We start from the raw sequence: 144179 nt of genomic DNA on the forward strand, positions 1-144179 counted from the left end.
AATGCGAGAGACAATTTTGATCTTTCATTAATTTCAAAGTTAAAAAGAGTCCAAATAGATTTGGTTTATTAATATTTAGAATACTGAGTGAGTTCATTATGTTTCATTTTTGCCCCCTAACGGCAGATGAGATTCGCTCCAGTTTTGCCTTGTAAATAATGAAAAGAAATATTCAAAATCATTACATTCCGCAATATCTCAGTTAATCTCTGTGTAATTTGTTACATACATAACCAGTAGCCCCTGAGACCCATTTAATATTTACGGTTTGCGTAAGAATACGCATATTTTGTTTTCTAAATAGCAGCGCTCACGCAAACTATTTATTAGAAGGCGGTGAGACGTGCTCTGTGTTTAAAACATATTATATCGTGCGTACTTCAGGGCAGCCGATGTCCATACGAGTGTTATCGCGGTATAAGTTAATTAAAAGTCTCATGCTAGTCCACAATATTTAAAGCCACCCAACCAAAATCATAAAATATATCTTTGGAACTTACCGTCAAGGTATTTCTTATATCTCCTATCACAGATGTCCAGCACGAACTAAATGTAACCGGTAGTCCATAGCCAAACTATTCCGCGTCTAAGAAATTTGCTAAGAAAAACAATCTGGAATGTTTTCTCTTATTAACACCAGCTTACTTAACTTCCTCCATTGGACGCAATATCAAATATAACGAACTTTTATGCATAACATTTTCAGTTTACTTTTCCCTTTCAAACTGAATAGTATAACTGAATATTTTTTTCTGCTAATGTTAAACATACACACACATATCATTTCACATTTGTTAACAGTTTTCCTAGTTATACAAAAAACTAAAATACTGTTACTTAACTCGCACATACAAAAAGTTACTGCTTCAGATTTAAAATTAATGCTGTTGACTAGCTGAATCTTTAAAATCTGTACATTACTAGTTGTTTTTCAGCACAATTCCTCACTGTGATTTTACAAGAGGCAGACGTTGAAACAGGAGTGACCCAAATTACGATCACGGCAGCACTCCAGTTTTTACGCGCAGTACTTCCACAGATCTTGGTTACACTAATCTCTACAACCAAGTCATCCGTAAGTTTCAGATGAATGTTGGGAATAAAAAGTTATTCTTTAAAATGTATTTTAAAAGAAATTTTTTTCGAAAGCTTAAACCGATACGGCCATTCGGAGTTGCCTCTCTCCGTAACCTTGACGAATTATTATATTTTAACTCGCTTGCGTCGTTCCGTTACGATGTTCAGGGAGCGCGCTTCCATCGATCACACGGGAGTTCAAAGACTCTTGCTCATCCATTTTCCTGTGCACAAACACAAAAGAATTTTCATTTACTTTTTTTAACAATTTTTTACTCAAAGTTTAAACAAATATATTCTGTGTTCGTTACATTATGCCCTTTATACAAGCCAGAAAATACAGTCGTAACTTATTTCCACTCATATCAAAATGTACTAGGAAATTAACATTATCTCTACCATACGAGAGTTGAATTCTCTCATCAAAACTTCTAGTAACCTGATCTGCCTACCCTCAGTGTTTCTGTGTGCGTCTTAGTAGGTGGCATTATCGGCGCTGATTGTTCACCAACGCCAACGCATCCCGCCGCCATCTTCACCGCCAGTATTGTCATCCGTCGTCATCCCAAGTACCACCACTTTGCCAACAGCCATCGCCATCCATCATCATTGCCTTCATTGTCAATCGTACTCCTTGCCTATCATATTCCTCAACGCGAGACGTCTTCATCTGGCGTCGTCCGGCCTGTATTTACCTCCACCGCCAGTCGCAACCATCTCTCAAGTTCCACCTGTCACCGCTTTCGCCAGCTGTCATCATCACGCATTACCGTCACGCCTGTCCTCGCCATTGCCAGCAGTCATTGCCATCTACAATTATATCTTACTCGGTAAGCTAGCTAACGGACTGTGGCGGGGCATATTTCTGGTATCATTACCTGATCCCCCTTCACCCTTCCACTTGCGAATGGCGCGTGGGAAGAATGATTCTCGGTAAGCCTCTGCTTATTTCAAAAACTTTGTCGTCGTGGTCATTTCGTGAGATGTATGAGCGACGGACCAATACGTTGTCCGACTCTTTCCGCGGAAATTGTACTCTCGAAATTTCAATAGTAAACCTCTCTATGATACACAATGCCTCTCTTGTAACGTCTGCCACTGTTCTATTCTAACAAGGGAACCTCCCCATCGCACCCCCCTCAGATTTAGTTATAAGTTGGCACAGTGGATAGGCTTTGAAAAACTGAACACAGATCAATCGAGAAAACAGGAAGAAGTTGTGTGGAATTATGAAAAAAAATAAGCAAAATATACTAACAGAGTAATCAATGCGCAAGATAAGCAACATCACGGATATTTTGAGCTCAGAAGCGCCGTGGTCCCGTGGTTAACGTGAGCAGCTGCGGAACGAGAGGTCCTTAGTTCAAGTCTCCCCTCGAGTGAAAACTTTAATTTTTTATTTTCAGACAATTATCAAAGTTCAGGCACTCACACATAATCAACTTCGCTCTCCAAAATTCCAAGACATGTTCAGATTTGCTTGGACATATGCAGGATTTGACGGTCTACACGCGGAAAAATTTGAAAACATTAAAATCATATGTTTTGACAGAGCACAGGGAAAACTGTGCGACTGTGAAACTGTTGCATTCATTTGTTGCAGTTTATGTGACAAACTCTTATGTTTTCATCACTTTTTTGGGAGTAATTATCACATCCACAAGAAAACCTAAATTGGGCAAGGTAGAAGAATCTTTTTACCCATTCGCCAAGTTAGGTGGGTAGACAACATATTCCTGTCACGTGACGCACATGCCGTCACTAGTGTCGTACAGAATATATCAGACGTGTTTTCCTGTGGAGGGATCGGTTGACCTATGACCTTGCGATCAAATGTTTTCGGTTCCCATTGGAGATGCACGTCCTTTCGTCTACCAATCGCACGGTTTTGCTGTGCGGTCGCAAAACACAGACACTAAACTTATCACAGTGAACAGAGACGCCAATGAACGAACGGACAGATAATAACTGCGAAAATAAACTTTTTACTTGAAGGAAAACTTGAACCAAGGGCCTCTCGTTCCGCAACTGCTCACGTTAACCACGGGACCACGGCGCTCCTGAGCTCAAACTATCCTTGATGTTACATATCTTGCGCATGGACAGTGTTTATTTTGCTTATTTTTTTTTTTTTTTCATAGTTCCACACAACTTCTTCCTGTTTTCTCGATTGATCTGTATTCAGTTTTTCAAGGCCTATCCACTGTGCCAACTCATAACTATATCTGAGGGGAGTGCTATGGGGACGTTCCCTTGTAAGCTGCGGTAGAAGAAAATTTTCATTAACACTACTATATTAACAAGAGAGTAGTTGCTTCTAGGACATTAATGTGATCCGTGCAACGGGGACTTTCAGTTCTGACTAATTCTTGTTTCGTAAGCCTATATACTGGAAAACACCTACTGCATTAATTGTATACTTCACCATTTCAGTGGGTTCATCATATACAATACGGTTCGCTGACGCGGTTCTATTTACTTGAATGTCCTCCAGAAGCACCAGTTAAGCTTATCTGTAGCGTGCAGCTATTATTTAAAATGTTTGACGTTTTTGTAGTTGAGTACGCAAAATTACAGGGGTCGACAACCAGAAACATTGCACTGGTTGTTGCAGTGGACCGCCACAAGAGACGTTGGCTCGTAACAGCACCATCCTTGTGTTGAGTATAGTGTGCTTCACTTCATGAAGAATTTTCACCAGGCACTTGTTGCTCGTGTATCTGCCTCACGACATCATACTTCCAGTTTTGCAGAGGAAAGTAAGTTTCACTGTTCTTCCTCTCATGTTTGGAAAGTCATTTGTTGTTCAGTTTGACTTCAGAACTCACTCGTCTCAATGTCTATATCGCATTCTTTAATGAATGAAGATTTCCACTTATTTAGCAGCACAAAGTTCACTTAAGCGTACAGTTCAAACATATATACATACGGAAACATGTTTTTTGTATTTTAAAGACACATTTGTAGGACGGGCGTGGATATATTGCAAAAACGTTGATATACGTTCAGAACATAAATAAAGAATTACTTAAGATATTAATTAGTATAAGCGGTTGTATCAATTGTGGCGTGCCGAAAAGACGGCACCTTTTTTGTTCTTGAAGCGCTCCAGTCGATAAATCAAAGTTTACACATTCAAATCTTGACATTCATTCCCAGATATACATATGGAATCATGCTTTTCACATACACTTGCACATTTTAACTTTCATTCCCACGTAGGAGCGGATTTATTTCACAATATGTGCCCGTGTACTTAACCATGCCTATTTTCATTTTGTTTCAATTTGTTCATGTGCGTAGCCATGTTGGATTATTTATGTAACACATTGGCAGGACATTTACAGATAATAGTATTTTTCCTTTCTCGTTAATTAGGCAGACATATAGAAATTGAGGACATCATTGTCTCGCCCTCAGAACAACGAATCCCAAAACTGCACTACAAGTCGGAACGTAACATCAAAAAAATAATTCTCGCGTTCGCGAAAACAAAACACAATGCACCGAAAGGTGCAAGTAGAAACTGCCGACCTAACTACAGATGGGCACCTACTGACACAGCTATTTACCATGATATTTATTCATTTCAACAAGCAAGCAATTTTGAAAATTAATTCTGTATCATGAAAATCAGACCTCTTCTATTACACAGAACATAAAAGTATTTGCATAGGTAATTGCAAAGTTGAGATAAGATAGTAGTTACTCTTAAACCTAAAATGTATTATTCTACATTTTTCCTTATGCTAATGATCCTATAGACGCAGAAAATTCTATTTATATGAGTGTTCAACACATCACAGTTTTGCTTTATGCACTGTGTATTACATATTTTATTATTATTTTGTTATCACTCATTCTTCTTTCAACTCTATGCACATACATTCTTCAACTCAAGAGTCCAGTTTCATTTTTCACAGTCAGTATTCCAAAACATTTTAGTATAACTCAACAAAATCTTTTTATCTACCAGCTAACAACATCTATAAGTGGAAAATTGCCCATATCAATCTGTGTATTTCAATCAGCCCACAAATATCATTCAGTTATGATCTACAAGTTCGTGACTTATAAAACTACAATGTACAGATTGGCCCAACTTAATCGTTTCAGCGCAGGTATCTCTGGAACAACAATAGATGTTGAAAAACGTTATGAATGTTAGGCAGAGGCTCATGAAAGTAAATACTACGAGATACTTTAAAACGTAAGCAAATATTACTTACAACACAAAATTATGATTTTTTTAAAGATGGATACCCCCTATATTTATTTCGCAATCAATAACGTGAAAAATCTGAAAAAGAATGGCGTTATTTGCAACGCAATGCGTCAGTTACATCCAGAGAAATTGTAGAAAGAAGCTGACGCTTGAAATAAACTAAATGCGCAGCTATTGCAAATCCCGAGATGAAGGAGTGAATCCCACACTGCCCATAATCGTGATGTAATCTTACTTTAACTGTTGAGGGCCGAAAGTAATAATATGGTTCCCTGCGACAAACATTGATAGGTACGTAACGGTTTCCTTCATGCAAGTGTTACTTATCTAAATACACAGTACGGAGCAGTGCCGGCTAGTATACTAAACGAATAATTCGGTGGATAGGACGTGGCACTCCTGTTCAGAAATTTCCAGCATGTCGCCGGACCTCAAATCCACGAACTTTTTTCGTTTGGTGACGTGTGAGAAATGTGGTGTATCGGAAGTTTCAAACAATGATGGACAACATGGAAGTGCGCATATTACTGCTACATGTGGCGCAACATCACCAGAAACTCTGACAACAGTATGTTGAGCGGGCACGGTGCTGTTGGCATGTAACTGGCGGTCTCTTCGAACATACATTGTAGCGTTTCTGCCGTGACAAATATGACTGCATACCGGCGTACATTTTACGTGTTTCTGAGAAGACGTATGTTTGTTTTCTAGGTAATATTGTACATTTGTGTAATCATTTCACCATCTGCAGAAGTTCAGTTTTATCTTAATCATCAAAAATGTTCAATGATACGTCCTGTACGTGTCATGTACCATTATGTTATTGACGTACAACTAGCATTACCCCTCTTTTAGGTCCTTGGTCAGCCATTATTTATTTTTACTCTGGCCGGTGATATTCGATTATTTCGTTACGTTATGTTCACTCTAGTAATGTAGTACAGATCAGTAAAGTACGAACGAGTTACCCTTTTCCTTATCTCTACGTTGTTTTGAAGCCAGAGGAGTCGGAGCCTACCGTCATTTTAGGTAGCCCAAAATACTAGCACACTTCTGTTTACGATTGCCTCTTGTTCGTTATTTCTATCGTGTGCATGCGATAACTGTTTTAAGTACTAAAAATTACAATGCTTGCTTGAACAACATAATGTCAGGAAGGCAACTTTTGTTCGAATAACGAAGAAGAGAACGATGTGATGTGAAAAGAGTGGTTACATAATTCATTTCATTCCACTTTTACTGTATTTATATCGATAGAAAATAAAGCTGGAACTCCGAAACTAATACTTGTTTGCTTACTGCTGCTGCTTCTCGTTCGTTACATTTCCAGCTTTCAGCTCATATACACAACATTTTTAATGTTCACTTTTGCAAAAAAAACTTACCTCCGTGATATTTGTTAGCCCATAAACGTGTGCACTGAGGAAAGAAAGAAGACCTGCTGTGTTATCTTGTGCATGTCAACAAAGCGAAAGATTATTGAAATTTCAAAGAAACAGAACTGCATAGAGATAAACCTCCATGCAGACTAGAGTTCTTGTTTTATTAGATTGTCAGTGCGTTAGTTTCATAGTAGTTCACACATCTCCTCGCTCTGAAATCTTACCTATGATGCATCATTCAATGTGTGGCCAATAATAGCAATTTACAGGGTAAAGTAACAATATAATTTTTTAAACATCTTCCTGCATTGTGCAACACTGAAAATGTTATTAAGGGAATGGTCTTAAACGCTTAAGACCCCATAAAATGGACATTTCGCTTTAACATGTATGTAAACAATTTTTCAGTAATGGTTGCCTAACCCATGTAAGATGTAAGCCAACCTTTCCAACAGTAGCCCATTTGCTTCTTTTCCCAGATTATATCTCGCCAGTAACTCTGCCAGTTTTTTAAGAATAAGCAAACATAGCACAATTGAAATGTGCATCTATTTTGATCACCTGCTTGATTTTACTTTTGAATTTCTTTTTGAGGTTTCCACAGCATATAAGCCTATACAATGCTTTGTGACATAACAACAGTTAGTTAGTTTGATGTTCCCTGTATCATATGCACGATAAATCGTAATAATGTGGAACGAGTCATTATATATTGACATGAATTCTCTCTCTCTCTCTCTCTCTCTCTCTCTCTCTCTCTCTCTCTCTCTCTCTCTCTTTCTTTCTTTCTTTCTTTTAAGTATGCCTCCAAGCTAATCATTTATTAGTTTTTTCGTTTTTCAGTTAAAGACAGACAGGCGTTAGTAGTTCCTCCCCGTCATCATTTAAACATTACAGTAATAATCATTTCATTCCACTTCTTCTGTGGAATAAGAGAATTTGTCAGAGAGAAACGTTTTCAGTTTAGTTTCAAATTTTACTTTTCTGTGCGTCAGGCATTTTATATCAATGAGTAAATGATCAAAGCTTTTGGTTACAGCAGTGTGGTCCCCTGTTTGTGCTACAGACAACCATAACGTGGCGTAATGAATGTCATTTGTTTTCTTCTGTTATTGTAACTGTGTACAACATTATTCCTGTTGAAGAGTAGTGGATTATTTACAACAAACTTCATAAGGGAATAACTATACTCACATGCCGATCAGCAGGCAGGCACGACAAAAAGATCGTTCACATAAGTTTCCAGCCATAGCCTTCTTCAGAAAGAAAGCTAAGCACAATTACACATTCACACAATCATACACACAGAACTCACACAGACATGACCGCTGTCTCTGGCTGTTCTGGCGAGAATCTGTTTTCAAGAGGGAGGAAATATGAACAATCAGTAATTATCAGAGGGAGGAATATAGGGCATGAGGTGCTGCCCCAAGAATCAGCGCGTGTGTTGTGCGGGGACGTTGTAGCGTATGTAATGAAAAACAGAGGAAAAAAGAGAAAGAACGGAAGTAAGGCAAATCTAAAGACATCAAACCACTACGATAAAAATGAACAGTACAACCATAAATCATGTATACAAAAGAAAATATTGCTTGAACGGCACCACTTGCGAATGAAACGTCACACCTTTAAAATTTAGACTACGATCGGATTGTTTAGGACATCTGTAAACAACGCAGGCTGGCATTTTTTATGAAACAATTGTATCTCCACTCAATCAAAGCACCCAATGCGGTCGAAACTGGGCATGGGCACGTCAGACCGACGTCATGGGGAAGTATCGCTATGGTGAGCTTGGAGGTACGAATGCGGTGAACCTCATGTTTTGGGCTACTTAATATAGCAGTTGTCGGCTTCAAGTTTGTGACGTAATGAGAACTCCTTTCTTTTTTTACCTCCAAGAACGTATGTCTGTAATGCCGTCTCCTTTCTTTTTTTTTACTTCCATGCCTTTGAGAGATGATGTCAAAAGTTACCACAGATGATGCATTGCAAGGACATAGAAGAATGTTGGGAAACAAAGTAATGTAGTACAGAGAAATCAGACCGTAGACATATGCCACGTATATCCATATTTCGAACGTAATTTTACACACATCGCTTTCTTCCCAGTAGAAAGTATTGGTATCATATTCTTCAGTCGATCTATATAGGTCAACTGAAGGATAAGCGAAGGCGAAAAACAGCGACAGACGTACAATTTATATCATGTACTTCTATATCTATATAAATCAACTGAAGGATAAGCGAAGGCAAAAGAAACAACAAACTTAAAATTTGTAGCCTGTTCTTCAGTTGCCCTACATAGATCAACTGAACAATAGGACACTAGTACTAGCGTAGGCAAAAAAAGACCACCAACATAAAATTTATATTTTATTCTTCTGTTGACCTACATAGTACAGGATGCGAACCAACTGCAGAGGAAACAGCAATTGGAACGACTCACTATGAGACAAAGGTATAATTCGAAAAGTGTACACAAATGATTTAAAATTACCACAAGTGACAAAAAGCAAACGCAATATTTATCTCTTAATAACACATGCAATTATTTTTATTTACGACGGACGTTTGCCACAGACGATAACAGATTTGTTATATACACCCATGGAGATAAAAAAAGAAGGGTGATGTCATTACGATAGGAACTTGAAGCCGATGTCCCCGATCTTAACTAGCCCAACAAATTAGTTCACCACGGTGAAACTTCCCCATGACGTCACTCTGACGTGCCCGTGCCCAGTTTCGACAGCGATGGCTGGGCGCTCTGTTTGTGTGGAGACGTAGTTGTATCATCAAAAATGGCAGCCTCCGTTGGTACAAGCGTACAAGTCGATCCGATCGTAATCTGAAGTTTAAAGGAATCACATTTCATTCGTGATATGAAACTTCCTGGCATATTAAAACTGTGTGCCCGACCGAGACTCGAACTCGGGACCTTTGCCATTTGCGGGCAAGTGCTCTACCATCTGAGCTACCGAAGCACGACTCACGTCCGGTACTCACAGCCTTACTTCTGCCAGTATTTTCTTTTGTATACATGATTTATTGTTGTACTGTTTACTTTTGTTGTAATGGTTTTATTTCTGTCATTTGACTTCAGATCTGCCTCATTTTACTCAGCGTCCGTTCTTTCTCTTCTTTCCTGCCGTTTTCATTGCCTTCCAAAACGGAAACGCTCACACTGCCTCACCAGTCTCGTCACCACACAACACAAGGCCACGTAACCGCGCTGATTTTTGGGGCGACATCTCTTGCCCTAAATTCCTCTCACCGATAATTATTCATTGTTGAGATTTCCCCTTCCTTCAAAACAGATTCTGGCTAGAACAGCCAAAGACAGCGGTCGTTTGTTTGTTGTGTATGATTGTATGAATGTGTAATTGTGCTGTGCTTCCTGTCTGAAGAAGGCTTTGGTTGATAGCTTATGTGAACACTCTTTTTGTCGTGCCTGCCTTTTGCTCGACATGTGAGTGGCGATCTACTCATTGCAGAGTTTAGTTAGCCCCTCATGACGTTTGTTGTAAATAATTCACTGCAATTCAACAGGAACAAATATGTACAGAATTACAATACCAGAAGAAGAAAATGACATTAATTACGCCACATTAAGGTTGTCTGCAGCACAAACAGGGGTTCACGAAGTTTTGATCACTTACCCATTGACCACGCGAGGTGGCGCAGTGGTTAGACGCTGGACTTGCATTCGGGAGGACGACGGCTCAATCCCGCGTCCGGCCATCCAGATTTAGGTTTTCTGTGATTTCCATAAATCGCTCCAGGCAAATGCCGGATTGATTCCTCTGAAAGGGCACGGCCGACTTCCTTCCCCGTCTTTCTCTGCCTCGTGATGACTGGGTGTTGTGTGATGTCCTTAGGTTAGTTAGGTTTAAGTAGTTCTAAGTTCTAGGGGACTGATGACCATAGATGTTAAGTCCCATAGTGCTCAGAGCCATTTGAACCATTTTTGAACCTTCTCCGTCCTTCCATAATCCGATGAGACCGATGACCTCGCTGTCTAGTCTCCTTCCCCAAAACAACCCAACCCAATCCCAACTTACCCATTGATATGAAATGCAATATCTGAAACGAAACTAAAAATGTTTCTCTTTGATATTTGTAATGAGATTCAAGTTTCCTTTGAACCATTCAGCTGTTATATCATCAGAGTCGGGGGTTCTGTAGAAGGAGCCAATTATTATTTTGGTACGGCTGTTGAGTATAACATCTACCCATAGTAATTAGCAGGAACTATCTATTTCAACTTCACTACAAGATAAATGGTTCAAATGGCTCTGAGCACTATGGGCCTTAACACCTGTGGTCATCAGTCCCTTAGAATTTAGAACTACTTAAACCTAACTAACCTACGGACATCACACACATCCATGCCCGAGGTAGGATTCGAACCTGCGACCGTAGCAGTCACGCGGTTCCGGACTGAGCGCCTTAACCGCGAGACCACCGCGGCCGGCTCACTACAAGATAAACTACTACCAACAGACACAAACACACCACCACCTACTTTATTTAATCTATCCTTTCTGAACGTGGTTTGCACTTCTGTAAAAATTTCGGCAGAATTTATCTCTGGCTTTAGCCAGCTTTCTGTTCCTACAATCATTTCAGCTTCAGTGCTTTCTATCAGCGCTATAAGCTCGGTTACTTCTCCAACACAGCTACGGCAATTTACAACCACAATACCGACTGTTGCTTGGTCGATTCTCGTCGCTTCTTTGCCCTGTACGCTTTTAGACTAGAGCCCTTTTTGATCTTTCCCGATACTGTCAATAACATAAAAAACCGCCCAGTCCACGCCACACAGCCCCTGCTACCCGTGTAGCCGCCTCCTGTGTGTAGAAAAACCCTTACTGAACCACCATTTCCATTCCTTACGTAATGTGTATCTGATATTATTATTTTATTTCCATTGTCAAAATCTGCACCATTTCTACACGCTCTGTTGCAGGCATTACCATGTACAACACCACACAAAAAGCATTTTGCAGATTATAGTTTCCTAATTTGTTAAACTCAGTGAAGAGTGTACCCTTTTTGCACGCTGTTACTGTAACGTCTAAATGTTGATGGGTAGGAATTATGACTAACATCAGTCAGTCTTTAATCAAAAAACGTAAAAATTATAAATGATGAGCATAGAGAGCCGGACGTTGTGGCCGAGCGGTTCTAGGCGCTTCAGTCTGGAACCGCGCGACCGCTACGGTCGCAGGCTCGAATCCTACCTCGGGCATGGATGAGTGTGACGTCCTCAGTTTAGTTAGGTTTAAGTAGTTCTAACTTTTAGAGGACTGATAACCTCAGATGTTAAGTCCCATAGTGCTCAGAGCCAATTTGAGCATGGAGACATATTTACAAAAAGAAACTGATCTCAATATATAATAACTCGTTCCAGATCATAAAGATTTATCACGCAAATAATACATGTAACGTGAAACCAACAAGAGAAACTCACCATCGCAGCTCCCTCAGACTTTCTGGTAGGAGGACCCAGTGGAAGGACCGTCAAAAACTGAACACAGACAAGCACGAAAACAGGAAGAAAATGTACTGAGCTCTGAAAAAAAAATAGAAACAGTCGAAGGTCTAAGGACAGGAAGTGCAATATAGCGTAGCTCAAAATACCAATGTCGTTGCGGTTAGGTGGTCACGGTGATAGAATGCGACACGGGCGATTCCTGTCCAACTGTCCAAACCTCACTTGTGCCTTGTGTTTCCACTCTTCCCATTTTTCAAATTAGTGTCAGTCTCGTGGTGTAACATCGGTTTGTAAGGAAGGGACCAACAACGATAGCTGATGCTGCACATCTACTTTATTAGTAGACGTAAGGGAATTGGCTTTCGAATGGGAATCGTAAACGTTTGATGCCAAGGCGACGAGTCAACTGAATTCTCCACCGGAAAACACGTCTGGTGTGTGATACACGGCATTAGTACGTCTGTCACATGACAGGAATCTCTTATCGAAGCACCTAATTTGTAAGTGAGTGAAATATGCCTTCTCTCTGATTCAGGTGTTTTTATGAGTGTGAGTGACATCACTCCCAAGGAACTGATGGAAACATAATAATTGTCACATAAGCTGCAACAAATGAACGCAACATTTTCACAACCACACAGTTTCTGTGTGCTGTGTCAAACATATGTTTTTAACGTTTTTGAAGTTGCGTTCCGTTGTGGAAGTTTTGACTCTTGAATTCCTTTGTCGTAACATAGTTCACACCCGTTTATTTGTTGTTTTCATTTCGATGAGACGTCTATGTGGTATATCGCCTGAACTCACTACTCATCATGTTTACTTGCGACGGTAACGTATTCTTACCCAATGGATAGTATGACAAGTGCCAAGACCACAGAAAGAGAACAAACATTTCAATGACCGGACGGGCAGTTCATGACGTTGCGAAAAACAGAAAATAAAAATAAATGGCACGAGAGAGTTTTGAAAACGGCTGGGCCATTTGACAGTCTAACACCGTGGATACATTTTTTCCCCGTGCATTCTTTACCCCTGGAGAGTACAAAAGGGCCGGCCGCGGTGGTCTCGCGGTTCTAGGCGCGCAGTCCGGAACCGTGTGACTGCTACGGTCGCAGGTTCGAATCCTGCCTCGGGCATGGATGTGTGTGATGTCCTTAGGTTAGTTAGGTTTAAGTAGTTCTAAGTTCTAGGGGACTGATGACCACAGCTGTTAAGTCCCATAGTGCTCAGAGCCATTTGAACCATTTGAAGTACAAAAGGAATTTAAGAAAAGGAAGGAAAATTGCCAATGCCATTTTTGACCTAAATTAAGAAACCATCAGGCGTTGGCCCCTATCTAATCCTACTCCCAGTACGACTAACCTAGAGCTGTGAGGGATTGAGAAAGGATAAAGGAATGGAAACTGCAGGGAAACCATAAAAATTATACATAATAAGTTTTCTTAATTTAATTTTTATTTTTTATTGTTATTATTATTTTGTGCGTCGGCCAGCACATCCAAGCACATCTTCTCGTTCAGTGGGCGTAAATTCCATTATCAGTTCGCGTAGTTTTCAGCTTCCTGTAGCTTGGTTGTTCCAGCTGTGAGGTGGATCATTAAAGGTGCTCTCTCAGAAATTCGAGAAGTGTTGCTGATTGCGTCGGATGCGTGTTAGGTTGCACTGTCGTTCGTTGAGATAATTTTAATATCCTAGCACTGATCCCCCACCCATGAAACATGGACCTTGCCGTTGGTGGAGAGGCTTGCGTGCCTCAGCGACACAGACAGCCTCTCAACAGATACGCCTCCGTTGTGGTTGCACCTACGGTACGTAGGTGTTGGCTAGGAGAGCAAGATCATAAGCGAATCCCAAGCAGTTCATCTAATATCATCTTTTGCACTTCCAATTCTTATCTTCTTTGGATTGTCCTTGTACCATTCTCTTATTATGTATTCCAGTGCACAGTTGAACAGTAATGGTGATAGGCAGTTACCTTGTCTTAAGGCTGTTTTTATGAGGAATTGTTCTGAAATTTCTCCTCTAAACTTAACTTTTGATTTCGTGTTGGTTAGAGTGTATTATTTTAATTAGTTTGGATGGAGTCCTAGACTTCTTAAAATTTTTAATACTGAAGGTCTGTGGAGACAGTCATATGCCTTCTTAAAATCTACAAATGTTATTGCCAGAGGTTTGTTCCGTTTCATGTAGTATACCATAATCAATTTTAAACTACTTACTGCTCTGTACAGCTTCTCCATGGTCTGAAACCTCCCTGATATTCCCCTAACTCCTGTTCTAATTGCTCCTATATTCTTTCATATAGGATCTTGGATAGAATTTTGTATGTGCAGTCTAGGAGAGAGATTTCTTTGTAGTTGTCTGGGTTGCTCTTATCTCCCTTTTTGTGTAGTGGGTGGATGATAGCTGTGGTCCAATGTTCGGGGAATCGTTCTGTTACCCAAATTTTTGTTATAGCCATGTGTAAAGAGGTCTTGAGTGTGTCACATGCATATTTCCACATTTCAACAAAAACTTGATCTTCTCCACATGCCTTATAATTTTTTTGTTCTTTGTATTTTTTCTACTTCTTGGAGAGTTGGAGGGTCTAGTTTGTTAGATATTGTTTTTATTGGGGTATTTATGTTGATTTGTAAGGGTTCTTTGGATTCCTCGCAATTCAGAAGTTTGTTAAATGCTTTTGCCATGATTTCTACATTTTCCTTGTTACTGTGTGTCATTCTTCCATCTTCATCTTCCAGTATTAGTGTAGAGGCCTCATATTGTTGTAGTTGTTTCCAAAAGATTTTATAGTAGTTCCTGGAGTTGGTTTTATGATAATTATCTTCTATAGAGTTTATAACATCTTTATCGAATCCTCTCTTGATGCTTCTAATATTTTATGTGAATTTTTTTTCTTTCATTTTTTAGGTTAATGGCATTATCTTCAGTTTTATGTGTTTTAAACTTTAACCATGCTTGGTGTCTATCTTCATGGAATTTGTCACATTCTGATGTCCACCATGCATGTTTCCTTTGGGGGTTCAAGGGAGCTAGATTCTCTGCTTCTTTTTTAAGATTAGGCACTAGTTGTTCTAGATCATCTGTTAATTTGATGGATTGTGTTATTTGTTGGTATTTATTATTTTTAATTAGCTTCGTTTTTCCTGTCCTCTTCTTTAACGGAGTGAATTTGATTTTAATCTTAACTATATAATGGTCTGAGCCTGTGTCTACTCCTCTTAGTACTTTAACATTGTGGATCTCCTTATGAAAAGTTTTGTCCATACAGACATGGTCTAGCTGCCACTCCCCCTTCCTCCAGTCTGGATGTTCCCATGTTTTAAGTTTACTTGGCTTCCTCTTAAAGTATGTTGATTTATATATAACGTTAGGTTCTCTGTAGAGTCCTACAAGTCTTTGGCCGTTTTTGTTTGTAAATTTATGTAGACTCCATTTTCCAATTATATCTTTATATTTCCTTTCTTTTCCCAACTGAGAATTGAAATCTCCCAATAAGATTTTTACATTCTTTTTATTTACTCTGTTCACAGTTTGTTCTAGAAGGTCCCAAACTTTATCTACCTCTCCCTTTGTTTTTGTTAGACAATTTTTTTTCATTTGTTGGTGAATGAGCATTTATTATTGCATAGGTTTTATTCATTGTTTTAAAGCTTAGAGTCGCACTTCTTGGTGATACTGCTTGGAAATCCGCTACTGAATCTATTATTTTTATGTTTACTAAAAACCCTGTTCCAAACTAGGGAAATTATTTCATTACCATCGGCCCTGGTTTCCCATTATAAATCCTGTATCCTTGTGATTTGAATTGTTCCTCTGTGGTGTTTCTCATTTCTTAGATCCCTGTTATTAAAATTTTTTGTTTATTTAGTTCATCTGTGAGCTCCTTGAGTTTTCCAGTCTGAAGTAGTGACTTTATGTTGTTTGTTGCTATATAATTTATTTTCTCATGTTTAATCTTCTTTTTGAGTTTTAGTGTGCTTTTTGATGGTTGTAAACGCTCCGATTCGTTGCTGTCTTCTAGTTCACTACCCACTGAATCCGATGTAGCCCTTTCCAGCCTTTTTGAGCAGGATGGTGGAAGTTTTTTCCTAAAAGACCTTTCCATTTTTGACTTTCAAAGGTTGTCAGCCTTAGTTGGAGCAATCTCTGATTTACAACTACGGTTGTTAACCGCAGAGGGTGTGTTTGGTTCGCGAGATCTATTTTATTTCACTCAAGTCCGCCGGCAAACTGGTGAGGACTTCCCTATCCGCCACCTGGGACGCGCCACGTAGGAGTATCACCTCTCCTCCTACTATGATAGGATAGTAGGTTCGACTGTTTAATATTGTTAGCTTTAAATGTAGGCCATATTGGTTGTTGCAACAATAAAGCAAAACAGTTTGCTCTTCAAGATGCTGTAAACAGAAGAATAATAGTTGGCAACGAAATTTCATTGGAAGCAGGTAGATTAGAAGATTTTAAGAAAGTTTGTGAAAGTATAGTCTGTCAAATACGAGTTAAACATAAAGGTGATTCCATTTTACATCGAACTCTTCTACTTTTGATTTCTAATTCTCAACCAGTTCTTTGTATTCATCCTGATTTTTGAAGATATACGTGTGAAAACTGTTAGATGGAGAAAGTTTGATGAATTAAAAGATGCAAATAAGAAACCATATCCATCAGCCTTCTTCAGTTTGTTACAAATGTATAGTGTGTCATATTGAGGTAATAGAAAGTCAATCCAAAAATGTATATATATACCGCTTTTATTGTCATTATTGTACATTACAAATGGTTTTACAATACATTCAATCATAAGAATTACCCATGCTTCATTTCATATTGACCTTTATACACAGATGATTCCTCATTCCTTGTCACATTTGCCATGTAAATCATGTCCGATATTTGAACATTTGATACATTTGCTCGAGGATAATGAGTCTCTAACCCATCTGAATAAACAGAACATTCAGTAATCACTTCAAATAACATTTGAGTATCTGTATATTTTGAAACATCACTGTTTAAACTACTGGTACTTAAAGCATAAGTGGGATTTATCACTGTATGAAGACTTGGTTGCACATTAGTATCATGCAGTCTAATATTATACCCACTAGATGCAATATCAGCACTTTCAATCAAATCATTATATCCTAATAAATACTTATTTGTTACTGGACTAATGGCTGACACTAGCTGTTCTTGGATTTGTGCTGGTTCTAAAGGTGTTTTTGAAAAATTATCGCACTTCGTAAATGGATTGGAATGCTTATCACCATTAAGTGTATATCGTTGAGGCACACCTTGTTGAGGTACAAAAATTGGAAATATATCGACATTACTAACTTTTGGAATTTTAAGAAAACCTAAAGATTAGATTAGATTAGATTATATTAGGTTAGATTAATACTTGTTACATAGATCATGAATACGACACTTCGTAATGATGTGGAACGTGTCAGGTTAATGAAAGATGTCTGTACAAGATATTACATTACACAAAATATTGCATGACACTAATGCTTAAGTTAGTTTTTTTCCCTCCCTTAATTTATATCTAAAAATTCAGCCAATGAGTAGAAGGAGTTGTCATCTAGAAATTCTTTTCATTTATTTTTAAATGTTGGTTGACTATCTGTCAGGCTTTTGATGCTGTTTGGTAGGTGACCAAAGACTTTTGTGGCAGCATAATTTACCCCCTTCTGTGCCAAAGTCAGATTTAACCCTGCATAGTGAAGATCATCCTTTCTCCTGGTGTTATAGCTATGCACACTGCTATTACTTTTGAACTGGGCTGGATTATTAACAACAAATTTCATAAGTGAATATATATACTGTGAGGTTACTGTGAGGACCCCTAGATCCTTAAATAGATGTCTGCAAGATGACCGTGGGTGGGCTCCAGCAATTATTCTGATTACACGTTTTTGAGCAATGAATACTTTTCTACTCAACAATGAATTACCCCAGAATATGATAGCATACGAAAGCAGTGAATGAAAGTAGGCATAGTAAGCTAATTTAGCGAGATTCTTATCACCAAAATTTGCAATAACCCTAATAGCATACGTAGCCGAACTCAGACGTTTCAGCAGACCATCAATGTGTTGCTTCCAGTTTAACCTCTCATCAATGGACACACCTAAAAATTTTGAAAATTCTACCTTAGCTACAGACTTCTGTTCAAAGTCTATATTTATTACTGGAGTTGTGCCATTTACTGTACGGAACTGTATATACTGTGTTTTATCAAAATTTAAAGAGAGTACGTTTGCTGAGAACCACTTAAATAATTTTGTGAAAAACATCATTTACAATTACATCACTTAGTTCTTGGTTTTTGGATGTTATTACTATACTTGTATCATCAGCAAAAAGAACTAACTTTGCATCTTCATCAATATGGAATGGTAAGTCATTAATGTATATCAAGAACAGTAAAGGACCTAAGACCAAACCCTGTGGGACCCCGTGCTTGATAGCCCCCCAGTTTGGGAATCAGCTGTTGTATTAACATTACATGAACCACTTATTTCAACTTTCTGCATTCTTCCAGTTAAGTATGAATTAAACCATTTGCGCACTGCCCCCCTCAAACCATAATGATTTAGCTTATCTAAAAGAATTCCATGATTTACACAGTCAAAGGCGTTTGAGAGATCACAAAAAATAACAATGGGTGATGTCCAGTTATTCAGAGCATTTAATATTTGATCAGTGAAAGCGTATATGGCATTTTCTGTTGAAAAGCCTTTCTGAAAACCAAACTGACATTTTATTGGTACTTTATTTTTACATATATGGGAGGCTACTCTGGAATACATTACTTTCACAAAAATGTTTGATAGAGCTGTCAGAAGAGAGATTGGGCGATAGTTGTTGACATCCGACGTATCCCCCTTTTTATGCAATGGTTTTACAACGGCATATTTCAGTCTATCGGGGAAAACACCCTGCTCCAAAGAGGTATTATATACGTGGCTGAGAATCCAACTTATCTGTGGGGAACAAGCTTTAAGTATCTTGCTGGAAATGCCATCAATTCCATAAGAGCTTTTACTTTTCAGTGAGTTTATTATTTTACTGATTTCAGAGGGAGAGGTTCGAGGAAATACAGTTGTTTCAAACTGCACAGGTATTGCCTCTTCTATTAGAAGCCTTGCCTCTTCTAGTGAAGATCTAGATCCTACTTTCTCCACAACATTTAAGAAATGATTATTGAAAATATTTCCAATTTCAGATTGTTTGTTAGTACACTTGTCATTCAGTTTTATGGCACTAAAGTCTTCCTGTGCTCTTGGTTGCCCTGTTTCCCTTTCAATAATATTCCAAATTGCTTTAATTTTATTATCAGAGTTACTGATCTCAGACATGATACACATGCTTCTGGACTTTTTAATAACTTTTCTTAGTACCGCACAATAGTTTTTATAGCATTGAACAATTTCGGGGTCAGTACTCCCTCTTGCTGTTAGATACAGTTCTTTTTTACGGTTGCAAGATATTCTTATTCCTTTAGTTAGCCAAGGTTTTTTATATGTTTTCTGGGAATTATGTTTCACTATTTTCTTGGGAAAACAATTTTCAAATACACTTAAAAAGGTATCGTGAAATAAGTTATATTTCAAGTTTGCATCGGGTTCCATATACACTTCATCCCAGTCTAGCTCCTTTAGTCTTTCCCTAAAGTTTGCAGTATTTATATTCTTAATTGAATGCACTGCTTTGAAATTCTGATTAGATATACAGCATGGAGCTATGCCACGTACTGTAACCAGCTGTGCACCATGATCTGAAAGACCATTCTCAACAGGATAAGCATTTATTTCCTTAAACTTATCTTGGTGTATAAAAAAGTTATCTATCAAAGTGCTGCTGTTCTTTGTTATCCGAGTAGGAAAATCAATGACGGAGCTCAAATTGAAAGAACTGAGTAATACTACAAGGTCATTCTTCCTATCACACTCTTTCAGGGAATCAACATTGAAATCCCCACAAATGATAATTTGTATTCATAATTTACAACACTTCCAGTATACGAATCTGCATTAACTTCAGAAACACACGATTGTACACATTTCCAACCCCAATTATGTAAACCTTTATCTTTTGAGCTAGATACACATGCATAGTAGTATTTCAAATTAGTGGGTTGTCCGAATTGATGTGCGGGAACTGTAGTTAGAAAAGCCTCTTCATCATTTCTATATTCGTACCATATTGGAGAAAAATTACGTTTATGGTCTATACTAGTTGTCTCCATAGGTGCAGAGGGGGAAAATGGAGTTGGCTTTACATTAACACCAGGAATTTTCTAATTTATGTCTATACTGGTTATCATTTTTTAATTTTGGTTTAAAGTGGCAAGTTCAGTACCACTTGAATTTGTTGGAAATGCAATTCTGGGATTACGAGCTATTACTTTTACATTACAATGAACAATTCCACTACCATCTGGCAATAAATCAAATTCGGTAGGAATCATATACAAAAATTGTCTATCAACAGGGATTTCGGCCAAAGGAGTAATCATAAAAACAGCATCTTCATGAGTAATTGCTTTACATGCTAACCAATATGTGAAAAAGCGATGCGCCTTTCTATACCTTGTAATATTTCCTGTATCTAATATTGATGGGGACGGTAACGGTACATCACGTGTATTAGCAAAATCGCCCATTCCATTAGCTGATGGAGCTGCAGTTCCTGGAAGAGCTTTTTTTTTTGCGTCCACATCCTTTTGCACTTGGCCTGCACGTTTCCCTGGAGCTGATTCCATTTCACTACTATGTGTGTCAGAACCTGAATATGGAACTAATGGTGCAACTGGAGTGTGATCATCTTGTTCATCTTCGGAATATTCGATCTCGTCGTCGTTGTGTCCAGTCGCAGCTTCTTCCATTGTGAAGTCGAAGTAGATACTCCATGCGAATTGGTATGGGTGGAGGTTATACTTAACAGCCGAACTAAGTTAATAATTGGATCCTTCTACAGACCCCCAGACTCGGATGATGTAGTTGCTGAACAGTTCAGAGAAAAGTTGAGTCTCGTAACAAATAAATACTCCACTCATACGATTATAGTTGGTTGGGACTTCGATATGTTGGCAAAAATACTTGTTAAAAACCGGTGGTAGGCAGAAAACAACTTCCGAGATTGTCCTAAATGGTTTCTCCGATAATTATTTCGAGCAGTTAGTCCACGAACCCACGCGAATTGTAAATGGTTGCGAAAACACACTTGACCTCTTAGCCACAAACAATTCAGAGCTAATAGAGAGCATCATGACTGATACAGGGATTAGTAACCACAAGGTCGTTGTAGCTAGGCTCAATACCGTTTCTTCCAAGTCCACCAGAAACAAACGCAAAATAATTTTATTTAAAAAAGCGGATAAAGTGTCACTAGAAGCCTTCCTAACAGACAGTCCCCATTCCTTCCGAACTGACTATGCAAATGTAGACGAGATGTGGCTCAAATTCAGAGATATAGTAGCAAAAGCAATTGAGAGATTCATACCTCATATATTGGTAAGAGATGGAACTGATCCCCCATGGTACACAAAACAGGTCCGAACGCTGTTGCAGAGGCAACGGAAAAAGCATGCGAAGTTCACAAGAACGCGAAATCCCGAAGATTGGCTAAAATTTACAGACGCGCGAAATCTGGCACGGACTTCAATGCGAGATACCTTTAATAGGTTCCTCAACGAAACACTGTCTCGAAATTTGGAAGAAAATCCGAAGAAATTCTGGTCATATGTAAAGTACACAAGCGGCAAGACGCAGTCAATACCTTCGCTGTGCAGTGCCGATGGTACTGTTACCGACGACTATGCCGCTAAAGCGGAGTTATTGAACGCAATTTTCCGAAATTCCTTCACCTGGGAAGACGAATGAAATATTCCAGAATTTGAAACACGAACAGCTGCTAGCACGAGTTTCGTAGAAGTAGATACCTTAGGGGTTGCGAAGCAACTCAAATCGCTTGATACAGGCAAGTCTTCAGGTCCAGTTCGTATACCGATTAGGTTCCTTTCAGATTACGTTGATACAACAGCTCCCTACTTAGCAATCATATACAACCGCTCGCTCACCGATAGATCTGTACCTACAGATTGGAAAATTGCGCAGGTCGCACCAGTGTTTAAGAAGGGTAGTAGGAGTAATCCATCGAACTACAGACCTATATCATTGACGTCGGTTTGCAGTAGGGTTTGGGAGCATATACTTTATTCAAACATTATGAATCACCTCGAAGGGAACGATCTATTGATACGTAATCAGCATGGTTTCAGAAAACATCGTTCTTGTGTAACGCAGCTAGCTCTTTATTCGCACGAAGTAATGGCCGCTATGGACAGGGGATCTCAAGTTGATTCCGTATTTCTGGATTTCTGGAAAGCTTTTGACACCGTTCCTCACAAGTGACTTCTAATCCAGCTGCGGGCCTATGGGGTATCGTCTCAGTTGTGCGACTGGATTCGTGATTTCCTGTCAGGAAGGACGCAGTTTGTAGTAATAGACGGCAAATCATCGAGTAAAACTGAAGTGATATCAGGTGTTTCCCAGGGAAGAGGCCTGGGACCTCTGCTGTTCCTGATCTATATAAATGACCTGGGTGACAATCTGAGCAGTTCTCTTAGGTTGTTCGCAGATGCTGCTGTAATTTACCGTCTAGTAAGGTCATCCGAAGACCAGTATCAGTGGCAAAGCGATTTAGAAAAGAGTGCTGTATGGTGTGGCAGGTGGCAGTTGACGCTAAATAACGAAAAGTGTGAGGTGATCCACATGAGTTCCAAAAGAAATCCGTTGGAATTCGATTACTCGATAAATAGTACAATTCTCAAGGCTGTCAATTCAAGTACCTGGGTGTAAAAATTACGAACAACTTCAGTTGGAAAGACCACATAATAATTATTTTTCACCCTTTCAACTAATTTCGTTGGGCCGTATGCTATTTCAGCACCTACTAAAGCTGTTGCCCCAGCAGCGCCAGCTATCTCACCTATGGATAAAGAGGTGCGTAAGGCCACGCCGTCCACTGCTGTTTCAGCCTCTCCAGATAAAAGCGGTCTACTTTTAGCCGTATCTGTGTCTATTGCTGTATGACGTTCCTCGCCATACTGATACGGATGGCGCTGGCGATGTCCAGTTTTGGCTTCTCCTGTCGCCCTTGGCTCTAATTCAAATTCAACTACTTCTTCGTCTAAACCGTCATATGGTGTATTACGGGCGGAATGTAATTTCATTAGCAGCATCTTGCCTACCAATTGACCTTATACTGTTGCTCCTATTAGCATTAAAATTATTCCCCCTTTCCGCCATTTCAATATCGTCCACTTGTCCTGGATATAGCGTTCCTCGGTCGTACTGTATTGAACTATGTTGTCCTGTGCTTAAATACTCATTTAAGCACGACATTGTGCTGACTAAATTACATTTACTAGTATCTGTATTTATATAGGTAAAGGAATAAAAATCTGTCACTGCATGGCGCCATAAAATGAAAAATTTTATACGCGCCAACCTTTTGCTGGCGGGGGTGCTTGCCCAGATAACAGCTCTAACAGAGCTAATTATCTCAGCGACACAGCACCAGCGCCTTGCAGACCTTTGGACCCTGGGGGACCCGTTGACCTTGGGGACTCGAAACGAAACGGCAGTAGTGCCATGTTTCACGTTTCAAGCTATAGAAAAAGGATATAAAATTTTAGGTATCTACAAAATATGGAATTTTAGAAGTAAATGCAACACATTGTTTAAAAATTACATTACGACAGAGCGAGCTGGCGCAGTGGTCAGCACACTGGACTTGCATTCTGGAGGACGACAGTTCAAGCCTGCGTCCGGTCATCCTGACAAAAATTTAATCAACAAGAAAAAGTCACTACGATAAAAGAGTAGATCTAGAAAATTATGGAAGCCTTACTGAAGAAACTCAACAACGCCAGTAATGCTTATTTGTTTACAAATATTAGCGAACACAGACCAGGAGCTGTCTTTTTTCTCATACGCGGAATGGTATAATGTTGTTGCATTAATTTGAGGTGTAAGCGGTGCTGATGTTCAAGACCATAAAAGTGGGTTAAAAGCTGTGAGCTGTCTGGGGAAATTAACCTTGCATTACTGAGCAACTGTTTCACCAGGTATCCAGTCTAGCTTACCAAATTCCCAACCAGACTAACATTAATTATACACTCCTGGAAATTGAAATAAGAACACCGTGAATTCATTGTCCCAGGAAGGGGAAACTTTATTGACACATCCCTGGGGTCAGATACATCACATGATCACACTGACAGAACCACAGGCACATAGACACAGGCAACAGAGCATGCACAATGTCGGCACTAGTACAGTGTATATCCACCTTTCGCAGCAATGCAGGCTGCTATTCTCCCATGGAGACGATCGTAGAGATGCTGGATGTAGTCCTGTGGAACGGCTTGCCATGCCATTTCCACCTGGCCCCTCAGTTGGACCAGCATTCGTGCTGGACGTGCAGACCGCGTGAGACGACGCTTCATCCAGTCCCAAACATGCTCAATGGTGGGCAGATCCGGAGATCTTGCTGGCCAGGGTAGTTGACTTACACCTTCTAGAGCACATTGGGTGGCACGGGATACATGCGGACGTGCATTGTCCTGTTGGAACAGCAAGTTCCCTTGCCGGTCTAGGAATGGTAGAACGATGGGTTCGATGACGGTTTGGATGTACCGTGCACTATTCAGTGTCCCCTCGACGATCACCAGAGGTGTACGGCCAGTGTAGGAGATCGCTCCCCACACCATGATGCCGGGTGTTGGCCCTGTGTGCCTCGGTCGTATGCAGTCCTGATTGTGGCGCTCACCTGCACGGCGCCAAACACGCATACGACCATCATTGGCACCAAGGCAGAAGCGACTCTCATCGCTGAAGACGACAAGTCTCCATTCGTCCCTCCATTCACCCCTTTCGCGACACCACTGGAGGCGGGCTGAACGATGTTGGGGCGTGAGTGGAAGACGGCCTAACGGTGTGCGGGACCTTAGCCCAGCTTCATGGAGACGGTTGCGAACGGTCCTCGCCGATACCCCAGGAGCAACAGTGTCCCTAATTTGCTGGGAAGTGGCGGTGCGGTCCCCTACGGCACTGCGTAGGATCCTACGGTCTTGGCGTGCATCCGTGCGTCGCTGCGGTCCGGTCCCAGGTCGACGGGCACGTGCACCTTCCGCCGACCACTGGCGACAACATCGATGTACTGTGGAGACCTCACGCCCCACGTGTTGAGCAATTCGGCGGTACGTCCACCCGGCCTCCCGCATGCCCACTATACGCCCTCGCTCAAAGTCCGTCAACTGCACATACGGTTCACGTCCACACTGTCACGGCATGCTACCAGTGTTAAAGACTGCGATAGCGCTCCGTATGCCACGGCAAACTGGCTGACACTGACGACGGCGGTGCACAAATGCTGCGCAGCTAGCGCCATTCGACGGCCAACACCGCGGTTCCTGGTGTGTCCGCTGTGCCGTGCGTGTGATCATTGCTTGTACAGCCCTCTCGCAGTGTCCGGAGCAAGTATGTTGGGTCTGACACACCGGTGTCAATGTGTTCTTTTTTCCATTTCCAGGAGTGTAATCTTTTAATAGTCATACGACAACTGGTGATATATATGAGAATTTGAACAAAAAGAAATATATCAGTTTATATTTGGAAATTTATTGTAAGATTGATCATTGAAATTTCAGCATATTAAACTTGAGTCATAACTAAGCTGGTGTCTTATTTAGGATTGTGAAAATCTGAGTTTGTAATCTTACGGAACACATCAAATAGGGAGCCAAGACGGGGAGACTGCATACAACACTGCATTCATAAAATAACACACGAAGAACGTTAAAACATATCCAAGAGGAAATTAACCACAACCAACCGATTCAATTTTCACCGAAAGGAAGTTACGTTCGTAGCGCAATCCTGTCCGTCATGAAATTACCACACACTGATATACTAAAACTAACTCTCTGTGAAATCTTACCGAAAAGAATAGCTGAGGGCTACTTTGATGCTTACACCACATGCTTCACGTGGTCAACTTGATTTACACAAAGAGTGTAACTCCACAATAATTTTGATAATGAAAATAAATTACATCGAAACGCAATTTACAAAAGAAAAACCTCGAACTGGTTACTATCGTCTTACTATTAACCTGATGGGTCAAACAATTGCGTAAGCACGTGGTATTGGTCTCACAAAGTACACTCCACGTGTGTTGAACATAAAGAAAAGTTGCTATATTGAAAAATATTGTAAAGACGAGACGTTATAATCTCACGCACATTCGCATTTAAGACTGATGATCTTAGTTAGAGTTACTGTTCAACATGTGGTTCCACTTTACTCACAAAGTAGTGACAAAGCAACTACTGGAAGATATTCTGAACTGTACACTCGAATCACACTGCGTTGCAATTTAAGATAACATTAGACATTTTAGAGCTAAACCTGAAATAAAGGTGATTAAATTTTCAGTTAGGCTGAACTTAAGAAATCCATTGTCCTACGGACTTAGCAGACACGCGCTTAGCCGGAGATCTTACCACTTCAGACGCTCGCCGCGGACAGACTGACGTGGTCACTTCCTGAGCGTGCTTCACAAATACAAACGGAAGTGACCAGAGAGGCAGCTTCCTATATCAACATGACAAGGGACGGACAGGACCATACTAAGAATAGAAACCTCTCTGCTTCTAGAAAGCGTAGCTACCTGTTCCGACGTTGGTCCTACTGTTCTCTAGCAGGCAGGCTTGTCTGCTACCATCCAGCATGCAACTAGATATACATTTGCTCATTCATCCTCTCACACAGAAGGGAATGAGGATGACAGTATCTTATCACATACAGTATATAAAAGAAAGCGGATGTAGGTTCCGTATGAAACTGTGTGACATGAATTACATATAAACTGTGTTTTAAAGCGTAGTAGTGTAACAGATCGTTCTTGTTTATGTGTAAAAGTAACACGTTTCACTGCTCAGTCTCCTCCCAGATAGTCAGAAACGCCGCAGTAAATTTATAAGAGGAATTTATGCCGTAAATGACAACAGATTTAAGAAATTAACATGAAAGGAATCCAACAGAGTCCTTTCAATGGCTGTTTCATTTTCGTGATTTCCATTCATGTGCACTTTTCCAGACAGATACCTTCCTGCGAGATCTCGAGATATACTACCCAACTTGCGCTCAGGTTCTCTTTGTCCGGCCTGACCATCACACCCTGTCTCTGGAGTACCCCCAGCAGTTATGTGGGACATGTATTCTTCAGATTTGTAGATGCGACAGTTATGCCGTCGATGTAGGCAACATAAAATTCCTTTATCTCTGGTGTGATTACACTGTGCAGGGCCCTCGCAAATGCCGTACTTGAGTCCTTAAGCACATATGGCACTTGGCTGTTCCCCTTCAAATAAGAAGGCAGTGTACTTCCAGCAGGTTGGATCGAGTTCAATTTGATTGAAACCAGCTGTAATATCAAAAGTGGACAGCCAAATTTTTCGGAGAATTGGCGCAGTGTGTCCTGGACAGGTTCCGGCCTTGTTCCGTCTGCCTCAATGTGATCATTTAATAATCTCGCAACGAGGCAACAATGGCGCTATCCGTCTTTCTTAGGCACAATCGCCAGCAAATTCACGTATAAAATCGAGAGACAATCCACAGACGACAATTGCATTCACTTGGAAGCCAACTTCTTCCGTCGCTTAGCGACAACGAGATCTGTTTTTCTACCTTCTTCCTTTTCGCTCCAAAAGTGGGAATTTGTAAGATTTCTTTTACGTATATCTCAGCCAATTTACTATTACTTTCCACCAGTTTTGCGCAGAAAGACGCCGAAAGTGCTATAACTTCCGACCAAGAATGCAGACATGCTCTCGTCTTAATTCCTTTTACGGTTATCTGACTGAAGGGACACCGACTGTCCGCTTTTTCCGGCAACTCCGGGTCATCACACTCCTGATCAAATCGTCTCTTGCTTACGATTGCCAGTACCGCACGATGCGCATGTGGTGCCTCTTTTGTGCTGAGGCGCCCCCTGCGATATCGCATGACTTCGGCCATTCACTTGCGCGATCTCACACATCTCCGCCGGCAGTCTGTATTCTGGCTCTTCGTTCCTGCCCTGATCTGCCTGGTGCGCGGCGCCGGCGTCTGTCTCACCCTCGCCTATTCCCTTCATCCGTCCTTCGTCCGTTATAGGGCCCATTATACTTGCCATTGCGCCCTATTTTCTGTCTTCACTACGTTGCCATCTGCCGTACTTTGTTTCTCCTGCTCCTCGGCGTCGTCCAAGGATCTTCAAATATCGAGAAACTGTTCTCTCGACATAGCTGACGAGTGCACGTTATACGTGAGCAGGAAAATGTGAACGCATCGCGCTACAATATTTCTGATCTGTCATTTTGTCGTCAAAATACCTCACCTCACCAGAACGACAAAGAGAGCAGCATATGTTGCCACGGATTGGTGCAACAGTGGTGCATACTGCCCCCATGTTTGCACTTGCCTGTGGGGCCAGGTTCCAGTACGTTCCCAGAAATTTTGAGCAGAAATCCTTATAACCACTGTTCACGAAAATTGTTATATCAAACCAGGCAGCCTCCTCTTAGTCGCGTCCTTGTCGCGCAACAAGTAAGGCACTACGTTCCGCTACTCCTTTCACACGCAGATATGCGTCTAATTCTTTACGTATTCTTCGGGTGGGTACTGCGCATTCGATAAAATTAGCCACTGATAAGTCCGCCCCGTGTATCGGAAGCGCAGCCTGCAAATTCGTAGGCGTCATCTGCGTTACAATACCACTTCTTGGCCACACTGCGGACACTTCTTGCTCGAGGACTGACACTCTAGTTTGTGTTTCCCTGGACCATTTACTTTCCTCATCTATGAGCGTGGAGATGTTAGTCATCTTCCCGTTTACCGTTGTTTCTAAGTTGTCAACCTTTGTTTCACACTCCTTTCTCATCTCGTCCAAGTTGTTGGTGACCTCCGTCCATTCTGTTTGGTTTCGGTCTCCAGTTCGTGCCTAAATTCATCTATCTGCCCTTCAATCTTTTGATTACAAACTTTTACTCCAGTTTCCCGTCTTTCAGCTCATATTTTATTTACCTCTCTCATAACTGCTAACTGCGATGTGCGGTTGTCTAATATCTCGAGAATTCGATACAGAGAACACCGACTTTCCGTACGGCCCACAGACATGCCTTGTATTTCCTTCCTCAGTCCCGAACTTTTCTCAGTAATCCCCTCGGTTTCTAGTGCACTCCGAATTTATGTACTCCCCACAGAAGTGCCTGTCGTTTCCTCACTCACATACAGGTACGAAATCCCCATCGTCTTGACGGTTTACATATTTATCACTCTCCCATGGAAAACAGGAATCACAAACTAAAAGTATTCCACAAAACGAACAGAGAAAATGCAACGCTGATGGCAACGTAGGTAGGAGCAAACAGAACACAGGAAACTTGGGACATAACACGTTCCATAACTACATCACTAAATATGGGGGTAGCTGTGAGAACAAAAACTGAATACACTACCTATCACTATACCTACTTCATATGATCATTTGCAACAGACCCAGCGCACAAAAACACATCATCCTTGGGCCTGACATCATACACAAAGAGTTTAGCACATTCTAATAAGGGAACGGAATTCTTCCAGAGTCGTGACAGAAAATTTAGAAGTTGTCACGTTAGCGAAAACGTGAGACTGAAATCAAATCGAAGCCCCCCGCTGGGCGCCAATATGTGGTAAACTCGAGGAATTGTTTGTGACATCACGTGACACAAGAATTATCAATGGCATCGCGCCACACTGGTGGCGGTATCAATAATTAAATAAGAAACTTCCTGGCAGATTAAAACTGTATGTCGGACCGAGACTCGAACTCGGGATATTTGCCTTTCGCTAGCAAGTGCTCTACCAACTCAGCTACCCCAGCACGACTCACGCCCCGTCCTCACAGCTTTACTTCTGCCAGTACCTCGTCTCCTACCTTCCAAATTTTACAGAAGCTCTCCTGAGATTCTTGCAGAACTAGCACTCCTGATAGATTGGATATTGCGGAGACATGGCTTAGCCACTGCCTGGAGGATGCTTCCAGAATGGGATTTTCACTCTGCAGCGGAGTGTGCGCTGATATGAAACTTCCTGGCAGATTAAAACTGTGTGCCGGACCGAGACTGCAGAAGTAAAACTATGAGGCCAGGGCGTGAGTCGTGCTGGGATAGCTCAGTTGGTAGAGCACTTGCCCACGAAAGGCAAAGGTCCTGAGTTCGAGTCTCGGTCCGGCACACAGTTTTAATCTGCCAGGAAGTTTCATATCAGCGCACACTCCGCTGCAGACTGAAAATATCATTCTGGAATAATTAAATGAAATCAAAAATACAGGGTTATGAGATCAAGGAGTCGATATATGAATGAAACAGATTGCTTACACGATTAAAACATGAAAAAACGTACGAATTTCAGTACTGTTTACACAAACCAAACCAGAACTACAAATCTCAGGGCGGAACTGACTGGATTCTTAAGTTACTAATAGGAAGGAGGGCAGAACGAACCTTGTCACCACTATTCGTGTAGTGCTGCAGCAGATGTTCTGCGTCGGTACGGCGCATCGCCTCGGAGCGGAGCGGTCCATGTCTGCTGCTCTCCTCGGCACCCGCGGCTTTGCAGCGAGGCACAGGAACGGTCCCTGCGTTGCCTGCTCCTAGTATGTCGTTTGGTCGAAGCTGTGGTGTCACGGTGTCGGAGGGCGCATACTGGCGATGCGTGGAGACGCCCTACTACACCGACCTTTTGACAGTGTTGACTGGAATACTCTCTTTGAAATTCTGAAGGTGGCAGGGGTAAAATCCAGGGAGCGAAAGGCTATTTACAATTTGTTCAGAAACCAGATGACAGTTATAAGAGTCGAGGGACATGAAAGGGAAGCAGTGGTTGGGAAGGGAGTGAGACAGGGTTGTAGCCTCTCCCCGATGTTATTCAATCTGTATATTGAGCAAGCAGTACAGGAAAAAAAAATTTGGAGTAGGCATTAAAATACATGGAGAAGAAATAAAAACTTTGAGGTTCGCCGATGACATTGTAATTCTGTCACAGACAGGAAAGGACTTGGAAGAGCAGTGGAACCGAATGGACAGAGTCTTGAAAAGATAATATAACATGAACATCAACAAAAGCAAAACGAGTATAATGGAATGTAGTCGAATTAAGTCGGGTGCTGCTGATGGAATTAGATTAGGAAATAAGACACTTAAAGTAGTAAAAGAATTTTGCTATTTGGGGAGCAAAATAACTGATGATGGTCGAAGTAGAGAAGATATTAAATGTAGACTGGCAATTGGAAGGAAAGCGTTTCTGAAGAAGAGACATTTTTTAACATCGAATATAGATTTAAGTGTCAGGAAGTCGTTTCTAAAAGTATTTGTATGGAGTGTAGCCATGTATGGAAGTGACACATGGACGATAAATAGTTTGGACAAGAAGAGAATAGAAGCTTTCGAAATGTGGTGCTACAGAAGAATGCTGAAGATCACATAACTAACGAGGAGGTACTGAATAGAATTGGGGAGAAGAGGAGTTTGTGGCACAACTTGACAAGAAGAAGGGACCGGTTGGTAGGACATGTTCTGAGGCATCAAGGGATCACAAATTTAGCTTTGGAGGGCAGCGCGGAGGGTAAAAATCGTAGAGGGAGACCAAGAGATGACTACACTAAGCAAATTCAGAAGGATGTAGGTTGCAGTAAGTACTGAAAGATGAGGAAGCTTTCACAGGATAGAGTAGCATGGAGAGCTGCATGAAACCAGTCTCAGGGCTGAGGACCACAACAACACACACCCTTTAATGGCCATGGTAGTTTGCTGTTTGACAAGTCCCACTGACCCCATTCTAAATGGTCTATAGCCAAAAGAGGTAACAGAATTAACATCAGGGTTGCCATGTGCTGTGTTCACGCAAATATGGTCACAACATTATAATTCTTGTGTTGGCAAAAGAGATTTTAAACTTCGTGTTCAATATCAAAGAAATCCTGAATTGAATTAAGAAAAATTTTGGAGGTACGATATTGTACCTTGTGCAATGTGTTGTTTTGAATCGTTTTAGTTATTGTCAAGCCTTGGCCCCACAAAGATATATTCCTTTACAACTCCTTTACTACTTTAAGTGTCTTATTTCCTAATCTAATTCCCTCAGCATCACCCGACTTAATTCGACTACTTTCCATAATATACAGGTTATAGTGGGCCTGAATATTGGGTGTACTACACACCAGTTGGGAGTGGCAATCTGGTTACGCATGGCAAATTGTAAGTAGTGATTAAAACTCTTGATGATCTGCATCCTAGTGGATTCTTATATTGTTTCATTCTCACTCTGTCGTACTTAAGCGCAAGTTTCTAAGGCACCTTGGTCACCTTAGTTGTTCGTTCTTTAAATCGTCGCACGAATGCCAAAAGACAGGTATCGAAACAAATGGCCATGGTGTAGAATAGCAACGGAAGTCACTCGGCAGGGCAAAGGCCACTCGAACTGGCGGGACACCGTTTCGATGCTCCGCAGAGTACAGGAAAGCAACAGTGAACCACAGGTATCTAGAGGAGTGAAGCGTTGCTAATGATCGGGAAAAAGCACAGGTCACTCCCGTCTTCGAGAAGCGCCGTCGAAAGGTCGTACAGGACTAAAGGGCTGTCTCCCTGACGTCGGTCTGTTGTAGAATTTTCGAAAGTGTTTTATCCTCTGGAGACCGAAAATCTCCTCTGCAGGAAGCGACATGCGTTCCGAAGACAAAGATCGTGTGAAACCCAGCTCGTTCTGTTCGTACACGAGACCCGGGGAGCAGTAGACAAGGGCGCCCAGGTAGCTGCCGTTAGATGCAAAGCTTCACATTTTACATCGTGTGGATCGTTTTTTGTCAGAATATTGTCAGCAGAGGTTGAATCTTTCTTCCCTAAACTCCAGATTCTCTCATTTTCAGACAACCTAGTAACAATCAGTGTGAAATGGTATAGACTGGTCCGTCAGGCAGAGCTGTGACAATTAGTTTATCTGAACATGAGAGTAACTGCAGATTAGATAAGAAAAATTCAACCTTTTCTGATCATTTTTAACAGAAAATCATTCACATGTTGCAGGATGTGAAATTTTACATTCTGTTAAGAAAAGCATAGAGTCCACCCTTCTAGAAACACCGGAAATCTACGAGCACATTACACAGCATGTCAGTTTAAGTAAATCAGACCCACTTTCCTTTTACTTGTTGTTAAATTAAGTTTGTTATGAATACCAGACTCAAATCGTAAATTCTTCATATTTCTCATCAGCTGATAAATTTATCTCCACATAAAAACTTCGATTTCCCCTCTTTCTGTAAATTTAATTATTTCTGTTTGACAAAAAACTGTAATGTTTTCTATGTAAACACTACGTTATTTTTGTGTCTTCTGTATAAATAATATATATGTTAGTCGCACATCATGTTTGTAGTAACTTCTGTCCCCTTGCAGTAGATGAGGGAAGTTGTATTCGCAGATATCGAAGACACAAGAACAGTATGCAACCCAGCCGACACACGAAAACGAAAGTGAATTTAAACCAAAGAGTTTGTTCAGTCAAAGCACAAAAGTGCGGTTTGAGTGCTCGACAGTCGCTACATGTTTATCTGTTTTTGTGACATTCACTTGTCATCTGAAAATGTCCTAAAAGGCTGAAAGCCGGCTAGTGGTCAAATAAACATAATTTTGCAGAACATCAGAAAGTATTTTCCTATTTATTATTGTTATTATTACTATTATCGGCAATTAAAACGTATTACATTTTTATTGTTTCTATTACTGAAATCGCAGGCATCTGCGCTTCAAGAGCGTGAGACCCACGCCACATACGAGTAACAGATGATATCAAACATACACAAAGGAGCATGCGAAGAATCAGGCGTTCGACTTACGAGAGGGCGCCACGAAAATGCAAAAAAACCTGAATTGGCAGACTCTTGAAAATCGACGCAAATAATCCCGCAAAAGCGTACTTTCAAAATTCGAAAAACCAGTATTGTATCACGAATGTAGAAATATTCTCCCTACGTATCGCTCGCGTAGGTAACTTCAAGATTAGGCTAACTGCAGAGGGTACACAAACATTTACGTAATCTTTATTTCCACGATGCGCGTGCTGTTGGAACGGAAAGATACCGATACCTAACACGTAATAGTTTAGTAATTGCCTCTGACATGGACTTCACAGACGTTTGCAGACCACGTAGGTGTTTGTTACCTCTCTCGCGCTACCATTCCGAAGAGCGAAACATCAGCGTAGGTCGACACCTACAGGCGAGCTGCTTGGAAAGTGTCAACACGCGGTCGTCCTTACTATCAGCTCTGCTGCATGGACCGTTAGACTAGCGCGTTACCACGGACCTTCGGACCTGAACGTCGCCAGTGGAGGGACACACAGTAGCAGACGACTCGTCCACACGAGCATCTGTGCGGAGGACGTGTCGAGCTCATTTACCGTTGAGGTGTTGCAGCCTCTCTGTCGCGTTGTTTCTGGTTCGGCATTAGTCAACTCAAAAGACTTGCACCAGGCGACCGGTCTACCCGACTGGCGGCCCTCGCCACACGACATTTCATTTCACAAGTTACTGTGCGTGCTGGTATGACTTTTGTAACAAGCTCATCCAACAGTTACCAGTGAAACCGGCTGCAGTTCGAATTCCGTCTCAAGACGTATACGGTCCCTGCTCATCTCACTCTTACTATCGCGAATTCCGAATTGGTGAGAGCACGTTGAAATTCCAAGAGCAGCCATGGCAGGAAGCTGTGTGTTTCATTCTGTGCGAACTCTTAAAGCGCGCAACGCCATGCCGATATACGAACGTGTGATCGGGAGTGCCGCACTGTATATGGAGACAGTAGCTATTCTTCCTCATTTAGCTCGCAATGTGATGACAGCCAACAGTGTCGGTGGGGATCGTCCCAGCAGTCGAGCTAAGAGTGTGACTCTCGAAACACTCAACCCGTGCATAAAGGAAATGCAGTATGGTGTTAGGGGACCACTCGTGAAGCGTGCGTCGAAGATCGAAAAGGAACTGGAAAAGGTACGTTGAAAGCTGCATTTTACAGTTTCAGTTATACATAAATGCAGTATAGATATATATGTCAAAATCTTTGAAGGTTTTGTGTATTAGCTTCACGTAGTGGTATAATTTAGACTCTCTGCGTGCAATGCCATAGGGTCAATGTCGTTGCTTGCTTAGTATCTCATTTTTGTGGTGGACTTTATTTTATCGCTGTAACCACCATCTAAAAGACGCCAGGCCATTTTTGTCATGTTGTTTTAATTCATTTTAATTACATTGTAGTAGTATAGCTTTGCAGCGCTTCCAATGGCAAGACGTGAAACGTACATTTGTCTGACTGCCTGTGTGAGGTGCGATAGAATGTCCCTGCTTATACACTGAAGCGCCAAAGAAACTGGTATAGGCTTGTGTATTCAAATACAGAGACATGTAAACAGGCAGAGTAAGGTGCAGCGGTCAGCAACGGTTATAAGAGACAACAAGCGTCTGGTGCAGTTGTTGATCGGTTACTGCTGCTACAATGACAGGTTATCAAGAGTTACACGAGTTTGAACCTGGTGCTATAGTCGGCGCACGACCGATGGCACACAGCATATCCGAGGTAGCGATGAAATGGGGACATCCCTTCAGGCCATTTCACGAGGATACCGTGAATATCGAAAATCCGTTACATCATCAAATCTCCGACATCGCTGCGGCCGCAAAAAGATCCTGCAACAACACGACCAACGACGACTGAAGAGACTGGTTCAGTGCCGCAAATGTGCGATCCTTGTCCTGATTGCTGTAGATTTCAGTGCTGGCCATCAACAACTATTCAATGAAACATCATCGATAGGGGCTTTCGGAACCGAAGGCCCACTCGTGTATCCTTGATGACTGTACGTCACAAAGCTATACGCCTCGCCTGGGCCCATCAACACCCACATCATGACTAGAAGCATGTTGCCTGGTCGGACGAGTCTTATTTCAAATTGTATCGAGCGGATGGACGTGTACCGGTATGCAGACAACCTCATGAATCCATGGACCTTGCATGTCAGCAGGGGACTGTTCAAGCTGATGGAGGCTCTGTAATGGCGTACGGCGTGTGCAGTTGGAGTGATATGTGACCCCTGATACATCTAGACATGACTCCGACAGGTGACACGTACGTAAGCATCCTGTCTGATCACCCGCATCCATTCATGTCAATTGTGCATTCCAGCAGACAATGCGAAACCCCAGATGTCCTAAATTGCTACACACTGGCTCCAGGAACGCTCTGCTGAGTTTAAACATTTCCGCTGGGCACCAAACTCCACAGACACGAACATTATTGAGCATATCTGGGCTGCCTTGCAACGTCCTGTTCAGAAGTTTTACGGATTTACGAACAACCCCGCAGGACATGGCGTCAGTTCCCTCCAGCACTACTTCAGACATTACTCGAGCCCATGCCACGAGGGTTTGCAGCACCTTTGCATGCTCGCGGGGGCCCTACACGATATCAGGCAGGTGTGTCAGTTTCTTTGGCGCTCCAGTGTATAACAGTATATGCTTCTGTTTCTGACTAAGGGACTATTGTATACCGTTTTCGTCATCTACAAGACACCAGTTCTTATGACTAGAATGCCATTATTTGCAGCGTAGCCCGAGACTTAAGTTAGGTTGAAAGGTGACAATATTGTTAACCAATTATGTTGAGCATCTTAATGCGTTGAATAGACTATTTATTCGTGCACTGTTGAAAGGAATTCATGTCGTTACGTCATTAGCTTTACAAATTAGCTGTTCTGCCATCTTAACTTCCCGTGATCGCTTGCGACAGGCGTTCGGAGTAAAACCGTGGACGGCTCCTAGTAAAGTTTTACCAGAAATGAACAGCGACTGTATTTGATTTATGCTGACATGAGAAACTCTTGCCGCTCACTGGAAACTGCGAGAAGCTGCCCTGGCCACGGTATACGGAATTCAGGCTGCAGCTTCCAATGTTGCTTTACAAAGAAAAACACAGGAACAGTGCGCTAACTTAATCTTTGTTCCACTGAAATCATTATTGAAATGAATATTAGTGTAAGTGGCGATGAAGAAATAGCTGAAATCCTTACAATCGAACAAATCTCCTAGATCCCGTGGAATCCCTACCAGAGTCTAAACTGAATATACGGCTGAATTAGCTCTACTTTGAACTATAATTTATTGCAGATACCTCGAACAAAAAACCGTGATCATTAGTTGAAGGAAAGCACAAGCCACATCCATCTAGGAGACAGGTAGTAGAAGTTATCTACAGGGTGTTACAAAAAGGTACTGCCAAACTTTCAGGAAACATTCCTCACACACAAAGAAAGAAAATATGTTATTTGGACATGTGTCCGGAAACGCTTACTTTCCATGTTAGAGCTCATTTTATTACTTCTCTTCAAATTACATTAATCATGGAATGGAAACACATAGCAACAGAACGTACCAGCGTGACTTCAAACACTTTGTTACAGAAAATGTTCAAAATGTCCTCCGTTAGCGAGGATACATGCATCCACCCTCCGTCGCATGGAATCCCTGATGCGCTGATGCAGCCCTGGAGAATGGCGTATTCTATCACAGCCGTCCACAATACGAGCACGAAGAGTCTCTACATTTGGTACCGGGTTGCGTAGACAAGAGCTTTCAAATGCCCCCATAAACGAAAGTCAAGAGGGTTGAGGTCAGGAGAGCGTGGAGGCCATGGAATTGGTCCGCCACTACCAATCCATCGGTCACCGAATCTGTTGTTGAGAAGCGTTAGAACTCTTCGCCTGAAATGTGCAGGAGCTCCATCGCGCATGAACCACATGTTGTGTCGTACTTGTAAAGGCACATGTTCTAGCAACACAGGTAGAGTATCCCGTATGAAATCATGATAACGTGCTCCATTGAGCGTAGGTGGAAGAACGAAACTAAAATGAGCTCTAACATGGAAATCAAGCGTAGCCGGACACATGTACACATAACATCTTTCCTTTATTTGTGTGTGGGGAATGTTTCCTGAAAGTTTGGCCGTACCTTTTTGTAACACCCTGTATAAATCAACAGTCAATATCTTGACATCGGTTTGTTCTATAACCTTATATTTTGAGCTCAAACGTAATGAGGTATCTCGGACAGAATGACCACCTCCAGGCCAACCAGCATGGATTCTGAAAACATCGGTCACGTGAAACCCGAATCACACTTTTGTTACATCATATACTGAAAGCTTTGGATCAAGGCAGTCAGGTAAATACATTATTTATCGATTTTCGAAAAAAGTATTTAATTCAGTACAACATCAACGCATAATATCAAAAGTATGATCGTATGAGCGCCCCAGTTACTACACACACTGATGTTGCCCACTCACCCGCGGTCGTCGAGAGAATTCAGGCTGCAGCAGCCAATGTTGCTTTACAAAGAAAAATACAGGAATATTGCGCTAACTTAATCCTTGTTCCACTGAAATCATTACTGAAATGAATATTAGTGTAAGTAGAAATGAAGAAATAGTTGAAATCCTTACAATCGGAGTTCGCTCCAAGACGTGGCAAACATCGGAAGTCTACCCAGGAGATAATCGAAAGCCCTCCCTGGTTCACCTGACACAGATTTCAGGACCTTTCTTTGACTAATAATAATCATGATCCAGATGCAGTCGCTTGTCATTTTTCAGCCTGCAGGAGCCGGAAATTCACGGAGGTTGGGACTACTGGTAATTGGAAGTTCCACTGTTAGTTGTGTAATTGGGGCCTTAGGGACGCGACTATCAACGATGGGAGGGGGAGCAAGAAGAGAAAGAGGATGAGGAGTAGTCACAGAAGTGGACACGGTCTTCCAGATGCCATAAATAGCACCGAGTGCAGACAACAATAGGTGATGGTTCATTTCGACACTAATACTGCGTGTCGCTTTGCATCAGAAGAGATTCTGTCTGGTTTCTGGTAGCTATTTGAAGTGGTAAAACTGCCATTCTTCTTCCAAGATGAAGACAGATCGGTAGTATCGTCAATAGGACCAGTTGTGCATGTTTGGTGCAGCCGAGTCGAGGGTCTGATTCAGAGGCTCAGATGGTTTTGCGGCTGTGTAGGGTGCAGATTCCTCGACTTGCACCGTAGGATAGTGATTTCACAGGTTCCGTTTAATAGGTCAGACACAGGAAACAGCTACACGTGTAGATGAACTGGGCAGTGTTTTAGGTTAGATGATTTAGGGAAAGAACAAAAATGGCTTCAGTATCGTAGGATTCAGGTCAAACACAGGAAGAGGTAGACGTAGGAACAATGCAGTTGTAACTCGTCGTAGCATTATTGGGAAAGAATCAGAGATCCAAGCTCATATCGTTATAGGTATTGGAATACGACTAAAGCCAAAGAAAGGTCCGTAAATGTACAGAAGGGATAGATTAAATACAGTTGATCGTGGAGTGTTTGTTCCTGTTAGAATTAGTATATGTTGAAATGAAGTTGAAGTAGATAGTTTCAGTGAGTTAGTGTGGATCGAGGTTCACTTGACAACCAAAATAAATTAATAATAGCCTCATTTTACCGACCCCCGTCTCAGATCACACGCTTGTTGAAAGGTTCAAAGAAAATTAACAGGCATTACACTCATACAGTTACAGCTTGTGGTGGCATCAATCTGTCCACGATATGTTGGTGAGTAGCAGGTAATAGGCACAAAAATTCGTCCGAAATTGTTCTAAATGCTTCCTCTGAAAAATATTTTGCGCAGTTACTTCAGGAGCGCACTAGAACTGTAAATGGTTGCGAAAAGGTACTAGAGCTCTTAGGATAAATAATCCTAAGAAAACAGATAACATCATAACGGAGATAGGGATTAGTGAGCACAAGTCGTTGAGGCGAGACTTAATACCGTAACGCCCAAAGCCACCAAAAATAAAAGTAAAATATATCTATTTACAAAAGCAGACAAAAATTTGCTTGACACTTTTCTAAGAGAAAGTCTCCATTCCTTTCAAATTATGTAAGCATACACCAGACGTAGCTTGAATTCAAGGAAATAGTATGGACAGCAATTGAAAGATTTATACCTAATAAATTAAAAAGAGTCTGAACTAATTCCGTGTGCTACACAAAACATGCCAGAACACTGTTGCAGAAGCAGCGAAAAGCGCATGCCAAATTTAAAACACAATATCTCAATGATTGGCGAAGTTTTACAGAAGATCGAGAATCACTATGGATTTCAGTGTGAGATGCTTTTAATAATATCTACAACGGAACTCTAACTCGAAAACTGACAGAAAATCCAAACAGATTATCGTCACAGGTAAAGTACACCAGCGGCAAGACACAATCAATATCCTCATTGCATGATATGCCGATGACAGGGTCAGAAAATGGAGTTACTAAATTCTTTCACCCAAGAAGACGAAGTAAATATTCCTGAATTCGAATCAAGAACAGCTGCCAACATCAGTAACTCAGAAGTAGATATCCTCGGTGTAGCCAAGCTGCTTAAAGCACTTAATAAAGGCAAGTCTTCCGGCCCAGTTAGCATGCCAACTAGGTTCCTTTTAAAGTATGAACACGTAAACGTCACTAAAGATATTCTGATTTAGGTTATGGCATGTTCGATATATTTGCTATCATTGGCGATGATATAGCGCAGACGAATAACGAAATTCTGCATGACCCACTGAAGCGTCGGAACATCGATGCTTCGATGACTTCCTGAATGGCTGTTTTCATCTCAGCAATGGTTTTGATGTTATTGCTGTATACTTTGTCTTTAACACAGCCCCACAAAAAGGAGTCGCATTTGTACATATCCGGAGCACATGGCAGCGAATCGAGGGCCTTGCCAGTGGTCTCTGGGTACCCAGAGGCAGAATGCGATGCACAAAGACTCATCCAGGACGTCAAACACTCTCCTGCTTCGATGGGGTTGAGCTCCGTCTTGTGTGGACCACGTCTTGTCGAAATCACGGTCGATTTGGATGGGGATGAAAACACCTTCCAAAACATTCACTTATTCGGTAGCCACCGTGCCTTCAAGGAATATCGCACCGATTATTCCGCGACTGGACACTGCACGCCACTCACTCATCCGTTGAGGGTGAACAGACTTCTCGATCGCGAAATACGGATTCTCAGTCCAGCAGATGCGCCGATTTTGCTTATTTACGAACTCATCCAAATGAAAGTGGGTTTCGTTGCTAAACCAAACTATATTCACATACTAATACCCATCATTCGCCGCGGCCAGCATTGCAGTTTGAAAGTTCTAACGCAAACCGTTCAGAAGTTCAATAATTGTCGTCCTGTATTTGGCAATAACATACAACAGCTCGCCCGTCAAAACGTCCGTATCTAAGGACACGAAAGTTGCAGAAATCACACCAGCACCCAAGAATGAAAATAGGAGTAATCTGCTGAATTGCAGACCATATCACTGAGGTTTTAAATTGTAAGACATTTCCAGGGGCAGAATTGGACTCTGACCACAATCTATTGGTTATGACCTGTAGATTAAAACTGAAGAAACTGCGAAAAGGTGGGAATTTGAGGAGATGGGACCTGGATAAACTGAAAGAATCAGAGGTTGTGGAGAGCTTCAGGGAGAGCATTAGGGAACGATTGACAAGAATGGGTGAAAGAAATACAGTAGAAGAAGAATGGGTAGCTTTGAGAGACGAAATAGTGAAGGTAGCAGAGGATCAAGTAGGTACAAAGACGATAGCTAATAGAGCTCCTTGGGTAACATACGAGATATTGAACTTAATTGATGAATGGACAAAATACAAAAATGCAGTAAATGAAGCAACCAAAAAGGAATACAAACGTCTCAAAAATAAGATCGACAGGAAGTGCAAAATGGCTAAGCAGGGATGGCTAGAGGGCAAATGTAAGGATGCAGCGGCTTATCTCACTAGGGGTAAGATAGATATTGCCTACAGAAAAATTAAAGAGACCTTTGAAGATAAGAGAACCACTTGTATGAACATCAAGAGCTCAGATGGAAACCCACTTCTAAGCAAAAAAGGGAAAGCAGAAATGTGGAAGGAGTATATAGAGGGTCTATACAAGAGCGATGTACTTGAGGACAATATTATGAAAATGGAAGAGGATGTAGATGAAGATGAAATGGGAGATACGATTCTGCGTGAAGAGTTTGACAGAGCATTGAAACACCTGAGTCGAAACAAGGCCCCCAGAGTAGACAACATTCCATTGGAACTACTGACGGCCTTGGGCGAGCCAGTGCTGACAAAACTCTACCATCTGGTGAGCAAGATGTATGAAACAGGCGAAATACCCTCACACTTCAAGAAGAATATAATAATTCCAATCCCAAAGAAAGCAGGTGTTGACAGATGTGAAAATTACCGAACTATGAGTTTAATAAGTCACAGCTGCAAAATGCTAACGCGAATTCTTTACAGACGAATGGAAAAACTAGTAGAAGCCGACCTCGGGGAAGATCAGTTTGGATTCCGTAGAAATGTTGGAACACACGAGGCAATACTGACCCTACGGCTTATTTTAGAAGCTAGATTAAAGAAGGGCAAACCGACGTTTCTAGCATTTGTGGACTTAGTGAAAGCTTTTGACAATGTTGACTGTAATACTCTCTTTCAAGTTCTGAAGGTGGCAGGGGTAAAATACAGGGAGCGAAAGGCTATTTACAATTTGTACAGAAACCAGATGGCAGTTATAACAGTCGAGGGACATAAAAGGAATGCAGTGGTTGGGAAGGGAGTGAGACAGAGTTGTAGTCTCTCCCCGATGTTATTCAATCTGTATATTGAGCAAGCAGTACAGGAAAAGAAAGAAAAAATCGGAGTAGGTATTAAACTACATGGAGAAGAAATAAAAACTTTGAGGTTCAAAAAGTTGCTTCAAATGGCTCTGAGCACTATGGGACTTAACTTCTGTGGTCATCAGTCCCCTAGAACTTAGAACTACTTAAACCTTACTAACCTAAGGACTTCACACACATCCATGCCCGAGGCAGGATTCGAACCTGCGACTGTAGGGCGCAGTCCCGTGGTTCCGGACTGCGCGCCTAGAACCACTAGACCACCGCGGCCGGCTTTGAGGTTCGCCGATGACATTGTAATTCTGTCACAGACAGCAAAGGACTTGGAAGAGTAGTTGAATGGAATGGACAGTGTCTTGAAAGGAGGCTATAAGAGGAATATTAACAAAAGCAAAAGGGGGATAAAGGAATGTAGTCGAATTAAGTAGGGTGATGCTGCAGGAATTAGCTTAGGAAATGAGACACTTAAAGTAGTAAAGGAGTTTTGATGTTTGGGGAGCACAATAACTGATGAAGGTCAAAGTAGAGAGGATATTAAATGTAGACTGGCAATGGCAAGGAAAGCGTTTCTGAGGAAGAGAAATTTTTTGACATCGACTATTGATTTAAGCGTCAGGAAGTCGTTTCTAAAAGTATTTGTATGGGGTGTAGCCATGTATGGAAGTGAAACATGGACGATAAATAGTTTAGACAAGAAGAGAATAGAAGCTTTCGAAATTTGGTGCTTCAGAAGTATGCTGAAGGTTAGATGGGTAGTTCACATAACTAATGAGCAGTTATTGAATAGAATAGGGGTGCAGATGAGTTTGTGGCACAACTTGACTAGAAGAATGGATTGGTTGGTAGGACATGTTCTGAGGCATCAAGGGATCACCAATTTAGTATTGGAGGGCAGCGTGGAGGGTAAGAATCGTGGAGGGAGACCAAGAGATGAATACGCTAAGCAGATTCAGAAGGATGTAGGTTGCAGTAGGTACTGGGAGATGAAGAAGCTTGCACAGGATAGAGTAGGACTGAAGACCACAACAACAACAACATCACTGAGGTCAATTTGCACTAGTATTTTGGAACATATAGGCCTACTGTGGTCTTACATTATAAATTACCTTGAACAAAACCATCTATTGACAAACAGTACACGGATTCAGAAAATATCGCTTGCTTGCAACATAAGTAGCTCTTCATTCTCATGAAGTAATGAATGTTATAGAAAGGGTATCTTAAATATATTCCAGATTTCTATATTTCCAGAAAGTATTTGATACTGTTCCTCACAAACGGCTTCTAATCAAATTCCGTGCCTATGGAATATCGTCTCAGTTGTGCGACTGGATTCGTGATTTCCTGTCTGAAGGGCCTCTATTCGTAGTAATTGAAGGGAAGTCCTCGAGTCAAACAGAAGCGATATCTGGCGTTCCCCAAGGAAGTGTTGCAGGCTCTGCTGTTCCTAATCTATATATATGATTCAGGAGACAGTCTCAGCAGGCCTCTTAGGTTGTCTGCAGATGACGCAATATTTATTGTCTAGTAAAGCCATCAGGAGATCTTGAACTGTTTTTTTTTTTGTTTTTTTGTTTGTTTGGTTTTTTTTATAATGGAGAGCTGCATCAAACCAGTCTCTGGACTGAAGACCACATCATCAACAACAATGGTCTCCTATTCGCATGTTTCGTGTGTGTACGGTTAATGTGAATGTTCTGTCAACTGAACAGTGCAAGTTTGTGGTTACATAAAGCCTGTCTGACAGAAAGAGTCGCTAAATCCATCTGAAACTGTGTAACTGTCTTCCAATTAACTTTTATCAAAACTAATTAAAAAACATAAAACAGTATAACGAATGAGCTACCCTGTGAAACTCTGTATTGTGCAGTCCAGTGAACGGGGGCACAATGGATTTCTTGCACTTCCAACACACACAACTAAAAACTAAACTCCGTCCAAACAGGCCATGAAGGCCCCACGGTACCGACCGGCCGCCGCGTCATCCTCAGCCCACAAGGGTTACTGGACGAAGTCATGGAGGGGCATGTGCTCAGCACACCGCTATCCCGGCCGTATGTCAGTTTTTTCTCAATCAAGTAGCTCCTCAGTTTGCCTCATAAGGGCTGAGTGCACCCCGCTTGCCAACAGCGCTCGGCAGACCGTGGTAGCACAACCCGACAGCGCTTAACTTCGGTGATCTCACGGGAGCCGGTGTTGCCACTGTAAATTTACTTACGCAAACTAAGAAATTCCTGACACTCGCGAGAATGTGTAACACTGCACTGTAAGACAAACTGTCTGACAAACAAATAACATCTTAACTAAACTTTAACTGAACTGACCCTGACGATAATTTGAAATGCAATGTTCGACTGATGTTCAATGGGCCCTAATAAACTTACGTAACTTACCTTGTGCCAACGGAAGCTCGGTGCTGTTCGAGACTGGTGAATGTTAGAATGCAGCGCAGTACCAAACTATAAAAAAAGCTTTACCCGAGTGCAATGGAAGATAAAGCGACTATGCTAAACTCGTCAAACTTTAAACTTTCAGTAACTGTCAACAAAATTCTTCTGGGTTTGAGGCCGCATTGTCAATTATAAACTTCCGACGTTTCGGCGACTATTGCAAGACGCCCTCTAGGGTGTGTTGCCGAAACGTCGGAATTTTATAATTGACAATGCGGCCTCAAAGCGAGAAGAATTTTATTGACTGTGACAACGGCCGCGGAAGCCTACGTTTACATTTAAGTAACTGCTTTCCGCCAAGTGAAATTTGGTGACACAAGATTAAAAAATAGTAGAACTTACCGAAGATACAGAAGAGACAACCGTTTAAAAACTGACATATGAAACAAATTTTTAACGATTATAACAGTTTGTACAAAATTCACTTCTTATAAAAAATATAACTCTGTCGTGTAACTCATTAATGAAGGGTAAAGGAGTGGTGAAACTTGTCCAAATTATGTGGGCACAGGATTTTGTTTAAATTCGTCTCAACAATAAAGAAAATCATATTGAAAATTTGCCATTCAAAAACCTATCATAAATTACAGGCGAGCAAGCAATGCAGCAGCATTACCTGAATATCTTCACACTTTACAAAACTATGTTCCCAAAAATCAGTATCCTCTGCATTTGCATCTCTCTGTTCCAGACTGCTCAGAAGCTTGACCACCACCAGACTGTCTCACTTCATACTCTCGAATGCTACACAGGCAACGACAATATCGCTGACAACCAAAGATCACATTGTTTGAACTCAGAACATCTGCGGCGTAATATATCGACTGTTGAAGACTTCGCTAGGAAAAAAGTATCCAGTAAACAAGTATGAAGTATGACTTATAAAACACAAAAAGACCTCACGTTGCTCTTGTCGAATACCGAAAATAGCTGGAAATCTTACAGATCAAACGTTACTGCAAAATGATTAGACAATATATTTGTATCGTGCGAAAAGTGACAATTGGCCCTAAATATTAAAAAGTATGAGGTCATCCACATAGGTACTAAAAGGAATCTATTAATTTTCGGTTACATGATAAATTGCTAAAATCTAAAGCCTGTGAATTCAACTAAATAGCTGGGGATTACAACTTAAATTGGAACGATCACATACAAAATGTTATGGGTAACGCGAACCAAAGAGAGCATCGTTTTACAGCACACTTGAAGGATGCAACAAATCCTCTAAAGAGCCTGGCTACATAGCAACGGCGATAGGAGAAGGCCTAGGACACGAGTACCTCGGACATAGCGCCCGCCTGCCCGGCTGCGTGACTAAATGGAAATCAAACGCAAGTTGTAAAATCTGCACCTACGATTTTGAACAAAAGGCGCGAGCAAAGCAGCCAATCACTGAACCCGTTGGATTGTTTACAATGTATACAGGGAGATTTTTTCCACCGCCTATAAACTTTAGGGGTTGATTGATGAGAGGGTACGGTACGGAAAAGGTCTAATGAATTTATGTCCGGATAGGCATGGTTTGCATGCTAGATTTCAATTATTCACTCATACTTTGTTACAGAGACTGCGGTCTAATACATGCTGTACCATGCAGCCACAGTTGCAGATGCATGTTTTCCTCCTAGAGGGCGGCACTGTTCGTATACGTCATGCCCTAGCACCTTCTCCTGCCGCAGTAATTGGTAATGTTGTGGCCGACTCACCTTGTACTGTATGTGGTGCAACGTTGTAGACAATGGTTCCTCATTCGAATCGAGAGCTTTCCGACATGGTGTTTACTTACGGAAAGGCAAATAGCAACTTGCGGTGGGCAGCACGGCTGTATCAGGAGACCTATCCCCGCCCACGACAAACACAACATTCAGTGTTTGCAACAGTGTTTTGCCGTTCTCTGACACAGGGTCGTTTCAGGAAGCAGGAAATCATGAAGGACTTAACTGAAATGTTTACACACCAGACCTGGAGGAAACTGTGATTAACATTGTGGACGGTGATCGGTGCCTCAGAATCAGGCAGTTGGCCTTCCACTGAATGTCTCTAGCATGGGAACCAAGCATTACCGGGCATAAGTTCATTAGACCTTGTTTGTTCCGTATCCTCTGATCGCTCAATCCCTATAGTTTGTACACGGTGGACAAAAATCGCCCTTTTTACAATTAATGTAAAATACTATGGATTTTAATGGAAGGCATGACCACTTCGTCAGACACTGTGGAACAAAATGGCTCTGCGCACTATGGAACTTAACATCTGAGGTCATCAGTCCCCTAGAACTTAGAACTACTTCAACCAAACTAACCTAAGGACATCACACACATCCATGCCCGACGCAGGATTGGACGTGCGAGCATAGCGGTCGCGCGGTTCCAGACTGAAGCACCTAGAACCGCTCGGCCGCAATGGTCAGCCAATGCGGAACAAAAAATATTATTTTACGTACATGAAAATGTTGTAATATTTATGAACGTATTTTAATTTCCATCAATTGATACCAGGTCTTAGTGGGCACATAATAAATATTGTAATCAAACTGAGGATAATGTTTTAATTATTAAATACGTTAATTTCTAGCCTTATCAAATATAATACGTTAAGGGCAACTATTAGGGATATCGCACGCGTTACAACTGTAAGATTTCCATGTAGGACGTATCGCAATTGCTAGCGGCCGCTTGAACAGCCAAGCTGACAACGGCGATCAAGTGCAAGATATATATAAAGTGCGTATCACATTATTAGTAGCGAAAGCGTAAAAAAGAGAAGGGGGCGGGGGGGCGAGGGAAGCGCCAAATAGTAAGACACTTGTGTGGAAAAATGTTCTCGAACCAGTCTTGTGTGTAGGGGAAGGGGGGCTAAAGCGGCGAGGGCGGGAAAAGTGCCCACTGTAGTAGAGGTGTCTGCCGAAAGGTACTCAAACGAGTTCTGATATACGCCACAATCGTTGTCAGTGAGTTTGACAGAGGACGACTGTTGCGTTGTCTTTCAATAAAAACGACTTTGATTTTCAATTGTCTCATTCAACGTTAAGTCATTTATGTTACTCTTGTTATCTTACTTATAACAAGAATAATACTTTCCTAGCATATAAATATTTGAACGACATCGTTTGGCCTACAAAAGTAGTTTCTTGTTTTCTTTTTTCGGCCTGATAGTTCACTCTGGGAACACTGATACCGACATGGTGTCCGGTAGCCGAAAGTGGCTGCGGCACTCATCGAGGAAAGTTCACCCCAACAAGAGTAACGGCAGCTACTTTCTACACATCACGCATAATATTGCAGAGCAGATTCACTACCAAACCCTTCCCCACACATAGCCTTCATCCCTTTCCGACTATTTTGAATTACCTGATTTATTTTATTTAAAACCTTTCTCTTGTGTTATTGGGCTAATACAGAAAAATTGAAAACTGTGTGATGCAGCCACTAAGTATTGTTTGAGATACTACGGCAATAAGGGCTTAGCAGTAAGATGCTGTTGAGATGAGACTCCACTGAGCAGGGAGAAATGGCCACCACGCGAGTCTTCAGGAAAATGCATTCAGTTCCTACATACTGTTTTGCTTTTTACTTCAAAATATTTGGTATGATATCTCAGAGCACGTATATTCAAAATGTGTAAGCGGCAGGCTTCTATCAATAGACATGGTTTCGTGAAAATTCAGTTTCTCTTAGCGTGGCCAGTGTAGCCCACCTTGCCCTACCAGTGTGCATGTACAAACTTTAAACTTCACGCCCCTCGTCAAGTTTCGTATTCGCATGCTGACTGAGCCGTGTACTGAAATCTGCGCCCACTGAAATCTGTGTCCAGTGAAAGCTGTGTCCAAAAAGGGTCGAGGAAGGGACCACTAAAAAGAACTGAGGGACGGTACCTAGAGGTTTCCGAGCTCGCATTTTCAAAGCCATACTATACAGAACGCTGCTAACTGAGGCCAATGTCAAGGGTGCGTCGACAGCTTTCCACAAGAAATCAATACACGCTGAAAAACCATGGAATGTATGTATATCAGAGGTCGTTTCAGATACTACTCATTTCATTAAAACCTCGGAAACGAAAAATCCCAGAATTGTACAAAAATCAGTTGACAATTATCATGAACTTCCTGAAGAAGGCATCCTTGCACAAGTTTCACGACTCAGAAGATTTTTTTCCGAAACTGTTCCCAAATTTATTTTGGCGCAAAGATTTTTCTTAACTTTGTAGGTTTTGGTAGAGTTATGTAAGAGAATCCTTTTTTTTCCAAAAGTCAAATTAATTAAGAACTATACAGGGCCCACTATGAGTCAAGCAGTTAGTAAATAAGAAATAGGCTAGCAAAAGATGACGATATTGATGAGGTAATTTAAAAATCTGCAGCCGAAAAAGAAGGAAGAAATTCTAAGCTACGTGCTAGTCAGCTGTTACTAACATATGCTTCCTTAATAATCAGTTAAACTGTTGGTTTCTGTATGCGGTTCACTAATTCGTTTTCATCCATAAAAAAACTGTTTGCCAAATAGTTAATTGTACTTTTGTTTTCTGTATGCGGGTCACTAATTCGTTTTCATCCAAAAAAACTGTTTGCCAAATAGTTAGATTGTACTTTGATTACTTAATATGCACATACGAGGTGGCCAATTGGGATGGGAAAGGGGGGGGGGGAGGAGGGCGTGACAAAACTCTGCACCGGGTACCAAACCACCTAGATACGCCAATCCATAAACGTCAGCCATAACCAGAGTAAAATAATGGATGTGTAGCTCACCAAATAGGTAATTCTTTTTATAATTGTGTACAAGCTCGAACCTGATCGCAGCAAATATCGCCAAGACATTCAAAAGCATCTTTTAAGTAGCTCATACGTCTTATCTTTAAGTCATTAAAGTATATGTATGTGTCTTAGAACTTAATAAAGTCAATGACAAGAGCTCACAGAAACAAAGTTTACATTCCACTGACATGTTTAATTTTAGCTCAGTGCATCTTCATTTATCGTCATACCAAGCTAGCGAAAACAAATTTTGCGTTTGGTGTTTTGCGTCGCGTCGACTGTTGTTCTCGTTAGAGATTTAGCTTTCGCCAGGATTTGTGGTTGTAGGACGGAGAGGAAGCAACCATGGCTTCCTTAGGGAACCATCCCACCATTTTCCTAGAATGATCTGAAAAACCACGGAAAACCAAATACAGTACGGCCGGCCATAGAATTGAGACCAGGTTCTTAAAACTATTGAGATTTGCATCACATTTTATCCAAGCTTTGGACTGGCACAAGTACATTGTTGTCATTTAGATGTGTTTAAAATCAGCTTACAAGCATCATCAATATACTTTTTTAAATTTTTTTATTTATATGCAGCTATTTACATTTTGTAAATTTTTAATTCCACACTAATCTTGTGATAAATTTAGTCAAGCTTCTATAGGTAGAAGACACCTCTCAAGCAAGTCCTGATCTCATCATCGTCTTCGTACATTTTTAATAACCTTTCATCCCGTTTCGTGTAGACTTTTTTTCGTTTACCTTACGTACTCAGCTCTACCCTCACTATAACGCGCACGCAGAATTTCTGCTTCTCTTTTCATACATCTAATTAAATCATTGATTTTATGATTTGGTTTATCAAGCATGTTATTAATTTTGTGGTGCCAGCCTTCTACAGTGCTGGTCGTTCGATGGCGCCGTTTGTTAGGTTTTTTTTCGCTTTCCGACCATCTATCTACAAAGTAGTCAAAAAACTCAGAAAGCCAGGTGATCTCCGGTGCCTGTCAAAGTCTCGTGAGCCAGCCATCACATACATCTTCACGCTGCTGAAATTAATAGAAGTAGATACATGGTTTTCAAGCAGCACAGATAAGCGAGAATTGATGTGCACTGTTCTCCATCAATGTGAAATTCATATGTGATACGGCAGGACTACTCTGCTACTGAAGACTAGGTTTCACCAAGGTAGACGTTAAACGAAGCGCAAGACATTGATTATAATACAAGATATTGCAATACAAGATAATCATTAAGTTCCACCTATTATATGTACTCTCACAGTTGTTACTTATAACACTACAACCTAATTCCAACTTACGGCAGATAGAAAAATTCTAATTAAAGTTCTCTGAAAAATCAAATATTCAAATGATAATTTAATCTTAGATATCCTAAATAGTCGCAGTTAACATACTATTACCTCATGTTAATAACACACAGCAACTACGAATAGGAATGACGTTAAACTCTCGTACTGTATTTGAGAATAGTACAGTTGATTGTGCAGCTTGCTAAGGAAGATGGTTAGCTCCTCACCAGCGATGCTGCGAACTGTAATAAGATCATTAATTTTATGCCGGCCGCGGTGGTCTCGCGGTTCTAGGCGCGCAGTCTGGAACCGTGCGGCTGCTACGGTCGCAGGTTCGAATCCTGCCTCGGGCATGGATGTGTGTGATGTCCTTAGGTTAGTTAGGTTTAAGTAGTTCTAAGTTCTAGGGGACTAATAACCACAGCAGTTGAGTCCCATAGTGCTCAGAGCCATTTGAACCAATAATTTTATGTCTATAGATGGACCAGAATCCATCTGCTTGCAAAGATGGCATAATCAGTGGAAGATGGTCCATAGGTCCGATACATAGAATTCAAAACACAGCTGCATAAAGGATAGTAGTCAACAGTGGCGTAGCACCTTCCTCTCCCCTTTCTACAATATTATACTGGAGTTAATTTCCCTCGCATAGGACCTCTATACATTCCTTCCATATTTCTGCTTTCCCTTCTTGGCTTAGTACTGGCTTGCGTCTTAGCTTCTGATATCCATACAACAGCTTCTCTTTCTCCCTAAGGTCTCTCTAATTTTCTTATGTGTGGCATCTATCTCTCCCCTAGTTATGCACACTTCCACATCCTTGCATTCCTCATCTAGCCATTCCTGATTTGCCATATTGCACTGCCTGTCAGTCTCACTCTTTACACATCTGTGTTTCTTTTTTTTTTCTATTTTACACTTTTAGTTCTGTAGGTCCAAACTGAGGAGCAACTTGACATATTCGTGGAAGAAGTCAGTACATACAATTAACATCAGAAAAGTTGATAACTGATCGAAAGAATTTACATGTATCCTATTCAGACAAGATGCTGAGTATATATTAGCATAATCAAAAACATAACACAGGAATTGTCTTATTTTATTCCGTTAGCTACCCAACAGAATAGGAGGAGTAAGCCATGACGAAATTCTTCACTTAGACGTGAAAGTGAATGGATTACTGCTAAGACGTTTTTTTTTAATTCTTGTGGTACCTTATTGAAAATGGATGCAGCAGAATACTGCATGGCTTTCTGTGCAAGAGTCAGGGAGGTGTGATGCAAATGCACATTGGATTTCTGCCTAGTATCAACTGAATAAAAGCTGCTGATTCTTGGGAATAAGCTTATCTAGTTAGCAACAAATGATATTTAAGAAAACATATGTTTAAGAGACCAATGTCAGCCTCCCCACTCCACCAAGAGTGTCTTTCCGCCGTCCACCTAACCTTTGTAACCTCTTGGTTCACCCCTATGAAATCCCCAAACCACCTTCCCTACCCTCTGGCTCCTACCCTTGTAACTGCCCCCAGTGTAAAACCTGTCCCATGAACCCTCCCACCACCACCTACACCAGTCCTGTAACCCGGAAGGTGTACACGATCAAAGGCAGAACCACGTGTGAAAACAGGCATGTGATCTACCAACTGACCTGCCTACACCGTGAAGCTTTTTATGTGGGAATGACCAGCAACAAACTGTCCATTCGCATGAATGGACACAGGCAGACAGTGTTTGTTGGTAATGAGGATCACCCTGTGGCTAAACATGCCCTGGTGCACGGCCAGCACATCTTGGCACAGTGTTACACCGTCCGGGTTATCTAGATACTTCCCACTAACACCAACCTATTGGAACTCCGAAGATGGGAACTTGCCTTTCAATATATCCTCTCTTCCCGTTACCCACCAAGCCTCAACCTCCACTAATTTCAAGTTGCCGCCACTCACACCTCACCTGTCATTCAACAGCATCTTTGCCTCTGTACTTCCGCCTCGACTAACATCGCTGCCCAAATTCTTTGACTTTACATATGTCTGCTTGTGTCTGTATATGTGCGGATGGATATGTGTGTGTGCACAAGTGTATACCCGTCCTTTTTTCTCCCTAAAGTAAGTCTTCTCCCTTAAAACCCACATCCTTCCCTCTTTCCCTCTTCTTCCCTCTTTCCTGATGAACCAACCGTTGGTTGCGAAAGCTTGAATTTTGTGTATATATACATATATATTTCCCTCTCTCTCTCTCTCTCTCTCTCTCTCTATATATATATATATATATATATATATATATATATATATATATATATATTAAAAACAAAGATTCCAAGACTTACCAAGCGGGAAAGCGCCGGCAGATAGGCACAATGAACAAAACACACAAACACACACACAGAATTACTAGCTTTCGCAACCGATGGTTGCTTCTTCAGGAAAGAGGGAAGGAGAGGGAAAGACGAAAGGATGTGGGTTTTAAGGGAGAAGGTAAGGAGTCATTCCAATCCCGGGAGTGGAAAGACTTCCCTTAGGGGGAAAAAAGGACAGGTGTACACTCGAACACACACACATATCCATCCGCACATACACAGACACAAGCAGACATATTTAAAGGCAAAGAGTAAGGGCAGAGATGTCAGTCGAGGTGGAAGTACAGAGGCAAAGAAGTTGTTGAAAGACAGGTGAGGTATGAGCAGCGGCAACTTGAAATTAGCGGAGGTTGAGGCCTGGCGGATATCAAGAAGAGAGGATATACTGAAGGGCGAGTTCCCATCTCCGGAGTGCGGATAGGTTGGTGTTGGTGGGAAGTATACAGATAACTCGGACGGTGTAACACTGTGCCAAGATGTGCTGGCCGTGCACCAAGGCATGTTTAGCCACAGGGTGATCCTCATTACCTACAAACACTGTCTGCCTGTGTCCATTCATGCGAATGGACAGTTTGTTGCTGGTCATTCCCACATAGAAAGCGTCACAGTGTAGGCAGGTCAGTTGGTAAATCACTTGGGTGCTTTCACACGTGGCTCTCCCTTTGATTGTGTACACCTTCCGGGTTACAGGACTGGAGTAGGTGGTGGTGGGAGGGTGCATAGGACAGGTTTTACACCGGGGTGGTTGCAAGGGTAGGAGCCAGAGGGTAGGGAAGGTGGTTTGGAGATTTCATAGGGATGAACCAAGAGGTTACGAAGGTTAGGTGGACGGCGGAAAGACACTCTTGGTGGAGTGGGGAGGATTTCCTGAAGGATGGATCTCATTTTGGGGCAGGATTATAGGAAGTCGTATGCATGCTGGAGAGCCACATTCAGAGTCTGATCCAGTCCCGGGAAGTATCCTGTCACAAGTGGGGCACTTTTGGGGTTTTTCTGGGAGAGATTCTGGGTTTGAGGGGATGAGGAAGTGGCTCTGGTTATCTGCTTCTGTACCAGGTAGGGAGGGTAGTTGCGGGATGCGAAAGCTGTTTTCAGGATGTTGGTGTAATGGTCGAGGGATTCAGGACTGGAGCAGATTCGTCTGCCACGAAGGTCTAGGCTGTAGGGAAGGGACCGTTTGATGTGGAATGGGTGGCAGCTGTCATAATGGAGGTACTGTTGCTTGTTGGTGGGTTTGATGTGGACGGATGTGTGAAGCTGGCCATTGGACAGATGGAGGTCAACATCAAGGAAAGTGGCATGGGATTTGGAGTAGGACCAGGTGAATCTGATGGAACCAAAGGAGTTGAGGTTGGAGAGGAAATTCTGGAGTTGTTCTTCACTGTGAGTCCAGATCATGAAGATGTCATCAATAAATCTGTACCAAACTTTGGGTTGGCAGGCTTGGGTAACCAAGAAGGCTTCCTCTAAGCGACCCATAAATAGGTTGGCATACAAGGGGGCCATCCTCGTACCCATGGCTGTTCCCTTTAATTGTTGGTATGTCTGGCCTTCAAAAGTGAAGAAGTTGTGGGTCAGGATGAAGCTGGCTAAGGTGACGAGGAAAGAGGTTTTAGGTAGGGTGGCAGGTGATCGGCGTGAAAGGAAGTGCTCCACTGCAGCGAGGCCCTGGACGTGCGGGATATTTGTGTATAGGGAAGTGGCATCAATGGTTACAAGGATGGTTTCCGGGGGTAACAGACTGGGTATGGGTTCCAGGCGTTCGGGAAAGTGGTTGGTGTGTTTGATGAAGGATGGGAGACTGCATGTAATGGGTTGAAGGTGTTGATCTACGTAGGCAGAGATACGTTCTGTGGGGGCTTGGTAACCAGCTACAATGGGGCGGCCAGGATGTTTGGGTTTGTGAATTTTAGGAAGTAGGTCGAAGATAGGAGTGCGAGGTGTTGGTGGGGTCAGGAGTTTGATGGAGTCAGTTGAAAGGTTTTGTAGGGGGCCTAAGGTTCTGAGGATTCCTTGAAGCTCCGCCTGGACATCAGTAATGGGATTACCTTGGCAAACTTTGTATGTAGAGTCGTCTGAAAGCTGACGCAGTCCCTCAGCCACATACTCCCGACGATCAAGTACCACGGTCGTGGAACCCTTGTCAGCCGGAAGAATGATGATGGATCGGTCAGCTTTCAGATCACGGATAGCCTGGGCTTCGGCTGTGGTGATGTTGGGAGTAGGATTAAGGTTTTTCAAGAATGATTGAGAGGCAAGGCTGGAAGTGAGAAATTCCTGGAAGATTTGGAGAAAGTATGATTTTGAGGAAGAGGAGGTGGGTCCCGCTGTGATGGAGGACGGAACTGTTCCAGGCAGGGTTCAATTTGGATAGTGTCTTGGGGAGTTGGATCATTAGGAGTGGGATCAGGATTATTTTTCTTCGTGGCAAAGTGATATTTCCAGCAGAGACTACGAGTGTAGGACAGCAAATCTTTGACAAGGGCAGTTTGGTTGAACCTGGGAGTGGGGCTGAAGGTGAGGCCTTTGGATAGGACAGAGGTTTCGGATTGGGAGAGGGGTTTGGAGGAAAGGTTAACTACGGAATTGGGGTGTTGTGGTTCCAGATTGTGTTGACTAGAATTTTGAGGTGTTGGGGGGAGTGGAGCTGGAAGTGGGAGATTGAGTAGATGGGAGAGACTGGGTCTGTGTGCAATGACAGGAGGTTGAGGTTTGTTGGAAAGGTTGTGAAGGGTGAGTGAGTTGCCTTTCCGGAGGTGGGAAACCAGGAGATTGGATAGTTTTTTGAGGTGAAGGGTGGCATGCTGTTCTAATTTGCGGTTGGCCTGTAGGAGTATGCTATGTACAACCGGTGTGGATGTGGGAGAGGAAAGATTGAGGACTTGTCTTTCCGCCGTCCACCTAACCTTCGTAACCTCTTGGTTCATCCCTATGAAATCCCAAAACCACCTTCCCTACCCTCTGGCTCCTACCCTTGCAACCACCCCGGTGTAAAACCTGTCCTATGCACCCTCCCACCACCACCTACTCCAGTCCTGTAACCCGGAAGGTGTACACGATCAAAGGGAGAGCCACGTGTGAAAACACCCACGTGATTTACCAACTAACCTGCCTACTCTGTGAAGCTTTCTATGTGGGAATGACCAGCAACAAACTGTCCATTCGCATGAATGGACACAGGCAGACAGTGTTTGTTGGTAATGAGGATCACCCTGTGGCTAAACATGCCTTGGTGCACGGCCAGCACATCTTGGCACATTGTTACTTCAGCCGAGTTATCTGGATACATCCCACCAACACCAACCTATCCAAACTCTGGAGATGGGAACTCGCCCTTCAGTATATCCTCTCTTCTTGATATCCGCCAGGCCTCAACCTCCGCTAATTTCAAGTTGCCGCCGCTCATACCTCACCTGTCTTTCAACAACTTCTTTTCCTCTGTACTTCTGCCTCGACTGACATCTCTGCCCTTACTCTTTGCCTTTAAATATGTCTGCTTGTGTTTGCGTATGTGCTGATGGATGTGTGTGTGTGTGCGAGTGTACACCTGTCGTTTTTTCCCCCTAAGGGAAGTCTTTCTGCTCCCGGGATTGGAATGACTCCTTACCCTCACCCTTAAAACCCACATCCTTTCGTCTTTCCCTCTCTTTCCCTCTTTCCTGAAGAAGCAACCATCGGTTGCGAAAGCCAGTATTTCTGTGTGTGTGTTTGCGTGTTTTGTTCATTGTGCCTGTCTGCCGGCGCTTTCCCGCTTGGTAAGTCTTGGAATCTTTGTTTTTAATATATTTCTCTCATGTGGAAGTTTCTTTCTATTTTATTTAGGGAAACATTCCACGTGGGAAAAATATATCTAAAAACAAAGATGACGTAACTTGCCAAACGAAAGCATTGGTATGTTGATAGAGACACTAACAAACCCATTCCTGATGAAGCAACCGTGGGAGTGTGAAAGCTTGAATTTTGTGTGTGTGTGTGTTTGTTAGTGTCTCTATCAACCAACACTTTCGTGTAACTTACCAAACCGGAAAGCACTGGTATATAGACACAATAAAAAACACACACACAAATATCAAGCTTTTGCAACCCAAGGTTGCTTCATCAGGAAAGACGGAAGGTGAGGGAAAGATGAAAGGATGTGGGTTTTAAGGGAGAGGGTAAGGAGTCATTCCAATCCCAGGAGCGGAAAGACTTCCCTGGTATGAGATTATTTTTAGTGTCTGTAGTAATCACATTTTAGTGTGGCTCCAATTAACAAGTGTCTTTTACTTCTTGAAAGAGCATAACTGTAACTTTAAGTGAAGACCTGCCCTCTGTTTTGCAGATGACAATCTGAGAGCAGCACAGATTTTAAAATTACTTGTTTTGTGAATTACAACTCTTTGGCTAGAGAATTAAGTGTGCTGCAGTGTGAGTGGCTCACCTTTCATTTATTTAGTGTTATATGGGCCACATGACAAAAGACTGAAAGCTAAACAGTTTACTTGTGTGTGTGTGTGTGTGTGTGTGTGTGTGTGTGTGTGTGTGTGTGTGTGTGTGTGTGTGTGTGTGTGTGGGCGCGCGCGCGTGTGTGCGCTTGCACGTATCCCCACCCTTCTCCTCTCTTTTGTTCAATTCTTGTCAGTACTATATATATTGTAATTCAAAAACCATTGTTGTTTTTAACTGGCTTGTTACTGTTTGGTTGTTTTGTGCAGGGTGTCAAGAAACCATTTACAGAAGTTATTAAAGCAAACATTGGTGACTGCCATGGCATGGGGCAAGTGCCTATCACATTTGTTAGACAGGTAACTTTAGTAAATATAATTAAAAATTTTGCAATGAATTTTACTTCCAAATGAAATTTACTTATTATGAATATATATTAATATTTTCTTTTTACTGGAGTATCTATTTTAGGTGCTTGCTATGGTTTCATATCCAGTGTTATTGGACGACCCCAGCTTTCCCTATGATGTAAAATATCGAGTCAAAGAGGTCCTGGCTAGTTGTCCAGGTGGCAGTGTGGGTTTGTGTGACTAACTTTAGTACTAAATTACTTACTTCAATCACTCAAACCTATTAAGTTCACTGTCTTGCAGCTCCAATTTGCAACATTAGTATTTTTTAAAAGTGCTTCATAAAATTTTTCTAGGGTCTTATCCTGATGCTGCTGGAACTGAAGTGATCCGTAGACATGTGGCAGAATTTATAGAAAGGAGAGATGGAGCCACAGGTTCTTGGCAGGATATTGTCATGACATCTGGCGCGACAACAGGCATAAAGGTACCAAAACTGCTAATTGTGATATCATTAAATTATTAATACATTGAGCACTGCTGTCCCTCCCCTTGGACTGCATAGGTGAACTGGTAATTTTCCAGCAAGCTGATGCAACCATCACTCAGTGGTAAAGCATCTTAGAGGCACACATCTAGCACCATTTTAAACCTCATAATTTATAAATTATGAAGTATGCTTGCTTATATGTGTGTTCACATCAGTATTGGTGTATTAGCATTGCCAAAAACATGAAAAAACTCACCACCGCTCCCCACCCCCCTCCTCCTCCACCACCACCACTCAGAAAAGGTGTTACAATTGCTCCCAAAGATTTAAAGCAGATTGAAAAAAAATTCATACTGTGAGACAAGAACGATTACATGGAATTTATAGATAATTTACTTCCAAATGGTAATTTGAATACATTGAGGTACACAAAGTCAAACATTGCAGTTTTTGCCCCATCAACTGCTTTCTTTTCTTGTACACAGTCTCTTTTGTTCCTTTCAAACACTGGAAGGTCCATGTTGGAATACCAACAATTATGGAAAGAACAGATTGCTACTCAGTTTAACGACGAAACATTGAGTAACAGACAGGTACAGCAAAAAGGATGGTACACATTAAACTCTCAGACAATGCTTTCATCAGGAAAGAGAAGCACACATATATTTGCACAAGAAAGAACACCTACAAACGCAAGTGCTTTTTCTTGCTGCTCAGGCAGTCATCTGTTTATGACGTGTGTTTGCTTATGTGAATGCATGTGTGTTTCATATTTCCAGTAAAGGGTTTAGCCGAAAGCTTAATATATAACAATCTTTTCATTGTGCCTGTCTGCAATTCAACATGCCCTCCTACCCTCCTTCATCAGAACAAACTTCACAGTAGCATGCAGTTTTTACTTTGTTGACAGTGAGTAGTACCTTATCTATAAAATAGTGAACAAAATTTCTATCTAGGCTAATGGTTAGTCATGGTTCCAGTGGTCTAATGTCTCTTCTTGCAGCTACCAAGTCCAAGCTAACTTTTTTTTTTTTTTATAAATTCCACTTGAAATATATTCTGCTTGGTGACTTCCTTCTGCAAAATAAAACAATTAACAGTAGACCAAGAAAATGTGAAAGAAAATTTTTTTCCACTTCATTATTTTGTTTGAATAAAAGAAGGGGGGGGGGGAATTCAGGTTCCTTGTTTTGAAGCTTTTTGGTAGCACGTTTCTGTCCTCTATGACAATGCTGAAAGTTAATGTCTGATGTTCACACGACATGTTCAGTGAAGGTATACTTATAAATAGACTGCTGCTGCGTCTAGTGAACAAAATGTGAACTATTACAGCTATCCTACAGGCAGCAATCATGTAGCAAACGCATTTCAGTGGATGGAAAAGATGTGCCCATATGGGATAAAGGCGCTGTCCACATGGCTGAAACATGTGTGCTCATATAGTGTATGGACATAGTGCTGAATGTGTTAAGGAATGTGATAACACACACATGGCTGTACACTCCATGCCCACAAGCACCACTGCAACAACCCCTTCCTTGCGCATACACATATTTGTTAATTAACAATAACTGAAAAGTGAAAAATATTTTCTGATCAATGATATTGATGTTTCAGATGGTGCTGTACTTGCTGATAGGAGAAATGAATGGAAAAAAGTCTGGTGTCATGATTCCAATTCCCCAGTATCCTTTATACTCTGCTACTCTTTCAGAATTTAACATGATGCAGGTCAGTGAATTTATTTTGGTCTTGTTCTTCTTTAAACTTTCTGTACGAGTGTTTTGTGTTCAGTAATTTGCACATGAATGAGCTGTGGAAGTCATTCCTTTTGCAAGATTTTGTTTTTTAGATACCATATTATCTAGAGGAAGAAAGTTGCTGGGGCTTGGATCTAGCTGAGCTGCAACATGCCATAGATGAAGCTAGAAAAGTATGTAACCCTCGTGCTATAGTGATTATAAATCCAGGAAATCCAACAGGTAATGGTAAAGCAGAAACATTTACTTACTGATTTATTTTATGCTTTTACTTGTTTACTATGGCCAGATTTGGGCCTCTAAGGTTTCTTTGGTCTCAGCAGACACTACATCTACAGTTTGAACATACTTATTTTTCAGTGATAAATCATTTATATTATAGTAACCATTCAAACAATGGAAAATCCAGGATGGAACATAACAATAATAGAGAAGGAACGTTGCTCCTCACCATATAGCGGAGATTCTGAGTCACAATAGGCACAACAAAAAGATTCACACAATTATAGCTTTGGGTCATTGAGGCATTTGTCAGCAATACACAGACACACACACAGACACACACACACACACACACACACACACACACACACACACAGACGCATCTGAGACTGCAGACATGTGTGCAAGTTGCATTTGCGTGTGTGTGTGTGTGTGTGTGTGTGTGTGTGTGTGTGTGTGTGTGTGTGTGTGTGTGTGTGTGTGTCTACTTGCGAATCTTTTTTTTATGCCTATCGCTACTCAGCATCTCTGCTATATGGTGAGTAGCAACTTTCCTTCTCTAATACAGTAACCATTCATTCACTCACTCATTCATTTATTCATAATAGTCAATATATCTCATCAAGAAGGAGAAAATTAAGAATGTGGAATGAGTGAAAGTATACATTAACATGAGACAAAGACATCATACAAATTACATCTGTGTATTGTGTTAACAATAAATTATCACTAAATTTTCAAGAAAATGTCAGCAGCAGGTGCAATTTTCTTTATTTTAAACCATGACTGTTTTGGGCCCAACCCAAGGCCATTGGTATAAATCAGGCACAGGGTATCTTGGAGGCCAAAACCTATTGTGATTTAAAGAATAGAATAGAATAGAATATTTTTATTAGCCTTTCAGTATTTTTCATACAATTGGCTTCGTCAAAATTTACAGAGGGTTTTAGTTTCAGTACGATATTCAAATAGTTACAGAAAGAGGAGAAAAGGAACTAAAGACCTTTTCTTCATAATTATGTAAAACAATGTTTTATACAGTAATTAAATACACACATAAGAAGAGAATCACAATAAATAACTAGCTTATATTATATCAAAACATTTTCTTCATACCTTAGGTAAAACATATATTTTGTTGATTAGTTTCTAAGAATTCTTCAGTTGTATAGAATTCCGTTGTTTTTTAGCCAGGTTTGCAATGTATTCCTATATTTATTTAGTGGTACTGTATGAGCTGAGCATGGTAACGTATTGAAAAATTTTATGCTTAAGTACTTATAGTTATTATGGACTACAGCAAGTCTTGTGGAAGGTAAGTCCAGCAGGTGACTGTTTCTTGTACTGTGTGCATGCACATCACATCTCATGTTCAATTTTTTCAGATTTTCTCTGGCATATATTAGGCACTTATATATGTACATGCTTGGCACTGCAATTACGCCAAGAGATTTAAAATAATTTCTGGAGGACTCTCTGGATGCTAACCCCTCCATGCACCTGATTGCTTTCTTCTGCCATCTGAAAATACATTCAGCCCCTGGGGAGTTACCCCAAAGCAATATTCCATATTGCAGTTGGGAATGAAAAAAAGCATAGTATGAGTGGAGTAGCAATTGCTTGCTCACTCTGTTTCTTAATTTATACAATAAGAAAAGTACTTGTGCTAGTTTACTACATAGGTAATTGGTGTCTCCTTCCCATGAGAGCTTTATGTCTATGATTAGTCCAAATAATTTCACTGTTTTGTTTTCATTTTTAGTTACTTTGAGATTAAATATTATTTCTTCTGTTTTTGTTTGATTTATGCACAGGTGGTTAGCCTGACACCAATAATTAGCCATTTGCATAATTTCTCTGTTTTTGTCCAGTACACTCTGTAAGTTCTCTCCTGTACTTATTAATGTCATATCGTCAGCATATAGTATGCTCTCACACGGTATGTAATTCGAGAAGTCATTAAAATAGACAATTAACAGAAAAGATCCAAGAACAGAGCCTTGGGGTATTCCTCTTTCTATAGGGAGTATATCTAACCTCTGCTTATTTGCATATACCAGTTGTAACCTATTGCATAGATAAGATCTGAATAGTCTGAGTGCGTCATCTTCAATGGCATAGTATTTTAACTTTTTGATGAGTATGTCATGTCACACCAAGAGAAAAGCTTTACTTAGGTCAATAAGTGTTCCAGACATTGATACCCTTTTTTCATACCCCTCATAAACATTGCTTACCAAAGCTTCTACTGCTTTTACAATTGATAGGTGTGACCTGAAGCCAAACTGTTGTTCATTTAAAATTTTGTTGGTTTCAAAATACCTTTATATCTGCTTATTCACACAATTTTCTACTAACTTGGATATGATTGGTACTATTGAAATGGGTCTGTAGTTATTTGGGAGGTTTCCTTCGCCTTTTTTATATACAGGCAATGTAACTGTGAGCTTGAGACAGTCGTAGAATATTCCTTCATCAAGTACTCTGTTTGATAGTGAGAGAAGTGGCATTTCAATTTCTTTTGCTATACATTTAATGGTGAGATTACTGAGTCCATAATAATATTCTGTTTTGGAATTACTTAATTTGTTTATTGACTTATGAATATCATTTAATGTGATTCAGGTCCAAGTGAACTTCTCACTTCTTGTCTGTTTTGCACAAGTGAGCAATTCTTCTGCATCAGAGGCAGAATTGATTGGTGGGGTGGTGACACTATTTACAAAATATTCATTCAGAATATTGCAGTCAATAGGGATACTCCTTTCTTTATTGGTATTATTAATTTCCCTTTTAATGACAGTCCAGGCAGCTTTACATTTATTTTTAGAATTTAAAATATATTCATCATTTGCACAGCACTTAGTATTTTTTATTTCTATCCGGTAAAGGTTTCTCATTTTATTGTAATTTTCCTTGTCCCTATCACTGTTACGAGATTTGTCTTTCATAATCATCAGTAGTATTCTGAGTTTGCTAAGTTGTGGGGTGTACCACTTGTTAGTATTTTGTTGCTTATGAGTAATATTACTCTGGTACCTTTAGGTTACCAAGGGGCATGTCATTTCTACTATATTCTTGATCTCTGCCAGGAAAATGGAAAAACCTAAATTAATCGTTTTCTTGTTATCCATTACATGAGTCTAATCCATTTCTTTTAACTGGTTTATCATTTTGTTTACATTGGATTCACCTAGAATTCTATATTTCACTTCTCTCTCTGCAGAACTGAAGGCTGACTTTTCTGTTTGAAACCATAGCCATGCATGATCTGATATTCCTAATTCTATTACATCACATTGTATAGAGTCTCTTTGTACATTGCTAATTATGTTATCAAGGCATGCGTTCAGTCTAGTGGGTTTTTCATTGAGACAGTAATAGTTTAATGACGTCAGTGTGTTAATCATATGAATTACATTTTTTCTCTTTGCCCTTATATCTATGTTAATATCACCTACAATTACAATTCTGTGCTGTTTATATTTTGACAACAATAATATTTAAAAAAATGGCTCTGAGCACTATGGGACTCAACTGCTGTGGTCATTAGTCCCCTAGAACTTAGAACTACTTAAACCTATCTAACCTAAGGACATCACACACATCCATGCCCAAGGCAGGATTCCAACCTGCGACCGTAGCAGTCGCACGGCTCCGGACTGCGCGTCTAGAACCATGAGACCACCGCACCCGGCAACAATATTAAAGTATTAATTTTTTCTATAAATACTATCTCATCAGAGCCTGGGATTCGATAGATTGAGACAATTACAGTTTTCTGCTCGTGCATTACCACACCGGCTACTTATATTGTAGCTTCAAGGCATATTCTACTAAGGTCTATAACAGAGTAATGCAATTCAAGGTTACTTTTGACATATATTGAGACCCCACCAAGTGTAATACTTTTTCTGCAGTAGCTTGTAACTCACGAATATCCAAGAGGAACACACAAGTCTATTTCAGTGTCTTTCATCCAGTGTTCATTGATGCATAGAACACTGCAGTTGACTTTATCGAGCCAGTATTGTAATTAATTGATTTTACACCTAAGAGATTGTACATTTATATGAAGAAGGAGGAAACTGTCACTGCTACATAATGGTATTCTACTTTCACAGAACCTTCTGTACTCATTTATTTTCGCTACATGATCTAGGGTTGCACTATTATCTGAATGAATTACACTGCTGCAGTTTCCACTAACTTTCCTTCGCCTGTAATGTCGTTTTCTCTAAAAAAAGAAAAAAAAAAGGAAGTGTACAGTCATGCTCTGTGGGACTGTCTTTTAAGACAAGGCAGCTGCGTGCTCGTATTTCATTTACAACTTTGTTTATTTCCTGACACAAATGTTTTCCCATGGTAATTTAGATGCTCACCATGTTCAGTGTGCAAATTTCTTTCAAGTCTGCTAATATCCACTGCATTGCATTTAGCATAAATGGAACATAGGTGTTTGATTTTAATATTTGTTTTACGAATCTCTTTGTTAACACATAAATTATAGATCAAGTCATGTCTATGAGGTATCGTCACAACAATAGTGTTTTCCACCTTACTTACATCTAAAAAAATTTCAAACCTTGTATACACTTTTTGGCTTCGTTATGTGCTACATCATTTACACCAATCACACAAACAACAAAGTCACTGTCCCTTGTTGTATTCTTGTGTTCTGAGATGCCTTCAACAATATTTTCTGTCCTCGCACCAGGTTTTACGATGCCAGTGGCACGAAGATCCGTATTTACATCCTGTAGAATATTTCCTAGCTTTCTTCCGTGGCTGTCCGCTAGAAAAAGTACACTGTTTCTTTGTTCGGTGTTGGCGATGTTTTTGCAGCTCCTTACAATGTTTTTATCTTCACGATGGATGGCTTGCTCACTTTCAATGTTTATGGAGTTGCTGCTGCTTTCTGATAACACACTGTACGGTTGTATACACTTTTTGGCTTCGTTATGTGCTACATCATTTACACCAATCACACAAACAACAAAGTCACTGTCCCTTGTTGTATTCTTGTGTTCTGAGATGCCTTCAACAATATTTTCTGTCCTCGCACCAGGTTTTACGATGCCAGTGGCACGAAGATCCGTATTTACATCCTGTAGAATATTTCCTAGCTTTCTTCCGTGGCTGTCCGCTAGAAAAAGTACACTGTTTCTTTGTTCGGTGTTGGCGATGTTTTTGCAGCTCCTTACAATGTTTTTATCTTCACGATGGATGGCTTGCTCACTTTCAATGTTTATGGAGTTGCTGCTGCTTTCTGATAACACACTGTACTTGTTTGTGCACACGAGATTAGGTTTGTTCCATGTATTTCGTTGTGAGCAAGGCACTTTTTTAGTCACTTTGTTTGGCATTACACGAGAAACAGTTTTTGAATTGTTTACACACTTTAGGCCACTGTTTTCACTTTGAAGGGCACTTGAGTTAGGCCTATTTACGCAGTTTTGACCGTTACTTTTACTGGCATTTGAGTTCGGCCTATTTACGCAATTTTGACCATTACTTTCACTGGAATGCGAGTTTAAGTTGTTTATGGTCTTGTCGGGTTCAGCTAAACTGGTGGCTGTCCGACCTTTGCTTAACGTGATTCAGAAGAATGAAGACCTTCAGTTGAGCAACAATAACTTTATTGCGAGCGCGTATCTGACGACGCCCGGCATGAATGAACCGATCGGAGTTATAAAATTTTGCTTCCGGCCTCTACAGAAGGATCCTTAATCCTCAGAAAACTTCCGTAGTTAGGAGAGAAAACAGTACTCGCCCACACAAGCCAAGAGGCACGGAACTACTTTACTCTATGGTACTGGAAACACTGCTGATCCGTGATAGGCAATCCGCAACAATGTTGTCGATCCCAGAAATATGTCTAATGTCGGTAGTAAACTGGGCCACGAACTCAAGGTGATAAAATTGACGAGGGGAGCAGTTGACACTATTCCGACAGAAGGCGAAAGTGAGTGGCTTGTGGTCTGTATATATCGTAAAAGTTTGCACTTCCACCTGGGGGCGGAAATATATCACTGCTTGGTATACCGCCAGGATCTCACGGTCATATGTGCTCCATTCTCTCTGTGCAGGCGAAAGCTTGTGGGAATAATACGCCAGCGGCTGCCATGCGTTGTCGGACCATTGTTGTAACGCGGCTCAGATCGCCGTCTGGCTCGCGTCTACGACAATTGCGTCGAGCCTTGGGTGTGCGAGAAGCGCCGCGTCGGCCATTCTCTTCTTTTTTGCCTCGAACGCAGAACACGTGTCCTCTGTCCACTGTATCAGAGACTTGCTATTTACTTTAGGGCCTGATAATGCCGCCGTCAAAGGTTCCTGCAGCTCCGCAGCATGAGGAAGGTGTCGTCGATAAAAATTGAGCATTCCCAAGAAACGATGTAATTCTTTGATTGCAGTTGGTTGGGGTAACTGTAAGGTAGTGTCCACCTTCTCAGACAGAGGAAGAGAGCCTTCAGCAGAAATCTTATCGCCAAGAAATGTCACCTCTGACTGCCCAAAAACACACTTGTCCACGTTCAAGACGACACCGTAACGTTCCAATTGCTCGAAAATCTCTCGCAGATGCTGTAGGTGTCGTTCATGGTCAGCAGAGAACACTAAGACATCGTCCAGGTAGGCGAAACAAAACGGTAGCCCCTGGAGAACCAAATCTATAAACTTTTGCCAGGTCTGAGCGGCATTGCGTAAACCGAAAGTCATAAATTTGCTTTCAAATAAACCGAAAGGTGTTATTATTGCAGTCTTTGGAATGTCATCATTGGCCACCGGGATCTGTGTATACGCTTTAGCACAGTCCAGAACTGTGAACACCGTGGCACCATGTAAAGCGTGATTATAATCCCTCAGTAACAGAACAGGGTATCTGTCCGACACTGTTCGTGCGTTAAGCTCACGGTAGTCACCGCATGGGCGCCAAGCTCCACCCTTCTTTGGAACAAGATGTAATGTGGAGGACCATGGACTCTTAGATGGCCGCATTATGCCCTCGCGAATCATGGTGTCAAATTCTGCCTTCGCTATCTTCAATCAGTCCGGAGCGAGACACCTAGGTCGGCATGCTACTGGGGGACCAGTAGTCATTTGGATGTGATGCACCATGTCATGTGGTATGAACCTGGGAGCGCCGGGCGGCCTGGTCAAGTTCGGATAGTTAAGCAGTAATTCAGTGTACTCACCCTCCACAGCATGGACCAACTCGGCACTGTGCGTAGCGGTGTTGCGACGGAAACCTGTGACTGCTAAGCCAGTGACACTGTCTACCAAGCGTGCATTCGCGACATCCAGCAGCAGGTGGTAGTGCGCCAGGAGGTCAGCCCCGACGATCGCCTCCATGACGTCAGCCACTGTAAAATTCCACTCGTGCACACGACGTAGGCCGAGATTAAGCTCCATCCTTTGTGTGCCATATGTTGCGATGGAAGAATTGTTGGCAGCCGTCAGACAGAAGGCAGTTGGCGGCCGGCAACGATGTACGGCTGTTCGTGGTATGATACTCAGGTCCGACCCAGTGTCAATTAAAAACTTTACACCGGAGCTCCTATCGGTAATGAACAGGCGCTTGGAGGATAACTGGCAGTCAGTTGCGCCTATTGTCGACTGCCAGTGGCGTTTGGGTGCGAGCATGGCGATGTGCACTTCCTTGCCTGATAGCCGAATCGTCAGTGGTACCAGCACAACGGTACCTCGCCTTGCGGAGTGGCAGTACTGCCGGAAGATCTGCTCCTCGAACACCGCCACTTGTATCGGCTTCTTCTATTGTTGTCGTCGTCATGTGCCAGCAGCGCACTGACCTGGGCGCACAAAAGCTCAACCTTGGCTGCGAGTGAATTATGGTCGGCCTGTGCTACAGACACGGTACTGTTTGTACTGTTGTCCAACGCGGCGACTGGGCTGACCTGAGCCAGTGTGATCGCGTCCTGAATCCGGTCAGCTAGCTGCGCCATGTCATCCAGCGACATGTCCGTTTGTGAGGCGATTATGGCTTTTATTTGCGGCGGCAACCTACTGCTCCACAGCGTTCTGAGCAGACTGTCTGGCACAGTAAAGGTGTCGACTTTACTGCGTAGATGTCTCAGGTATTGAGAAGGCTTCCTGTCGCCAATTTCTTCCTGTGTTAGAACCTGACGTGTCCAGTCCTCTTGTGACGTGGCCACCCATCACATCAACTCTGATTTTAGCCTGGCATAAGCTCCAGCCTTGGGGGGTGCTGTGATTATGTCTTGCACCTCGGCTGCATAACGTTGGTCGAGCTGGCTCACAATCAGCGCAAATTTGGTTGCTTTGACCGTTATTCCAGCGTAGCTAAAACTTGCCTCTGCCTGCGCGAACCAGAGTACCGGGTTGTCGGGCCAGAATGGCAGCAAACGGACTGCAATCCTGGAGACGGCCTGCTGTTCGGCCATTATGTGCTCATTACTTACGTAGCTCATGCGTGCTTCTTCTTAATCATGTCGGTTTCTGCTTGGATCACGTCGGGGTCACAACTTGTCAGGTTCAGCTAAACTGGTGGCTGTCCGACCTTTGCTTAACGTGATTCAGAAGAATGAAGACCTTCAGTTGAGCAACAATAACTTTATTGCGAGCGCGCATCTGACGACGCCCGGCACGCATGAACCGATCGGAGTTATAAAATTTTGCTTCCGGTCTCTACAGAACAGTACTTGTCCACACAAGCCAAGAGGCATGGAACTACTTTACTAACTCAAAAATACAAGGAATAATAATAAACAGAACGTATATAAAAGCTAGAAAACACAGCGCCTCTGGAGACTGGGCGCGGAACTACACAAACGTCGTGTACAGTAATTACGATCGCAGAGCACTGCACTGACACACGCGCACAGCACACACACACACACACACACACATACACCGGCGAGCTTGAATTAGCTCGCGGCAGCGTCGCTTCAGTCTTTTGGAGTTTACTGCTCGCAACCAATGTTTTTAACTCACAGTTTTCGTTCTCAAGTTTAGTGATATCTTGTCTCAGTTTATCAGCAACTAGCTGAAGACTTTTTAATCGTTCATTAAACTTTTCGATTTCTTCTTCACAGTTATAACAAACACTATTTTTTACAATGTGGCTGTAGTTTTTTTCTCGTAATATTACTCACTTCTGCGCTTTCCCTTAAATATTGTACAGCTTCCCAATCCGTTGTAGTTCCTACCCCTTTCGTCAGCTGAGCATGTAAGGTAGACTCGCATGCTTCACAATAAAACTTAATTCTCTCTTTCGAATTTCTCATGAGACGTATTTCACTGTTGCTTAGACCAACACAATCACTATGAAACTGTTTTCTACACCATAATCCACAGATCACGAATATTTCCGTGGTTTTTATTAATTTATTGCACTTAAGACACCATTTACTCTTGTCAGTAACCGCCATCTTGAAACATTCTTAATGTAAAAAGAAAAGTGCAACAAGTGCTGACATTTTCTTCAAAATCATTACCACAGTTGTGGAAGCATCACAGATATGTTCTTCATGCTGGACAAGAAATTTATCGTGCTAAGGCCTTATAAATTTAATTGAGTAAATTAGTAAGGAAGGTGGTAATTTAAGAAATGCTGGTGCCTTCTCAGTTTCACTAGCTGCTCTTAGCAGCTTATAATTTACCACAACTTGTTTGGAAAGGTATGTTTTTGAGAAAGTATTTTTTACATTTGTAATGAATACTGACTACTATTTATAGTACATCATTCATTTTTCATACAATTTTTTTTAATAAACATTGCTTTTTGTCATGTGCCCAAAAAAAGTTTCCAGTCCCAGAATCTAGATATTCAAATAATTTGTTGAGTTACTAACAAGGTTTTCTTTAAATTTTTCTTTCAAACTGATAGTATTCCCAATTTCTTGCTTTGTGTTACATGGGAGCTAATTAAATATCCTACATAACAATGTTCTAAACACTGGACATGGAAGTACAATCTACACAATAATTATTTTTGTGTCGCATAATGTGAATGGTCATATCACAAATTGCTGAAACTGATATTTATCATCAGCAACAAAAACCATTAAGGAGTAAATGTATTGGGAGCTGAGTATAATAATTCCAAGATTCTTAAAAAGGCTTCTGCAACTTGTTACACTTTTATATTTTACACAATATTCTTACTGATACCTTCTGCTGAAGAAACATTTTGTCTACTTTTTCCCTTCAGGATAACTGCCTAAGACATCAGAGACTGAAAATACATAAAATAAGTCACATCTTGCCTAGATCAACAAAATGCAATGTCTCATATATATTGTAATAATACAAGCAAAACTTAAGATAAAACATGAAACTGCCCTACAAATGTTGCATTAGAACATCACAAGTATTTTCTCTGCATCCAGAATTAAGTGTAGTTTATACTGACTTCATACAATGAAGAGAGGAAGTAAAGTAAACAGAAAAATAGGAGAAAAGGGAAAAATATTCGTGAACTTATAATTTGCAAAGACTCTGGTTACTGGTAGAATGCTGAGACGACAGATTATGATGTGTAAAAGTGACTGTTGTCTGGAATTGAAATCACAGTTGATTTAGTATAATGCGATCCTGCTACAATTTGTAACAGGCAATAGTGACCCCTGTTAAAAACATGCTGTTACTGATTGCAGCTGACTCTGGCAGTGGAAACTTTCCTCAAATTGATGTACCCACAGTACATCCTGGAGATATTGGCACATTACTAGACCAGTGTCGGCACAACTTTGGAGGCAGTGTCTCATATGCCATACGCTCAGCACTCACAGGTGTTGATCACCTGCACTGATGCTGGGTGCCCTGCTCTTCATGCTCTATACTGTCTTGCTGATGGCCAGCTGCGAAGTGTAAAGCAGCTTCAACTGTTCACAGCCATTAAATATATTCAAAATTCAGTTTTCTAATTGCACCTTCTGCCAAAATAAATAAAACACTGTGCATTTTTTCTTTTTTATTAATTAATTAATTTATTTATTTTTTTCACTTATGATGTATTGGCTGTTGGCTTTTCTCTCAGCACTGTGGCCGACATTTATCTTTCTGATGCTTTGCTGGTGTGAGTGGCTGGAATTGTGAAAGATTCATTCTCGATTGCAAATGGTTGCCGCTTGAGATGAAAGCAAACAGCCAGTATTATTTCTTGTCAAGAGTCTTCTCAAAAACTCACAGAAGGCTGATGTTTCTAGTTTCCATTTCTGACCCAGATTCTGCTTAATTTTTTACATGGAAATAGTAATTTCTGGTTTTCTTGAAAACCAATTTGTTCAGATTTGTCATTATTGGCATTACTTTATTTAGTCTCAGTATAAAACATTGCACTTGACCACAGAACTGAACTTAACAACTATCCTGCTACTACTTCATTCATTAAGTGTCATCTTTTTGATACAGTATCCTGTCAAGATTGGTTACGTATGTTTTCAAAGATTATACATAATGCTATGAATCTTACTCTTCAGATGATTTATTTACAATCTTTATTTGTGTGTATTATTGCAATAAGTTTAAACATACAGCAAAGAAACTGAAATAACTATTTGGAATGAAACTTCCTGGCAGATTTGAAGCATATGCCAGTGCTGGACTTGAACCTGTGACCTTTCCCTTTCACAGACAAGCTCTATATCGACTGAGCTATCAAAGGATGACTCACGATCTGATCTCAGACCATTCCACCAGTACCTTCAATAACTTATTAGGAAAATGTAAAGGTTCCAGATGTAAGTCCTGATCCGACAGACAGTTCAAATTTGTCAATTAATTTTAAATCGATGCACACTCCAATCCAGAGTGAAAATTCATTCTGGAAGTTATTCAGAACATTATAATTTTATATTGTGATCATAAAATTTTTATCAGCTGGTTCATTACTTCAAAAAAGAAACTATAATAATTTAAATGAACTCCACATATGAAAATGCCAAAACATTAAGCCATCCCCATACTATTTACCAAATCATAGTTGACTGCTCTTTTTTGTAGTCTGGCTGACTGCAAAATCAGGCATTAGATATTCATGAGTAGCCAGTTTTGGAGGGCAAATCTACACCCATGGTACATGTCCTCGTAACAAAAGTTCTGACAGTAAGCCTACAGTGCTTGGCCGGTCTATTCTCCCAGACAGTTCTATAATTCACTTCTTTCCACAATATTCTACCAATAATGAAGAAGTTTCAACATGCCAACACTTTTGTATGTCACAGGTAATTCATTCCACTCTATTTGTGTGCAGATTATCAAGTTTGCGAATTATTTGTGCATGAAAAAAAATATATGCAATTTTTTCTCTAGAAAACAGCAATAGACAACCATGTGAGAAAAACTGCCATTCCCATTGTTTAAACGACTGCCACGTACACTGTTATTGGCCAGCCTGTTCCATATAAATGGAAGACAAATTTCCGTTTCCTGATGTCAAACAGTGTGTAACTGTCAATGAAGCAAGTCAAAAGAAATTTTTTAAAAGAGATTACAGATAAACGAAAGAAATGTGTTGACATTAAAGTGAAAGTTAGGATTATTTGAATGATTTGAGAAGGGGAAAACTACTGCAAAGCTAAGTGCTGATTGCAAACTGTTCGGGACATTAAAAAGGATAAGCAGACAATATAAGATTTTATCAGGAAATGGACCACCTGCACAAAAAAGCATGAAGAGAGCTACATTTGATGACTTTGCAATGCTTTAGCCAAAAATGAGAAGGTGGTGTCATTGTTAAAAGGGCAATAAGGGTCAAAAAATCTATATTTTTCCATGAAGCTCTAGGGTTAGAGGGAAAATTTAGTGCCTCATCTGAGTAGCTAACCAGATTCAAACAACATTATGGGAATGGTGAACTTACTGTGCAAGGAGAGTGGCTTACCTCAAATGTTAAGGCAGCTGATCCCTTCCAGGCAGAGTTCCACAAATTTGTGGAAGAAGAGAATTTCACACCAGACCAAATTTATAATGCAGAGAAAAGTGGTTTGTATAGGAAATGGCTACCAACCAGAACGCCTGCTTTTAAGAGCAAAGTTGAAGCTCCTGGCTATAAGTTATCTAAAGAACACATCAAAATTTTGTGACAGCTAATTCTCCTGGGAACCACAAAGTGAAACTACTAGTGAGTGGAAAACAACAATAATAATAATACTAAAAAAACGAGCATTCAAGGACCTCCCTGCATATTACTACAACTAAAAAGTTGCATGAAAGGCTTGTGAAATTTTCAAAACTGATCCCACACACTTCTGTACCATAAATTCAGTGGTTTCTTGGAGAGAATGGCTTGCCACAGAGCACTGTTCTGTTGCTTGTTAATGCTCCTCCACATCCTCCTAATTGGCTGCCATTATGTAGCCAACAGACCAGTAAACACAACAGTAAAACAATGCTGCTGAGAATAATGGTTAATGGGATGATTTGGTGGTACTCTGGGATCAGTTGACAATTCTAGATCCCATACATGGAATTCCTGATTCACGGCTGGAAGTGAAGCTGGACGAAAATTCTTTCAGATATAAAAGAAATTGATTTTCAAGGTTTTAGTTGCGAAGAAATAACGTCTGCACAAGTAATTAATCTGGCAACAGATTTAAACAGTTTTGAAGATGTCAATGTAGGAAACTTGAATGGGTGGCTGATTCCACCATCTGCCAACAGTCATTGGATCTCGACCAACACGAGCAGCAATGTCGCGACACAATAAACCGCAATCGCGATAGGCTACAATCCGACCTTTATCAAAGTCGAAAACGTGATGGAACGCATTTCTCCTCCTTACAAGAGGCATCACAATGTTTCACCAGGCAACGCCAGTCAACTGCTGTTTGTCAGTTGTTTTCCTCATGTCAGCATGTTGTAAGTGTCGCCACCGGTGCCAACCTTGTGTGAATGCTCTGAAAAGCTAATCATTTGCATATCACAGCGTCTTCTTCCTGACAGTTAAATTTCGCATCTGTAGCACATCATCTTCGTGGTGTATCAATTTTAATGGGCAGTAGTGTAATAACTACCCCAATACAAAATTTAACCTGAGCTTCTAAATTCTCACTTTGCTCGCATACATTCATCTCCTACCCCCATGATGGCTCCAACACGACTCTTTATAATCTTTCAATAAAATACTTCACTTTTGCATACGATTGCATGGCCCATCAGGATCTGCTCTGCAAGCATGGTCTAGCACGAGTGACTCAGTCCTTCATGCTAAACAATCTCCAGGCATCAATCTCTCCCTTCGAGCCATGACGGCCACCTCATCAGCGATGCCAATTCACTGTAGCAAAGCAGCGTAAGGGTGGATTTGATCCTTCAAGTAAAGGATTGATATCTGTACCCTTAAAAATGAATAGATCAACACTCCTGTGTGATGAAAAATGAACTACAATCTCTCAGAGACAGTCATTGTTCCATCCTGGAGTTCCCATTGTTTGACTTCATCTGAATATAGTAGTTTTAAGAGTCTCTAAAAAGAAAACCTCTTTGTTGCATAATCATCCAAGAAATTGTCCAAATTTTGGTGGAAGCTTATTGCATCTACCTCATATTTGTTCTGTTATCCTTCAATAAATCCAGTAGTCTTTGTTTTCCACATTATGTATGAGCAAGCACATTTATAACTCAACTAATTCATATCTTGGAGGACTGTAATGGATAAAATCCGTCTGAAAGATAATGAAATTTATATATTTATTGATATTTCAATTTTACAGTCCAACCTAATGCATTCATCTCTCATCACTATAGCAAACTTATATTTCAGTGAATACAAAGATGTCACACTGCATTAACAACAGCATTATTACTGAATACCTATTGTGGAAACATGGGAGCAATCCTTTCGACAAATGGCATAGGAATTTGTTTTCTTTACTACTACAACAGGGTTCACAGAAATATTGTATTCACCATGGAGGTTGACAGTTATGGCCATTTCTCATTGCTCGATGTCAGTGTGCAGAAGACACCTGATGGCATTATGGGACATGAAGAAGACAGAAGACTCACTCACAGGAACCTGTTATCTTCCAACATGTGGATGCTACTATCCAGGGCCCTGAGACTCAGTTTTCATGACACTAGTGCACAAAATGTGGACTATGCGACAGTTTAATATCTACTGAGGTTAAACTCTTTATAAAGACATTTACTTCAAGAGTTACAGGATATCATACTGAGTGATTATAAAGAAACTGACAGTGGTCAGAGTGCTGTGGTGCAGGCTGAATACATCACAAGGTGCTGAAACATTGTACATACGAGGTGCGGCAATAAAGTAATGAGACTGATTTTCTTTGCAAGATCTGGCAACCCTGCAGGCTTGCGTAAGCACAATATCTTTGACCTTGGTCTATAAGCTGCTTCTAGTTCAAGTGGCACATCAATGCAACTGCTCAGTCATGAGTTGTGCTGTAATAAGTTAACACGTGTTTGTGTCTCTCGTCACGGAAATGGAACCACATAATATTGCGCAATGATATGTCATTTCTTTTTGTGTTAAATTGGGTGAAATGCGACGACAACTTACGGTAAGCTTCAGAAGACTTTTGGAGGTGAGGTTATGTCAAGAGCTCAAATTTTTCGTTGGCATAAAATGTTTAGTGAAGGCAGAATGAATACTGAAGATGATGACCGCAGTGGATGACCATCAACCTCTCGGACAAATGTCAACTTGGCCAGGGTGCATGAACTCATATGATCTGATCAAAGATTATCCATGAAAGTGATTGCCGAAGAACTAACATCAATCAAAAAGTGGCTCATCTAATAATAACTGAAGATCTTGGTATGAGAAAGATATGTGAAAAAATGGTCCCCAAAAGCCTCACACCACAACAGCGAGAAACACGGAAAACTGTGGCACCCAATCTGTTAGAGCAAACAGAAATCAATCCAGAATTGTTGAGCTGTGTTACCACTAGTGATAAAAGTTGGTTTTTTCAGTATGATCCAGAGACAAAACGCAATCAGAAGGAAACTACTTTGAAGTAGACAACAGTAAACTTGACTATAATGGTAAGCAACATTTTTTCACATCAGTCTCATCACTTTATTGTCACACCTCATATGTCCATTAAACAGTGCACTCCCAGATCATGCTGAAAAAATTATAGTTTCACCTTCTACCCCCAGGTGAAAATATGGCACTGTAAGCAGTCATAATGTTGTGTTGGTGCAGGATAGGGGGAAGGATGACCAAACAGATGATAATGTTAGTTCTGGCAGGTTTATTAGGATATATGTGTTCAATATGGTCTTCCGATAGGATAGTCGACAGTTGCTTGCGATATATCCGTGCAATCAGAGCGATACATTGTCGTATGTTCTCCTTCAGTTCAGGAAGAGTCTAGACACACCCCTGATAGACATGATCTTTCAGATATCCCCACAACCAGAAGTCACAACTGATTAAGGTTGGGGATCTGAAAGGCTACATATCTTGAAATTGTCTAGAGATGATATAGTCATTACTGAATGTATCTCAAAGCAAATCTTTCACCTAGCAAGTGATATGTTGTGTCACCCTATTTTGCATCAAAATAGTGGTGTGTACACAGTTACGTTCTTGCAAAGCTCAAACCACATGTTACGTAAGGAGTCCTTACAACATGAAAATGTTGTTGTAGAGCTAACAGGTCTACAGGATGTCGCCTCCTCAAAGAAAAGTGAACCAAGAATGAAGGAGCTTGTGAAACATCACCACACAAAAACATAAGCTGTGTGGAGTGGATGTTACTGCACAACATGCAGTGGAGTAGAATCCCACATGCGACAGTTCTGCAGACTCAAGGCATAGTGCAGAGTAAAATGTGCCTCATCCATCCAAAGAATGTTTCCCAGCCACATGTCATCCATTCCCATGCATGCAAAAAAAAAAGAAGGGAAAACTCATGGCATTGTAGCCTTGGAGATTCATTTGGTGAACATTCTGAATCTTGTAGGTATAGCATAGTAAAATACACTACAACATCTTTCGAACTGTTGACCAGGAGAGAAACAATCCCTATGACACAACTTGAGCACTAGCTGGAGAATCTGAGGCATATGCTGCGCGATGGGTATAGCCACGGCAACTTTATGAACAACTGCCTTGGGAATCAGCCGCCTCCTTCTACCTTGAACACAAACCAATTCATCTGTTTCTTCAAATTCCTTGATCATATTCTTTAACACATTTATTGACACTGGGCTTCTTCACAGCTGTTTCTGTCAGTGATACTCTGGTAATGCACTGCTGCTGCCATTCTGATGAAACAACTTTACCAGCAGACAGCAGTGCACAGTCTTTCTTCTCAACAGCCCTTGTATTTTGTATTGAAAATTTCAAGCTTCTTAACTTTTTACACCAGCATTCACTTTGCAAAGGGAATCAAAATGAGTCATCTACCAAAGAACACCATACTTATGTTAAAACAGGAAGCATTTCACACTTTGACTGCTTTCAACACCCTACTGTCATCTGGTGGCAGAACATGGAACTATTATTTTTTTCAGCATATTCCATGAGAGCTCTGATTAACTAACATACCTACAGTGTTTCAACATCCTGTGATGTGTATGGTCCACACTGCAGCTGTCAGTTAAGTTATAACCACTTTGTAGCTGAAGCCACCTGAATGCAGTGGCAGCAAACAGAGAATGGGAGAATACTTTCCTACTGAATATGGGTTTAGCCTCCACAATAAGTGGCTAATGTTTAACTTACAACATTTTATGAGTAAGATAAAGAAGTATATTGGGATTTCATATTTATTCCTGGAGTGTGTTGCATTCCTAGGGATTGAAATGCTGGGGACTGGGAAGAGAATGTGAGGGAAAGAGTGCATCTAGTATAAGAGTAGGGAAAACTCAAGCAATGAGTGCTGGGGTTTAAGCCTTTTTGTTTGTTGCTTCAGTTATTATAATAACACAGCTAGTAGCTGTGGCATCTTGAGTCAAAAAAGACCATTTTGGTTTGACATTGAAAAACTGCCCTTTCCTTAAAAATGAGATCATTTAACTCTTGGCAGATCATCTTATCTTTAGAAGACGGATGCTGTGTAGGGAATAATTGCTGTTTTCAGTGCACTCATTATGAAAGTTTTGTTAATTCGATTTCCAAAGTACTTGTTTTATAATAAATTGTACTTACCTTGTTACAGGGCAAGTCCTTTCAAGAAATAACATTAAAGAGATAATTAAATTTGCCTATCAGGAGAGATTATTTATTTTAGCTGATGAGGTAAGTTTTTCAAAATTCTATTTTCACATTATCCAAAAGTTATTAATCACAATATAAGTCATAATAACAGTGAAGAAAGGAAATTCCAAGCTTATTATTGTGGTTAGGTTGAGCCTTCTTAAATTTTAGACTTGGAGACATCCAAAATCACTACGTAAATAATGTAGGATGCTAGAATGGTCTTCTTTAGGAAAACTGGTACAGTATGTAGTGCTTTATTCATTTTATTGTATTCACAGTCATGTCACCAAGTTATTAATACCGAATTTGACAGATGTAAAAAAGTTTGATACAACAATACAGTTTAGACAAACATTATTTGGCCTGTAGACAGCTATCCAGTCTATTTCTCAAATAGCACACCTGAAATTTTTCAAGTAAAATGCTTACTAGATGACTACTTAAGGAAAAATTAGATGGTTATCGTTGGATTCTGGGAACTTGTATTATTAGCAACTGTCATATAAGCTGACTGGGAAAGGAGAGGCATGTTGGAAATGGACGGGCACTGGCATACAAATGGTCCATTTATTGCAATGAAGTTTACTTATTACAGGGAGGTTATGCAACAAATTAACATACCATTGGATTGTTGCATAATTTCATATTATTTCTCCACAAGTTTGATAAAAACAACAGGTACATATAACAGATGCTTTAGTCCTCAATAATAAATTTTCCTTCACTATTTACAACAGTCTGCCAATGCTGGATAACTTTTAAATTCCAAAACTGTAGAAATAACATGATTTTAAGGCAAAGAACTCATTGATTCATGTTCAGACAATGCATGTCAGCAATGATGGTTACACCTCGGGGAAGCAATTCTTAGTACACTACATGGTTGCTGTTCCTCCAGATGCATAATGTTATCTTTTGTGAATGCACACAGGTCTTTGCATAGAGAGTTGTTTTTTTCTTTGGGCTCATCCACTCCTTTTCATCCATTCCTTTCTTTTCCTTATGCTAGCATAAAGACACAATTTCTTGTCACCAGTAATGAGACAGGATAGGAATAGTCAGTGTTGTTCATGAGCCAATTAATGACTAGCAAGCAGAGATGCACGTATCACCACCCGATGATTTTTGTGATTTTAGTTTAAAGCATGTGGTACCAATATCCAATTTTTGAACCTTCCCCATTGCATGCAAATGTCACATGATGATGAAATGACCACAGTTCATCACACTTTCCACTTCTTAAGCACACTGTGGATAATTGAGGATTAGTGTGTTCAAATAACCTTCATCAAACCCCAAATGTCTTTCTGAACATGGAGAGTCACTGATGTCAAAACAATTCTCCTTAAAACTAGAAAACCATTTTCTTCCTGTGCTCTGTGCAGTGGTGCAAATGTTTCTGGCTGCTTCCATTGCTGTTATCCCTCTACTGATATCAAATAGAAAAATATGTCAGAAATTTTCCAATATCTCTACTTGGCACTTCTTTTTCTAGTGTCCACAGCTCCACTCACTATCTCAAAATGACAAAATGTAAAATCAAATAGCAACAGTGAACTACAAATAAAAAATTACAAATGATAAAAAAACCAAAGCAATCAGAATACCAATGTGCAAACTTCAAACACTATGATGGTTCAAATGGCTCTGAGCACTGTGGGACTTAACTTCTGAGGTCATCAGTCCCGTAGAACTTAGAACTACTTAAACCTAACTAACCTAAGGACATCACACACATCCATGCTCGAGGCAGGATTCGAACCTGTGACCGTAGCAGTTGCGCGGTTCCAGACTGTAGCGCCTAGAACTGCTCGGCCACCCCAGCCGGCAAAACACTATGAACTTATGCACCAACCTAATGAAATGGCGAAGGTAATGTTTTGATGGGAGACTGTACAAATGTGCAGATATGGACCAATGCAAATTATGGTCCAGCTATCATGTCTGGACCAGTCACATCTCACCATTAATGCAGCTGAAATTGGAATTCATAAAAAGTTCACTCTCTCAGCACATGAAAACAAAACCTTTATGTTACATGGGACAAATAACTTACGTCTATCAGCAGAGAATAGAAAGTATAATACTTTGATCCCAGTTCCATTAATGGAGATTGTGTTTACATACAATTTCCATCTATAGAAAGAAAACGGACTACAATAATTATCTCTATACGTGCAAAAGGGTACAGAGTTTGGACACTAAAAGGGGCCTACACATTAAATCTACACATACATAAGAAATCACTTAGTACTCATGACTCTTACCACATGAGTCTACACTTACAGGTGAAGATGGGAGGTAATAATGTAACAAATACATGGTGGATCTAACTATCTGTGCACACAAAGGTGCACTAATACAGGCAACATTACTTCACATATGCTGGTAGGCGACTTGTGGACAAGCATATAAGTCCTCATGAGCACACACACTGCACCATTTATCAGGTTTTGGGGGGTGCCAGACTGCTGTCCTGGATAGTATCAGTGCCGGTGTAATTGAGAAATGATGGCTAGAGAAATGATGGCTGGTGTTGTACCTGGAATAACTGTTTGGGTAAGAGGGTAGTGAAAGCCCAGTTATTTAAAGCAGGTAGGCCCACTGCTTCTGCATGAAAATGCAAGTAGCTAGCAATGCTCATGCTGAATGGTCACACAAATCCAACTTACCAGTGCATGGTGTGCTGACTGCTCATACACCTATCTGAGAACACGTGCAGCAAGCCATTATATTCTGTTGGCATGCAATTACAAGCTGCACAAATCACTCATCGATGGTGTCTCAACGCCCATGCAGGAAGTGTTCATCATGTTAAAGGCTCCTGGCCACACTTTCTGCCTGGAAAAACCCACATAAGGCAAAGAGTTGGACAAAGAGAGAATCCATGTCACATTAGGGTGCTAGCTACATACAAATGGTTCAGCATCTTCTGTAATGTTCTGTCAGCTGCTTGCGCAGACAACTGGCAAGCACAAATGTTGTGGTCCATTTCACCACAATACTAATCAGAGTATTTTTCAGCAGAAATGGTTGCATATACATTAGCCTTCATCTTTTACAGTTAACAATTGTTGGCAATTATACCAAATTCAATTCTTGCATCACCCAACGCTAAGACAGTCCAAGTTCCTTTCTTTAGGACGTGATTTGTGTCAGCTCAAAGGAAAGTCATAACATGGACAGTTCAACATTATACATGTGGATCATTGTCAAGGAGAAGCAGTCATTTGATTTTATGTAATTTAGCTTTCACTATCATTTACATTTCCTGAAGATGTATATGAGTGTACAACACAAATATTGTAAAGGAAGGTGGGATCCAAATGTCACCAAAGAGGCTGTTGATATGCTATGAGATTTCTGTCTTTCTATACAAATATTCAAAGAAAGAATTTTCAGGTATCTCGCAGAATGAAAGTGAGAAATTGGAGTGATATTTTGGCATGAGATCAAACTACCGCTGCAGAGTGAAAATCTCATTCTGGAAACATCCCCTAGGCTGTGGCTAAGCCAAGTCTCCGCAATATCCTTTCTTTCAGGAGTGCTAGTTCTGCAAGTTTCGCAGGAGAGCTTCTGTAAAGTTTGGAAGGTAGGAGACGAGGTACTGGCAGAAGTAAAGCTGAGGGTACCGGGCGTGAGTCGTGCTTCGGTAGCTCAGTTGGTAGAGCACTTGCCCGCGAAAGGCAAAGGTCCCAAGTTCGAGTCTCGGTCGGGCACACAGTTTTAATCTGCCAGGAAGTTTCATATCAGCGCACACTCCGCTGCAGAGTGAAAATCTCATTCTGGAAACATCCCCCAGGCTGTGGCTAAGCCATGTCTCCGCAATATCCTTTCTTTCAGGAGTGCTAGTTCTGCAAGTTTCGCAGGAGAGCTTCTGTAAAGTTTGGAAGGTAGGAGACGAGGTACTGGCAGAAGTAAAGCTGAGGGTACCGGGCGTGAGTCGTGCTTCGGTAGCTCAGTTGGTAGAGCACTTGCCCGCGAAAGGCAAAGGTCCCAAGTTCGAGTCTCGGTCGGGCACACAGTTTTAATCTGCCAGGAAGTTTCATATCAGTGCACACTCCGCTGCAGAGTGAAAATCTCATTCTGGAAACATCCCCCAGGCTGTGGCTAAGCCATGTCTCCGCAATATCCTTTCTTTCAGGAGTGCTAGTTCTGCAAGTTTCGCAGGAGAGCTTCTGTAAAGTTTGGAAGGTAGGAGACGAGGTACTGGCAGAAGTAAAGCTGAGGGTACCGGGCGTGAGTCGTGCTTCGGTAGCTCAGTTGGTAGAGCACTTGCCCGCGAAAGGCAAAGGTCCCAAGTTCGAGTCTCGGTCGGGCACACAGTTTTAATCTGCCAGGAAGTTTCATACCATAAGATACTTTGATGCAACTATCTTCTGTTATACACTGCTAATATAGCATATTCCCCTAATGCTGTTGCTGCTGAAAGCAGAAGGTGTAATTACAGGGCCAGCACTCATTTGTGGGTGTTGCGTTTCTGATGGTGAACCACTAGAATTGCATGCTTTTTCACTTTCACATACAGGACCTCTCACACACAGATTTTTATTATGCAAAAGAGAATAGTCAAGATAATGAAAAATGCCTCACCTCCACTACTAAACATGTCTCAGGAGCTATAAGGTGAACAAACCGTAAAACAACAGCCCAGCAGGGATTTTGTTGCCTGGCTGGTGGTGATGCTGGCAGGAAGTATTAATCTCCTCCACTTGAAGCCTCTGTTTGCACAAGTAGCACATGCTTGTTAGTTGACACAATATAGTATATTGAATGAACATGTTTCAAGTGGAAAGGGGAAATCCATGAATTCTAGTCACCAAAGAACATTCATGTATGATTCATACATGCAAACAGAATCAGCACATGCATTAAGGAGATTCTTTCAAGAGGAATTTCCTAAGGTTCATGTTCATAATCATAGTACAATTCATCAATTAATAAACAAATTTTGTGAAATGGGAAGTGTTTTTGACAGGAAACATAGTCAGCTGATACTTTATTCAAAGAAGCAGCTCTGGATACATTGTGCATGCTGTGGAAAGGTCTTCTAGAAAATCTGTCTCAGCAAATGGCAATTTCCTATGGCTCTGTTGAAATGCCTATAAAGTAATTCAAGTTATAGCCCTGTAAAATAACTGCAGTGCAAGAATTTAAAAACAGGTGATGCTGCAAAAAGGCTGTGGTTTTCTGAATGGATTTTGAACAGAGTGCATGACGGAGAATGTATCCTAAGTGGATACATTATTTCACAAAATAACTGTTACTGGAGTTCTGAAAAGCCTAACATAATACACGAGGTATTATGCATAATCAAAAAATAGGAATGTGGTGTGCTGTTAGCACAGAGAGAATGATAGACCCTATTTTTTTCCAGGAAGCAAACAGTGAAAGATACATGGAAAACATTTTGCAGTCTTTTTTGGCCAATTAACTGAGAGAACATCCTTCTGTCACGCATCAGTAGAACTCTGTGACTGCACATACAGCCAACTTCTCATTAAAGGAAATTCATGATGTACTTCAACATATGATCTCTTCATTCCCCATTTTTACCCTCTGTGGGTTTCTTTATCTCTGCGAAAGAGGGGGTCATTTAAGAGAAATTATACAAATCAAATTCACACACTTTAGGTTACCTTAAAACTAACCAACATTTGTCAAGAAAAATTGCTGTCATTTCTTAGAGGTAACTGCAGAGTGTAATCAGCAGTTTTCTAAGTAGGTCTGAACAATGAATGGAGGCAGTTACAGCATCTCTTTGCTTAATATACAAGAGTAATTTACTTTTCTTTTTAAGTGTTTGTGTTATGTATGGTATAAATAACTGACCCAACAAACTGTACCTGCACCAAGGGCACAGGAGCCAACCTCATGGGTCAGCCGCATGCTGCAAAAAAGGTTGCACTAATTGTTGATCACCATGTATATAGCCTGCCAGTGCTTTTTATGTATATTCAGAGTATATTGTGTTTTCTTTATTAAAATTTTATACATTTTTGCAAAGAAATTGACATCTGCCATCAATAAGCCTGTCACTTCAATTATGTATCTATAATTCAAATGGTTCAAATAGCTCTGAGCACTATGGGACTCAACTGCTGTGGTCATTAGTCCCCTAGAACTTAGAACTACTTAAACCTAACTAACCTAAAGACATCACACACATCCATGGCCGAGGCAGGATTCGAACCTGCAACCGTAGCAGTCGCACGGTTCCGGACTGCGCGCCTAGAACCGCGAGACCACCGCGGCCGGCTATCTTTAATTAGTCAATGGCTATGTAAAGGACATGCCAATGTAAGATACAAGGGAGTTCTTTTATATGAGGAGCTACCCAAAATTCAGAGGCAAACTAAAACTGTTAGTTGTGAAGAATTGCTTCCATACAGCTGAAGATTTTATGAACGCTAGTCTAAAATAACCAAGTAAAAAGTTTTCTTAAACACCATTAGTTTTTTGCTAATTTATTTCATTCTATATATGTAATTGTTCTTTTTTATCATTATATGTCAATTATAACATTTGTACAATTTGTAACTGTGACTTACACTGTGACCACGTGTAGCATGAGCCACGATTTATGGACCAATAAAAATCAAATCAAATGATCTGCACACAGGACAACACACTATAAGCTGCTGTAGATATCAAGATCTAGACTCACCTGCATGTTGTTTGCAGTTACTTCAGTGGGGGGGGTGGGGGGGGGGGGCCTAGAGAAACGGAGAGGGTGACAGAGAGAAGAGGTTAAATGAGAAGAAAGTTGAGATGTAGAGAGAGAGAGAGAGAGAGAGAGAGAGAGAGAGAGAGAGAGAGAGAGAGAGAGAGAGAGATTGGCAGCCACAACAGCAATCATAAAGAACAGTAATAAAGTATTATATTCAACAGCTTTAATTGCACAAAACACTTTTATTCATAAGTGGTGGCCAGTTTCTACTTGATGTAGATCATCTATGAACCAACTATTTAATTTGCAGTAATATAATAAAACAAAGTTAAAAGCAAATTGTACAGTTTTATACCCAGTGATGACTTGTGGATACCATGGCACAGAGCAGGAACTGTGGTGACCACCCACTCATGCTGACTGCCGACTATGCAGCGATGTCATGGAAATAAATAGCAGATGCCTGCCCCTTGCCTGCGCCCTCCATCATCTTTAGTCAATAGGATATAACACTGTGACTTTTTCAGACAGCATCAATTTAAATCTCAATACTATGCTGGTATGATTATTTTCATATTATAACAAATAATTTGATGTCTATCACAAAATGATACAAAATGTTAAAAAAGAAGTTCCTCATGTCTGGAATCAATAATAATAATAAAATCTATATGAGCAATGGTTAAGAGGGAAACCAGAAAATCAAAAGCATGCATATTGGAATTATTGCTCACTTCCCAACGTATTTACTCCTTCCAGAATGAGATTTTCACTTTCACTCTGCAGCAGAGTGTGCACTGATATGAAACTTCCTGGTAGATTAAAACTGTGTGCCAGACCGAGACTCGAACTCAGGACCTTTGCCTTTCGCGGGGAAGTGCTCTAACAACTAAGCTACCCAAACACAACTCACGCCCTATCCTTTACTTCCGTATTGATAATAATAAATAATCAGCTTTAGCTGAACTGCAAGTTACAGTCACAGTATGTGTGACACACACACACACACACACACACACACACACACACACACACACACACACACACATAGGAAGAAATAATATAAACACAGCTTAAACAAAATATCCATGTATTATAATTTCTTTTGACACACGCACAGAAAAAATAAAATCTCATATAGCTGTTAATCTGTTCCATTAACAACAGTTGCTATTTGCATTAAATATTGGCTGATTTCCTCACCCATAGGTGGAAAGTCTACACTGCTTTTTGATATGAATGGCATACACGAAACTAGCAAACTAGTCTGAGGCAATAAGAACATTTAACTTTTCTCAGATTTTCATAGATTCCAGTAAATGAAACTGGAATACAGATGTAGTCTCACTTGGGAATATGTTCATTTTTCCCAAGGATAGTAAAAGAATGTGAGGTAATGAAAATAGGGATGACATACTATCTACATTACTTAAGAAATTAATTAAACCAACAGCCCACTTAATAAACAGTTCAACTGGCCAGGGGACCATTCCTGAACTTTTCAAAATTACTGAGATGCAACCAGTGTATAAAAAGGGAGCAATCACAGACATAAACAATTATAGGTCAGTCTCATCGACTTCAATACTTCACAACCTCTTAAACAACTCATTGTTTGGGTTCTGAAAAGGGAGGTCCACAATAATGGCAGTAGCAACTTTTATCTATTAAATGCTAAACAAACTCGATAAAAGAAACAAAGTCATTGGGACTTTTCTAGATTTGTCTAAAGCCTCTGATTCTATGAACCATGCAGTACTATTATCCAGATTAGAGACTTACAGTATAAGAGGAGTAGCACTCTACTTCTTAAGTTAGTCCTTCCAAGACAGAAGATAGTGTACTAAACTATGTTATAAGAACAAAAGTAAAATCCTAAGAGTAAAAACAGCACACGAATCTCCTGAATGTGGAGTCTCTCTGGGAAGTATTCTTGGCCTCTTTATTGTATGAGATACCATGGTCGCAAAACTTAAAGCTAGTGAACTATGCTGATGACACATCATTTATTAGCTTGGGCCAGACTCATCAGCAAAGCAATAAAGAGAACTCTGTACCAATCACAAAATATCTAAGAATGAATCAAATTACACTGAACAAAGACAGGACTCTTGTACTAAAGTTCTTGTTTAATTATAACCAGTCTCATACTTAATCATTGTGTACAGGTGAAACATCCAATGAACCTATGTTTTTAGGCTTTGTGATTGACAACATCTAACATGGAAAGAATACATCAGCTACACTTGTAAAAAGATTAGCAGCAATGTTTACATAGTGAAACATCTCTCGAATATAATAAATCCTATTGTCCTTAGACAATTGCATTTGCTCCTCCACCAACCACAGTCTAAATAGATAAGACATTTAGGCTTCAAAACAGAGCATTGAGGCTAATTGACAATATAAGTAAATGCAACTCCCAAAGGGACTACTTCAAACATTATGATTTACTGACTGTGTATTCATTGTATGTCCTTAAGATTGTTATTTTTGTAAAAGAGAATGACGAACTGAGGATGATGAATAGACACACTCATAATTAAAATACACAAATCAGATGTGATTATCATAGGGTAATGACTAACAAAACAGCTACACATCATGGTGCACTTGAAGCTGTAAGACAATTCTGTAACAAGTTACCAAATAATACAAAGGAGCATAAAATTGAAAAAATTTTTAATTAAAAATGTTTACACTCATTCAAATAATTCTAAGCTCTGTTTTTGACAATTTTAGTTTAGTATGCCTGAGTACAAAATGTTGGTGAATGTTTATATAATAGTATATAATATGCAACTTCTTGTATGGTAAAGTTATTACAGACAAATAAATGCTATTGTTATTATTATTATTATTATTATTATTACACTAAGGTGACAATAGCCATGGAATACCTCATAATATAGTGTTGGACCTCCTTTTGCCCAGCATAGTGCAGCAAGTCAACATGGGATGGGCTTGACAAGTTGATGGAAGTCCCCTGCATAAATATTGACCACACTGTCTCCATAGTTGTGCATAATTGTGAAATTGTTGCTGGTGCAAGGTTTCTGCTTGCAAACTGACATTTTGAATATGTCCCATAAATGTTTAATGGGATTCATGTCAGGCAATCTGCGTAGCTAGACCATTTGCTTGAACTGTCCAGAATGTTCTTCAAACCAATCATGAACAATTGTGGCCCGGTGACATGGGGCATTCTCATGGGAGCATGAAGTCCATCAGTGGCTGCAAATGGTCACCAAATATAACTATTTCCAATAAATAATCGATTCAGTTGGAGCAGAGGACCCAGTCCATTCCACATAAACACAGCCCACACCGTTACGGAGCCACCACCACCTTGCACAGTGCCTTGCTGACAACTTAGGTCCGTGGCTTCATGGGGCTACAACACACCCAAACCCTACTATCATGTACCAACTGAAATCAGGACTCATCTGGCCAGGCCACAGTTTTCCAGTCATCTAGGGTACAACTGACATGGTAACAAGCCAAGGAGAGGCACTACAGGAGATGTCATGCTGCTAGCAAAAGGAACTCATCTCAGTCATCTGCTGCCATAGCCCATTAACACCACATTTCACTACATTATCCTAAAGGATATGTTTATCATATGTTCACATTGATTATTGCAATTATTACATGCAGTGTTGCTTGTCTATTAGCACTGACAACTCTATTCAAACACCACTGCTCTCATTCAATTAGTGAAGGCTGTCGGCCACTGCATTGCCTGCGGTGAGAGGTAATGCATGAAATTTGGTATTCTCAGCATACTCTTGAGACTTTGGATATCAGAATATTGCATTCCCAATCAGTTTCTGAAATAGCATGTCCCATGCATCTAGCTCCGACTACCGTACCTCCTTCAAAGTCTGTTAATTCCCATTGTGTGGCCATAATCGTGTAAAATACCTTTTCACATTAAGCAGCTGAGTACATTTGACAGCTCCACTAATGCACTGCCCTTTAACACCTTGTGTACATTGCCATCCCTTGTCACCTAATCATATTATTCCCAGCTACAGATAACCGAGGCTTGCACTCATCAGCTATACTGCAAACAGTGTTCACACTGATTCACTCCTGCACTCTCCTTTTTCTATAATGGTTTTTCTTTTGTCATTTCTTGCAGATGGATTTCTTATCACTAGTGCATTTAGATGTTCCCTCAAACAGCATCTTCATGCAAGACCAAATCTCAGTTCTCTTTCCCAATTGGGGTTCTATTGCCATATTAACTTTTATTTTATTTCTTTTAATAAATGTTGTTGGAATATAATGCTTAACGTTGTAGCTTTTATATTCTTTGCCTCCAAATATTACAAAAAACATTGGTCCTTACACTAACTATTAGATTAATCCCTGTCAAAGTCAGGATTTGATACTTTTGAATATCTCTGGACATTTGAAGCTACAATTAGAATTAGTTTAATTATTATGATTTTTTGAATTTTGTTGCACAATCTCTACTTGCATGCAAAATTAGGCAGTTTGTATGCTCGGTGCCACTGAGGAGAGTATGGGTGCCCCACTTTCTGATGTCCTGTGCTGTCTTGAATATATATCGATCAGACAAATTCACTTGCTTTGCCACAAATTTCATACTTTCCCCATTTTTGTTCACTGATGGTTTATGGCATCACATTTTGGAGCAGCTCATCACTGAGATGGAAAGTGTTAACTCCTCAGGAATGTCACTTAAAGATAATGTTGTACATGTTTGCGTATTTACTACCTTGCAAAGTTAACTGTCAACAATCCTAAAACAGTAATATTGATAAATATAAGACTAGAAGCAAGTTTACACACAGTAATACTGAAGAGAAGATCAGGACTCCTATCTTCTCTTCAGTACTGCTGTCTGTACACTTGGTATTAGTATTTTTGCTTCTAAAAGTCCTATATCATGTATTGATATTCATGACATGCTCTACACATTATTTAACTAATGACAAATGTAATGTTGTGGCTTAAACTGTTTTAACCCTTATCCATGGAGAAGATCCATGACTGAAACCAGGTGATATTTAGGTTTAAAATAAATGCACCTGATAATCAAACATGTATTTTATACATTTCTTGAAATCCCATTGGCCCTTGGTTGTGGATTCATTTTCCTGGTTTCCTTACATGCTTCGGCTGATCGACGTCAGCTGACACTACATTTCATATGCTTTTGAGAGTTTTTTCCCTATTGATGGGCTGCCTTGTACCTCAGTTTCTGATGATGGGCCACAGTTTGTTTCTTATATCTTTCAATTGATTTGTTCTTGTCACAGCATTCATCATGTTACAGTTCTGCAATTCCACCCTCAATCAAGTGGTAAGGTGGAATGACTGATGCATGTGTTCAAACCCAAATGAAAAAGTTTGTTGTGGATTCTTCGCTGGACAATGCCCTTCTCTGTTTTTTGAGCACCTATCACTTCACGCCTATGGGGGAGTGGAGACTGGCTGAGTTGCTTCACGGCTGGCAGCCACATGCACTCCTCCACTTTCTGTGGCCTGTGCCACACCTGCCCCGGTCAGGTTCATCCGGCTGCATCACACCAGGATTGCCAGTGTGGATGCAAGGGTTTGGTCACTGGCCCAAGTGGATACCGGCCACTGTTGTCCACTGCCAGGGATGCCGTCATGGGACATACATATGGCTGATGGGCTAGTCATGCATCACTTTGATCAGATGCACTCCTACTTGCTGCTAGAAGGTGCCAGTTCGCAGGTAAGGTCCCTGCCATCGCACCCTGTCCCGCCGCCCTCTGCCTCGAGCCTGCCGTCACCTGCTATGGATGTGCCCCATCCCAATGGCTGCCTCCTTCATGTGCCACACCCTCACGTTCCAGCTTCCCAGTACCAGGCGCTAGACTGCCTCTGGCCTCAGGTCTGTCGCCACAGCCTACTATTCCAGTCGGGCCGTGTCCACCATCCCCTCATCATCACCTCAGCCATCATTGCTGGTGGGTCCAGCCCCATCCTCCGCACTGGCACCTACCTGCTGCTACTGCTACTGCTGCTGCTGCTGCTGCTGCTGATGATGATGATGATGACACAGGGACAGCGATGGCACCCTCCTCCCTGGTGCTGCCATCAGGTGCTGCACAAGCTCACCAAACTTATTGGTACCTGCATCTCTGTGCGTTCCGGCCCTATGCTCCAGTGCCCACCCAGTACGTTGTCCCATCCCGGCCTGCCCCCACCGCGGCACTGGCTGCCGCCACTCCAGATCTGATGGGTGCATCTCTCATCAAGCCACCGGCATCTCCTCCATCACCCGGGTGCCCTCTTCACACAAGGGACATGTGTGGCGTACCCTGTTACTAGTGCATGTGGCTATGAGTGCGCTGAGTGTAGTGTTATGGCACGAGTGTTTTTAAATCAACTGTCAACTGTATCAGTGTGGGCCAGTCATTAGAGGTCAGCAGCAGGAAGTACACACATGGCAGGGTTCCGACATGCTGCCTACTGGCAACTTGCACTTATATACACAAAGAGGAGAGCTGACTTACTCTCACTGTGTTCTTTTCATTTGCATCAGTTGTTCTGTGTATCATTTATGTTCCACCTTCTGTGTGACTCTTTTGTCTTGTTATATGTGTAGCTGCGAAAGATTTATTTTTGTTATTGTTCAGACGTTTATGAATAAAGCCATCTGTGCGTTACTTGGATTGGCGTCGTGTATTCTTGGTTAATAAAATGTTCTGGTACTTTTGACCTCTTCAATGTTTAAAGTAATATTTTGTTTATACTTGTGAAATAGCAAAAATCTACTCACCAAGTGATAGCAGACACAGACACAGAAAGACATTAATTCTTTAGTTTTTTGAACCAGGGACTGCTACTTCTGGTTAAATCAAAGAAAGACTTAGAGGCTGAAAGAACTGCCAAGCTTTATAATGCAGGGAAAGCTGTAGGGGAAGCTGTCCACGACCAAAAATCAAGGAAGACATTGCAGCCAAATAGAGACATCTTGCCTACTTAGTCTCCCCTGAGTAATTGGTTATGTATATAGACAGTTCAGCAAAGTAGTTTTACTGGGTGTTGTTGTTGTTGTTGTTGTTGTTGTTGTGGTCTTCAGTCCTGAAACTGGTTTGATGCAGTTCTCCATACTACTCTATCCTGTGCAAGCTTCTTCATGTCCAAGTAACTACTGCACCCTACATCCTTCTGAATCTGCACAGTGTATTCATCTCTGCCAAAAATTCCTCTTCTCCCCAATTCTATTCACTACCTCTTCATTATTTGTGTGATCTGCACATCTAATATTCAGCATTCTTCTGTAGCACAACATTTTGAAAGCTTCTATTCTCTTCTTGTCTGAACTATTTATCGTCCACGTTTCACACCCATGCACTCCATACAAATACTCTGAGAAAAGACTTCTTGATACTTAAATCTATACTCGATGTTAACAAATTTCTCTTCTTCAGAAACGCTTACCTTGCCATAGCCAGTTTACATTTTATATCCTCCCTACTTCAACACTCATTATTTTGCTCACCAAAAAGCAAAACTCATCTACTACTTTAACAGTCTCATTTCTTAATCTAATTCTCTCAGCATCATTTGATTTAATTATACTACATTCCATTATCCTCATTTTGCGTTGTTTATATTCAGCTTATAGCCTCCCTTCAAGATACTGTCCATTCTGTTCAACTGCTCTTCCAGGCCCTTTACTATCTCTCACAGAATTATGATGTCATCTGCAAACCTCAAAGTTTTTATATCTTCTCCATGGATTTTAGTTTCCACTCCAAACTTTTCCTTTGTTTCTTTTACTGCTTGCTCAATGTATAGATTGAATAACATGGGGATAGGCTACAACCCTGTTTCATTCCCTTCCCAACTGTTGCGTCCCTTTCATACCCCTTGACTCTTATAACTGCCATCTGGTTTCTATACAAATTGTAAATAGCCTTTTGCTCCCTGTATTTTACCTCTGCCACCTTCAGAATTTGAAAGAGAGTATTCCACTCAACATTGTCAAAAGCTTTTCTACATCTACAAATGCTAGAAATGTAGGTTTGTCTTTTCTTAATCTATTTTCTAAGATAAGTTGTAGGGTCAGTATTGCCTCACGTGTTCAAAAATTTTTACGGAATCCGAACCGATCTTCGGCTTCTATCAATTTTTCCATTCATCTGCAAAGAATTCGTGTCAGTATTTTGCAACTGTGAACTATTAAACTGATAGTTTGGTAATTTTCACACCTGTCAACAGCTGCTTTCTTTGAGATTCTTCTTGAAGTCTGAAGGTATTTCGCCTGTCTCATACAGCTTGCTCACCAGATGGTAGAGTTTTGTCAGGGCTGGCTCTCCTAAGGCTATCAGTAGTTCTAATGGAATGTTGTCTACTCCTGGGGCCTTGTTTTGACTCAGATCTTCAAGTGCTCTATCAAATTCTTCATGCAGTATCATATGTCCCATTCCATCTTCAGCTCTCTCTTAATATTGCCCTCAAGTACATTGCCCTTGTATAGATCCTCTATATACTCCTTCCACCTTTCTCTTTCCCTTCTTTGCTTAGGACTAGTTTTCCATCTGAGCTCTTGATAGTCATACAAGTGGTTCTCTTTTCTCCAAAGGTATCTTTAATTTTCCTGTAGGCAGTATCTGTCTTACCCCTAGTGATATGTCCCTGTACATCCTTACATTTGTCCTCCAGCTATCCCTGCTTAGCCATTTTGCACTTCCTGTCAATCTCATTTCTGAGACGTTTGTATTCCTTTTCGCCTGCTTCATTCCCTATATTTTTATATTTTCTCCTTTCATGAATTAAATTCAATATCTGTTCTGTCAACCAAAGATTTATACTAGCCCTTGTCTTTTTACCTACTTCATCCTCTGCTACCTTCACTATTTCATCTCTCAAAACTACCCATTCTTCTTCTACTGTATTTCTTTCCCCTATTTTTGTCACTCATTGCCTATTGCTCTCACTGAAACTCTCTACAACCTCTGGTTCTTTCATTTTATCCAGGTTCCATCTCCTTAAATTTCCATCTTTTTTGCAGTTTCTTCAGTTTTAATCTAAAGTTCATAACCAATAGATTGTGGTCAGAGTCCACATCAGCCCCTGGATATGTCTTACAATTTAAAACCTGGCTCCTAAATCTCTGTCTTACCATTATATAATCTATCTGAAACCTTCCCGTGTCTCCAGGCCTCTTCCACATATTCTTAAACCAAGTGATTGTTATGATTAAGTTATGCTCTGTGTAAAATTCTACCAGGCAGATTCCTCTTTCATTCCTTACCCCCATTCCATATTCATCTACTACTTTTCCTTCATTTCCTTTTCCTACTGTCAAATTCCAGTTCCCAATGACTACTAAATTTTTGTCACCATTCACTATCTGAATAATTTCTTTTGTCTCATCATACATTTCTTCAATCTCTTCTTCGTCTGTGGAGCTAGTTGGCATATAAACTTGTGCTACTGTGGTAGGCATGGGCTTCATGTCTATCTTTGCTACAATAATGTGTTCACTATGCTGTTCATAGTAGCTTACCCGCACTCCAATTTTTTTTATTCATTATTAAACCTACTCCTACATTACCACTATTTGATTTTGTAGTTACAACCCTGTATCCACCTGACCAGAAGTCTTTGTTCCTCCTGCCACCAAAGTGTATTAATTCCCACTATATCTAACTTTAAGCTATCCGTTACCCTTTTTATGTTTTCTAACCTACGTGCCCGATTAAGGGACCTGACATTCCACTCTTCGATCCGTAGAACACCAATTTTGTTTCTCCTGATAACGATGTGCTCCTGCGTACTCCCCGCCCAGAGATCCAAATAGCGGACTATTTTAGCTCCAGAATATTTTACCCAAGAGGACACGATCATCATTTAACCATACAGTAAAGCTGAATGCCGTCAGGAAAAATTGCAGCTGTAGTTTCCCTTGCTTTCAGCTGTTCACAGTACCAGCACAGCAAGGCCATTTTGGTTAATGTTACAAAGCCAAATCAGTCAATCAACTACTAAAAAGGCTGCTGCCCCTCTTCAGGAACCACACATTTGTCTGGCCTCTCAACAGATACCCCTCTGATGTGGTTGCACCTACGCCACAGCTATCTGTATTGCTGAGGCATGCAAGCCTCCCCACCAACGGGAAAGTCCACGGTTAATTGGGGGTTTTACTGGGTACAACATAAAAAAACTAAGGAGTAAAGGTAACAATTGCAATATTATGCTGCCTGAATATTACTAATGTCAGTGTCTGTTAAATTTAAACTAAACAGGAGTGCACTAAGATAGAACATGGTACAGTTCTTGATATGCACTGCTGGAATGGTTGCATTACAATAAATTAAAGTGATAAATAAAATTTTTTCTGATAATGATGATAACGACCATTAATCATCATTTTACATTACATTCTTCAATACCTGTGTGAAAAAACATATCACTTTTCTTTGCAGTTGCAGTTGTAATTTGTTTTTCCTTAGGTGTATCAGGACAATGTGTATGCAGAAGAGAGCAAATTCTATTCATTTAAGAAGGTTATGATGGAAATGGGACCACCTTATAATGAGATGCAGATGGCCTCTTTCATGTCAGCATCGAAAGGTAAAATGTTTATTCTGATTGATATAGTAATGTTATTGTTGTTTTTCCTTGGTTTCTAATAGTGAAAGGATAAAATAATACCTCAACTAACTTTAACAGTGTCAGTGTTGTTAGGGTATGTTTGGTTTATTACAGGATACATGGGTGAGTGTGGACTACGAGGAGGATACTGTGAGCTGATCAACCTAGAGCCAGATGTGAAAGCAATGTGCATGAAAAGTTTTACTGTCATGTCATGTCCTACTGTCCCAGGACAGGTACTTTACCTGACTTAAAAAGTTTTTGAATGCTGTAAGATTATAATTTACAGTAATTTCACGTTGAACTTTTTTTTCTAATTTTTTATGTACAATAATACATTTTCACGAGAGGCTATTTCATTCCACAGAACCCTGGAGTGAGTATTTTTATGCAATCCCCTGCAGGAAGCAGACACGTAAATGGGCATAAAATGCCTAACTCACATTCATTTGTAGATATTAGTCCCTCAATGAGCTATTACACATAAATGTAGGTGTTGCATCTAGTTAGGTACTTTACACATTATAGTTTGTTCCTGGTATTTATCTTCTTGCTGCTTGCATTTAGGAAGATTTTGTGAGATATGCCACATGTGGCAATTATTTTTAAAATGTATCACATGCGTAACTAAAAATGGATTTCGTATGTCAATCCTTCCGTTACTGTATGTGGTGTATTTTATGTATCAACTTCACAAAGAAAAAGTAAGTCTAGGCAATACTTACCTTCAGACTGCACTATAAGGAATCGCAAACATCTTTTGTTGCTACACACTAGTGAAACCAAGAGATTCACACAGTAAAACTTCTGCTCCCACACATTTACAATTTACAGTCTTAACACAACACCAACAGATGACATAAGAGTCTTTATTCCCCAACAACTTTTATGTATCATTCTTTAATCTATTTTAGTCACTTCTACAGATGGGAATGGAGTGGAGTGATGCATAGGTGATTTATGCATTATAAGTAAAGCTTTAAAAAATTCACTGCACTTTTATTTAGCACTTCAACAAAATGTAATTCAACAGTTTGTTAGTCTCAATTTTACATCAACAACTTTCAGATTTATGGTGGCATAGATTTACTTTTACAAATTAATATGCAAATAGTAAAAAATGTAAACTTGCTAAATAAAATCAAAATAAGAGAAAAAAACACACATTTTATGTAAGCAGCAGAGAGTTTGCTTCCACAGTATTACAAGCACAATTTGTTTGACAGTAATAGTTACTGAAGCAATAGTTAATTATATGTAATGGTCACAAAATGTAACAAATTTTATGACATATTTCTGTAAAATGTGAATATGTCAATTTTTAATGTTATCTGACAATTATGTAGATTTCTGCACATGAAATCTTTTACCCAACCTGGTTATTCCATAAAAATTTTTTACATATTAACTTCAGAGGTAAAACAGAACTGTAAGGGTGAATATCGTGGCACTTTACCAGGTGCAGGCATAAAGGACGTAGTACGTTCTCTCTTTCCAGGCTATAAATGGACTGATTCAGCCTGTTTAACATGAACTTCACATTATGGTGTAACTAGGAATTTCTCACCTAAATAGCCTTTCCACAGGTAAAAATAACTGAGATGTGAAAGAAAAAATGGTGAGAATGACAGCATCTTGAACTTTACATCTTTGGATTTTTAGTCTGACATGTACCCACTAAGTCACTGAATGACATTTTAGTGTCTGTTGGACTTCAAAAATGGATTACTCATTTCATTTAAAATGATAATCATATTTCATAAGTTGTATGGTGTAGCGACTTTTTTGTCTTAGAAGTAAGAGGTGATTCATTCGTATATATAATTTTTGTGTGTGTTTATAGGTTGCAATTGATTGTGTAGTCAAACCACCGCAGCCAGGGGATCCCTCATATGAACAGTACACTGCAGAAAAGGAGGCTATTTTAAACTCACTCAGTGTAAGAGCAAAGACAGTTGTAAACATGTTCAACAGTCTAGAGGGGATGTCCTGTAACAAAGTGCAAGGTGCCATGTATGCATTCCCACAGGTACAACTTCAACAACATTCTTGTAAAATGTGTGGTTGTTACAAATATGTATATGTTATATTATGCAAATGGGAAACATGTTCTATAGTGTCCAATCAAAATATGAGGGAGAGCACCCCATTTCAGACTGTTCATTCTTTTTTTTTAATTTTTTTTATTTTTTTATTTTTTTAAGCACTTGCCCAGGTTTGGAAACACAGTAGAGTGTTTCTGTTAATATGTTGAATGCCCCAAGCATCAGTGACAGACTTTTAATTGCCAGGCCAGGCCATGGCATTAGGTCAGAGCTTGTTATCTTTTGCTGTTTTATTCCCTGTTGCAGCATGTCTGCTTAATGCAGACAACTTTCTCCAACCCTTTTCACCCCCATTCAGACAGCAGTAATGTTTCTTTATGCTGCAGTGAAACAGCCATTCCATACTTCTATTCTTTTTGGCAAGAATGACTTTATTTATTTATTTGTCAAATAAAAACATTCATCATCATCATCATGTCCAGTTTGGTTTAGGCATCCTTACCTGTTCCAATACCAAGTAGATTGCAGTTGATCTTTCTATTTCTTTTTAGGACACCCAACATTCATTTTCCCTTCAGGTGTATATTTGTATATTATTTTAGGTATTAGTTCTTCTTGCATTCTTCAATTGTATTCATGCCATTTCCTTCTGTACACTCCAATTTTATAAAATATGCTTTTGACAGACAGTTCATTACTTATTTCACTATTTTTATCTGATCTATGTGTTTGTAACCAGCTAGAGGTCTTAGGAATCTCATCTGCTAGCTCAATCCTCCTCCTTCGACTGGCATTTAGAGTCGAAGTCTCTGACCGATACACTAGAACTGCACTGCTATCACATTATAAAATTTTAATACTGTCTCTTTTCTAACTTTTCTGAGGATAGTGTGATTTATAGTATCTACATACTGCTGAAATTCTTGCAGTTTTTACTCTTGATCATTGGGGTGTGATATATGAGACTTCACATCCCAGGTGTTTAAAAGTATTTACTTGCTCTAGTGGCTTATAATCAATTATTATTTTTGCTCTTAAAGGATATTGACCCTGGAATGCCATTATCTTGGTTTTACTTTTAAATATTGTAAAATTATAATCATTTGACACCTTGTGCAAGAGCCAAATTGCTCTCTTTAAATTATCTTCTGAGTGCACTAAGATTATCTGATCATTTGCAAACAGGAACATATTTATAACTTTACTATTACACTTATAATGGTGCACTGATTTATTCTGCCATGTATTTATGATGTCTACATATATATTAAATAATTTAGGCGATAATGGACACCTTTGTCTCACTGCTTGACAGATGCTTCTCACAAACAGAATTCTTCTTTGTGCTTTGATTTTGTTGTGTATATATACACTTTTGAATTACAATTTTTTACATAAAAAACTTTTAATGCCTAGACTGCAATTTTGAACACTATGACTAGTATTGGTTGTTTTCTACAACACTCTTCAAATCATTCATGTCATAAAAAAGCAGTGAACATGCATTGAAAAATAGCATTGTTAACTGCATTCATGCAGTAACATGAATTTGTATTATGGGCCAACAGACTGACTGTATGTAGTTAAAGACGTCATATGATCGAGCTAAGTTGCGAGCCATAATCTCACAAAAGATTATACCAACAGTAAAAATCACCACATACCCCTGATCTGCACATCTATAGCAGCTATTATAGAGAATAAATGCAATGGGAACAAAAACTGTCAGCTGTTCCATAGCATGGCTTACAAAGGAGTGATCCAGAATAGCATGCAAAATAGTTATCTTTATAAAAATACAAACAAGCCAAAGATTAAAAGTAAAATGCCACAAGTCCAATGTGCCTGGCAAGGCACATCAAAAGTCAGATTATGTATTATTCATGACCTGCTGTCAATTTTTATTTCAGTTACATCTTCCTCCCAATGCTATAAAGGAATCTAAACAAAATAATTTACCACCTGATGCTTTCTATGCATTGGGATTATTGGAGGATACTGGTATCTCTGTTGTACCAGGATCAGAATTTGGACAAAAACCAGGGACATATCATTTCAGGTAAGAAGTATAATATTGACTTGAATGTTGATTGTAAATTATGTATGTGGAAAGAGGGAAGTATTCAGCTCCCAGTCACTTAAACAACTACAACCACAGTGTGAGTGCTACATCAGATTAAAAATGTAGTTGAGAAGAGTATAAATGATTTAAAGGCAAAAACCACCTAGTCAAAGATTCAGAGTGACTGACATTTCACACTTTTCAGTACCTGTACAAATATTTTGTTCCTGTTCCTCAGTTTTATTCTCATCTTTTATTCATCATTTTAGACCTGAACTACTTCATTATTTTATTCATATAGTTGAAAGATAACTCTAATACCTCTTTTTTTCAGAACTACAATTTTGCCTCAGCATGACAAACTGAAGACTATGATGAACAAAATCAGGGCTTATCATGATAAATTCATGCAGAAGTATGGATAACACATAAATTTCACAAGTTTGACTGGATGAGGAGCTTTAATTATCACCATATTTGTCTTCCTCTGTGATGGAACACTAAATGTATTTAAAAATATATGGTACTTCCTAAAGAGACTGTAAAATGAATGTTACACCCAATCCATCATTTTTCATGTGGTTTCTTTGTATCCAAGTTTTTGACAGGGGCATAAGACCTCTATCACAAATAATGGAAGGAGTAAAAGCAACCAATCACCATATAGCCGAGGCATTGAGCAGCTGATCAGTAAAGAAACAATACTGCATGTGTAGCTAAGTTTTCTATGTCCTTCCTCCAATCAAAAGTCTAACAAAAACATAAACATGCACACATTTAAATTTCCTCATCTACCTCTACATCTACATCTATATCTAATTCTATAGTCTGCAAACCACCATCTACATCTACATCTACATCCATACTCCGCAAGCCACCTGACGGTGTGTGGTAGAGAAGTAGCTATATGATGATTGGTTACTTTTACTCCTTCCATTATTTGTGATAGAGGTCTTATGCCCCTGTCAAAAAGCACAGCACAGGGTTCGCACCATTGTACTAGTTATTAGTGTTTCTTCCTGTTCCTTTTATGTTTGAAGCATGGGAAGAATGATTGTTTGAATACCTCTGTGCATACAGCCATTATTCTACACTTGTCCTCACAATCCCTACATGAGTGATACATAGGGGGTTATGGTACATTCCTAGAGTCATGATTTAAAGCTGGTTCTTGAAACTTTGTCAGTAGACTTTCTTGGGACAGGTTATGTCTACCTTCAAGACTCTGCCAATTTCAGTTCTTTCAACATCACAGTGGTACTCTCCAACAGGTGAAAAAAACCTGTGACCATTTATGCTTCCCTCCTCTCTATATGTTCAATATCTCCAATTAGGCCTATTTGGTATGGGTCCCACACACTTGAGCAACATCTAAAACTTTTCGCATGAGAGATTTGTATGTAAGCAGTTTCCTTTGTAGACTGATTGCACTTCCCAAGTACTTTACCAATAAATCAAAGTCTGCCACCTACTCTATCCACAGCTGAGTCTATGCGATTATTTTATTTCATATCCCTAAAAAGTGTTGCACCCACAGTGACTTATTGATATAGTCATAGGATACTACATTTTTCATTTTGTGAAGTGCACAATTTCACATTTTTGAACAATTAAAGTTGCCAGTCTTTGCACCACTTTGAAATCTTATCAGGATCTGACTAAATATTTATGCAGCTTCTTTCATATAGTACTTCATTATAGATAACTGCATCATCAGCAAAAAGTCTGAGGTTAATATTAATACTGTCTATTAATACTATTATAAGGAGAAGGAAAACTGGCATTCTATCAGAGGGTGGAATGTCAGATCGCTTAATCGCACAGGTAGGTTAGAAAATTTAAAGAGGGAAATGGATAGGTTAAAGTTAGATAAGTTCAATGGCAGGAGGAACAAGACTTTTGGTCAGGTGAATACATCGTTATAAATACAAAATCAAATAGGTGTAATGCAGGAGTAGGTTTAATAATGAATAAAAACAATAGGAGTGCAGGTAAGCTACTACAAACAGTATTGTGAACGCATTATTGTGGCCAAGACAGACACGAAGCCCAAGCTTACTACAGTAGTACAAGTTTATATGCCAAACAGCTCTGCAGATGATGAAGAAATTGAAGAAATGTATGATGAGATAAAAGAAATTATTCAGATAGTGAAGGGAGACGAAAATTTAATAGTCACGGGTGACTGGAATTCGATAGTAGAAAAGGAAGAGAATGAAACGTAGTAGGTGAATATGCATTGGGGCTATGAAATGAAGGAGGAAGCCGCCTGGTAGAATTTTGCACAGAGCATAACTTAATCATAGCTAAAATGGTAATACAGAGATTTAGGAACCAGGTTTTAAATTGTTTCCAGGGACAGATGTGGACTCTGACCGCAATCTATTGGTTATGAACTGTACATTAAAACTGAAGAAACTGCAAAGAGATGGGAATTTAAGGAGATGGGACCTGATAAACTGACTAAACCAGAGGTTGTACAGAGTTTGAGGGAGAGCATAAGGGAACAATTGACAGCAGTGGGGGAAAGAAATACAGTAGAAGAAGAATGGGTAGCTTTGAGAGATGAAGTAGTGAAGGAAGCAGAGGATCAAGTAGGTAAAAAAGACAAGGGCTAGTAGAAATCCTTGGATGACAGAAGAAATATTGAATTTAATTGATAAAAGGAGAAACTAAAAAAATTCAGTAAATTAAGTAGGCAAAACAGAATACAAACGTCTCAAAAATGAGATCAAGGGCAAAATGGCTAAGCAGGCATGGCCAGAGGACAAATGTAAGGATGTAGAGGCTTCTCTCACTAGGGGTAAGACAGATACTGCCTACAGGAAAATTAAAGGGACCTTTGGAGAAAAGAGAACTACTTGTATGAATACCAAGAGCTCAGATGGAAACCCAGTTCTAAGCAAAGAAGGGAAATCAAAAAGGTGGAAGGAATATATAGAGGGTCTATACGAGTGCGAGGTACTTGAGGACAATATTATGGAAATGGAAGAGGATATAGATGTAGATGTAGATGAAGACGAAATGGGAGATATTATACTGCGTGAAGAGTTTGAAAGAGCACTGAAAAACCTAAGTCGAAACAAGGCCCCGGGAGTAGCCATCATTCCATTACAACTACTGACGGCCTTGGGACAGCCAGTCCTGACAACACTATACCATCTGGTGATGTATGAGACAGGCGAAATACCTTCAGACTTCAAGAAGAATATAATAATGCCAAACCCAAAGAAAGCAGGTGCTGACATATGTGAAAATTACTGAATTATCAGTTTAATAAGTCACTGCTGCAAAATACTAATGGAAATTCTTTACAGACAAATGGAAAAACTGATAGAAGCCGACCTCGGGAAAGATCAGTTTGGATTCTGTAGAAATATTGGAACACCAATACTGACCCTACGACTTATCTTAGATATAGATTAAGAAACGGCAAAACTAAGTTTCTAGCATTTGTAAATGTAGAGAAAGCTTTTGACAATGTTGACTGGACTACTGTCCTTCAAATTCTGAAGGTGGCATGGGTAAAATACAGGGAGCAAAAGGCTATTTACAATTTGTATAGAAACCAGATGGCAGTTATTAGAGTCGAGGGGCATGAAAGGGAAGCAACAGTTTGGAAGGGAGTGAAACAGGGTTGTAGCCTATCCCCATGTTATTCAATCTATACATTGAGCAAGCAGTAAAGGAAACAAAAGAAAAATCCATGGAGAAGAAATAAAAACTTTGAGGTTTGCAATTGACATCATAATTCTATCAGAGACAGCAAAGGGCCTCGAAGAGCAGTTGAACAGAATGGACAGTGTCTTGAAGGGAGGCTATAAACTGAATATGAACAAACGCAAAATGAGGATAATGGAATGTAGCCATGTTAACTCGGGTGATGCTGAGGGAATTAGATTAGAAAATGAGGCACTTAAAGTAGTAAAGGAGTTTTGCTATTTGGAGAGCAAAATAATTGATGATGGTTGAAGTAGAGAGGATATAAAATGTAGACTGACAATGGCAAGGGAAGCATTTCTGAAGAAGAGAAATTTGTTAACATTGAGTATAGATTTAAGTGTCAGAAAGTCATTTCTGAGAGAATTTGTATGGATGTGAAACATGTACGATAAATAGTTCAGACAAGAAGAGAATAGAAGCTTTCGAAATGTGGTGCTACAGAAGAATGCTCAAGATTAGATGGGTAGATCACATAACTAATGAGGAGGTATTGAACAGAATTGGGGAGAAGAGACATTTGTGGCACAACTTGACGAGAAGAAGGGATCGGTTGGTAGGACATGTTCTGAGGCATCAAGAAATCACCAATTTAGTATTGGAGGGCAGCGTGGAGGGTAAAAATTGTAGAGAGAGACCGAGAGATGAATACACTACGCAGATTCAGAAGGATGTAGGCAGCAGTACATACTGGGAGATGAAGCAGCTTGCACAGGATAGAGTAGCATGGAGAGCTGCATCAAACCAGTCTCTGGACTGAAGACCACAACTACAGCAACTACTAATACTATCTATATGCTCATTAATAGAAAGCATTGACAGCAGGGGTCCCAACACCCTTTCCTGGGGAAAATTATTTATACATCTGACAAATGATTCTCTGTCCACAACAATATGCTGTATCCTCCCTAACAAAATCTCCTAAACCCATTCACAAATTTCACTTGATTCTTGATGTAATCGTACTTGTTACAGTAAGTGTAGGTGTGGTAGAGTCAAATGCTTTTTGGAAATCAACAAACACTGCATCATTTATGTCTGCCTGGAGTGGCAAACGTAAGTTGGAATTGGTAGCAGGACATGACCGGGATGTGACACAAGATCTGATGGCCGAGAAAAGATTAGTCTCAAAGTAAGGCAACAGCGATCAGGAAGATTACTTATCTTTATTCTACACACTGAAGCAGGCACTGTCTATTGCTCTCATAGCAAGTAGCTACATAATTAAGTACACAATACAATTCAAAAATCCACAGTGCAAATCATAACTAAGTTCTAAGCGCAAGGTTGTCATATAAGGTCTATACAGTAACACTTCGATATTAACACAGCTAGAGAGCAAGAGTGAGTGGCTGTGGTGTCAGGTCTGTGCTCGTGTTATATCTTGTAGCCATAGAGGGAGCAGCAGGCAAGAACTATTGAATTGCACCACATCTTCAGCCGGAGATAACGCCATGAACCTCCGGTGGCCGCGACGTGAAGCTAAGGCCAACCACCACGCATGTGCGGCCGGGCTGAGTGATGGCAGGGCACACGTGATTTGGTTAGGTCTGCGAACATAGCAGCATCTACCCGGCTGCCTTGATCCAAAGCTTTCAGTACGTATTGTGAGAAAAAAACCAGTTAGGTTTCATATGATTGATGTTTTCGGAATCCATGCTGGTTGGCATGGAGGAGTTCATTCAGTTCAAGATATCTCATTATGTTTGAGCTCAGAATATGTTCTAAGATCCTACAGGAAATTGACATTAAGGATATTGGACGATATTTTTGTGGATTATGTCTCTTACCCTTCTTGTAGACAGGTGTGACCTGTGCTTTTTTCGAAGAACTGGGCATGGTTTATTGTTTGAGGGACCTATGGTTTATTATAGGTAGATGACAGGCTACCTCAGCCGCAAATTCAGTACAGAATCTGACAGAGATTCCATTGTGCCCTGGAGCTTTGCTCAGTTTTAATGATTTCAGCTGTTTCTCAACACCACTGACATGAATATTTATTTCTCTCATCTATTTAGTGGTAAAAGGATTCCAAAGTGCATGAAACATCTCTCTCGTGTGTTCAATATGAGTCTCCCACACCTCAAGCAATACTATCAACTGGTGCACAGGAAAAAGCCACTCCTGGCAAACATCATGCAAATGCATGGGTGAGAAAAATTTGAACTTTGTCTTTATTTTATTTTATTTTATTTTATTTTTGCTCATCATTCTACAGACGTTTGATGCGGCCCACCACGAATTCCTTTCATCTCAGAGTAGCACTTGTAACCTACATCCTCAATTATTTGTTTGACGTATTCCAATCTCTGTCTTCCTCTACAGTTTTTGCCCTCTACTGCTCCCTCTAGTACCATGGAAGTCATTCCCTCATGTCTTAGCAGATGTTCTATCATCCTGTCCCTTCTCCTAATCAGTGTTTTCCACATATTCCTTTCCTCTCCAATTCTGCATAGAACCTCCTCATTCCTTACCTTATCAGTCCACCTAATTTTCAACATTCGTCTATAGCACCACATCTCAAATGCTTCGATTCTCTTCTGTTCCAGTTTTCCCTCAGTCCATGTTTCACTACCATACAATGCTGTACTTCAGACGTACATCCTCAGAAATTTCTTCCTCAAATTAAGGCCGGTATTTGATATTAGTAGACTTCTCTTGGCCAGAAATGCCTTTTTTGCCATAGCGAGTCTGCTTTTGATGCCTTCCTTGCTCCGTCCGTCATTGGTTATTTTACTGCCTAGGTAGCAGAATTCCTCAACTTCATTGACTTCGTGACCATCAATCCTGATGTTAAGTTTCTCGCTGTTCTCATTTCTGCTACTTCTCATTACCTTTGTGTTTCTCCGATTTACTCTCAAACAATACTGTGTACTCATTAGACTGTTTATTCCGTTCAGCAGATCATTTAATTCTTCTTCACTTTCACACAGGATAGCAATGTCATCAGCGAATCGTATCACTGATATCCTTTCACCTTGTATTTTAATTCCACTCCTGAGCCTTTCTTTTATTTCCATCATTGCTTTCTCGATGTACAGATTGAAGAGTAGGGGCGAAAGGCTACAGCCTTGTCTTACACCCTTCTTAATACGAGCACTTCGTTCTTGATCGTCCACTCTTATTATTCTCTCTTGCTTGTTGTACATATTGTATATGACCCGTCTCTCCCTATAGCTTACCCCTACTTTTTTCAGTATTTGAACAGCTTGCACCATGTTATATTGTCGAACGCTTTTTCCAGGTCGACAAATCCTATGAACGTGTCTTGATTTTTCTTTAGCCTTGCTTCCATTATTAGCCGTAACGTCAGAATTGCCTCTCTCGTGCCTTTACTTTTCCTAAAGCCAAACTAATCGTAATCTAGCGCATTCTCAATTTTCTTTTCCATTCTTCTGTATATTATTCTTGTAAGCAGCTTCGATGAATGAGCTGTTAAGCTGATTGTGCGATAATTCTCGCACTTGTCAGCTCTTGCCGTCTTCGGAATTGTGTGGATGATGCTTTTCCGAAAGTCAGATGGTATGTCGCCTGACTCATATATTCTACATATCAACGTGAATAGTCATTTTGTTGCCACTTCCCCTGATGATTTTAGAAATTCTGATGGAATGTTATCTATCCCTTCTGCCTTATTTGGCCGTAAGTTCTCCAAAGCTCTTTTAAATTCCGATTCTAATACTGGATCCCCTATCTCTTCTAAATCGACTCCTGTTTCTTCTTCTATCACATCAGACAAATCTTCACCCTCATAGAGGCTTTCAATGTATTCTTTCCACCTATCTGCTCTCTCCTCTGCATTTAACAGTGGAATTCCCATTGTACTCTTAATGTTACCACCGTTGCTTTTAATGTCACCAAAGGTTGTTTTGACTTTCCTGTATACCGAGTCTGTCCTTCCGACAATCATATCTTTTTCGATGTCTTCACATTTCTCCTGCAGCCATTTTGTCTTAGCTTCCCTGCACTTCCTATTTATTTCATTCCTCAGCAACTTATATTTCTGTATTCCTGATTTTCCCGGAACATGTCTGTACTTCCACCTTTCATCAATCAACTTAAGTATTTCTTCTGTTACCCATGGTTTCTTCGCAGCTACCTTCTTTGTACCTATGTTTTCCTTCCCAACTTCTGTGATGGGCCTTTTTAGAGATGTCCATTCCTCTTCAACTGTACTGCCTACTGCGCTATTCCTTATTGCTGTATCTATAGAGTTAGAGAACTTCAAACGTATCTTGTCATTCCTTAGAACTTCCGTATCCCACTTCTTTGCATGTTGATTCTTCCTGACTAATGTCTTGAACTTCAGCCTACTCTTCATCACTACTATATTGTGATCTGAGTCTATATGTGCTCCTGGGTACGCCTTACAATCCAATATCTGATTTCGGAATCTCTGTCTGACCATGATGTAATCTAATTGAAATCTTCCTGTGTCTCCTTTAGTTTAGCTGCACATTACTGTAGATCTATTATAAGAAAAGGTGGAGTTGCAATATTTGTAAAAAAACAATGTAATGTATAAATCTCTCGATTTAAGCAAATACTGTGATGAACAGCATTTTGAGGTGTGTGCCATTGAGTTAACAGCAAACAGTGCAACAGTTATTGAAGTGGCTTTTTTCAGGGCACCTGCTGGAAATCTGCATGAATTTCTGAGACAAATAGAATCTCTTCTATCCCACCTATGTAGGAAAACTAAATCAGCCATTATTATGGGTGACTTAAATGTGTACTGTTTAACAGAAAATAGAGACAAAATAGTCTGAACACCTGATGTACTGTTACAACTTAGTACCAGTGGTGGATACTCCATCCACAGCAACAGCTGGTTCTAGCACTTAAATAGATAATGTGGTTGTAAATGACGGTATTTACAATAATTCAACTGTGAAAAATATTACATATGGCCTCTCTGATGATGAAGGGCAATTCCTCACTCTAAACAAAATAAATGTACAAAGGAAAGAAAATTTCATTTGGAAAATCTTTAGGATTATAAATGAACACACCACTGAAAGCTTTAACCAGCAATTACAGCTAGTGGACTGGGCTCCTGTGTATGCTGCAATTGATGTTAACTCAAAATTTAATATATTTATCAATGAAGTTACAAATCTTTTAGAAGAAACCTTTCCAAAATAGTCAGTGAGCAAAAACCTGTTAAAATCTGGAAACAAGCCTTGGTTTACTAACGGCATCAAAATTTCTTGCAACACAAGAACAGAACTATATGCAGTAGCCAAGAGATCAGATGATCCCAATAAGAGTATTGCAGTGGCCCGGTGTAATGTTAAGCTCCCTCTATACAGCTTAAGCGTTTTTGTGGACTTACTTGTTGAAGAATGCTGGTTCTGCTTTCTTGCAGCGCCAATGTCTTCTGCTAGCACTGGACGTTTCTCTGAAGATTTCGCTGCTAGGAAGAGGAAATTTTCACTCTCTTCTTATTTAAAAATACCCTACTCTTGCAATATCATTCAATGCACAGAATATATTTATTTCCACTTCGTACAGAACAACAACTAAAGTTTATGACGTAAGCCTACACATTACCGGGCACCCAAGATCAATTAATTACACATTTTTGAACACAATTAATACATAAGCTTTTATCGTGGCTGACTATCCATGTCTAGTCCACGTACTTTCAACAGCAGTTAAATGTCTACTAAACAGTCGGTATCTCGAGTCACTCCATTTGTTTTTCAGCAATACAGAGCTACATTACTCCTTGCAGCTGGCCACAGAGCTTCCAGACCATTTGTTTATTCTTGGCAGGTCGTGCTAAACACTTGCCAGCACTGATGAATTATCTCCCTTCCAGTTTTGCCTGCACAAACAATAAATGGGTGCAGTGTCCCATGCTCATCCTTATGGCCTGCTTTAAAATAACGTGTGTTCAAAATGGCTGGCACAGAAGTGTCTCCAGACTTTCGTAAAATTCTGGGGGCACTACATATCCCTCCCCTTAGCTCGAATACTCGTTATTTTGCACACAACATATATTTTAACTTATCTTGTTACTTTGTACTACTTAAAAACATTAAGTACTAGAACGTCTTCCCTGTTAAGCTGTTGGTAATATCTTTCATAGACATAGTAGTACGATAAACTAATAGTACAACAAGTATTGGCTATTTCCAATAGATTTATCTACTCTTGCTTCCAGGATTGAGCCAAAATAAATCCCTCCCCTTAGCGAGTTTCAAAGTTCAGGCATTATTCTGAGTCGAGCCTTTACTTTTTTTTTTAGAAGCTGTTGCAATGATAACCACTGGTTTTCCGGGTCCAAAAAAAATTAGTTGTACTGGGGGTTTTCTCTTTTCTCTATCTCCATGTGAATTTTAGAATTCAAGTTTACCAGGAGAAACTTTCCACTTTCCCTTTGGGTTCCAATATATGTGAGGGTTGACACTATGAAAACATCTTCTTCCTCATCCTTGGGTAGGTACACCCCTTCCATTTATACTAAACTATGGTACAGGTCAATCCCCTTGTTGGTGCCCCTGCCCGCACAGTATAGGTCAGCCTCCTCTGGGTCTGCCTACCCGCCCTCTCTTTCTCTCATTTCATCTATATCAGATGCACCCTCCCTATCTTCTCTAACAATGATTCCTAGTCTTGCCTCTTTCATACACCTCTGCACACTATTTTATTTAAAATTTCCTGGTAAAATTTCTATCTACCTCTCCTTTCCTCCTCCTAAGTCCTTCAGCCTGCCCGCTTAAATTCTTCGCTTGTTCATTGCTTACCGCTCACTTATAAAGCCTTAATAACTAAATACGTTTCGTCCATGGTTGTAACTTTATTTCTTTTCATCAGGCTATTCGGTCCGCACAATCCTAGCAACTTATTTGACTAGATACCTCTGGCTTAATATCTATTCCTTTTTATCTCCATTCATGTTGCTTTGGACTACTACAGCTATGAACACAGGTGGATATACACTTCGTCCCCCCTTGTTCCTTTAGCTTACACTCACTATATCATTTCACTTGAGATGTGCATCCGTCATTACTTAGCACATGTGCTCGAGCCCTTCCTGAGCACTACTTCCCCCCTTATCTGTGATGGTTGTTACATCTCCCTGTGTATTACTTGTCTGCGTCTTTGTATTTAATTGTTTGAGTGTGGAAGTGTGATCATGAGTCCTGATTCTTCGACCTACTAAGGTTCTTAGATGAAGATTTTTAGAAATCACGGAAAAGAGGAGGACTTCAGTGATAGACGTATATGAATGTGGACAGAGGGATAGATAGACTGGTACTCTTAAGAGAAGTAAGAAAGGAAATAAATGAATTGGTTGCTAAGATCGAAGAAAGAAAGAAGACAGCCCCAAAGACAGGAAACCCTTCCCACCCCTCTTCCCCAGGATCCTGACTTTGCTGGTAATTAAGTGAGAAGCTGGAGGAGGTATGATGTTCGGTATCTCCTGCAGAATGGACATTCTCACCGTCACCTTTGAAGTCCCCAAAGAAAAGATATTAGCAACTCCTATGGAATGGCAAATGATGAAGAACCAGTCACACTTGCTTGCGAGGGTTGTATGAAGGGTGTGGTGTGTAGGTCGTGTCTGTGCCTATGCTACCCACCCCTTTCAAAATTAGATATAAACCCTCCCCAATCACATCACACTTTACAAAAAATATAAAACATTCTATAAAAATAGAAATTATATACACTATAATCAAATAGTTATTCAGTTAGTCACTTCACTTTATATTTCATATACATGTTCAGTTTATGTCATCTAGCTATCATTCTTCCTAAACAGTGGCATCATATTATAACTCCTGTTAGAATGTTACCCTGTTAGTTTTATCTCATGCTTAGAGGTTACTGTTTATTGTGACTCCTTAAATTAGTCATAATCCTGTAGCCATAATTGGTCTCTTTTAATACTAACATTATAGGATAGCTTAAGGGCTATAAATAGATTACAGGATAGTCAAAGATTTGAAGAGAGTTCAGAGTAGGAAAACTAAAGTGGAAGCAACACCGAACCCAACTCGGGAACCGGCAGACGTCACTCCACCCATTGACACAGAACGTCAACGTCCCTGGGGTTTCTGTACATATCGTTTTATATCCTTAACATTATACATTCCCTTTTCCTCTCCCATCACAGGATCTACTAAATGTAGGTTTTTTGGTGTACTATTGATTGAATATGATAAGGTCTACGTATTTCAGAAAAATTGTGTGTTTTATGTATGGCTTGGTTAAACCATTGTAAGGAATGGCTGGGGTGTACCTTCCCATCTGGTTTGAATTTAGTAAACTGTTTTGACAAGCCTGAATTTGATCCCCATTGCAAATCAGTTATCATGTCCTTATTTAATATAATATTTTGGGGAACTGTGCCTTCTCTAGTTTCTCCTGCATAAGCTTGAATTCTTTCCTCAAAGTTTCTAAGTCTTTCTTGGTGTTATCTAAATCGGAAGTTACTACAGGCGAAGAGGTATCAACACTTAGTTTCTCTTCAACCTACTGTCCTATTAATTCTCCTACTTGTTCTTCTAAGCCATTCAAATTTATAAGCTCTGCAGCCATTAACTTTTCTTTGAAGTTCTGTTCTACAGTTTCCACCTGTGATTTGACCCCTGAAATTTGCGCCTGTACTAGGGGGAGCAACTTATCTTGTTTCTGGAAATTGGTTTTTAGCGTAGTTAATTTGTGTTCGACCACATCAAATGTAACATTACATACATTTTTCAAAGAGTCATATTTTTCATTAAATTGTGTTTCCAAATTACTACATTTACAGTCTACATCATATTCTAATTTTTGAATGAACACTTTTGTATTAACTTCATTTCTTTGTTCTAAATCCTTAAATAAAATATTTGTCTGTTCACTCAGGGTATTGGACAATTCTTTTTTCAATTCTTTTTTCCATTCTTGCATCTGATTACTTAGCATATTATCTTGAGCCTCTAGTTTTGTGTTTTGCAAATCTAACTTAGAGTTTAATTCTGCCTTCAGTTTGTCCTGTTTTGTGTTCTGTAATTCAAACTACACTTTGATAAACCTCATTAATTCGCCTAGATCTGGCCCCTGTTTTTCAATTCCCGTAGCCCAAACAGGCTCTATGGATTGATGTTCTTTTTCCATTGTGTTTTGTTTTGCCTTTAATCTAGTTACCATTAAAAGTACACTCGCTTATTTCCACAACACCCCACACTTTACAAACAATCAAAGGTCAGTAGTAGCTCACCTGGCATCGGTGGAAGGCAGCGTCGGCACCGGCGTACTGCAGCGTCAGTGTTGATTGACGGCGGCATCGGCGTAGGTGGACGACAGCGTCTCTTTTTGTGGACGGTTGCATCGGCATTGGTGTTATGTGACGTCGGCGTTGATGTACGGCAGCATCGGCATTGGTGTGATGCGGTGTCGGCGGAGATTTGAGACTAACTGCAGCGCTGTGCGATTTTCTTGATTCCCTTAATCATTTCACCATTTATCAACACGATATTTCTGGATAAGTATCATGGAATTGCACCTCAGCCTCAATGTTATCAGTTGCTTTGGCAACTCCCAACTGTTTTTTTTTTTTTTCTTTTACTTATAACTCATTTAATATTTCCTCTTCTTTCTCAGGCCCTGTCATGGTCGCCATGTTGTTGCGGTGGCCCGGTGTAATGTTAAGCTCCCTCTATACAGCTTAAGCGTTTTCGTGGACTTACTTGTTGAAGAATGCTTGTTCTGCTTTCTTGCAGCGCCGATGTCTTCTGGTAGCCTGAGCACTTCTCTGAAGATTTCACTGCTAGGAAGGGGAAATATTCACTCTCTCGCTCTCTCTCTTCTTATTTAAAAAATACGCTACTCTTGAAATATCATTCAATGCACCAGAACATATTTATTTCCACTTCGTACAGAAAAACAACTAAACTTTATGACGTAAGCCCACACATTACCGGGCACCCATGATCAGTTAATTACACATTTTTTAACACCATTAATACATAAGCTTTTATCATGGCTTACTATCCACATCCAGTCCACGTACTCTCAACAGCGGTTCAACGTCTACTAAACAGTCGCTATCTCGAGTCACTCCATTTGTTTTTCAGCAATACAAAGCTACATTACTCCTTGCAAACAGCCACGGAGCTTCCAGACTGTTTGTTTATTCTTGGCAGGTCACGCTGAACACTTGCCAGTGCCAACGAATTAACTCCCTTCCAGTTTTCCCTGCACAAACAATAAATGGGTGCAGTATCACATGCTCATTCTTACGCTCTGCTTTAAAATAATGTTTGTTTGAAATGGCTGGAACACAAGTGTCTTCAGACTTTAATAAAATTCTCTGGGTCCCTACAGTATGCACCATAAACTCTGCAGTGAAGTTCTGAATAAGACCACACAAGCAGCAAAGAACATGTGCCTGAAGGCAGAAACTGATTACTTGAGCAATTAAGTAAAAACTAGCTGGAATTTTGTAAAGAAGGAAACCAGGAAAAATGCAGTTTGTAGTGAAAATATGCAAATAAAAAGTTAGGGCTATGTTGTTAGCAATCCAAAAATAGTTGCAGACACATTAAACAAACATTTTTAACAGTAACAGAAAAAATAGGTTTACAAGGCTCCATGTAACAAGCCATCAATCTTTTGGAAGCCAGACTACCTAGCTCAGTACAACACATGAAGCTAACAACAGTCACTGTTCAGGAAATTGAAAGAATTATTTAATTCCTGAAAAGTAAAAACTCTACTGGAATTGACAATATTTCTAACAAATTATTAAAATACTGCTGCAGCCATGTAAGTAAAATCCTTTGGCACATTTTTTATGCATCACTTAAGCAAGAAATGGTTCCTGATAGATTTAAGTACGCAGTTGTAAAACTGCTGCTTAAAAAGGGAGATAAGACAGATGCTGCTAACTATCGGCCAGAATCACAACTGACAAGTTTTTCAAAGGTATTAGAGAAACTAATGCATGCCAGGATAGTTAAGCATCTCAGGGATCAAAATATTGTCAGTGAAAGTCGGTTTGGATTTCAGAAAGGTTTGTCAACAGAAGATGCAATATTTGCATTTGCTGGCAAAGTCTTAGAATCTATCAACCAGAAACTGAAGGTGGCGGGGATTTTTTGTGACCCAACAAAAGCGTTTGACTGTGTCAGTCACCAGATTCTTTTATAAAAAGCTGCACATCTCGGTATAAGTGGTACATCAGGGAAATGGCTTGACTCGTACCTGTCAAACAGGGAACAGAAAGTTGTAGTGAACAGACAAAATGGAGTCCCATTATCTTCAGAATGTGGTAAGATCACATGTAGCATGCCTCAGGGCTCAGTTCTGGGCCCCTCTCCTTTTTATAATCTTTATAAATGATCGGCCTGTCTGTACGGAATATTGTAGATTCATAGTTTTTGCTGATGACACTACACTACTAATAGAAGAATGGAAAACACAGGATAGAATGTAACAATATTAGAGAAGGAAAGTTGCTATTCACCATATAGAAGTGATGCTGAGTCACAATAGGCACAACAAAAAGATTCACACAATTATAGATTTCAGCCATTAAGGCCTTTGTCAACATTAGACACACATACAAACACACACGCACAAACACAGTTAATGCAAACGCAACTCGCACACACATCTGCAGTCTCAGGCCACTGTAACTACACTGCGAGCAGCAACACCAGTGCATGATGGGAGTGGCAACTAGGTGGGGGTAAGGAGGAGACTGGGGCAGGAGGGGGGGAGTGACAGAAAGTGAAGCTGTAAACTGCAGCACTTCTATATGGTGAGTAAAACTTCCCTTCTCTAATATTGTTACACTGCTTCAGTAGATAAACTTGAGGAAACAGCAAATAAGGTTTTAAGTGAAACAGTGGACTGGTTTAACATTAATGGCCTTTCTTTAAATTATACTGAAACAAACTACATTCAGTTCCACACAACATTCAAAGGTGAAGAAATAACAGTAAAAATAGGTGAGCAAGTGGTAACCAGGGTGGATACCACCTAAGCTTTCATATTGACCGCAAAATGAACTGGTCAAACCACACCCTGGATCTATGCAAAAGATTGAGTTCAGAGCTTACACATTACGCATTGTTTCTTCTTACAGAAGTATGGAAACCATGAAGTCAGCCTATTATGGTTATTTTCATGCTATTATGGCATCTGGAATTATATTTTGGGGAAATCAAGCACTGCCTAAAAAAGTACTGGGTGCACAAAGAAGAGCCATAAGTAACATCTGTGGAATCCATCTTAGAGCCACATGCAAGACGCTTTTTAAGAAACTTGGAATCCTTACATCTACTGCGCAATATATATGAGGGCGAGTCAAATGAAAACCTTAAATTTGTAATAACAAATCAAAATTTCGTGCTGTTATCCTGTAAGTTGGTAAGCGTGCTACAAACAGCATGCAGAATGGCCTGTAGGTGGCAGCATAGTGCAGATGCACACATACCATCGCAGTATCAGTATAAAGATGCCCGCCCCAGTTGCGACTTGCACCAGGGAAGAACAGCATTCTGTTATTCGGTGTTTGCATAGTGAAGGTGTGAAACCTATTGAAATTTATCGACGAATGGAGGTGCAGTACAGTGATGAATGTTTGTCACAGCAGCAAGTCTACGAATGGAGTAGGAAGTTTGCAATGGTGTGACTTCAGTGGGAGATGCTCTTTGTCCAGGTCAGGCACAACGAGTTGTGACTCCACAGAACATTGCAGCAGTTGAAGCCATAGTGAAGAAAAACCGCCGAGTGACACTGAATGACATTGCAGCATGTTTACAGATTAGTCATGTGACAGCACCACACCACATTGTGCATGATGTGCTCCAGTTTCACAAAGTGTCTGCAAGATGGGTGCCACAGCAGCTGACATGTCTATGCTTGTGAAGAACTTCTTCGGTGCTTTGAACGAGAAGGTGATGGGTTCCTTGCAAGATCTTTGCTGGGGATGAAACCTGGGTTCGCCTCCACCAACTGGAAATGAAGAGAGTGAGCAGGGAATGGCATCATTCCTCATCACCAAAACCAAAGAAGTTTCGAACAGAACTATCAGCAGGGAAGGTTACGCTGACTCTTCTGGGATGAAAAGGGCATCATTTTGGAGCATTACATGCCTAGAGGGACCACTGTCACCAGTGCATCAAACACAGATCTCCTAAATAATTATCTGCGGCCTGTAATCAAATCAAAGTGACGTGGATTGCTGTCAGCAGGTGTCCATTCGCAACATGCAATGCAAGGCCCCATACTGCCCATACAACAGTTGCAACAATCACATACCTGTATCTTGAGCGTCTTCCTCATCCACCATACTCACTAGACCTTGCCCCAAGTGATTTCCATATGTTTGGACCACTCAAAGATGCAATGGGAGGAAAGAAGTTCTGTTCTGATGAAGAGGTACACCATGCAGTACATGAGTGGTTGTACAGACTACCAAAAGAATTTTTTTTCTAAAGGAATTTATGCACTTTGTAAGTGTTGGAGGACTTGCATTGAGCATGGGGGAGATTATGTTGAAAAGTGATACAGCTTTGTACCACTTCTGCACAATAAATAATATTTAAAAAATATTTAAGGTTTTCATTTGACTCAATCTCTATTCTCTTTAATGTGCTTCTTAAGGAAAGAAAAATCCATTTTTAAACTGAATAGTGAGTATCATAGTCTTGAGATGAGAAGATAACATGATATCCAATATGAACAGGCAAATCTAAGTATCGTACAGAAGGAGTCCACCTCACTGGCTGTGAGATTTTTAACACCCTCCCTTCAAGAATTAAGTGTTTGGTGGAAGATGAGCTCTTATTTAAAAAAAAAAAAAAACTTTAAGGCAGTTCCTATTACAAGGATCATTTTATATGATAGAAGAGTTCCAGAACTACATTTCTTGTATTGTTTACTGCAAATATATGCCCAAATCTACATTTTTAATCCTGACTATTCTTCATTGTAAACTCATATTTTGCAATATTTATTTTCTGTAATACTTATTATTTTGTAATATTTATTTACCTCTCAAAATTGATGTTCTGTAGTAGAACCTAATTTATTATTTACTGTGATATGAAATCATTTTGTTTTGTTTTTATGTGCTAACATAGATTTCTGACACTTTCCATATCCTGTGATACTGTAACAACATGGATCACCGAACCAAGAAATAAATAAATAAAAGTTAATAAAATTGGGGCAATTCTCCTGGGTTTACCTTTGTTAAGGAACATTTGAAAATGTGTTTCAGCTTTTGCTTTTCTATACTCAATTTCAGTTCCTGAAACATTCACTAGAAACTGGACACTAACTTTGGTACCACCAACAGCCTTTACATAAGACCATAATTTCTTTGGGTTCTGTGAAAGATCATTTGACAATATTGTTGCAGAAGAAGCCGAATACCACCATGGTGTAGTGGTTACAATACTAAACTGTTGCATGGAGTGTCATGAGTTCAAAACTCACCTGGACTGTACACTTTTAATTTCTATATTCGGTTCAAATACATTCTAGAAGTATCCACAAATGTCAAGAATCATTGTACTAGAATGTTCTGTAGCCACATACATATATATATACTGTATGTTTTCTGGCCAGAGGCAGTTTGCTCCACACTCTTGTATGTGCAAGTGCTGAATAAACATTCATTAAGTGAAGTTAGTGTTCATCACTCATGTAATTACACCTTTTTCTACGTGACATTATTCTGGTGGAGGCGCTGGGATTTGAACTTGCGATAGCACACATTATCGATGACACAGTGACTCCTATCAGGCCATGACAGAGCCACTATTTACATGGCGAGAAACCTGAGTTCGAGCCATATTCCACAGATTGCAATCTATCAGAGACAGAAGAAGAAGAGGATGTTATGATGACAGCAACTGTGTGCCACCACATGAGACAGCATTCCAGGTTCTCTGGTGATGATGGCCAAGATCCAAACAAGTGGCTGAAGGTATACGAGCGTATAGGCAAATTTAACAAATGGGATGACACCATGTGTTTCGATAACGTGTTTTTCTACTTGGAGGGCACTGCCAAGAAATGGTATGACAACAATGAGGAGAAGTCCACAAGCTGAGAAGTATTCCAGGTGGAACTGTGCAAGTATTTTGTCGACACACAATGACAGATGTGCAAGGCTGAAGATAAATTAAAGTGCAGGGCACAGCGTCCAGGAGGAACTACGGCATCCTACATTCAAGACGTCTTGGAGCTGTGTAAAATAGTGGATCCTAGAATGAAGGAGGAAGATAAGGTTGCACATCTCATGAAGGATGTTGCTGAGGACATGTATCAAGCCCTACTCCTGAAGGAGGTTTCAACAGCAGATGACTTCATAAAATGGTGCCAGTATATTGAAACAATGCATCAAAAAAGAATTACACAAAAGAAGTTTGAACGGCTTCCAAACGTAATATTGATGTCTGTGATGGAGGAAGAAACTGATTTCACAAGTGTTCTTCATCATATAGTGAGAGAGGAAGTTCAGAAGGCACTTGGATTGCACGGCGAGCAAAAAACTGAGATGCTTCAAGAGGCCATATGGGAAGAAGTGGAACAGACATTGAACCCTATCTATCGTCCTTCATTTTCCTTTAAAATGGTGAAGTAGTCAAGACTCAGGCGGAGTTACATTCCTACAACGCCGCATGAGGAACCTGTTTGGGCACCAAGGAAGACTGATGTCTGGAGGACCCAGGATAACCAACCAGTACGTTTCCACTGTGGATGACCAGGACATGTGGTGCACTATTGTCAAGAAAGGCAGCAGATATCTAATGACTCCCACACCAGAAGACAGCAGACCAATCTTAGCCGACGCCAACTCCAGGACGACAAAGATGAACAAGAAGATGTGGGTGCAGCATGACGTAGGTGACCATCGCTGCAAGCTAGCCACTGGAGAGGACACTCCCCAACACACTAATCAAGGTCTCCATCACTGTTTAGAAGCTCCAGCCGATCACATAGCTAACACAACCTGGAAAACTAGCCCTTAGACTTCATCATCTTACAAGAGGGTAGTCATGATGTCATTCTTGGCTGGGACTTTTTGAAAGCTTCTCAGGCAGTTATAGATTGTGGTTGCTCGAAGATTATGCTAGATGAGATGAGATACTGTGGACAGGAAGATGCACATCCAAGTGTGTGGAGACTATGTGTGCTGGATGAAGTGATCATTCCTGCAGTCAGCGCTAGAAAGGTAACTGTCACGTGTCATGCCATGCATCAACCCATGGATCTTGTAGTGGAATGTAACAGAAGCATACCACTGAAGAATAACTTGGCCATCCCAGCCTCTGTCATCTCATTTGGTGAATTGTGGATAATTAACTGTCACCGAGAATCACAGATCCTTCCAAGACACATGTGCATAGCAAAATTCTGAGCTGTTAATTGAAGAACAACTGAGCATCATAGAAATGGAATGTTGAATAATTCATGACGAGGCAGAGAAAATGATGAAGAATGACATCATTCAGTCTTGCCTTCACAGAGCCCTTGGTCATCACCAATGGTCCTAATCAGGAAGAAGGATGGAAGCTGGTGCTTTTGTGTTGGTTACAATAAGCTTAATAAGATAACTAAAAAGATTGTTTACCCTCTTCCACGAATTGACAAAATACACTAGATTGCCTCAAGGGGCCTAAGTTTTTCTCAGCCATGCATATGTACTCGGGATACTGGCAAATCGAAGTAGATAAGGCTGATTGTGAGAAAACTGCATTCATCACCCCTGAGGGCCTGTATGAGTTAAAGGTAATGCAGTTTGGTTTGTGTAATGCACCAGCAACTTTTGAACAGATGGTGGATAATCTTCTGACGCACCTGAAGTGGACGATGGTCTTTGTTACTTAGATGACATTACAGTGTTCTCAGAGACATTTGATGAACCTATAAAAAGACTGATGGCTGTTCTTAAGTGTCTCCAAAAAGGCGGACTCAAACTTAATCCAAGAAAGTGTCACTTTGGAGCAATAGAAATCAAAATACTTGGACACCTTGTGTCAAACGAAGGTGTGCGGCCACACTCAGAAAAGGTGAGATCTATAAAACAATTTCCTATTCCTGAAAGTATTAGAGATGTGAGAAGCTTTCTCATATTATGTTCTTATTACCGTTGTTTTATCAAAGACTTTTGTATCAAAGCCAGGCTACTCCAAGAGTTGTTAAAAGCCGATGCTAAATTTATCTGGGGTGGTGCTTATCAAGAGTCTTTCGATGTGCTGCATAAAGCTCTGACGGCTGACCCTGTACTTGGTCTGTGTGATGAGAGAGCACCTACAGAACTACACACAGATGCCAGTGGGTATGGGATCAGTGCTGTTCCGGTGCAAATTTCGGATGGAAAAGAGAAGGTTATTGCCTATGCTTCTAGGCCACTTACAAAAGCCAAGAGAAACTACTCAACTACAGAAAGAGAATGCCTTGCTGTGAGATGGGCCATGTGCAAATTTCAACAGTATCTCTATGAAAGGCCATTCACATCGTTACAGACTATCATTCACTTTGTTGGTTGACATGTCTTAAGGATCCAACCGGACGACTCGCCACATGCGCACTACATCTTCAAGAATAGGACATTACCATAGTGTACAAAAGTGGAAGAAAACACCAAGATGCCGACTGTCTCTCAAGAAACCCTGTGCCAGACCATGAAGACTTTGATGAAGATAGTGTCTGTCTCGCTGCACTCCAGGATCTCTCTGCTGAGCAGGAGGAGGACGCCAAGATATCCCTAATTATTGCTTGCCTTAAATCGGTGAGAGGATGTGAAAGGACAATTTAAGGTAGTTAATGGATTACTTTGCAAGAAAAAATATGGTCCGTTTGAAAGAGGTGGCTACCAGTGATTCCTAAACACATGCGCTTAAATGTTCTACAGGAATTCCATGACACATCTGAGGCCGGACATTTAGGATTTATTGAGACATATGGTAGAATCCTTCCCCCCATGAACCATGGACCTTGCCGTTGGTGGGGAGGCTTGCGTGCCTCAGCGATACAGATGGCCGTACCGTAGGTGCAACCACATCGGAGGGGTATCTGTTGAGAGGCCAGACAAACGTGTGGTTCCTGAAGAGGGGCAGCAGCCTTTTCAGTAGTTGCAGGGGCAACAGTCTGGATGATTGACTGATCTGGCCTTGCAACATTAACCAAAACGGCCTTGCTGTGCTGGTACTGCGAACGGCTGAAAGCAAGGGGAAACTACAGCTGTAATTTTTCCCGAGGACATGCAGCTTTACTGTATGATTAAATGATGATGGCATCCTCTTGGGTAAAATATTCCGGAGGTAAAATAGTCCCCCATTCGGATCTCCGGGCGGGGACTACTCAGGAGAAAGAAAACTGGCGTTCTACGGATCGGAGCGTGGAATGTCAGATCCCTTAATTGGGCAGGTAGGTTAGAAAATTTAAAAAGGGAAATGGATAGGTTAAAGTTAGATATAGTGGGAATTAGTGAAGTTCGGTGGCAGGAGGAACAAGACTTCTGGTCAGGTGACTACAGGGTTATAAACACAAAATCAAATAGGGGTAATGCAGGAGTAGGTTTAATAATGAATAGGAAAATAGGAATGATGGTAAGCTACTACAAACAGCATAGTGAACGCATTATTGTGGCCAAGATAGATACGAAGCCCACACCTACTACAGTAGTACAAGTTTATATGCCAACTAGCTCTGCAGATGATGAAGAAATTGAAGAAATGTACGATGAAATAAAAGAAATTATTCAGATAGTGAAGGGAGACCAAAATTTAATAGTAATGGGTGACTGGAATTCGAGTGTAGGAAAAGGGAGAGAAGGAAACATAGTAGGTGAATATGGATTGGGGCTAAGAAATGAAAGAGGAAGCCGCCTAGTAGAATTTTGCACAGAGCACAACTTAATCATAGCTAACACTTGGTTTAAGAATCATGAAAGAAGGTTGTATACGTGGAAGAACCCTGGAGATACTAAAAGGTATCAGATAGATTATATAATGGTAAGACAGAGATTTAGGAACCAGGTTTTAAGTTGTAAGACATTTCCAGGGGCAGATGTGGACTCTGACCACAATCTTTTGGTTATGACCTGTAGATTAAAACTGAAGAAACTGCAAAAATGTGAGAAATTAAGGAGATGGGACCTGGATAAACTGAAAGAACCAGAGGTTGTACAGAGTTTCAGAGAGAGCATGAGGGAACAATTGACAGGAATAGGGGAAAGAAATACAGTAGAAGAAGAATGGGTAGCTCTGAGGGATGTAGTAGTGAAGGCAGCAGAGGATAAAGTAGGTACAAAGACGAGGGCTGCTAGAAATCCTTGGGTAACAGAAGAAATATTGAATTTAATTGATGAAAGGAGAAAATATAAAAATGCAGTAAATGAAGCAGGCAAAAAGGAATACAAACGTCTCAAAAATGAGATCGACAGGAAGTGCAAAATGGCTAAACAGGGATGGATAGAGGACAAATGTAAGGATGTAGAAGCTTATCTCACTAGGGGTAAGATAGATACTGCCTACAGGAAAATTAAAGAGACCTTTGGAGAGAAGAGAACCACGTGTATGAATATCAAGAGCTCAGATGGCAGCCCAGTTCTAAGCAAAGAAGGGAAGGCAGAAAGGTGGAAGGAGTATATAGAAGGTTTATACAAGGGCGATGTACTTGAGGACAATATTATGGAAATAGAAGAGGATGTAGATGAAGACGAAATGGGAGATACGATACTGCGTGAAGAGTTTGACAGAGCACTGAAAGACCTGAGTCGAAACAAGGCCCCCGGAGTAGACAATATTCCATTAGAACTACTGACGGCCTTGGGAGAGCCAGTCATGACAAAACTCTACCAGCTGGTGAGCAAGATGTATGAGACAGGCGAAATACCCTCAGACTTCAAGAAGAATATAATAATTCCAATCCCAAAGAAAGCAGGTGCTGACAGATGTGAAAATTACCGAACTATCAGTTTAATAAGCCACGGCTGCAAAATACTAACGCGAATTCTTTACAGACAAATGGAAAAACTGGTAGATGCAGACCTCGGGGAGGATCAGTTTGGATTCCGTCGAAATGTTGGAACACGTGAGGCAATACTGACCTTACGACTTATCTTAGAAGAAAGATTAAGAAAAGGCAAACTTACGTTTCTAGCATTTGTAGACTTAGAGAAAGCTTTTGACAATGTTGACTGGAATACTGTTTTTCAAATTCTAAAGGTGGCAGGGGTAAAATACAGGGAGCGAAAGGCTATTTATAATTTGTACAGAAACCAGATGGCAGTAATAAGAGTCGAGGGGCATGAAAGGGAAGCAGTGGTTGGGAAAGGAATGAGACAGGGTTGTAGCCTCTCCCCGATGTTATTCAATCTGTATATTGAGCAAGCAGTAAAGGAAACAAAAGAAAAATTTGGAGTAGGTATTAAAATTCATGGAGCCGAAGTAAAAACTTTGAGGTTCGCCGATGACATTGTAATTCTGTCAGAGACGGCAAAGGACTTGGAAGAGCAGTTGAACGGAATGGACAGTGTCTTGAAAGGAGGATATAAGATGAACATTAACAAAAGCAAAACGAGGATAATGGAATGTAGTCAAATTAAATCGGGTGATGCTGAGGGAATTAGATTAGGAAATGAGACACTTAAAGTAGTAAAGGAGTTTTGCTATTTAGGAAGTAAAATAACTGATGATGGTCGAAGTAGAGAGGATATAAAATGTAGACTGGCAAAGGCAAGGAAAGCGTTTCTGAAGAAGAGAAATTTGTTAACATCGAATATAGATTTATGTATCAGGAAGTCGTTTCTGAAAGTATTTGTTTGGAGTGTAGCCATGTATGGAAGTGAAACATGGACGATAACTAGTTTGGACAAGAAGAGAATAGAAGCTTTCGAAATGTGGTGCTACAGAAGAATACTGAAGATAAGGTGGATAGATCACGTAACTAATGAGGAGGTATTGAATAGGATTGGGGAGAAGAGAAGTTTGTGGCACAACTTGACTAGAAGAAGGGATCGGTTGGTAGGACATGTTTTGAGGCATCAAGGGATCACAAATTTAGCATTGGAGGGCAGCGTGGAGGGTAAAAATCGTAGAGGGAGACCGAGAGATGAGTACACTAAGCAGATTCAGAAGGATGTAGGTTGCAGTAGGTACTGGGAGATGAAGCAGCTTGCACAGGATAGAGTAGCATGGAGAGCTGCATCAAACCAGTCTCAGGACTGAAGACAACAACAACAACATGGTAGAATCCGCAAGAGATTTCTCTGGCCAGGTTTATTTAAGAGTGTCCATCAGTATGTGTCGCACTGTCAAGAGTCCTAGAGGAGAAAGGCAGTTTCTCCAAAACCACCTGGCCGACTTATACCAATTCCACCAGCCGAAATGCCTTTCCAGCTTTTTGGGATTGACCTCCTCAGACGATTTCCAACTTCTGCTAGTGGTAATAGACGGATTATTGTTACCACTGATTATCTGACATGCTATGCCATTACAAAACCTGTGAAAACAGCTGAAGCATCCAAGGTAGCCAAATTCATAATGGAAGGCATTGTATTAAAACACGTTAATTACGAATCGAGGGAAAGTTTTCAATCGAATATTGTGACAGAGATAAACTATTTGTGCAACATTACTCATCACATGACGAATGCCTACCATCCACAAACTAACAGGCTTGTTGAACACCTTAATAAGACCTTGGCTGACATGCTATCAGTTTTCGTCAATGTTGAGCAGAGCAACTGGGATGAGGTGCTACCTTTCGTGACGTTTTTTCTGGTGCATGGACGTGCATGAGTTGACTACAGTGATGGACACAGTGTTTTCTTTACATCCTGATGACATGGACGACGACTACATCGGCCAGGTGTTAACCAGAGCTGAGGAAGCTCGGCAGTTAGCTCAACTCCATTGCAGGCTCCATTGCAGGTTCAAGAAAACGATCACTGAAGGTATGACACGAGACACCATCCTGTTGTCTACCAGTCTGGTGACCTCGTCTGGATCTTCACTCTCGTTCAGAAGCTTAGTCTCTCTGATAAGCTCCTCAGGCGCTACTTTGGACCTTATAAGGTTGTAAAACAATTGTTGGATGTTACTTATGAAGTTGAAGATTTCAACCCCGACACAAGACAATGACAGATCAGAGATACGGTCCACGTCCTTCAAATAAAGCCCTACATGGATTCTGCAACCCAGGATAAATTCGAAGCTTCTGCGATAGGCACCAAGCGGAAAGGTGACTAGGAGTGTAGCGGCAAAGTAAGTTCTAAGCTCACCGCCAGGGCAAACATCAGTCATCGGGAGTCGGAGTATGCAGGACACATGACTCATTCCCAGACTAGGAGGACATACCACCAAGACACTGTTCTCTTAAGGAGGGAGCAATGTCGCAGAAGAAGCTGAGAAGTACCGTGGTGTAGTGGTTATGATACTGAACTGTTGCATGGAGGATCGTGAGTTCAAAACTCACTTGAACTGTGCACTTTCAATTTCTATATTCTGTTCAAGTACATTCTGGAAGATTCCACAAATGTTAGGAATCATTGTACTGGAATGTTCTGTAGCCATATATGTATATAGTGAATGCGTTCTGGCCTGAGGCAGTTTGCTCCGCGCTCTTGTACGTGCAAGTGCAGAATATAACTTCTTTAAGTGAAGTTAGTGTTCATCATTCTTTTAATCACGTCTTCTTCTACGTGACATTATTCTGCTATAGCAGTGACTGAAGGCTTCACACATTGCTCTTCCACCCTTATGCCATGCTTTTACACATACCTATGTCACATTGATCTTACCAAGTTTATCTTCTCACTCATTACAGAAGGATGCCAATTCAGTTCTTCAGGCAAACAAATCCGACGTTTGCAGTGCACAGAATGGAAACCTATGTTATTCTCATCATACAATGTGTTATTCTCATCCTAATAATTCAACTGTAAGTATCTAAACACATGCATACCGGTATATGAATCCTCCTCCCCCCCCAGAATGTAATATGATGACAGATGTGAAAATTACCGAACTATCAGTTTAATAAGCCACGGCTGCAAAATACTAACGCGAATTCTTTACAGGCGAATGGAAAAACTGGTAGATGCAGACCTCGGGGAAGATCAGTTTGGATTTCGTCGAAATGTTGGAACACGTGAGGCAATACTGACCTTACGACTTGTCTTAGAAGAAAGATTAAGAAAAGGCAAACCTACGTTTCTAGCATTTGTAGACTTAGAGAAAGCTTTTGACAATGTTGACTGGAATACTCTTTTTCAAATTCTAAAGGTGGCAGGGGTAAAATACAGGGAGCGAAAGGCTATTTACAATTTGTACAGAAACCAGATGGCAGTTATTAAAGTCGAGGGGCATGAAAGGGAAGCAGTGGTTGGGAAAGGAGTGAGACAGGGTTGTAGCCTCTCCCCGATGTTATTCAATCTGTATATTGAGCAAGCAGTAAAGGAAACAAAAGAAAAATTTGGAGGAGGTATTAAAATTCATGGAGAAGAAGTAAAAACTTTGAGGTTCGCCGATGACATTGTAATTCTGTCAGAGACGGCAAAGGATTTGGAAGAGCAGTTGAACGGAATGGACAGTGTCTTGAAAAGAGGATATAAGATGAACATCAACAAAAGCAAAACTAGGATAATGGAATGTAGTCATATTAAATCGGGTGATGCTGAGGGAATTAGATTAGGAAATGAGACACTTAAAGTTTTGCTATTTAGGAAGTAAAATAACTGATGATGGTCGAAGTAGAGAGGATATAAAATGTAGACTGGCAATGGCAAGGAAAGCGTTTCTGAAGAAGAGAAATTTGTTAACATCGAATATAGATTTATGTATCAGGAAGTCGTTTCTGAAAGTATTTGTTTGGAGTGTAGCCATGTATGGAAGTGAAACATGGACGATAACTAGTTTGGACAAGAAGAGAATAGAAGCTTTTGAAATGTGGTGCTACAGAAGAATGCTGAAGATTAGATGGGTAGATCACATAACTAATGAGGAGGTATTGAATAGGATTGGAGAGAAGAGAAGTTTGTGGCACAACTTGACTAGAAGAAGGGATCGGTTGGTAGGACATGTTTTGAGGCATCAAGGGATCACAAATTTAGCATTGGAGGGCAGCGTGGAGGGTAAAAATCGCAGAGGGAGACCGAGAGATGAGTACACTAAGCAGATTCAGAAGGATGTAGGTTGCAGTAGGTATTGGGAGATGAAGCAGCTTGCACAGGATAGAGTAGCATGGAGAGCTGCATCAAACCAGTCTCAGGACTGAAGACAACAACAACAACAACAATACTTGTAAAAGCAATCCAGGGATAAATACTACTGCTACTGCTACTACTACTACTACTACTACTACTACTACTACTACACCCATGGAGATAAAAAAAATGAAGGAAGTTATCAATACATCACAAACTTGAAGCTGCCATCTGCCATCTTATGTAGCCCAAAACATAAGTTCACCACATTCATACCTCCATGGTTCACCGCAGTGAAACTTCCCTGTGATGTCACTCTGATGTGCCCGTGCCAGGTTTCGACCATGTTGGCTGCTTTGATTGTATGGAGACATAGCTGTTTCCACAAAAATGCCAGCCTGCATTGTTTACAGATGTACTAATCAATCTGATTGCAGTCTAAAGTTCAAAGGTATCACATTTCATTTGCAAGTGGAGCTGTTCAAGCAACATTTTCTTTTGTATATTTGAATTGTTGTTGCACTGTTTACTTTGATCATAATGATTTTATTTCTGTTATTTGACTTTAGATTTGCCTTACTTTACTCAGTGCCCATTCTGTCTCTTCTTTTTTATGTTTTTCATTGCCTTCCAAACTGCAAATTCTCCAATGTCGGAGAACACTATATTGGTATCATCCTTGCACAACACACAGATATCGTGCAAGTGTGTGTGTTTGTGTGTGTTTTGCATTAATGCTTATGTGCAATTTTCTTCCTTTCTGAAGAAGGCTTTCCTTGAAAACTTGTGTGAACACACTTTTCATTGTGCCTGCAAGTAGCAACCTATCTGTTTCTCAGTATAGTTATTACCTTATGAAGCTTTTCATAAATAATCAACTGTACTTCAACAGGAGTAATGTTGTACATAGTTACAATACCAGAAGAAACAAAATGACATTCATTAAGGTTATCTGTAGTACAAACAAGACTTCACAATGCTGCAAACCAAAAGTTTTGATCATGTACACATTGATACACAAGTCTGACAGAGAGCAAAGTAAAATTTTTAACTAAACTGGAAATGTTTCTCTTTCACAGCTCCTCCTATTCCACAGAAGATGATCTATTAATATTATGTGTAAATGGTGATAAGTAGGAATTACTAAGATCTGTCTGTCTTTAATTAAAAAACTCATAAATGATCATACACTTTTCATATTAGGTGCATTGTGATGCCATCTACTACCAGGTTCTCCATAGCAATGACATCAGTTGTCATTAGACATCCTGAGAGAGCAGAATGTGGCACTCCGTGTACCTCACGGACTTCGAATGTGGTCAGGTGATTCGGTGTCACCAGTGTCATACATCTGTAAGTGAGATTTCCACACTCGCACACTCCTAATCATCCCTAGGCCCACTGTTTCTGACAGCAGTGGAAACATGAAGCGACATGTACAGCACAAAAGCATACAACCCGACCTCGTCTGTTGACTGTCAGAGACCACTGTCAGTTGAAGAGGGTTGTAATGTGTAATAGGCAGACATCTACCCAGCCCACCACACAGCAATTCCAAACTGCATCAGGATCCACTGCAAGTAGTTAGGCAGGAGGTGAGAAAACTAGGATTTCATGTTCGCATGGTAAATGCCAAATGACACCTCACTTGGTGTAAGGAGCATAATCATTAGACAATTGAACAGTGGAAAAAATTAGTGTGGAGTGACGAATTATGGTATACAATGTGGCAATGCAATGGCAGGGTATGGGTATGGCGAATGCCCGGTAAATGTCATCTGCCAGTGTGTGTAATGCCAACAGTATAATTCAGAAGCAGTGGTGTTATAGTGTGGTCGTGTTTTTCGTGGAGCGGTCTTGAACCGCTTGTTATTTTGCATTGCACTATCACGGCACAGGCTTACATTGATGTTTTAAGCACCTTCTTGTTTTCCATTGTTGAAGAGCAATTCGAGGATGGCAATTGCATCTTTCAACATGATCAAGCAGCAATTCATAATGCACAGCCTGTAGCAGAGTGGTTAATGACAACAACATCCCTGTAATGGACTGACCTGCACACAGTCCTGACCTGAATCCTATAGAACACCTTTGAGATGTCTTGTAACAGCAACTTCTTGCCAGGCCTCACCGATCGACATTGACATCTCTCCTTAGTGCAGCACTCTGTGATGAATGCCATTCGCCAAAAAACTTTCCAGCACCTGATTGAGCATATGACTGCAAGAGTGGAAGCTGCCATAACGGCTAAGGGTATGCCAACACCATATTGAATTCCAGCATTACCGATGGAGGGTGCCACAAACTTGTAGGTCATTTTCAGCCAGGTGTCCGGATACTTTTGATCACATAGTGTAGTTTGAAAATTTCAAAACGAAATTCAAAAGTAAGATGAAGTAGACGATTAAAGTAGATGTACATTCGAATTGGGCTATGTTTGGTTATTCCTGAAAAATTGACAGAGTTAGTGGTGAGAAATATTCCAGGAAAAGAAGGCTACTGTTGGAAAGGTAAGCCTACATCTGACACAGGCTAGGCCATCATTAATGAAAAAATAAATTACGTATGTGGTAAAGTAAAATATCCATTTTATGAGGCCTTAAGTGTTTGATACCCTTCCCTTTATCACACTTGTACAATTCCACAATGCCGGCAGATCTTTAAAAATTGCATCCTTTTTTTTACCTTGTACAGTACTATTATTGACCACACACTGAATGATGCACCATAGGTAAGATTTCAAAGTGAGAACATGTATAAACTATAGTGAATGCACTGACAATCTAGTAAAACAATAAAAGCTCTGTTCTGCATAGTGGTATACCTCTATGTAGTCCCTTTTCTTAGATATTTCAATAAGCATTCATTTTGTTGACATGCACAAGATATGACAGCATGCCTTGTTTCTTTCCTCACTGCATGGGCTAATAAAGAACAGACTAAGAAGAAGCCGCACCAATAAGTAAGCAAGCTGTAGTTTTGGAGTTCCAGTTTCATTTGCTATTGATACAAATATGGTAAAAGTGGAATAAAATGCATTATGAAAGCATCCTTTTCACATCACATCCTTCTCTTCTTCATTATTTGAAATGTATGTTTGATACTGCCGTCCTGACACTATGTTATTCAAGCAAGGACTGTAATTTTTACTACTGGATTTAAAGCAGCTATTGCATGCGCGTGACAGAAATACTAGGCATGACCTCCACCTCAATAGGTATGGGAAGGGGAGGCTGGCAGAGCTTATAGGTGACAGTGCAGTGGTTAGAGTATGATCACTCATAGAAAAATTCCTGTAGTAATTGGTTTTAGAGCTGCACCTTTTTTAGACGGAAGTTAGATGATACATCCACCTGCTTAAAAGAAATCCCTCCTTCAGAGGACATCATGTTTCCAAGAAGAGAAGAATTAGCATATTTCATCAAAATATAAGATGTATTAGAGAGAAAGTTAGTAAACTGCTTATAAATGTTGACTCCAAAATTATAGGTATATCAGAGCACCACTTAAATAATTTGACAATTCAGAGGCTTCCTTTACCAGGATACAGATTAGCTAGCTGTTTTCCACAGAGTTCTTTGTGGAATGGGCGAATGGCCATGTATGTAAAGAACAGTATTCCATTTGAGTCCATAGACATATCATGGCACTGCACTGAACAGATATTTGAATGTTTTGCATGGGCAGTTGAATTTAGTGAAACTAAACTTGTAATTTTTGTTGTTTTGACCCCCTAACTCTGACTTCAGAGCATTTCTGCTCAAGCAGGGGGGGGGGGGGGGGGGGGTTCTTGATTCTCTTTGTAGGAAGTACTAGAAATTAGTTGTATGTGGTGACTTCAATATTAATTTTGTATATGATGGTGCAAGGAAAAGGGTGTTGGTAGATCTCCTAAATTCATATGATCTAATGCAGGCTGTGTTTTTTCCAACTAGGGTGCAGGGGAACAGACAATATGTTTATTTATTCTTCATTCTTAGATGGGTATTCTGTTAGTAAAAGGGTGAATGGCCTTTCAGACCATGATGCACAAATTTTAACACTAAAAGGCTTTTGAACTCAAACAATTGTCTCATATAATTACTAACTATGTAGGAAACTTAATCCAATGGCAATAGAGAGTTTTTTAAACCTCATCAAGGAACAAGTGTGGCAGAACGTTTATAGTACCGATAACACAGATTAACACATTTCTCATGCTCTTTGAGAGTTGCTTTCCATTAGAACGCTTCGAAGGGGGACTAGCAGTAAAAGGCAGCCTGGGTGGCTGACTAATGGGATAAGGATCTCATGTAGAATGAAGCAGGAATTATGTCAGAAGGTAAGAAGTAGTCACAATCAAGCAACAAAAAATTGGTTCAAATGGCTCTGAGCATTGTGGGACTTAACTTCTAAGGTCATCAGTCCCCAATAACTTAGAACTACTTAAAAATAACTAACCTAAGGACATCACACACATCCATAACCAAGGCAGGATTCGAACCTGTGACCACAGCGGTCGCGCGGTTCCAGTATGTAGCACCTAAAACAGCTTGGCCACCCCGACTGGCATCAAGCTACAGTAGCTCATTACAAACAGTACTGTAAGGCACTTAAAAATGTTATTAGGAAGGCAAAGAGTATGTGGTACACAAATAGAATAGCTAATTCACAGGATAAAATTAAAACCATACAGTCAGTTGGGAAGGAAGTGTCTGGTCAGCAACACAAGGTTGGAGATATAAAGTCAGTTCGTGGTAAAAATATTTCTGTTACTGATAAATCAAGTAAATGGATAGTATTTAATAATCATTTTCTGAGCATTGCTGGGGAATTAAACAAAAATTTAGTCGCTACAGGGAATCATATAACTATCTTGGCAAGTGTCTTTCCAAGATTGGTGTCTGAATTACTCCTTGTGATAAGATTGAGTCAATAATTATATCATTGAAGACTAAGGACTCTTGTGGATATGACGGAGTCCCTAGCAAAATATTAAAGTACCGTGCTGCGCGTGTTAGCTCTGTACTTAGCCATATTTGTAATTTTTCCTTTAAGAATGGTCAGTTTCCTGAATGATTAAAGTACTCAGTAGTAAAGCCACTTTATAAAAAGGAAGAAACGGATAATGTAGACAATTTTAAGCCTGTTTCTATGCTATCAGTGTTTGCTAAAGTTATTGGGTTGGGTTGATTTGGTGGAAGAGACCAAACAGTAAGGTCATCAGTCTCATTAGAATAGGGAAGGATGGGGAAAGAAGTCGGCTGTGCCCTTTCGAAGGAACTATCCTGGCATTTGCCTGAAGAAATTCCGGGAAATCACAGAAAACCTAAATCAGGATGGCCGGATGTGGGATTGAAGCGTCGTCCTCCTGAGTGTGAGTCCAATGTGTTAACACTGTACCACCTCATTCAGTTTAACTTTATTAACAAGGCTGTGTATGTAGGCATAATTGATCATTTTATATCACACAATTTGCTATCAAATGTACGGCTCAGCTTTATAAATCATTTAACAACTGAAAATGGTATATTCTCTCTTTTCTGTGAAGTACTGGATGGGTTAAACAGAAGGTTTTGAATGCTAGGCACATTCTTTGATTAAATTAAGGCATTTGATTGTGTTGATCACAACATATTGCTCCAGACATTGGACCATTATGGAATAGGGGGAGTAGCTCACAATTGGTTCACCTCTTACTTTAGCAACAGACAGCAAAAGGTCATTATTCACAATGTTGAGAATGGCTGTGATGTGAGGTCTGAGCTGGGTACGGTCACGTGGGGGAGGGAGGGAGGGGGGCGGGGGGTTGCCCCAGGGATCAGTATTGGGGCCACTCCTGTTCCTTATTTATGTAAATGATATGCCCTATAGTATTACGGGTAACTCTAAAATATTTCTGTTTGCTGATGACACTAGCTTGGTAGTAAAGGATGTTGTATGAAACATTGGCTCAGTTTCAAATAGTGCAGTTCACGGCCTATGTTCATGGTTTGTACAAAATAAGCTAATGCTAAGTCACAGTAAGAGTCAGTTTTTACGGTTTCCAACACACAATTCAACAAAGCCCGATGCTTTAATTTTACAGAATGGACATATGATTAGTGAAACTGAACAGTTCAAATTTCTAGGTGTTCAGATAAATAGTAAACTGTCGTGGAATGTCCATGTTCAGAATCTTGTTCAAACCTGCCATTTTTACAATTTGAACGGTACCTGAATCAAGTGACTGTTTGACACGAAAATTAGTCTACTTTGCTTAATTTCATTCGCTTATGTCTTATGGTGTTATGTTTTGGTGTAACTCTCCCCTTTCTAAAAGGATATTTTTGGCTCAGAAATGGGAGGTTTGGGCAATGAGTGGTGTAAGTGCGCGAACCTATTTTCGACCCCTGCTCACCAGTCTGGATATTTTGACATTGGCCTCTCAATATACATATTCTATACTGTCATTCCTTGTTAAGAATATCAGTTTATTTCCATGAATAAGCAGCTTTCACTCAGTTAATAATCGGCAGAAATGAAATCTGCATTTGGATCGGACTTCCTTAACTCTTGTGCAGAAAGGTGTGCAGTATACTGCTGCATCCATTTTCAATAAGCTACCACTCAAATTCAAAAATCTTAGCAGTAATCAAATTGAAACTGAAGATTCTCCTCATGGGTCACTTCTTCTGTTGAGGAGTTCCTTGAAAAATTAAACTGATTCTTGTTGTATTGTTGATTGCATTTACTTAATATCACGGCTTGACTTTTTTTGGGTTCATAAAGATTTTAATTTTATCTATTATTACTTTTAAATTGTAATTTCATGTTCTGACACGTTCCATGACCTTAGAGATTTGCTCCTTAATTTGTTCCTGCGAAACTTGATGTATAATAAAACAAAGAAGCAATCATAAATAGTGATCAGCTGATGTTTTGGGCAACTTGAAATGGTGGTGGGACCTAACCACACTGGCTTCAAAACAACATACAGCGAAAGTCTAGTGTCATCTCCCTTATTTTTTTACCTTCATGATTACATCCTATTATAGTTCCACCACATGTATAACAATCCCATCAGTGAAAGCAGGCATATCGAATATGAACTCTGCTTTAACTTACGCAGACACTTTATGTGGGCATGGCCACCAACCAGCTATCATCTCGAATGAATGACCACAACTAAACTGAAGCCAAGAGCCAATTAACCACTCAGTGGCAGAGCAAGCCACTGAGTACAACATACTCAACTTCAGCAGCTTTATCACACACCTTTCCATCTGGATTCTTGCCCAATAGCAGATCCTTCCATTCGGCAGATAGTAATTGTTCGTAAAATACATTCAAATCCTGCAATCTTCAGGGTCACAATTGGAAGTAACCTGTCACACACACACACACACACACACACACACACACACACACACACACACACACACACACACACACACCACTTCCACCCCTGCCCTCAGGCCTCTCACTTCACTACATTAATCTTCACAAACACTGCTCTCTCTACTGTCTGGTCTTCGTGTCCTTCACAAACACTGTTCTCTCTACTGTTTGGTCTTCATGTCAACAAACAGTGTCTGGTATGAAAGATATAAGTTGACACAGAAGTGCAATAACTGCTACAATTGTGTGTTACTGACTTGTGTAGTTCCTGCTCCAGTAAGTAGCTAGCAGCACAATGCACTGGCATGAGAGACATTTCATGATCTCCAGTGAAAGTAGTTTTGAAAATGTATCAAAGATGAGACATTTAAAAAAGGTAATGCACTATTTTCCTACTAGAGGGTGTTCCTTTCTTCCCAGTGATAAAGATGCACATTCTGGATTTCAATAACTGTTGCATAGACTATCACCCAGTAAGAACACAGAATGACATGAAAGAATTTCATTTCAGTATCACCTCCCCCCCCCCCCCCCCCAGAAAAAAAGAGTAAGTAAAAATTTAAAAAAATACAACTTGCAACTGTCAACAAATTTATTGATGGTTTAGTGTATCACTCAGTCAAGCTCAAAACACAACAGAAAACTCAATACATCAGGCTTCCAAATGATCTGTTACCTCTCAGTTGCTATAAATTCCAGAGAAATGGGAAGAAATGAAGAACAAGGTTGAATACACAGTAAATTTCAACAGACTTTGTGGAGTTTGGAGATACATACATGACAGAGGGCAGTTTTTTTGAATAGGTTGGTCTTACTTGGTCTTTCAGTATTACTTGTCTTACTGTGGAACACTTTGTGTGTGTTGCTTTCTAAGTCATCTTACTTATAGCAAGTGTTTCCACATAAGTGTTGAAATGTCAGGTGCTTTCTAATGTCTCCATATTGTAGTAAAACTCACAAAATACAGACTGAATAAAATTCTGGAATCCATATACTTTGATGAAATGTCATTCATCTCTAAGCACAATTTTTTTCCATCCACATTTTATTCATTTAGAGGAGAAAAAGTCATTTCCAAATTTTTGTTTTTAGAAGCTGCAATTGAAACAAGATTCAGAATATCAATGTGTTTTCATGTAATGAGATGTGTAGATAAAATTAAGACGAAATTTGTTCACATTTTGTAAAAGTCAAACTCCTCTTCTGCGACAATATGCCACCAGTCCATCAACACTTTGCTATGACTAAATAAGACACACTCCAATTTCAACATTCAATACCTACCTGTTGATAAAATCAGTACAATGTTGCTCTGTTTATGACAGTAGCACACATGAATGAGGAAATTGCCAAATTTCACAACATTTTGTAATAACACCCAATTTTGTACTCCCTGTCCCAAGTCATAGCTAAAAGCCACTTGCATAAACAAATTAGATTTCATGATGTCTACGTAAGTTACTGACCTACATTTATTAAAGGTAATGAATAATGTTAACTGCAAGGTAATCATGTTTGTGCTGTGAAAATAAAAGTACATGGACAGTATTTAATGTATCAAGCAGTGTTGGCTTGTTAAATGAAAATTCTAACCAAAACCTATTTCTTATCAAACAATGCACCGAGGGCAACTGTACAATCAGTAACCTAACAGTAACCTTATAAGATCCAACAATTTTCAATAAGGGCTGAAATTTGGGGTGGGGCACCCACAGTCTATGTGGATAGGAAGGTCTTGGTCTTTAATTCCAAAGACTGATTTACCAGATGAAACCATTAAGAATCTACAACTGCAAGCACCATTTAAACTGAGAGCACTCCTCCCCACGTTCATTATCAAGGGCTACTAAAATATCCAGTTTCACTAAGATTTCGTGATCTTCCCCAGGTTCATAATGCTTCTTCATCCCATTATCAGCAACAGATAGGCCCCAACATACCAGCTTACCAAAATATGGCAAAAAATTGTTTATCACTCAGACTGGTACACGATTACATTACATTTGAAACTCTGCTGACTTTGTGGAGCACTTCAGTTACAGGTTGAAAGATTCAGAGGTTTTTGTCAGGTTAGACATCATCTTCCTTTTTATCAGCCGTCATCCACAGGCATTCTTTGAGCTCAGCATCCAGAACTTTGACATGAAAATAACTTCTTCTGATACAGACTGGGTAAAAGAAACAAAGTCATTACGACTTTTCTAGATTTTTCTAAGGCCTTGGATTCTGTGATTCATGCAGTGCTATTACTGAAATTAGGAACAGATGTTATAAGAGGAGTAGCACTAAACTTGCTAAGTTTGTTTCTCCGAGATAGAAGACAGTTCTACATTGTGTTATAAAAATGAAAGTAAAATCCTAACAGTAAAATTAACATACACAAGTGTCAACTGTAGAATTTTCCAGGGAAGTATTCTTGGGCTATTTTTATTTTTTGTATGTGTTATTAACATAAAAAATCACAAAACTCAAAGCTAATTAACTATGCTGATGATGATGATGCACCATTTATTAGCTGGGACCATACTGAACAGTTAACATTACAGTGCAATCAGGAGAACTCTGAACTGCTCACAGAATCTTTACAGTGGATAAACTTACAAGACTGTTTTAATGAAGTTCTTTTAAATTATAACCAATCTCATACTCAATCACTACCTACAGTTGAAACATCCAGTAATAATAAGTTTTTAGCTATTGTGATTGACAAATGTCTTACACAAATGAGTTATCGGCTAATCGGCTACACAAAATTTAGGAGCAGTATTTACTTACCAAAAACCTCAAAATATAATAATAAATCATCCTGCCCTTAAGCAAGTGTACTACAGATTAATCCACTCTCATTTTCAATAAGGGCTGAAATTTGGGGTGGGGCACCCACAGTCTATGTGGATAGGACGTTGAGGCTTCAAAAGACACCAGTTAGGGTAATTGTTAATACACACATCAAAACAAGTTTTGCATCAGCCCAGTTCCCAGAACTTCTGAATACTGATGTTGACTGTGGACATTGGATCTGAGACCCAGTCCCTTTGACTGTTCAGAGATGTCACTAAATGCACCCAAGGATGTAAACAACCATGCATGAGCAGCACCTATTAGACGCATGGGCTCCGACAGCCAATCAGTTTGAGTCATTCCACCAGGAAGGAGGTGCACAGCTCATGTTGTCTGAAGTTCAGCCATGCCTAGATGGTCAATACCATGGTTTGATCGCGTCCGCATTGTTACTTTGTGCTAGGAAGGGCTCTCAACAAGAGAAGTGTCCAGGCTACTCGGAGTAAACCAAAGCAATGTTCTTCAGACATGGAGGATATACAGAGAGACAGAACTGTCAATGACATGCCTCGCTCAGGCCGCCCAAGGGCTATTACTGTAGTGGACGACTGCTACCTACGGATTATGGCTCAGAGGAATTCTGACAGCGATGCCACCATGTTGAATAATGCTTTTCGTGCAGCCACAGGACGTCATATTATGACTCAAATTGTGCACAATAGGCTGCATGATGTGCAACTTCATTCCCCACATCCATGGTGACGTCCATCTTTGCAACTATGACATAACACCATGCAGCACAGTACAGATGTGCCCAACAACATGCCGAATGGACCGCTCATGATTGGCATCACATTCTCTTCACCGACAAGTGTCGCATATGCCTTCAACCAGATGATCGTCAGTGACATGTTTGGAGGGAACCTGGTCAGACTGAACACCTTAGACACACTGTCCAGCGAGCGCAGCAAGGTGGAGGTTCCCTGCAGTTTTGGGGTGGCATTATCTGGGGCCCACATACATCGCTGGTGGTCATGGAAGGCGCCATAACGGCTGTATGATATGTGAATGCTATCCTCCAACTGATAGTGCAACCACATCGGCAGCACATTGGTGAGGTGTTCGTCTTCATGGACGACAATTCACGGCCCCATTGCGCACATCTTGTGAATGCCTTCCTTTAGGATAATGATATCGCTTGACTAGAGGGGGCAGCACGTTCTCCAGACATGAACCCTATCAAACACGCCCGGGATAGATTGAAAAGAGCTGTTTATGGACGATGTGACCCACCAACCATTCTGAGGGATCTACACCGAATCCCCATTGAGGAGTGTGACAATCTGGACCAACAGTGCCTTGATGTACTTGTGGATAGTATGCCACGACAAACAAAGGCATGCATCAATTCAAAAGGATGTGCTACTGGATATTAGAGGTACTGTTGTGTAGAGCAATCTGGACCACCACATCTGAAATACACACTGTATGGTGGTACAACATGCAATGTGTGGTTTTCACGAGCAATAAAAAGGACAGAAATGATGTTTATTTTGATCTCTATTCCAATTTTGTGTACATATTTTTGGAGCTCTTTGAACCGAGGTGATGCAAAACATTTTTTGATATGTGTATAAACAAATATCTGTCCTATGGGAGTTTCTTCAAAAATTATAATTTATTGTTTGGGTATTCACTGTATGCCTTTAAGACTGTTACATTTATAAAAGTGAATGATAAACTAGGTGTAATGAGCAGAGCCAGTCATAATTACATAGCATAAACCGGATGTAAACATCAAAATGTACTGAGTGTTAAAAGACAACTAGTATCGCCTATGGTTGAAACTCGATCAACTACGTCAGTGTGCCTCTTGTATGTCATTTATCTTAAATTGTCTGAAATTTTATCTGTAGAATTAATCTGTGGCAAATGCTGCATTGTAGTTACATGTATTCTTGAAATAAGTCTCTGATACATCTTTAATTGTTCCATCATTTGAAGGGAGTCTTTGATACACTGTATTAAAAAACAAATTTTATGTTCATGACAGCAAAGTAACTTTTTGGTTTTGACAATACAATTGTTTCGTTTTGTTTTGTTTTAGGGTGCAAAAACAACTAAGTTTGTACATGCCACAAGTTGAAAGGCCTGGGATATAGCATGGTAAAGAGGAATGGAACATTCTGCAAAGATAAGCATAATGTTGGTAAGATATTCTACTCAGTCATTACAACTGCAACTGAGGAAATGTTTGTCAAACGTCACCAGGGACAAGTAAAGCCTCCAGTCAGCATTAGAAATCTGTCATTTGGGTGTGCACATAGGTGGCATAGGAGTCAGCAAACGGATACAACATGGGAAATGGTCGCTCGAGTATGTGTCAGAGAGAATGGACCACTTGTGATGATGGGCAGACTGGGCAGTGCAGAAGGATAGGTCCAAATGTACCTCTCGGACAAGTTCTATCTAGGGGATAGTGTGGATTTAAGTCACTGAGCAGCAGAAAGGGATGAGGTAGCAGCCCAGTAAGCTGGAGGCAGTCTGCCCAGTGACATCGAAAGATGGAGGAATGTAAATGGTACAACGGGAAAAGGTCAAGTGAGGAAGGAAAAGGCAAACTGCAACAGCTTGTACACTATGAACATCATCCCATATGAGCAGCATGGCTCCTCCATAAGATGGAATGCCATCCTCAGGGGGGGGGGGGGGAAGGTGAAAATGGGCCAGGAAGAAATGCGAGAGCTTACAGTGGTCATGTGGATGCAATTTTGTTTCCTGGGAACAGAGAAGAAGTGGACACTGTGATTCTAAGAGCAGTCATAAATCCTCTTTGTTTGATCAAAGCCCACGAATATTCCATTGAAGGAGAGTCATGAGGGGGAAAGGGGAAGAGGGAAAAAAAGAACGGGGTACACCACAGCAGCTCCTCTGTGTCAGCCTTAGAAAACTCACTGCTACAGGGTGCAAAGGCTGGTGGATCCTGCTCCATGAGATCTGCATAGGTGTCAGCATTCTCCCTCTATTGATCTGTGGAATCCAGGGCAGAAAAATGATTGGTGGTGTGCACCAGCGAAATGGAGGTCAGCTGGGCCAGAGTATCATGTGGTAACATCGTCAAAGAGGATCTTTAAGTTGGGGAAGAAGACAGTTTGCCTTTGTCTGACTTCTTGGAACCTTTCTGGTTGGTGGAGGAAGACTCAGACATTTGCTGGTTGGAGGAATGTAGGAATTCTTTGCAGGAGTAGCTCTTCTGTCCTTTCCAGCCTGCCGGTTGTGTAGCAGGTGACTTCGCCACATGAGGTGAAACTTTGGTGGCGTGTTGCAAAGCTGGACGAGGAGTTGGTGATGCTACCATGACATGGGGCAATTTTAGAATCACAGTGCTGAATTTGAGGTTGCATGCCTTTGTGGTCATGTTCTTTGTGCAGCGAGATGTAGCAAGAACAGATGGTAGGACACAGGGTTTGTGACTAGCCAATAACATGCAGGTGACCAGGTAAGGTACTTTTTGCTTTACCCACATCTCCCAGACAGACCTCTCATCGAGATACATGGAACAATCTCAAGAGCAGGCAGCTGGGCAAAGGAGGCAGACAATCACCCTATTGAGCACCCCTACCACAGGTTACAATTTTGGTCAGGTGTTGACAGGAGATTCAAGTGTGGTTGAAATGATTACACCGGTAGCAGCGCATTGCGTTCGGAATGTGTGGTCAGACTGTAAGAGCTTCATAACATGCTTTTATCTTGGACAGAAGCACCATTCTATAAAAGATGAGAAAAAGAGTGTGTGTGGGCACCGAGGAGAATCTGCCTTTTTCATCACTTGATGGACTCCAATTAGATATGTTTGGATTTCAGCCTCGGTCAGACCGTTGAGCAGCCTAGTTGAAATAACAACACAGGAAGAATTAAGAGTCCTATAGGCCTCGACACGAACAGGATAGCCATAGAGGAGTGAAGTGGCAAGCTATTGTTGTGCTTGAATCAGAAGTAGTCTCCAAAAGCATAGTGCCATTGCATGAATGAGAGCAGGACTTCACAGGGCTGGCAACTGCAACACCTTTCTGAATAATAAACGGATTTACAGTTGCAAAAGACTGACTGTCTTCAGTACAGGAAACCACAAGGAACTGTGGTGCGGCTGGGAGGGTCTTTGAATCGGGAGCTTCAATCTGTTTATGTCTGATAGACGTTGACTGTGAAGATGATGATTGGCTCATTGCGAGAAAATCCCCCATAACTGCAAGTGTCTCCAATGGCACGCTCCTTCCAAATGGGAGCTCCCCTCAGGTCACACCTCCTGAACACCTGACAGAGGGACCAATCAGCAATTTGGGAAGGTAGCAGCTCAGGCAATCACCTCTCCCTGGGCCTGGCCTGTACCAGGGGGTACATGCAAACCCAACCTGTCAACCCAGGGCTGGGAATTGTGTGTTACCCAATCATCTGTTACTTACTCTATGTAAAAAGTCTCTCTCCCACTCATAGTCTTTCAGTCTGACCCATTAACATTCTTCTTGTGGTGTTACAGTTATTCTTGTTACGTCCATGTTTGCTATGAAATTAACATTCTTCTTCCAGGCATAGCCTAAAACAAAAATAGTTTCCTTATAATAAAAGACATTGTGGCTCAAAATAAAGATACTGCAAATTAGGTAAATGCTAAATTTTTCAGTGACTGTGGCAAACGAACACAGAGTTAGTTCTGTTCACACTTAGACCAAAGTAAGTGAAAAAGCCAACGATAATAAACAATGTGTGTTGTCCCTGATGCTTTCATTACTGTGTTTCATTTTCCACTGTTGACAACACCAACGATGTAGCTGTCCGGTTTATGTTTGTGACTGCAAATAAACTATCTGCAACATTTAAACATAAACGTCCCTAGAATGCAACTTCACAAAATGCCATTACTTTCTTTTGTGTGTCATGTCTACCATAGCACCTGATTGTTACACATGGTAAAAAAATGGTAACAATGTCAGAGTCAAATAAAACTTTTGTCGTCTGTGTGTGTGTGTGTGTGTGTGTGTGTGTGTGTGCTCATAGTGGCTATTTATAAACACAATTTTGTTCTTTTCAGCACACCTGTGACAAAGTTTCTTTCACATTATGTATGTAAGTTTCATTGGCCTCCTTATATAATTAATTTAAAAATCGGTACTTCAATTGTTGGTACTCATGAGTTAATATTATCATGGTTAAGTAAACAGATGCAGTATTATCAATGCCTACATTGCTATTACTTTCTTTGCACAGAAACAGTATCTGTCTAGCTGTGCATCTTTCACTCTGACCCGTTAGCATTCTACTTCTAGGCATACCCTAAAACAAATATAGTTTCTGCATAATTAGGGAAGTTGCAAGTCATAGTTATTAAATATGA

The 144179-nt window shown here is 40.4% G+C and overlaps 1 protein-coding gene across 1 annotated transcript; it reads left to right on the forward strand.

The window, feature by feature from the left end:
• The first annotated feature begins 34697 nt into the window (after nt 1-34697).
• Nucleotides 34698-101657, forward strand: LOC126356003 (alanine aminotransferase 1-like). The gene is made up of 12 exons (XM_050006646.1): nt 34698-35329; nt 58652-58741; nt 58854-58962; nt 59089-59219; nt 60840-60953; nt 61075-61204; nt 79327-79406; nt 96507-96627; nt 96763-96884; nt 98492-98677; nt 100604-100752; nt 101090-101657. The coding sequence occupies exons 1-12, from the start codon at nt 35039-35041 to the stop codon at nt 101178-101180; spliced, it is 1614 nt and encodes a 537-aa protein (XP_049862603.1). The 5' UTR covers nt 34698-35038; the 3' UTR covers nt 101181-101657.
• Nucleotides 101658-144179: the final 42522 nt, after the last annotated feature.

Source organism: Schistocerca gregaria, chromosome 3 (genome assembly GCF_023897955.1).
Source record: "Schistocerca gregaria isolate iqSchGreg1 chromosome 3, iqSchGreg1.2, whole genome shotgun sequence".
NCBI classification, from domain to species: Eukaryota; Metazoa; Arthropoda; class Insecta; order Orthoptera; family Acrididae; genus Schistocerca; species Schistocerca gregaria.

Bases quoted from the DNA above. Each gene is read 5' to 3' on its own strand.
- LOC126356003 (XM_050006646.1), top strand. From the start codon at position 35,039: ATGGCAGGAAGCTGTGTGTTTCATTCTGTGCGAACTCTTAAAGCGCGC. The intron at 35,330-58,651 runs GTACGTTGAAAG...TGTTTTGTGCAG, and splicing joins TCGAAAAGGAACTGGAAAAG to GGTGTCAAGAAACCATTTAC. The intron at 58,963-59,088 runs GTTTGTGTGACT...AAATTTTTCTAG, and splicing joins TTGTCCAGGTGGCAGTGTGG to GGTCTTATCCTGATGCTGCT.